Source organism: Amblyraja radiata, chromosome 23 (genome assembly GCF_010909765.2).
Source record: "Amblyraja radiata isolate CabotCenter1 chromosome 23, sAmbRad1.1.pri, whole genome shotgun sequence".
Classification (NCBI taxonomy): Eukaryota; Metazoa; Chordata; class Chondrichthyes; order Rajiformes; family Rajidae; genus Amblyraja; species Amblyraja radiata.
In genome coordinates this window covers 16,090,947-16,196,703 of record NC_045978.1, presented here as the reverse complement: position 1 = coordinate 16,196,703, position 105,757 = coordinate 16,090,947, and the positions used below count along the sequence as shown (strand labels likewise).

General features: G+C 41.3%; 1 protein-coding gene across 1 annotated transcript; it reads left to right on the top strand.

Moving 5' to 3' along the window:
• Window positions 1–9,670: 9,670 nt before the first annotated feature.
• Window positions 9,671–89,795, top strand: vstm2l (V-set and transmembrane domain containing 2 like). Its single transcript, XM_033041614.1, has 4 exons — window positions 9,671–9,906; window positions 67,375–67,544; window positions 73,170–73,220; window positions 88,684–89,795. The coding sequence occupies exons 1-4, from the start codon at window positions 9,831–9,833 to the stop codon at window positions 89,038–89,040; spliced, it is 654 nt and encodes a 217-aa protein (XP_032897505.1). The 5' UTR covers window positions 9,671–9,830; the 3' UTR covers window positions 89,041–89,795.
• Window positions 89,796–105,757: the final 15,962 nt, after the last annotated feature.

Genomic DNA, 105,757 nt, shown 5'->3' with positions numbered 1-105,757 from the left:
ATTTTATTCAATGTGCATAATCAAGACTAATTTGCACTGAGTACCACCATTTCTTTTTAGCAAAAGCTCCTTTCTCCTGAATTGCTTTAATCAATACCATGCCTCAGTGATATTTCAAATTACCATTGTTAATCTCTTCTCTGTTTAGGTAGCCCCTTGGAATTAAGAGTGAATTGCTTCCACTCTGTTTTTGCAGGTTCTGAGATGGCTGGTGAAGCCATTGTTGCAGTAGCAGGCTTTTCCACACCTGGGATTGAATGAGATTTAAGGATGATTGCAGAATGGTGGCAGATTGAGTGAGTGGGTGGGTGGTTCGTGAGATAGTGCACACCTTCTACTACATTCACAGGGCATGTGCTGCTTGATATTTCTCAATACCATCCCAAATGTTCTCACTCCAATATGAATAGGAATAGGCCAGAGGCTCCCAGGAGATGGTTTGGAAGGTTGTATTTCTTCGAGGAAGCTTTGAGGTCATCCTTAAATCACCTGGTAATCTCTTCCCTTGGCAGAGCAAGGAATAGAGTGGAGATAGAAGGAACTGCAGATACTAGAATCTTGAGTAAAGCAAAATGCTGGAGGAATTCAACAGGTCAGACAGCATCTGTGGAGGGAATGGACAAGTGACATTTTGGGTCAGGACCCTTCTTTGTCCTGAAGATGAAGACTTCTTCAGGCTGAAGAAGGGTCCTCTCCCCCAAAACATCACATGTCCATTCCCTCCACAAATGCTGCCTAACCCATTGAGTTAATTCAGAACTTTTTGTTTTGTTTAAGGAATACACTTTAGGGTGGCACAGTGGTGCAGCAAAAGAGTTGCTGCCTTACAACGCCAGAGACCCGGGGTCAATCCTGACTGTGGGTGTTGTCTGTACAAAGTTGTACATTCTCCCTGCGACTGTGTGGGTTTTCTACAGGTGCTCTGGTTTCCTCGTACATTCCAAAGACTTGCAAGTTTGCAGGTTAATTGGCTTCTGTAAATTGTCACTCATGTGAGGGATAGAACTAGTGTACAGGCAATCATTGGTTGGCTTGGAGGCGATGGGCAGAAGAGCCTATTTCCATGTTGTCTAAATGAAATAGAGTGCCTGTTTATGCAGTCTGGTGTGAAGTATGTGAACAATGTGGCCAGCCCAACATGTCTAACTAAGTATAACTAGAATTTAAATTGTGTGAAGTTGGCCACGAGAAGATGGTGACATTGGTTCACTTATCCTTGCCATGAATTTGAAGCATTTTGTGAAGATCGTTTAGCTGGTATTTTTCCTGTCCCTTGAGTGACTGCTATTGGTATTCCAGATCTCAGAAGCATATTGGTGATCATGGTCCTGCTGCTCAGTAGATCAATTGTTTTGTGGCAATTTTCAGATACTCTTTTCCTCAGTTCACTAGCTTTGCTTGTTCTTTGAAGGCAATGGTGATATTTAATCATTGTTTTTTGCCTTCACTGAAAAGTTGTTCCCAAGGTATGGTAAGTAATCCACATATTCCAGGGTCTTGTGAACTTTTATTTTTGGAGGGCCATGTGGTGCAGCCGGCGCATGTTGGTAAATGTCCTTGGTCATGTGGTTATTGAGCGTATGACCATCTTTTCATATTTCTGTGAAAAAGTGAGCTATATTCTGGAGCAAATTTGTGTGAACACAACGATCCTCCACATTACTGAAGTTTGACTACTGAGGTCTGGGTAACCTAAGTTTGGAGTGTAGTCACAATAAGTTGAATAGTTTGCCATTAGTTCTAAAGATTAGCCACGTTCGCACAAGGGGGTGAGGTGCCACATTGTGATGAGAAAATCTGAGAAAAAGACTAGGACAATTACTCAGCCTTGTTGGACATCAACCTTTACTGAGAGGTTCTGCTGTTGACCCAATTGTAAGTTTCATGGCACCTATTCTGTAGTGGAGAAAACTCACGATGGAGATTCTGTATAGTAGACAAATGTGCAGAAACGTTTCACAGTTTGTCTGGATGGGTGGAATCACAAGTTCCATGATGTTGAACAAGGCCATGCATAATGAGGGTACGCGTCCCTGTAATTTACCCCAGGTGTCAAATGTAAGTACTATTTTTATTCGCAAGAACAATTGCAGGTAACATAATATTTTAAAATAAAATAGTTGCTGCAACACCAATCAAGTATATTTTCAGAATGCCAAAATGTTGTTCTGAAAATATGAAAGACCTGATTTGTATTCACACTAAATTTAGCATTCTCTTAAGTTCTTCACAACCTTCATTTGCACGTCACCCAATTATGTCTAATTAAATTAATCTTGTGATTTATATATAGAAAATCAGAGGGGGAAAGTAAGTTTCATAAACACTAGTACAAAAAAGGCTCCACCTGGTGTGGTGCTAAATGATGCAAATTAGAATGTCCGAATTGATCATCAAACCGAGTCTGTTGAAGTCAACTGCAATGCATCTAGTTAACTCATCAATGCAATGCATCAACGTGTTTAAGAGGGGTAATTATGACCAATTGTCCTGTTCCAGATTCCTGCCAACAGAGCCTTTGCTGTAAAAGACACAAGATACACTTTGAATAAAGAAAATACCAGTTTTTCAGTACTTTCTTAAATTGACAATTCTTCATGTGTGAGCTTGGATGGTACATACAGTTATTTCTTAAAGAAGATCTCCAAGTTTGAATGCACTCCTTAAGAAGTAACTGTACCAATTGTACCGAAGAACTAGTACAATTTGAAAAACTTCACCTGAAGGATTGTTGGTATCTCAGAGAACATCCGAGAAATTACGTGCAGGGTCTACATTAACTCCATTGTACTAATTCTACTGCACTAATAAACTGTAGGCATGTGAACACATTAGACACAGATACTATTACACTGGAATTTGCTCCTTTGAGATGTACCATTGCTGATTCTTTCTGACACACAAACATAAAATGGTTCAAAATATTGTTCTATTAAATAATTCTGAAAAATACTTGTTTCCCCTATTACTGATGTAAGAAGTCAGTTTGTGTTGAGAATACATATCTCATCTCCCCAGCACATGGAACAACACGACCTTGTTGTATCTTTAATTGCCACCAACACATTTATTAAATAGAGACTTCTGACATTAGGTAGTTAATTTATCTACACTTCCATTGATTTAGATGAAATATTTGTTTTTAATCTTTCCAAACTGTAAATGATACTGCATCACTTTTGCAGTCATTGTTTAAATATAGCTTCACATCCGTTAGTCTATATTCTATAAATAACATACTATATGTTCGTGCCTTAATAATTTTATTGCAGAAATACATATTCCAGGCTCACGTGGCGGCACACTGTTCCAATTCTTTTAGTGGTTAGCTGTATCAGCACAATGCGCGTAATGTTAGATACATCACCTCAACGCATCACGTAAGGCCTCCAGATTACAGCGGGAAGCTAAAACCTATTCCAGGGGATAGATTCCCACCATTTTAAGTAGGTTAAATAACCGAGGGAGGAAATCAGCCTAGCAACGTATTTTAAATGGAAGACCGTCATTACCAGTTGAACACCCGCAAGTGATTTAGAAACTGATCGTGAATGGTCATCCAATTGCACTATATTGAACGAAATTGTGTCCCGACTGATATTTAGTTCTGTTGAGATGGTGTTGAATTGGAAATGATCAGGCTATCATTACCGCCCCAAAGAAGTTTCTACCCCATACATTTCGTGTGACCTGCACAGTTGGAAGCGTACATGGCATTGCCATGGGAGTTGCCGTGGTGAGTTCGCTCTGGCTGACCACCCGGTAACGAACCCCAATGTCGAATTCACCCCTCCTGTGCTGTAAAGTCCATCGACTACTTTGTGTTGGGCCCCAAACGGTGACATTAATGATTACACAGAAAATTTTATTCAAATCGACTGGACAGCATGGCATCGGAAATATCAGACTAGGAGAATGATGCATCATATGTACCGTCGGAGTTTGATCCTTTTTAGTGCATTTCCTGGTGGATAAGGATTAGATTTATCATCGTCATGGTGCACTAAACATGCTTTGAAGAATTCAACAAATAATAGAATCCATGCCACCGTCAGTAAGAGAGCAGGTCCGACAATCTGGGATACAGTGATGTCATCTGTCTTTTAACATATCTATCTTTATCCACATACATATGACTTCAGTGCAGAATGTAGTTTGGCCAATAACTCGGACAACGCTCTCCGGCGAGAAGGAACCTGGGTGGTGAGAGGGGAAGATGAATGTAATCACAATCACAATCACAATAATACTTTATTAGCCAAGTATGTTGTGCAACATACGAGGGATTTCATTTGCCAAGTCAGTCATACAAACAAAAGCAACGGAACACACAAAACGCATGTTAACATAAACATCCACCACAGTGACTCTTCCACATTCCTCACTGTGATGGAAGGCGAGAAAACGTTCAAATCTCTTCCCTTCACAGTAAACACTTAGTGTTTTTGATACATTAGTGAGAAGGGGAAGCAGACGGCGGAACGAAGAAGAGAAAGCCTATTCCTGAGGATCTCGCAGCCGAGTACATTTATGTCTGATGACAGATGATTCTGGCTCATGTATGCGTGGGACCCCGGCAGTGCAGATTCCCACAAGACCCCTCCGTTCTCACAGAAGTAGCGCCGACTCCCAGAAATACTTTAACAGAAACTGCCTCACAAGTCAGTTGTTGATGAGTTAACAGCGTGTCGTACAGACGAGAGGTCTCTCATAACTCACTTTCACTGCTCGGACATCCTTCTCATCAAACCAGTAAGATAATAACAAAATCAATCCCCAGCTTTATCCCAGCTATAAAGCTGTATTTTAATTTCAAGGACTTTTAACAGAAGTCATTCGATAAAAAATTGATTGTGAAATGAGATGTACCTTTAAACAGCACCTGGTGGAATACTAGCCTATTAGGCATTTTTAGTGCATATTTATAAACACAATATTTATAAATCTGTCTACAATTTGAGGAATTAATAAATTGTTTTATTCATTTTAGATTACTGTCCTTGCATTTCCCTACATTAAAACAATGATCATAACTTTAAAGCGCCCTTCACTATGGGACGATCGTTTATTGTTTAGACAGGTAATATTAAAGAGAATTTTAATTGCATTATTCGCAACTATGGTGTGTTAATAAAGCAAGCAAGCAGAAGCCGCCTCCACTTGTAGGAGGCTCCGTGATCACAAGTCATAAATTAAAAAAGAGTAGTTGGCAGAAGAAGGGGGGGGGGGGGGGGGATATTATCCCGCTTTGGAGCGCACGAAATGCCTACTGGAAATAGGTGCGTGCCAATAGGAACTAAACATGAGCAGGGACACCTTTAGGGCCACGAGGAAAGAATGAAGCGCATTCTTAACTCTTTAAAAGAGCCAGTACAGGCGCAAAGGGTTGAACGGTCTCCTCTTGCCCTGTTCAATGTTACGATGTTATGCCGCCGAGAACTAGCTCATCTCTGGCTGCAAGTTTGAGACTGGCCAGGTGTCGATGGTGGAGGGTTATTGCGATTCCGCTCGGAATTTCAGTTCCCGTGAGCAAACCTGCCGCCTTTATCGCCGTCTTCTTTCACTTCCCGGTGAATACTCCGGAGCGGGTTTTACATGGGCGCCGTTTGTTCGCTTCCACATCATGTTCCTGTATCTGCCCACTTCACTGAATATTGGCTTTGAGAACACTATTGAGAATTCTATTAAAAAAAACACATGAACATCTTTAAACAGTCATTTCAGATCGTAGATAATGATGCAGTGTTCCAACTTTATTTCAAGTAGCGGTTTTGAAATTATTAAACGCTAGAATATCCGACCAAAGCATTGGACAGATTTAGAAATGGCCATGAAATAAATGGCAACTGCAATCAGCGAGCTACTATTTGTTTATAAATGCGTTGGTGAAAAGTGGAGTGAAAATACATGACTGGGATTACGCCAGAAATCCTTCTGCCCGGGGCTGTTCTGAGAGAAGGCGCTGGAGTACACGCTTTGATTGCTGCATTAAATTTGGTATATATCACGCGGAAAGAGGCAGCCTTGTTCGGGAGAATACAGATAGTAAAGAATTAGGTGAAATCTTCACACCGCAAAGTAAATCTACGCCCCGCATCCAAGATCCCGGCAATAACATGAAAAAAAAATGTCCCCGACTTAAATAAAAATCAGAAATTGTGTCTTTGATTAAGTGAGCAAATTATCTTCGTATTTGCGTGAGAGAAAGAGACTTTACTTCATCCGCGGCCCTGGGGTTTAAGGGCTGGCAGTGGAGCTGTCCACCGCCGCGGTGCTGAACTGGACAGCGGGTATCGCGTTGAATAGCTCCGCTGTAGCACCGGAGCCTCTCCGACCACAGGCGGCTCAACTCTGTATCTGCAAGTCAGAAACCGAGCTGTTGTTGGAGGTGTTAGTGTTGACCCGTGTTCCGCATGTGGAGTCATTCCGCAAGGTCCCAATGTGGTTTCCTGCTATAGCGAGCACCAGGACAACAGTAGTGCTTATTAACATGTAATCTCCCTAATTGGTATATATTACGAAGAAAGTCATTATAATTGTTATCATTAAGTCTGATAATCATCCTCATTAAGAGGAATTGCAATGTTGATGTCTGCGAAGCGAATGCAGATAATATTCCATATTGCCCCCCTGGCCTTCCAAACAAAATCTCAAATTCAAATAAGTTTTAAGCGAATAGTCCAGGTAACTTCCACCCACATGCTGTATCACGTGAAGAACCCCCGCCTTTCTCCCCTAAACTCGCTGCCATAGGGGATTCACTGCCTTATTTTCTGAAAGTCAACACAAATAAACTCCAAATGTTAGAACTACATATTCTAAAGAAGAATCTGGGACCCGAGTTGAATTTTAATCTTAGATAGACACAAAAAGCTGGAGTAACTCAGCGGCCAGGCAGCGTCTCTGGAGAGAAGGCATGGGTGACATGTTGGGTCGAGACCCTTCTTCTGAGTCTTTACCTTAATGTGATAAAAAGGTCCATTCTTCTCTTACTTTCTCGGACACCGGGAATGACAGGTACTCACGCGATAAGGGTTTAATCCTTGCTGAAACTTGCTGTCAACATAAAAATAACAGAATGAAACGATGTTATGTCAATGATAGTGACCGTTTTGATGAGTTAATGGGCATTTTTATGTATGGCTCTACGCTATATACTTCCCAGTTCAATGCGGCGCGGGCAGATTTAAGAAGGTGTGTAGATCATTAGTTCTTTGTATTTTGCTCCCAAAATATGCGAGAAATCCAACGAACCAATAAAATTGCCAGAAATGCTCATCGTATGGATAAAGAGGGGGGACAGGTCTACAAGATTGTTAAAAACAAAAAAAACACACGGATGCTTTCCCTTTTTCACGCTACCACAGAATACAGGAGCAGGGAGGTAACTTAAGAATTGCATTTTACGCTTGTAGGCCACAGCCTGGGCATTAGAGTTCTGGCCGCTGTATCAGAGGTTGCACTGGGCAGGGGAAAGAGGCTTTCCACGGCTGGCAAATGGATAGGCATTTGGAATAGATGCGGCTGGAGAGACGGAATTGAATTGTGCAAATTATTGAACGTCTAGATAGCGGAAATAGGAAGGGCCGGGTTACCTTGGCCAAATACTCAACAACTAAAGGTAATTGATAGAAGATTGAGGAGGGAAATGTGGAAAATATAATTCGTTCGTGATAATATGGGTTACAAGATGGTTTCTGCGACCTCTTTGATGTTGAAAGGCTTTTATATAGCGAGGATGTGTGCCTGAAGAATTATTTGAAATGTTATTCACCTCGTGATGTAAAGTGAAGAAAAACTGTGTAGCTCCTTATCGACGAGGCTGAACATAGAGGGCCGAACGGTCTTTTCTGTGTGCTATATTACCAACAATTTCCAGCAATAACTGAGGCCAGGGAAACTTTTAAAGTTGAAAATCTTCCGTCAGAATCGGTGGTGTTCCATTCCCGCTGATAGCGTATGTGATCGCACTTGAGCACATATATATAGTGCTGAGGGGAACTCAGCGGGCCAGGCAGCACCCGAGAAGGGAATAGGCTGACGTTGTTCCTGTCCGGGAAGTATTGAAGAAGGGTCTCGATCCGAAACATCGACTGTCCATTCCCTCACAGATGCTGCCTGTCATTGAATTTGCCCAGCAGATTGGGGGGTTTTTTGCTCAAGATTCCAGCATCTGTAGTCTCTCGTGTCTCTCTTTCGATTGCCTCCTGTTTCAACAGCTCGCTGTACATAACCATAAACAAGTTTGATGTGGCGGAAATCAATTGAGGACCATTTAAAAAAAATCTTGTTTATTATATATTAAACAGTTAGCAGATATATAATAATTTTACGTTTTATTTTACGCTGCTTGGGCTGGATAATATTCAGATTCTATGAAAAGCTGTGTTTGAAGTTCCAACACTAGAGTGAGCAAAACCCGCGATGCTCGGTCAACCGACACTTGCAGCAGAAGCTACATTCCCTTTCATCTTTTGTGGAACCTGAAATATATATATATTTTAAGTTACATTTCCTTATTGAGCCAGCCATTCTCCCCTCCACCCCAACTCAATCCTCTAACATTCATACTTGCAGGAGATAAAAACATGTTTAAATAAATATTTTAATAAACTGAAAACGTCGTGGTCATTCAGCGTCTGTGGAAAGGGAAAGAGGATTAAGGTTTGATGTTAGGGTGTTGCCCCAGATCATTATTTTTCGTTTCTGAAGCAGATGATCTGATCACCATTTGATGGTTCTATGTGGGATCTCCGATTAAAGCAGACCATGGAAACACTCAGCAGGTCGCGCAGCACCAGTGGAGGAAACAGAGGCTTCAGATCGACTTGTGAACTTTTGAGGGACCTTGATATTCCCATAAACACAGTAGCTCCCACTCAAGCGGTCTTCACTGTGCACTCCAGGGGCGTGGAGAGACCGAGGGACGGTTTAAACGCAAGATCTACAAATGCCGCCAGTTCCCTAATATCACTAGAACTCATCGGCAAAGGGTTACAAGCAAACCAACCCGTGGGTAGGGAATCCTGTTTCCCCACTAAGGCGGAAACCCAATCACTCTCTCAGCCAAGAGAGTGCCAAACAAATGCAGGACATTCTGTATGTCTTTCTGCTCATTAATAATCGCACAATGGACATAATCAGATGGGAGAACTGGTAAGTTTCCTTTCACAGAGCACCACTTAGTTTTGCCGCATTAGGTTGGAGGTTCATCTGTTTGAGAAGGAACGGAACCTCCAAACCGAGCTCCCACCTTGTGCATGGGCACGGTAATACAAAGCAGAGCTTCAGGTAATACAGAGCTCCTACAATTACTGCACTGAAGCAAGCCCTCTAACCATGAATAAGCCTGGAACTGGACATAACTGTCGGGCAATGCAAAGCTCTCGGAATCGCTGGTCAGACCCCATAATTATCTCCATAACCTGAGGGCACAGGGCTGTCAATGGGTCATCAGAGAGGCCAATACACATAATGGGATTCACTGCATCCCGTGAACTCACTGTTGACAATGAGAGGCAGGAACATTAGTGAAAGCTGCAATACTCTGTGTGCAAAAGTTAGATTTTCCAAACACTGTTCCTGGACACCAGCAATTAGATAGAGGAAAAAAACGAATCCCTCCGCGCGGTGACCAGGCGCCCACGTGCTCAGCACGGTTGAGCTCGGAGCGCCTCCTCCGCCACATCAGCAAGTAACCGCAGAAGCGTCAGCTCCCGGACAGCGGCTCGCAGCAGAGCGGCAGCGGCAGCGGCAGCTTCGTGCAGAGCTTATCCCAGACCCGGCTCCGGATTTCCGACCGATGTGAGATACAGAGCGTCGCAGGCAAGATGGGGATGTTTGGAGTGATTATAGGAGCTTTGCATTACCTTGGGCTCTATGCACAACTCTCCGTGTCTTCACAAGGTGAGAAATAGGCAGCAGGACAGGTTCAGGCGAGCGGTCGCCGAGATTACCTTTGCACTTAGAATCACCATTGTTCCTTATCTCACTGTGTCCGATTCCCCTTCCTGGCCACAGAATGCAACTTAAACTTCCTGCTCTTACAATTAATATGCTCCTTGTTAGCAGAGAGGGTGCATTATAACATTTAAAGAATATCCTTAAACAGAGGGCTGCACTGCGCGATTCATTCAGTTTATTCATTTATTATGAAGCACAGCCTCCAGATTGTACGGCAAGTTAAAATCTGGATCGGGTGGATACCCTACTATTGAAATTGTTTCATTTTACTGTATTTATAAGTGTTGCCTTCAACAGATGGAAAACAAAATATTCCAATCAAAAATATTACATGTAATTCAGGATTGAAACTTCCTGCACCCATTAGGAAGATAGCGCGATCTGTGGTCGGCAAGAATAGAAACTGGTCCATACATAGGGACTCACGCTATCCGTGAGTATCCGTGTGCGATCCCTGTACACCAAGACAACATTCTACCATACATTGCAAGTAAAGATTAACTCTTTGAAAACCAGACAGGTATTTTGCACACCGTTTCGCTGATTATTATTTTTTGTAATCCACACTGAATTACCAATTCTATTTGTTTTACATTTTGCTGTGGTACCAATTAAACGTCAAAATAATAATAATTCAGTCCAATATGGCATAATGCTTGAATAGAAGAACAGTGTGCATATAATCTTTATGCTTATAATTTGGTTGTCTTACATCTAGCAGTGATTTATTGCAGTCAGAGAGTAGAATTTTGCCTCAGATTTCTGTAAACTGAGCATGGATTTAGTTGTTGGCTATTTTTTTTTTAAGTTTGTCTGGCAAGTTGTTTGAGTATTAACATGGATTTCGAGTGCTATTTCCTTTCTGTTTTTACTACGAGACCCGTACAGGAGAAACAAAACTGTGGCTCTGTACTTGATCTCCCAGTTCGAATGTTGAATTCTGAGCGCAACTACTGTTCGAAATTTACCTCCGGCTGATATAGTGCTGATAATATCCTGTTTCAGTAGCTAGAATCATTAAATATTGAACATCGGAGGGAACAGAGAGCAACCCTATAAACATTGATTTTTCTTAGATAAATGTAATTCATCTCAATCAACACAATGGTGAAACTAATATAGTGGAGATGACAATCTACATGCAGCACATGACAGTTGGACTGGTACCACATTTTGGGACAGTGTGGGGACACTGAAGGGCAGGGGGTGGGGTGGTGGTTGGAATGATAGGGTATCATTGCAGCATTATGATCGTTAAACATTGTTAAATGCATGATTCAAGTGAATCAAGAGAATCGAGTAATATCACTATGTGCTTTGTACTCTTTCTTAAAGATGAAAGCTAAATGTTTTGCTCCTTGGTCATGTGCACCAAACTCATTTTGTTGGAATCCACCTTCCTGAGAAGGTCCAATGTATCTTTCATGAAAGTTAGTGTGGATAACTATTTTTAACCAGTTTGCATGTTCTATTGACAACATAGGCTATACGACTATATTGTTTGTCACATACCTTTGTAGGGTTGAACAAATAAACTTTTTCTGAGCATCCAAATATACAGACATGATGGAGTAGACGCAGTATTCCATGCACCCCTTGTAGCTGTGACTCTCGCTGCATCTATATAGTAACACACCTTGCCTGCTGGAGCTGTAGAATCTTCTGGGAGAGCCACAAAGCAACTTTGATGGGTATCTTTTTAAATGTTGTTATTTTTTTCAATTTCAGATATAATGAAAAATATATATTTTATCGTCAGATATTATAAGTGATACAATAAACAGAATAACCCTTTTGCAACTTGAATGGTAGTTTTGAAAGTTCAAAGTTTTGAAAATTATTATCTTTGCCCAACGTAGGGTTATGAGTAACACAAATCGAGAAGGTTCACAAAAATGGGTTTTGTCATTGCAAAATGCTGATTTAGATATTAACCCAGAAAGCTGCACACATCGATCATGATATTTCGAGTGAGTGCTTGCTGTTTCCTCATTGATTACACTTGATTAATTTTTCCTCCTGTTAATGGAAAGCATTATCTCAATATCTGTAAAACATAGATAAAAAAGGAAATCATATTGTTTGCAGAAGTATATTTGAATTGACAGACATTGAAGTTTTCATTTTGACAGGTATTGGTAGCAATGTTAATTTACAACTAGTTTATTCATTTTGAAAGATGCGATTTGGGATATTTTACGATAATGAAAGATATAATTAAAAACTGCTTTAAAAATCTGCTCCTCTTTGATTCCATTTGGTTATTACTGGATATGGATGGAGACAAGCAGTGGTGTTCACTGGAAAAGTAAGGATGCCCCCTGCTGATAAGAAAAGACAGAAGCTCAGATCATTGATAACAAACCAAAGCCCAGAGAAGTTCAAATTTTAATAGATCATTTTACTATTTGTTTTGCATTTCATCAAAAAAAATCTCAATAGTTGTGAAGGCAGTGCTCATTAGTGTGTATTGTGTCCTTTTCTCAATGCACAAGACTTAATGTCAGGAAACTGGGTGTTTAAACATTTATTTTCCCTTTCTCTCAAAGATGCATGAAATATCTTTCCAATGTTTATAATGCTTTTGTTGGACCTGGGTATTGCTGGAATTGGCTTTTATTGCCTACCCCAAATTAGCCCTTGAGAATTTTACTATGACCTACTTTCTTGAACTACTGTGGTTTATCTGTTATGGGCATGCCCATAATTATGCTAAGAGGGAGTTTCGGGATATTTTAAGTAACCATAATGAAGGAAAAGCGATATATTTGTATGTTGCATGTCCTGGCGGTTTGAAAGTGTTCCCATGCATCTGTTGCCCTTATCCTTTAAGGCTGTAAATGTTGGAATTTTGGTATATAATCAAAGAAGGTTTACTCCATTTACTTGAAATGGCGGCACAGTGGCGCAGCGGTAGAGTTGCTGCCTTGCAACGCTAGGTTCCCGGGTTCGATCCTGACTATGGTGCTGTGTATACATAGTTTGTACATACTCCCTATGACTGCACAGGTTTTCTCTGGGTGCTCCGGTTTCCTCTCACACTCCAAAGATGTACAGGTTTGTTGATTAATTGGTTTCTGTTGTTTGTAAATTGCCCTCCCGTGCATAGGATTATGCTAGTGCATGGGGGTTATTGCTGGTCAGCTCGGACTCGGTGGGCCGAAGGGCCTGTTTCCACACTGGACCTCTAAAGACTAAAGTCTAAAATACAACATATAGTGGCCCTGATGCATGGGTAATGGAGGGAATGAATGCCAGTGAATGCGATGCTGGTCAAGTGAGCTGCTTTGTCACGATAGATGTTAAATTACTGAATATTATTGGAATTACATATAATGAGATGATGAAGAGTGTTTTATCAAACTGGTGACTTGGCTTGTGGATGCTCATAAAGCGGAGACGGTGGGGAATGGGAAGATGAGACTAGTGACGGGATCACATTTTAGGTGGTGGAATTGTCGAAGTATGATGTGTTGGATGTGGAGGCTGCTGGTGTGCATGGTAAGGACCAAGGAATTATCCTTGTTCCATCTGTGGGGAGAGGGAAGCAAGAACAGAACTGGGGCCACAGCCAGTGGAGTCATGAGTTCACAACACCACACTAAAGAAAGAAGACATCTCTGATGTTCTTGTGTGGAAATACTCATTCTGGGAGCAGATGCAGTATAACTAGAGAAATTGAGAGATGGGAATGGTGTCCTTACAAGAGGCAGGGTGGGAACATGTGTAATCAAGATAACTGCTGGAGTTATTGGGTTTGTAGTAGATATCAGTCGATAGTCTGGCCCTGTGATAGAAACAGTGAGATTGAGAAAGGGGAGTAATTAAGTATTTTATGCACAAACCCATGAAATATTACTGGAACTGCAATATTTAGTTTCACAATTCCAAATTTATTATTAATCGCTTATACAGTAAACTTTTGATTGCCCGATACGATGCGATGCACAACATATCATTAACAAAATCTGAGTAAGAAACACTACCTTCTGACAATGTTGCAGCAGGAACTTCATTTCATGGAATAAAAGAACACATCTATTGTCTATTGTCTATTGTCCAAAACTTACCAAAGTGGCTCACAGACTGAAGGTATTTTGAAAAAAATGATTCGGACTAGAGACTAGGAGCTGGATTGTACAAAGCTTTTTGATGAAGGTGGAAAGGCAGCATAGACTAGATTTCACAAACAGAATTGCAGGATGAGGCATTAAATGCATTAATGACTCTGCAAAGTACTAAAATATTATTCACAATGAAGTGCTACTAGTTACGTATAAGGTCTGAAATATTTGCAGTCAAGCTTTAAAGTAGATTTCAGGTAATAATAACATTACAGCACAGTAAATCAACTGAGAAACTCTACCCTAATTTTAACGATGCCATGAATTTGTGCTATAATCTTATGAGACTGACATTGTCAGGAATAATATAAATTTATGGTTGTAAAGTGTGCCTTCAATTCTAGGCTGCTCAGTCTCTCATCCCTTTACTCAGGAAATGGGTAATCACTGTATCTAGATCCATAATAATGTTATAAACATTGGTTAAATCTGTCGCCAGTTTCCATAGCTCTTTGGAAAATAACCCCAATCTTGCCATCATTCCTCAGCACTGTGCTCATCAACACCACTGTAAACATCTTTCCTTTGTCTAAAAATGCTGCTAGTTATTTTTCCTACTTGTCTGTTGACTCAACTTTGCGTTTAAATTGCCACCTTCCCTTAAATCCCGTGGGCTTTTGCTTTCCTGGCTAATTTATCTTCTGAGACATTCTGAAAAGCTTTGCTAAAATCCACACACTCTACAGCAAATGTGCTTCCTTGTTACTTCTGCAAAAATTCATTTGTTAGTCAGACACACATTCCCTTAACAAGAACATGCTGACTGAATTTGATTAATCAATGCCTTCTAAAAAGATGATTTATATTGTCCCTTGAATTTTTTTTCCAATAAGTTACTGACTACTGATGTTAGGCTGCCTGGCCTGTAATTACTCAGTTTGTCTTTCTCCCTTTTTAAATAAAAAGTGTTACATTAATGTCGCTAAGTTCTCTGGTACCAAGGCATAATCAGAGAGGATGTGTACAAATAAAAGTATTTATTATATACTTTGGATATTATAAAACTTTTTTTCATCAATTTTTAAAAAAAGTTACCAGTTAAAAATGAAAGCCTCGTTAATATTCATGTGGAATTCAGTTTTCATTTGAATAAAGTTGCGCACTTTTTAAATTTAATTCAAATTTTGTCCAAGTTTGTTCTGTTTATTACATATGTTTCACTAGCTAATTACAAAAAAGCGGAGCAAATAACGAAGTGCTGGAGTAACTTAACGGGTCAAGCAGCATCCGTGGAGCGAATTGACAAGCGACATTTTGTGTCGGGACCCGAAACATTGTCCATTTCCTCCAAAGATGCTGCCTGACTGGCTGAGTTCCTCCAGCACTTTGGTGCTTACTCAAGATCCCAGCGTCTGCAGTTTCTTGTGTCTTTATAAAAAACAACTGTTGTATGATAAATGCCTGTTATTAATGTTCAATAGCCAGTCTTTTTTATTTACACTTTAAAACAAATATTTGAACAAAAACATATTTATTTAGGTATCAAAAATTTGCCAATTAACCATTGGAAAATAAATGGGAGAATTATTCTAAATGTGATTTTTATTGACTACATACGGATTGTCCCTACTTAATTTATATATTTTTGATTACTAACATTTAATTGAAAATAATTTCTAATTGATATATCAAATGTAATAGATAACACTTATCAGACATGGTTCAGTTTTACCCTATTGGGTGGGGGAAGAGATTTCAGCTTTAGCATCAAATGATAATGCATTTAAAATGTCATTATACAGTTCACAGGAAATCTGCTTCTTGTTACCTTATTTCATTGGGATTTGGTATCCTGTGCAAGAACAAACTATTTTTGAAGGACATTGGGTAATATCATTCTAAGATTAAAAACTAATCCATATCAAAATTGTTTAATATAATGATGCTTTTCTATTCTATTTGGCAATCCTTTGAATCAAAATCTGTTTTGTGGCGATGAAGTTACAATGGGCTAAATGATTGTGTAATCTAATTCCTGTGTATATATACGAAGTATCACCCAACTGATCTAAATGCATGCCTTTCTCTCCCTCTGTAGGCAGATGACTAACAACACATCTATAATTAGCAAGTCATCAGTGGTGTAAACACTATGCTGTTGACCACGAGAGAAAATTAATTACATTTAGGGTGACTATGTGGTCTAGTTTAAGAATGTAAGATGACGATTTAGTTCTGTTATCCAACATAAAGAGAGGAAAACATAATTTAGATGTTTAGATCATGTTTTAATTATCATAAGGAGAAAAATCATCAGATATTTAAATAATAGCATAAGAATCTTTTCTCCCAATTGTTTAGCACCTTGCAACGTGATTGAGTGCTAAACTCTCGAGATGAGGAAAGCCGAAAAAAATGCTGAATTAAAGGATTAAAGAAACATCCAAGCTTATAACACTTAGTAAAAATGAATGCAGTGTAATTCCAATTAATTAGTTTATAAACTAATTATAAATGAATGTTTGTGTATGTTAATAGGAAAATGTGTAATGCTGAAAATGCTCCAATTATGTCAAAAGTTAACAACTCATTTGCACATTCATGACTTTTCGAGTCTTTCTCCCACAAGTGGTGTCTCCTCATCTCAAAGGAAGTGGGGATTGCATGAAGTAACAATGAGCTGCTCACTCATGCTAGGTCATTATAAAGTCATTCAGTGTGGAAATAGGCCATTCGGCTTAACTTGCACACACCGACCAACATGTCCTATCTGCACTGGTCCCACTTCCCTGCATTTGGCACATATCCCTCTAAAACTATCCTATCCATATACCTATAGATTCACAATTATGCGGAGAATTAAATAAACACACAAAAAACTGCCTTGACATTTTTCCACAAGCCTCTCAAAGATCACAATGTTGCATTTCCAGTTTCTTTAATTGTTTCATTCTCAGGATTGGAAAGTTGTAATATCATTCAATACGTCATGCCAAGAATCTGAGGAACAATTAGAAAAGGTAATACAACACAAATAACTGTTGTTTTAGTAAATTATATTTACTTGCTTTGAGGAAAAAAATCTAGATATTCTTGAGCTGCAAGAAAAACACTATTGCTTTGGATAAGATTTATCTTTTAAATTGTTAAAAGACCAATTTGGAACATTTACAAGCTGGTGGAACACAAATGCAATCTGATATTCAATTTGGTATAATGAGATTGGTGTAATTGAGAAGTGTTACATAATGTAAATAAAAGAAACACATTTATTTAATGCCATTCATAATATCATTGTACTTCAACATACTTTCACTGATAGTATGCGAGTACTGCTGTTAAAACGACGGCAATTATTGCCTGTTAGTAATTTCCCTTGAGTAAGGCCATTGGTGAGCCAGCTTTTTTAACTGCTGTATTACTGTAGTCCAGTAAGATGTAGGCTTCCAGGATTCAGACCCAATACATTTACAAGGATGTTGCCAGGACTAGAAGGTCAGAGCTAAAGGAAAAAGTTGAGTAGGCTGGGACTATTCCTTGGAGCGCAGGAGGAAGAGGGGTGATCTTATAGAGGTGTATAAAATCATGAGAGGAATGGATCGAGTAGGCAAATCGAGGACCAGAGGACATAGTTTAAGGTGAAGGGGAAAAGATTTAATAAGAATCTGAGGGGTAACTTTTTCACTCAAAGGGTGGTGGGTGTATGGAACGAGCTGCCAGAGGAAGTAGTTGAGGCAGGGACTAGTCCACGATTAAGAAGCAGTTAGACAGGTACATGGATAGGACTGGTTTGGAGGGATATGGGCCAAATATGGACAGGTGGGACTCGTGTAGATGGGACATGTTGGCCAGTGTGGACTAGTTGGGCCGAAGGACCTGTTTCCACGCTGTACCACTCTGTGACGTTATAATAATAAATTAATGGCAATACATTTCCAAGGTAGGATACTGTGTGACATGGAAGGATGTGTGCAGATTGTTTCCATGCACTTGCTTTCCTTATGTAGCGGTTATAAGGGAAACCTTGTGTTTCAGTTAATTAGCTTTTAGATCCGCAGGCACAAAGTATCAACTCATGCACAGAAACTTACAAGAGGTTGCAATTTGCACTCAATATTCACAAATTGAAAGTCCAACTGCCCCCACTGTCTGCACCACCCACAGAGAATAGTCTATGGTGAGTCGCTGGGAACCATGAATCATATTTGGGGAGTCTCACTGTGATGAAAGCAGACATCGTTGATGATTTTTACCATCGACTTCAATCCACCAGCACAAGTTTTGGCCATCTGAGGAAAAGGATGTCTGAAGATCAATATCTCAAACCCAGCACAAAATTCATGGTCTATCAGCTGGCTTTATTATCTCCCCTTCTACATAGCTACATGCCCAAACTGCATACCCAAAACATGGACTACCATTCTGGTAGTCCACGCTGGCTAGCTGCCACCAGCATTGTCCCAAATAGTTCCTAAATCCACTTGCAAGATAAATGGACCATCATTAGTGTTTTCTTCCAGACCAACATTGCATTGACATGTAATTACAGTCAATTCTATTAGTCAGGTTATTCACATTCTGAACAACAGACCTTCAAATCAGCTGTTACATTGCAACCCCTATAATGTAACAAGATTAACAGGTGGATAGAGGACATTTTTCAAGAATGAGTTGAATACCTCAGTGGAAAATTGCAATTCACACCAACTTTTGAGAATGCTGCCCACACCATGTAATGCAGAGAGGAACACTGAATATCTGGAGCCTAGGTTTCAGGAGCACAAAGACGCCTTCCTTAAGCAGCACACTAGTTCCCAGACTAGCCACTTGCCTATCCATTAACCACTTCCTTGCCCACCTTTGGCCAAATGTCCATGTCCCAAATTTGCTTTGCCAATCACCTCCGACTGGACCAGAAGCAAACCATCCTCCATCCCAAGGGGTTGCCTGAGAAGAAGAGGTTATGCTTGGGGAGTTCTGCTGGGAAAACTTAGCATGTTTATAGGTGGTAGTTACCAAACGACAATGTGCCGATGCGGACGGGACAGGTACTCAGAACTGTGAATAGAATTCTAATGAAATTGCTTTATCCTGGATATTGAACCGCAGACAGATGCAGAGTTCTCCATTACACTCTTTTCGTGAACATCTAACATTACATCACCTCCTTGTGCGACAATCTCGATTTTTATGCTCCAATTTCTAGAGTGTTTTTTGAATTATCCCTGAATCTTCCAAGTTTCCTCTCTGGAATGTTTTGTCCTATTTCTCATGAACTAGGTACTCTGTATACTTTTCCCTGATGGAATTAGGACATGAAACATGTAGCTATTTCATCAGAAGAAAGTATACATTACATACCTAACAACAGAACATATGTTGTAAAGCTTCAAAATCAACATCAATTGGTGCATCAACCTTGGTTGTATAAGAGATGTATATGGTTTGAAAAAATTCTCTAAGAGGGGTGAAGATGGTGCAGTTAATCATTGAGCTAAGTGAGTATTGGGCTACTGGATCGACCCTATTGCTCTAACGCAATGCCCATGGTGCCCACAAATAAGCAGAGCTGAGTAAACTGACCTCCTTCCCTAAGGGTCTTCTAGGCATGGAGATTGAGTGGAGAAAATGGGAGTGGATATTCAAGAAATGTATTCAAACTGCTTGTGCATGCAACATACATCTATACTACAAAAAAGGTTTAAATATTCAGTGCATTTTAATTGTATTTATAATTATAATACATGTACCTTATAACGTGTGCTCATGTTGTTCCCTGAGTTCAGTGTGTTATGCGACTGAGAGTCAATTCTAGCAATTTTGTGGCCAGTCAAATGCTCCAGCATCTGACCTCCATTCCAATTCTTACCTGGGAGTTTGACAGATACAGAACTCGGAGATTAGCTGAACAGCGAGCAGGACAGAGAGTTGGTGCCAAGAGGTGAAGGCACATTGGCCGATCCTTACTGTAAGTTTAAGATTGAACAGTTCGTAGAATAATAACATTGTACAGGATGGAAAGATCCCTGTCAGCTCACTTCATCCATGGTGACCATGATGCTTATCAATGCTAATACCATTTGCCTACATTAAGCTCATGTCCATCTACTCTCCTATCCAAGGACCCGCCCAAGAACCTTATAAATGTTGTAATTATATCTACCTCTGCCATCTCCTCTGGCAGCTTGTACCAGTTATTCACCATCGTCCTATAAAAATGTGGCCATCAGATGTCCATTAAATTCTCCCTCTTACCTTAAACTTGAGCCCTCTAAATCTAGACCTCCCCCCCCCCCCACCCCCACCCCCTCCCTTCTCTGGTAACAAGTCATAAACCAGTATCTCAGACACCAGGCAAATGGTTAATCTAATGTAAATTTCATGACTTTTGTTTAGTTTATTTCTTTTTTAGTTGGGAGATACAATGCGGAAACAGGCACTTCAGCCCACCGAGTCTACGCTGACCAGTGATCCCCATACACGAGCACTATCTTACACACTAGGGACAATTTACAATATTTGTAACCAAGCCAAATTAACCTACAAACATGTACATCTTTGAAATGGGAGAGGAAACCAGAGTACCCGGAAAAAACCCACACGGCCACAGGAAGAACATACAACCTCTGTACAGACAGCACCCGTAGACGGGATCGAACCCGGGTCTCTGGCATTATAAAGCATCAGCTCTACTGCTGCGCCACTGCCAATCCAATTAGAGTTTGAATTTGAAATTCAAACTAACATAATACATATATTAAAAATATGAAACCCACTAAAAGGTAAGAAAATTAAAACATGCTTAACACAGTCATCACCTTTAGCAAACTGGGCATGCGATGCACTATTGCAGCTTCCCACATCTGATCCGCGCTAGAAATTCTGTCCTATCAAATCCCTACTCTTATTTATATCCTCAATATGTGTTTCCTTTGCACTCGTGAATGTAATTTTAACAAGATTAATAATTTTTTACAATAAAATGTTCACTGCCTCTGCGTGCAATGACAGTGGTCACTGCTCCTGATTTCCTGTAATAAAAACTTTGAGTTACTGAATCATTCATCAGCGTTGGTAAATTTGTTATTGTTTTTGTTTTCTAACTATTTCATGAATTTCTTCATTTCTATCAGGTTCCTCCTTAGGTTGACTGCTCCAATGTCTACCAGGCATCTTCGTTATGAGTCTGACAGCTTAATTATAGTGGAGTGGACAAAACAGCTCTGTTTAGTCCAACTGTCTTATTCATGTCCATTAACTTAGTTACTTCTCTCCCCCAACTGACTCAACAATTCTTTCTTACCTGGATCCACCTATCACTTATCGGCACTTACCCCACCCCTTCCTTTCACCTCTTTTTACCAGCAATCTCCTCTCTACTTCATTAGTCTGAAGAAGGCTCCCTACCCGAAATGCTGCCTGTCTATTTCCATCCACAGATGCTGTCTGACCTGCTGAGTTCCTCCAGCAGTTTGTTGCTTACTGCTTTGATTTTGTTTGCTAAGCGTTATGTGCGTGCGTGAGTGTGTTTTATATAATATTTTTCCAATATACTGTTATATGCTGCAATATATTGAGCAGGATCATTCTCTTGCACGGGAAATAAGATGGGTTCTTGATCTTCCATGGCAGTATTGTTGAAATCAAGGACAGATACATTAATATGGCAACCTTGTACTTGCATGGTGCAGAAAGCTGTTTTCCAGAAATAGGCAACATATCATTTTCTTTATCAGATTGCACATGTGGCAAAGCCATTAATTAACATGATTCTAATTGTATCACCCGTGGTAGGAAGAGGAAGCAAACTGTGGAAGTATTTCAAATAGTCTGGGGATCCAAAACCAATAAATACTCAGATGTGAAAGTATTATTGGCATTTTAACATATTTGTTTGGCATGTTCTAGAGTGAGCCAGTTTGAAGTGGAACTAATTAAATCCATTCATTTATTTTGCTGATATGTAAAATAAGGCTTCCAGATGTCTCTTATAGAACATCTTATTTGTGGTTCATTCAAGATACCTGTCTGCATTTGCATCAGTCTGAAAATGGGATCGACCCAAAACATCACCCATTCCTTCTCTCCAGAGATGCTGTCTGTCCCGCTGAGTTACTCCAGCATTTTGTGTCTATCTTCAGTTTAAACCAGCATCTGCAATTCCTTCCTATTCACTTATTGACTTAAAGTTCCTCAGTGCTAGAAGAGCTGTCATTCAGATGCATAAAAAACAACTATTTACAGATAAAGGAAACACAATTACAAACGCCCAGGGGCATTTACTTACTTTCCTTATCTTGCAATCAGAGTGACATGCTGCAAATGCTCTTCCCGCTTTCAGTCAGTTGATCACAGTGATGATAGAGCTGTTTTTCTAAATTAATGTGATTTTAACATTTGCATTGTAAATCTGTAATAATAGATGTGAGCACTCACCTTGAAATGTAACACCAATAGCTGACAAACATGTTATCAACAACAGTGATAAATGTAATATTCTGTTGTAAACAAAGCGTAAGTTGGAAGATGTAGTTAGTTAAGGGCCTGTCCCACTTGCGTGTCCTTGGCACGCAAATTGAGCCGCGATGGTCCTGCGAAGGTCGGGTGCGATTACATGCGTACGCACAGCCTTCTGGAGAGCGTGACGTCATTTGAAGATGGATACAAAGCTGGAGTAACTCAGCGGGACCGGCAGCATCTCTGGAGAGAAGCAATGGGTGACGTTTCGTGTCGAGACTCTTGACCCGAAAGAAGGGTCTTGGCCCGAAACGTCACCCATTGCTTCTCTCCAGAGATGCTGCCGGTCCCGCTGAGTTACTCCTACATTTTGTGTCTATCTTCAATTTTCTTGGCCCTGCTCTGGGTGTAGAAGTGCGGGCGGATCCGGACCACAACGGCCATGAGCCCCAGGCCGAGCTCGGCGATCGTTTGCCTGCTTCTGCTGCTGTTGAAGGTGAGACGTTGCGTCGTGCCACGGTCTTGGGCCTGTCCCACTTTGGCCGTCAGTTCCCCGACAGGCCGTTGGCGCGCAAAGATTTAGTTCACTACAAAAATTTCAGAGCCCAGCGCAATGTCGCGCACAACTACATACCCCTCCCTGCTTCTCAGTGGGACCGGCCCCGCGCGGCCATACGATGCCCATGCGCCTCAACATGACCACGAGGTTGTGTAATTTGCGTGCCAAGGACACGTAAGGCTGCAACTCTACTGCTGTGTCACTGTGCCACCCATTTTGGGCCTTATATGTTGTCAGTTGGTACTTTTGAAAACTGTTCAGTTGAAATCATTGTTTTATTTGTAAGAATAAAATTGATGTACCTGTACTATAAATATTTTAAAACATTTTTTGAGGAAATAAGAAATGCCCTGTTGCATGAATTTCCCGAATGCAATACATTTATTTTAAATGTCAGTTTTCTCCATGCATAATCCATTTTTACTGCAGTGTAATATTTTGAAGAATTAATATTAATTTCAAGGGGATTATGGAAGATCTTAAGTAAATTGAGGAAGGAATGATGTGCAATAAAATCATAGATGAGGATGTCTTTAAAGATATATGATTGAACATGAAGGATGAAATACGTTCCAGGGTTTAGAAAACACAAATAAAGCAAAGATGATCCAGATGAGTTGAATTTTAAGAAATCAAACTGGAAAAACATCTGTAAATGATGTGGATAGATATGTGAAGAACACAAGAAGACCAATGGTGTGAACCGCAATGGAAACAAGGTTACTAGAATGAAACGACTAAGATTGTTCAGTCAAAAACTAAGATGTCGATGGGATGATGGATCGATAGAGAGGACAGGATAAAATAGTTTTTAGTTTGGAGATACAGATAACAGCGCAGATACACACGCCCTTTGGCTCACGGAGTCTACGTCGACCAGCAATCCCCGCATGCACGCTAGTCCTACATACACTAGGGACAATTTACAATTATACCAAGCCAATTAGCCTACAAACCTGCACTTCTTTGGAGTGTGGGAGGATTCCGGAGATTCCGGAGAAACCCCATACAGGTCACGGGGTGAACGTACAAACTCTGTCGGACAAGCACCCGTAGTAAGGATCGAACCCAGGTCTCTGGTGCTGTAAGGCAGCAACTCTACTGCTGCGCCACCATCATATAACTTCAAATAAGTATTACATATGAGATGATCTCGACATCGCTCCCAAATCTGTGTGCTCAAGGAAATGAAAACGGGTTCAAGTGGCTGTTGAATGGTAAAGGAGTTAGGGCTTCCAACTCCTAGGACATATAAACCCATTGTATTGTTATCAAGATAATATACATAGAGCATAGAGCACACCCTTCAGCCCACAATGTCTATGCTGCCCATGATGCCTTGGACTGTCCTGAACATTAGCTGTTGCCATTCTCCTCATGCAACCTGTCATCGCATCTTGCAATTATTAGGTAATTAAATGTTAATGGGGAAATGATCTAAGAATGCAGGACTATAAAAACAATGAGAGACTTTAACAATTTAATTGTTGAAGGCGACAGGTTCTGAGTGAAGTGAAGGGTAGTGACAGGGGAAGTGAGGTCGATGGAGGGGGATGAGTACATTTTGCTCAGCGGAAAACTTTGACTAGTATCTTCACTGGGCAATCAGGATGGATGCATTGCTGGGTTTAAGCCTGGGGAAATGAGGTTCGGGTGAAGAACGTCATGAAGTGAAGGGTTGAAAGCCTTCAGGAACAATGCTGAAAGAATTTAATTTAAAACAATAAATTAACCCAGCACAGATCCGGTGCCCTGAGTTTTGCAGCAAATCTGCTGGGGAATTGCAGGTAGGTGTCCCACCATGAAATTCCAAGAATATTTTTATTTTATTTTCCTAATCAACCCCTGTTACTGCTGGCACTGTCTTTGCATTGAGTTGGCTTTACAGTACAGGAAAATTGAAGGGCAGGTCTGGTATTTAAACCTTTGCGGTATTCGGTAGAGAACTCAATGAGAAACTGTTCACTTTGGCTGAAGGGTTGATGATGTGGCAAAGATTTAAGGAGGTCGGCAAAAGGCAGGAAGAAACTTGATGCAAGACATTTTTTTACATAGTAAGAGTTCAGAATTTGGAACAATTTCCCGATGGAATGAAACAACAGCTTTAACAGCAGCAAGAGAAATCTATAAAACCCAGGGGTATTAGGAAAGAAAGAGGAAATGGAATAGATTAACTTCCTCCGAAAGTCAGGCATGGATGCTGCAAAATGGCCTCTTTCTGCACTGTGTTCCAATGATTGCTCTTCTCTGGGAAAGTTTTCAGTCTCATGTTTCATAGGACAACAGAAGGAAACAAAACGGGCAATACGGGCTGAAAAGATGAAGTACGAAGGGAAGCTGGCCAGGAATATAAAGAAGGACAGTAAAAGCTTCTTTAGATATGTTAAGGGAAAAAGAGTAGCAAAGTCAAATGTGGGTCCCTTGAAGGCAGACACGGGTGAAATTATTATGGGCAACAAGGAAATGGCAGAAGAGTTGAATAGGTACTTCGGATCTGTCTTCACTAAGGAAGACACAAACAATCTCCCAGATGTACTGGAGGACAGAGGATCTAAGTGGGTAGAGGAACTGAAAGAAATGTTCATTAGACGAGAAATAGTATTGGGTAGGCTAATGGGACTGAAGGATGATAAATCCCCTGGGCCTGATGGTCTGCATCCCAGGGTCCTCGGGGAGGTGGCTCTAGAAATAGTGGACGCATTGGTGATCATTTTCCAATGTTTAATAGATTCAGGATCAGTTCCTGTGGATTGGAGGATAGCTAATGTAATCCCACATTTCAAGAAAGGAGCGAGAGAGAAAACGGGGAATTACAGACCAGTTAGCCTGACTTCAGTGGTAGGAAAGATGCTGGAGTCAATTATTAAAGAGGTAATAATGGGACATTTGGATAGCAGTAAAAGGATTAGTCCAAGTCAACATGGATTTATGAAAGGGAAATCATGCTTGACTAATCTTCCGGAATTTTTTGAGGATGTGACAAGTAAAATGGATGAAGGGGTGCCAGTGGATGTAGTGTATCTAGACTTTCAGAAAGCATTTGATAAGGTCCCGCACGGGAGACTGGTGACTAAAATTAGAGCACATGGTATTGGGGGTAGGGGGTTGACATGGATAGAAAATTGGTTGGCAGACCGAAAGCAAAGAGTAGGAGTGAACAGGTCCTTTTCAGAATGGCAGGCAGTGGCGAGTGGAGTGCCACAAGGCTCGGTGTAGGTGCCGTAACTGTTTATCATATATATTAATGATTTGGAAGAGAGAATTAGGAGCAACACTAGCAAGTTTGCGGATGACACAAAGCTCGGTGGCAGTGTGAACTGTGAACAGGATGTTAGGAGGTTGCAGGGTGACCTGGACAGGTTGAGTGAGTGGGCAGATGCGTGGCAGATGCAGTATAATATAGATAAATGTGAGGTTATCCACTTTGGCGGCAAAAACAAGGGGGCAGATTATTATCTCAATGGGGTTAGGTTAGGTAAGGGGGAGGTACAGCGAGACCTGGGCGTCCTTGTACACCAGTCACTGAAAGTTGGCTTACAGGTGCAGCAGGCAGTGAAGAAAGCTAATGGAATGATGTTGGCCTTCATAACAAGAGGATTTCAGTATAGGAGTAAATAGGTTCTTCTGCAGTTGTATAGGGCTCTGGTAAGACCACATCTGGAGTATTGTGTGCAGTTTTGGTCTCCTAATTTGAGGAAGGACATCCTTGTGATTGAGGCAGTGCAGCGTAGGTTCACGAGATTGATCCCTGGGATGGCGGGACTGTCATATGAGGAAAGATTGAAAAGACTATGCTTGTAGTCACTGGAGTTTAGAAGGATGAGGGAGGATCTTATAGAAACATATAAAATTATAAAAGGACTGGACAAACAAGCGAGTCCAGAACCAGGGGCACAGTCTTAGAATAAAGGGGAGGTCATTTAAGACTGTGAGGAAAAACATTTTCACCCAGAGACTTGTGAATTTATGGAATTCCCAGCCACATCCAAGTCACTGGATGGATTTAAGAGAGTTAGATAGAGCTCTAGGGGCTAGTGGAGTCAAGGGATATGGGGAGAAGGCAGGCATGGGTTATTGATAGGGGACGATCAGCCATAATCACAATGAATGGCAGTGCTGCTCGAATGGCCTCCTCCTGCACCTATTTTCTATGTTTCTGTTTGCCATCTGCCTTCATCATTATTTGCTCCAGAGTTGTAGTTGTTGGGTTAAAACAATGGTTAGGATGTGTAGGAAGGAACTGCAGATGCTGGTTTACACAGATGATAGACACAAAATGCTGGAGTACCTCAGCGAGACAGGCAGCATCTCTGTAGCAAAGGAATGGATGACATTTCTGGTCGAGACCCTTCTTCAGAGAGATCGCAGCTTTATTCTGGGGGAGGCAGTATTGGCAATCTGAAACTCCTCCGATAGCCACTTACATGAACATAAATGTCCCAAACCTCTTAAGAAACCTCTTTGTTGTCATTCCATCTGCAGTCCGAGGCTGCATTCATTATGGTACCCAGGGGCACAATGCCAACTGCTGCAAATGCCAAGCAGCAGTTTTGTTAAAAGTGAGCACTTGAGCCCTGCCAGGTTAACTTTTCTATTTTGAATTGCTTAAATTAGCAAACATAGTCACTATTATAAATCTATTTATATGTGTTTGCTAGTTTTAGGTGTTTAGAACATTTTTTATTTTCAAAACATTAATTTTAAATTGCTCGTACATAAGATTGATTTTTCAATAGGTTTTGATTAGTTTTGTTTGCTTGTGAACATACAGGGAGGATATGTGTAGGAAGGAACTGCAGATACCGGTTTACCCCGAAGGTAGACACTAAATACTGGAATAACTCAGCAGGACAGGCAGCATCTCTGGAGAGAGTCTGAAGAAGGGTCTCAACCCGAAACATCACCCACTCCTTCTCTCCAGAGATGTTGCTTGCCCTGCTGAATTATTCCAGCATGTTGTGTCTATTTACAGAGAGGGTAGCTATGCACACAGGTGGGACACTTGTAGACATGGCCTTGCCATTTTCAGCAGGAAATCCCTATGTTGTGCAAGTCCAGGCTGATTGGCAGCTGGTTTCAGGGATCAAATTGATCCTGGAGGGAAGCGACAGAAGGGAAGAAGCACTTGTGGGTGACCCGCCACTCAGTGAGATAGATGGGATCAAATCATCTGCAGGCTGCATGTGTGGGCAGAAACTGCAGATGCTGGTTTAAACTGAAGATAGACACAAAAAGCTGGAGTAACGCAGCGGGACAGACTGGAGAGAAGGAATGGGTGGCATTTCGGGTCGAGACCCTTCTGCAGGCTGCATGTTATGTACTACAGAAATAATGTAGGTATTACTGGTGCGTTTGATAATTGGCGACCACAGCCCCGATGTGCTGGATGATGCTGTGTGAAAGCAAGGTTAATTAGTCGTCAAATATAAGGTTTACCCTTGATAATAGGCTGATATCTGATATCATTAAGAGCAGAGCACAGATGGTTACCTGCACTTTATAGGGTTTCTTTCCTTTCTCATTTTATCTATCAAGTAAACTCTTGAACAAATGAGTTTCCTTTTGTAGGTTGCTGAGGAGATTAAACGACACAGGTAATGTTTGTGATGGTTTATTCTTTCAGAAGGGAAGGTAGATCCCAAAAAGACAGTGATGTGCATCGTGGCCTGTGATATAACATGCTAATCCCTGCATTGCAAGCCTAGCACCAGCAATAAAAGTAAGATTACTGCACTGGACACTAAAGATTAGATTGAGTAAGTGTTAGTTGTGTCTTTTGAAATCAGTTGAAGTGTTTCCAATCATGTGTGTCAATCACGAATGCACAAAACACAAAGACACAAATTGCACCATTTGGCTAATTATTTTAAGAAGGATAGATGCTGGAATTAGAAAGACCAGCATTAGAAAGAAAATCATGCCATCAATCCTCATATAATATTCATCTGATGCTGAATTGGACCATGACATTTCAATTAATGCACTTTACGAAACATACAGGGAACCTAGTATTTAGAAAGAAAACTAATTCCTTTCAGCTCCTATTGTTTATGGGGATAATTTATCCGTTTATTTGTCATTGTTTGGAAGGAAAGTTAGTTGTGGAATAGGAACAGATCTTACTGCAGATGCCCGAAACTGGAGTGAGGAGCAAAGTGCCGGAAGAGCTCAGCGGGTCCAGACAGATTTGTGGAGGTAAAGAAATATCAAGATTAGGGGTTGCATCTGCATCAGGACTGAGATTGTAGAGGAAAGATAGGTAATGTATGGAAGTGAGAGAGGGAGGTTGTGAGACAAAGGCTGGTAGGTAAGAGATGGAAGATAGACACAAAATGCTGGAGTAACTCAGCGAGACAGGCAGCATCTCTGGAGCGAAGGAATGGGTGACGTTTCAGGTCGAGACCCTTCTTCAGACTATAGTCAGGAGAAAAGGAAATGAAAGATATAGACGATGATGTAGAGAGATATAGAACAATTGAATGAAAGATATGCAAAAAAGTAACAATGATAAAGGAAACAGGCCAATGTTAGCTGTTTGCTAGGTGAGAATGAGAAGCTGGTACGACTTGGGGTGGGGGGGGGGGGGGGGTGTGGAAAGAGAAGGCAAGGGTTACTTGAAGTTAGAGAAATCAATAGTCATACCAGTGGATGATCAGTTACCCAAGTGAAATATGAGATGCTGTTCCTTCAATTTACATTTAGCCTCACTCTGACAATGGGGGAGGCCTAGGACAGAAAAGTCAGTGTGGGAATAGGAAGGGGAAGTAAAGTGTTAGGCAACTGGGAGATCATGTAGGTCCATGCAGACTGAGCGATGGTGTTCAGCGGAACAATTTCCCAGTCTACATTTGGTCTCGCCGATGTATAAGATTCCACATCACGAGATGGAACCAGATAAGGGGAGATGAAGGGCAGATGGAATCAGGAACATGAGGGGATAGGAAAGATTAACCAAATTAGAAGAGTTAGTTGTAGACATTTGCTTGATTTTTATTTTTGAACAGAGCTGGAGTTCCAGATGCTGTGAGGAAGTAACATAATAGTCGAGTTTAGTATGAGTCTCCACTGGTTCTGGCCAGGTCTGGGGGATGTCATGGTCATACATTTAGGTCATCAGAATGACACCGTAGGTGAAGGAGAATCTGGAGTGCAAGGTTATTTGACAGAAGAAGAAGGAGGAGGCAACAAAAGGTGCTTTTCCAGAAATGTTATCCACATGTCGTTCTGAGAGACTGGGCTTAAGCAAGAAATAACACTGGAGAACTGCCACACACTGCAGCAATATCTGTTGCTGCAACAATTGAATTTTTACAAACATGTCCTTTTCCTTGCTGGTGGTGGTACATGCCACCCATCACCTGTTGCAGCATATCACTGCATTAGGGAGGTAATGGAGGCTCTCTTCTGAGGGGAGGCCAAGCAGATCTCTTTTCCTTCAGGTGAAGGACTGGGGGAAGATTTTCCAGGAGGTCAGACTTCCTAATAGATAATGAGTCATTGACAGCACACACGTTGCCCCAAGAATTCTTGACTACAATACTGACATGATTTTGAACCAAAAATGGTATCACAGCATCAATGATAGACACAAAATGCAGGAATGACTCAGTGGGTCAGGCAGCATCTCTGTAGCTGCTACCTGACCGGTTAAGTTACCCCAGGATCTTCAGTGTAAACCAGCATTTTCAGTTCCTTCCTACTCACTGCATCAATGCGCAGGTTGTGAGCAGAGCCAGTAGACCATATTGGTCACCAGGGTGCAACCAAGATCACATAATAACATGTAGAGTGCTCTGTACCCTCCGCTCTCAGCAACCAAAAGTCATTTATTCCGCTGCACCCACACTACATTTTAAAAGATACAGGTATGGTTTTAATGAGGAGGACAATGTCAGTTGAGGCGTATCTTTTATACAATGGGCCCTGTGATGTGTAGGAAAGAACTGCAGATGCTGGTTTGTACCGAAGTCAGGCATAAAATGCTGGAGTAAGTCAGTGGGACAGGCAGCATCTCTGGAGAGAAGGAATGGGAGACGTTTTGGGTGGAGACCCTTCTTCCAGAGATGCTGCCGGTCCTGCTGAGTTACTCCAGTATTTTTGGCCGTGTGATTTGTATTGAGACAATAACCAGCATGGTTAGCTCTGAATGGACACTAAAATTATAATGAGGTCAGAACACTGGGCTGGCTAATTGCACATTGGTGAAAGTAACTAAAATATATATTTATTTTTGTGGTGGTAACACTGATGTTACGTATTTAGCCCATTTTTACTGATTTTTCCACAATTTATTTAGCAATGCACCATGGCAGTCTATACCAGCTTACCTAAAGCTCTACACATTGCAGTTACAGTGCATAATTTACACTATCCAATTCCTTTTTCGTAGTATAGAATATATTGTTTTATTTCTCCATTTGCACAATGCTTAGCGGTGTTTTTCTGAACGAATTGTGAGGACAGTTCTTGGCAAGATGTTGCAATGTTTAACTGAGCCGATGTGAATGTCCACAGTGATGCCTGTCACTGTTGTAAATACCAAAGGCTCCAGGCCACGTTGGTGTCCCACTTCTGTCATTCAGCAGAGCAGCGTAACGATCTTACGCCTTGTATCGGGCTTTCAGCAGAGAGTCAACACTGGAAACTGACCTTCCGAAAATTAAAGATGACCCATCTTATCTTTAATAGCATTCAATCAAAGGGTTGTGGAGGCTAGATCATTGGGGATATTTGATGATGTAGATCAGGGTATTGAGGGCTCTGGGGAATAGGCACAGGAGCAAGCAAGGCCAGGGGTGGATCAGCCATGATAGTATTGAATGGCAGGACAGGCTTGAAGGGATGTTGACCTTCACAACTGGATGGGTGTGGGAGCACAAGGGAAGTTGGGTGTAGTAGCATTGAAGGTGTTGTGAAAAGCTAGTGCTAACCCATTGACTTCAATAACGGGAAAAGCCCCTTGTGAGAGCCCCTATAGAAACATATAAAATTATAAAAGGACTGGACAAGCTAGATGCAGGAAAAATGTTCCCAATATTGGGCAAGTCCAGAACCAGGGGCCACAGTCTTAGAATAAAGGGGAAGCCATTTAAGACTGAGGTGAGAAATACGTTTTCACCCAGAGAGTTGTGAATTTGTGGAATTCCCTGCCACAGTGGGCAGTGGAGGTCAAGTCGCTGGATGGATTTAAGAGAGAGTTAGATAGAGCTCTAGGGGCTAGTGGAATCAAGGGATAGGGGGAGAAGGCAGGCACGGGTTATTGATTAGGGACGATCAGCCATGATCACAATGAATGGCGGCGCTGGCTCGAAGGGCCGAATAGCCTCCTCCTGCACCTATTTTCTATGTTTCGATGAGAGACAGGATCTGGATTTCAATAAGTTAATCTTTTTAGTGTCTGAAATGATCCTTTATTGATCCAGGTTGATGACAGCGAACATGCATTGTTTGTGCCAGTCAATACACTCCATTATTGGTGCAGTATTGTATTGTGATTCTGATAAGATGTTTTACTTGCATGTATCCACAGTCTTTGGCTACTCTACTGGATGTGCTGTGAATTCTGACTGCAATCCTCTACACTCCCATGTGGGCATGATCCCCCTGCAATAGGAAACCACAAAAATAAAACTGCAGGTGCTGGAAATCTGAGTTTAAAACAGAAAATGTTAGAAATACTCAGCAGGTCAGACAGCATCTGTAGAGAGAAAAGAAAAGTTGACATTTTAGAATGATGTTCTTTTGTCAAAACAAGGAATAGTTACAGAACAACCATGTTTTAGGTTGCAAAGGGAACAATTACAATGCCAGCGATGTTTCGGGGACTGATAGAGTGTGAATGACACAATTGATGGTGGTACTACCTTAGAGAGGGTGGTAGTTCCAGCTGAGATATGGACAGTGAGATGGAGAATAGAGGAGAGCAAAATAATAACAGTGCTGTAACCGTGAGATGTAAAATACTGCAGTCACTGAAAATCAAGAAAAGAAAAGTTCTTCCACTTAAGTAAAGAATTATTACTGGTCTTCAAGGGAGGCCACCCAGTCATTGCATTTCTAATGAATGCCCGGGGCATGCATATCTTTATGTGCCAAAAGGACGATGGTGGATTTAATGATTTGACAGTAGAACACAATCATAGATTAATTATTTTTTTATTGTACAAGGTAAATCATACCTTGTATTTAATTGAAATCCAAACATTAAATCTACCAGTGTTGTGCAAACATCCATTAATTCTCCAATTATAATTTAAAGCAAAATAACTACGTATACAACATGTCTATTTCTTGACTCCTCAAGGCGAATGCAAAGATTTCTGAAATGAACAGCAGATTGATCTGTTTCTGCAAGAGAATGCCATGTTAGTGTTTACAACCCTTTAGGGCAGCTCTATACTCCTGTCCTATTAATCTAGAACATCCCTTTTTGTTTTTGATAACCGGTTGTGTGTACAGAGTAATTAAATTTTTACTTTCATTTTTAAGCAATCACCGTTCCAATTTGTCAACTTCCATAGATAAGGAAAAGTTTTAATTAGAAATTCTCTAATTTCACACCAGTGAAACTACAGGGCAATTAAAGTATAAGGAATAAGTGCACTTCTTTCAGGATTACTCTAAAGTGCTTTCTCTATTAATCCACTTAACATTCTGTATTTTTCAGGAAACCAAAATATTGTGTTTGTCTACTTGCCAGGGCCTATTATCATCAGTATGTCCTCGTACAGCTGCTATAGCAACTCAGTGCTGCAGCTTTCTGTTTTGGACAAGAAAAAACAGTCCCTAACCATGGTACTGCTGGAGTTGAATTTTACATTGTCACCAAATGTTTGACTTCTTTAGCCAGAAGTTTATGAAACTAAGGGCATAGCTAACTAACAGAGACACAAGAAACCGCAGATGTTTGGAAACTTGAGCAGAAGACAGTGCAGGAAAACATCAGGTTTTACCCTATCATCTACCACATCCAACAAATCATCCTCCAACATTTCCACTGCCTTCAATGTGATCCCATCTCCACCCTATCCTATTTTCTGTAGAGGCCACTTTCCTTGCAACTCCTTGGATCGATTATCCCATCCCACTCAACCACTGCAACTGCAGGAGATGTAACATCTGTCCCTCCACTTCCTCACCAACTTGAACCCAGGGACTCCAACAGCAATTCCAGGTTTACGTGCACTTCATGCAACTTCATCTATTGCATTGGGTACTCCCAATGTGACCTCCTTTATACAGGTGAGACTAAGAATAGGTAAGGTGTCCATTTCGTCAAACACTTGCGCTCGGTCCGCCAAGGCCTGCTGGATCTCCCAGTTGCTAACCATTTTAACTCCCTTTCCCATTCCCACATGGAACTTTCTGTCCTTGGCCTTCTCCAATGCCAAAGGAGGCCAAATGCAAACGGGAGGAACAGCACCTCATATTCCGCTTGATGCACTTGTAACCCAATGGTGTGAACATTGCATTCTTAAATGTCATGTCCCACCTTCTCTTTGGCCCTCCCCACCTCAATACATATATATTTATCCCACCACCCTAGTCACACAGTTCCTTTCCCCGCCTCGATAAACTTCATTCCCATTCTTGAGTCCCATATTTCTCTTTTATTCCACCTCTTTGCCCTTCGACCGATGTCCTTCCCACCAGCTTTACATTTCACTCCTTTTTCTTTTCATATATGACACCCATTTGTCTCCTTTTCACTTCTAGCCTTTGTCACTCCACCCATCTGCTAATCACCCCCCTCACCCCCCACCCCCTCCATACCTGTATCTATTGTTAGGCTCTGCCGCACCCCATCTCTCTTTACCAGCTTTCTCCCCCCCTATTTCTGAGTTTCAACATTAGAAACTGACCATCTGGAAATGAAAGTTACATTACATCTTTTTTTAAATTCCAGCATTAAATCAAAGGGTGTGGAATCTCCATCATTGGGTGTATTAATAGAGGATGCTGATCAGGGAAGTGAGGGCCCTGGAAAATTGGCACAGACGGAGATGAGGCATGTATTGATCAGCTATGACTGTATTGAATGGCGGGGTAGGCATGAAGGGATATTGATCTTTCTGTGGATGTTTGTGGAGGCACTTGGAAACTTGGATGCAGTGACATTGAAAGCATTGTGAAAAACCAGAGCTAACCCATTAACTTCCACATTTGTGGAAAAGTCCCTTGAGAGGGGCTCCCTCTGTGAGTTATTACTCGAAATTGGAGAATTCAATGTTCTTGTACCACCCAAGCAGAATATGAGGTGCAGCTCTTCCAGTTTGCGTGTGGTCTCATTCTGGCAATGGAGGAGGACAAGCACAGATAGGCTGGTATATAAAGGAAAGGAAAGTTAAAATGGAATAGCAACCGGGAGCTCCAGCAGGCCTTTGGATAGAGCACGTTTTCGATGTAACGATCGCCTAGTCTATGCTTGGGCTCATCAATATAAAGGAGGCCACATCCAAGGCACTGAATGCAATAAACAAGGTTGGAAGAAACGCATGTGAACCTGTATCCATCTAGTGTTAATAAAGGAACTGCAGATGCTGGAAAATCGAAGGTACACAAAAATGCTGGAGAAACTCAGCGGGTGCAGCAGCCTATCTCCTTCGCTCCATAGATGCTGCTGCACCTGCTGAGTTTCCCCAGCATTTTTGTGTACCTGTATCCATCTAGCACTTGCGAGGCTTTGCTCCACACCCACCTCTCTTTTCCAGCTTTATCCCCACCACCCCTTCCCAACTCCATCCATCTGAAAAAGGGTCCTGACCCAAACCGTCACCTGTTCATTCCCTCCTCCGATGAAGCTTGGCCCACTGAGTTCCTCCAGCCCTTTGATTTTAACACGTAGCTGACATCTGCACCTGCAAATAGGTAGGTAGGAGTTTATGGACAATGACACATTGTACAATCTTTTAAATGTGTTATCAGGTTAGTGATTTTGGAATTATTTCTTGCTCTCCGTGTGTTGTTTGAGGTGTAATTACTTTAAGCTTTTTCTGAAGGATGTTTCCATTGTCTCGCACTGCTGTCAGCCGTTGTAACTGTCATGTTTATCACCTTTGTTTAATTGCATTTCTCCCTTAATCAATTAACTTGCTGACATGAGTATTTGCTTTGCTTTATCTGCAGTGGCTTTGTCTGATTCTTGAATGCCCTGGGTGAGCCATTCAGCTATTATGTAAACCTTTGCCAAGCAGTCGTTACTTAGGTATGGCATTAAGAAGTATCAGAAATTCACCAGTGATTTCAAAGTTATTTGTTAGTAACTTGTTGATGCTAATTTAAAATGCAAAAATTCCAGAAGGAGTAATATTTGTGCCCTTATAATTGTCAAAAAGGACATGGATGGTTAAATGTATCTGGAGGTTATAATCATTCCTCTGGAGCTAAAGGACCTCCATACTTAGACTGGGTTGAATACGAGATTGGTTCTGAATTAACTGGAAGTGGTTTTGTGCCTGGATTCACAGCTGTGTGAGTCATGGACTAACCTGATTTGTAAAGCTGGATTTGTTGAAAGGCAAGAATGGATCCAAAAAGGTAAACATCTTGCCTACCTCACCGCTGTTATGAGGCAGAATAAGACCCACCCAAAAACTTCTATAGCTGCCAAAGCTAGGCAGCCATGTAATGTAAACGTGTGGGAATTACCAGTGACATTGGCCCATTCGGACTTGCGATTTTGAATTTGTTCGTTGTCCCTACCTCATTCATCATTGTTAAGTCATCCCTGCACAAGTATTTCAAGATATAGTGGATAGTGTCCCTTGAGCGCTAATGATCGATTGCGTAAATATTATGAAGCATTTTTTCATTCTATTCAACTAATTGATGTTAGGGTTAATTAATGTTAGGGTAAACAAATAAATTAAACAACTTTATTAAAAGTACAAATTGAACCAAAAAATATAATGAAACATTGGTAAGAGTATCTCTTTTAATGGATGTATTAGTTTATGACAGTAAATATAGTGTCATGCAGCATAGAAACAGGCCCTTTGACTCGACTTGTCTATACTGACTAATATATACCACCTAAGCTCGTCCTAGTTGTCTGTGTTTGGCCCATATCTTTCTAACTATTCCTACCCATGTACTTGTTCAAGTCTTTTAACAAGCAAATATATTCATATTTATTTAATTGTATTAAGGGCAGAAATCGTTTTCTTTAACACATAAGCATGTTGTCTATCTTATGTTTGTTAACTTTTGATAATATTTGATCGGTAGCTTAAATATAGAAGTGATTGATCATTTTGAATAGATTCATAGTGAGTGAGTAGTGAGTATTTAATTACTCTGAATTAATTCCAGTCGTATACTTCAGGCTGGTGAGAAAGAGTCTGTAGTCTTTCCTTAATTCCCAGAAATAGCCTACAAATATCCTGCTGTTTTGAGATTATGGACTAGCAGCATTTGTGATGTGATGGGTCACACTAAGAGAGATGTGTGGTAAGGATGCATTTTAATAATAATAATCATCTTATATCACTGTGAAGTTGGTAGGTGATTTCATAAGCAGGTAACCTATTGACTATACTATTGGCAGTCAGTTATAACTTCTCTCATGGGCTTGGTTATGTCCAGCACTGAAGTTAATGGAATTGAACTTTGGGAAGCGAGTACAATAAATAACCAATTATTTGCTGCCAACATATTGTTAGTGACTACAGATGATTTTCTGCCAGCTTATATTCTTAATAATTGTGTAGGGCAACAGCCTATTAACTTCATTCCCCAAACCCACCAAATTGTTGCAAACAATGTTCCATAACATTCTTGTTTTATGGACTGAATCATTCATGGAGCTTGTATCCTAATGCAACTTAATGACATGGCATTGCCCTCATCAACTCTGGTTTAATGAGAAGCATGGACAAGCATGTCAAAAGCAGCACTCGGCATAACTAAAAATGTCAGCCCAATGAAGTTGCAGCAGAAGGTTACACACGTGCTCTTGATTATGTTAAGGAGTTGCACAACCAACAGAGCCCTGGATTTCTGAAGATAGATACAAAAAGCTGGAGTAACTCAGCAGAACAGGTAGCATCTCTGGAGAGAAGGAATGGGTGATGTTTTGGGTCAAGATCCTTCTTCAAACTTCTTTAAATCAGCATCTCCAGTTCCTTACACATTTCATCTGCTTATCTGATATAGCCAACTGTGAATGGTGTTGGACTGTTATATTGTTTACAAAAGGAGAAGACTTCATGAGTATCTCCATCCCCAGTACTCTACACTATTGCAGAGACAGCTGAAGTTTTTGAATCCATCTTTCTGCCTCTTTGAGGTCCACACCACCATACCAGTGAGATTTTAAATATTTTGGTTCACTCCATATAATATCAATTTGAACATGCAAGGTTAATGGCTGTAGTTCTGAACACTGGTACTAGGTATGTTGCAAAGCCTACCTGAAGCGTCTTTGAAAATCTGTCGCTGCGGGTGTGCGCGATTTTGGCGCCGTTTAGAGGGGGCGGGTTTAAAACGCGATTTTCTCTAGGCTGTTCAAATCGAAGATGTTCAGCCTAGTTAATTATTAACGAAAAATCGCTGGAAGACCCCGTCGCAAAAGCTATTATTAGGTTTAAAGGCCTTGAATAATAGTTATAGTAGTTTAAAAATCAATCTCTAAACCCGCGACCGCCAGCAACCGCAGGGTCTCATAAAGCAAATAGCAGAAGGTGGGTTGTATATTTTTACATTAAAAAGGGCTTCTAAAGATCCCTTTATACAAAGTTTAATATTGCGAGTAGCTCATTTTGGGCCCATTATATCGCGCAGTATTTTTCTGGGCATTTGGGGCACAAATCTACCGCAATGTGAACGTTCTAAACCAGCGCGTTCCACAGGGACCCACTGGAAAGCTGATTTAAATGGGCATTTATTTACAGCAATTAAACACTAAATTCCTTCCATTTGGCCTATAAATTAATGTAAATGAGATTTAAAAATCATTTTTAATTGTGAATTATTTGTGAATATTATTTGGACATTTAGGCTATTTAAAAATGTTAATCATTTATTAAGAAATGGATAGATGTTTAGATCTAGTAATTGAAGTCTGAAATTAGCTACAATTAGGTAACTAACTAATTATATGCTTTAATTTCAGGTCATCCAAGTAAGATTATTTTATATTTGTTTCAGAATGCTTCAATCTATGATAACTGAAAATTTCATTCAGTTCTCTTAATTTTTAAGAAAGTTATGGGCTTTTGACTGTTCACGATCACAACTTTTTTGTTATGTCCATAGAAAATCAATAGGGAACAAGATGCTCATTTCCGAGTATGAAAATGGCCATAACTTTTTAAAGTGATGAAAACTCTTTGTGCAATCAAGCAGCAATTTGTTCTCCAAATGTATCTGCTCAATCTAGTTTGGTGGAGTTTCACTTGGACTCTTAGCTCCATACTCTTCCTAGCCTTGATCCAAACGTGGAAAAAAATGTATTTTCCACAAGTGTAGTGAGATTGGCCAACCTTGGCATCAAGCAAGTGAACATTAAAAATAAATGCAGACACTTGAAATCTAAAACAAGATCGAAAATACTGAAAATATTCAGCAACTCAGACCGTACCTGTGGGAAGAGAAACCGAGTCAACCATTCGGATTGGACACCCTTCATCAGAATTAAAAATACAAAAGAAGCTGATTAAATGAATGGAGGGTGGGGGAAGAGGATGTCTCTGCTAGGGACAAACCAGGGTGTTCATGGGATTAAGCTATTTTGTCAATGAGAGAGTGGGAGTAGTTAGAGAGTGGGAATATTGACATAGAATATGGGAATTTTGGGCACATCCTCCACTCCCAGAGAGAGAAAAAAAGCAAGCTGAGCTGATGTTGCTGAACAAGAAATCGAGTTACCTGTTATAGAATTTGATATTGAGTCCAGAAGACTCAACGTGCTGAGACCGACAATTAGATACTGTTCCTCAAGTTTGCATTGTCACAGTGACAGTGCAGACCGATTGGTCAGAGTGGGAGTGTCATGGGGAATTAAAATGACAGGCAATGGGAAGCTGAGCCCCTGTGGACTGAACACTGAGTAACCCTGGGTCAAGAGAAGTAAACATGAACCAAGGGGGCAATAAACCACTAGTTGGATTTCTACTGAGGGCAAAGCTAGATTTTTGTGAAGCTTCTTCAAATACAGTTTCCTAGAGAGGAACACAAAAGGTTGCTGAGAAATTGGACCACATCCACCTTCGGTCTACTACAGCACAGGTGCATTCAATGTAACACTGATTTGGACCTCACAGATTGTAAAGTTGGTCAAAATCCACTTTGAAACTGCATTAAGGCAGTTTAAACCGTAAAATGGGGGTTTATGTAATTCCTGATGATAGCTTGCCCAAATCTGCATGGCAAACATGGCATTGTGATGGGCATTAACCCTTAATGGCACACTCTGCAATGGCAAGTAAACAAAAGCAATACACATTTCAGCTGCAAAGGAGAGAGACCGTGAGAGAGACCAAGACTAGGAGAGACAGAGATCTCCCACACACTCCGTAGCATCTTCTCAGCTAGCTGTGGATGTTGTGTAAAGACAACCCTGTTAGCCTTCATGCTCCTTACTGATGCTCCTGTTGTTCTTCAGGATTGTAGACTCCAAGTCATCTTGCTGTTCTTCCTCCAACACTGGCTTTACTAGACTGTGCAAACTGTAGCACAGGGTGACAGTCTCTGACTGCCTAATGTGCACTGCTGGTATCAGAATCCCATCTTCACGTGAGCTATCACTTTTCTCCATTAAATCCTGGTAAATGTCTTGTTTTCATTGTGTCTATGCTTAGTGGCTGAGGATGGTAGCAGGATGTTTAGAAAATATTAATGTGGTTGGGCTGAGTTGACATGATTTGATGAAATGGAAACAATATTTACCGACCTATGTTTTGAAATTGCATTTGGCAGAATAGGTGGAAAAACTCTATCCATACATACAACCTGACCTGTTGTGTTTCTCTGTTTTTTATTTTGATATGGGATAAATGGACTTTCAGAAGATTTTTGATAAGGTGTCACAGAAGAGATTACTAAAAGCAATTTAAAGCAGATAGTAATTTAATGGCATGGCTACTGTTTCAAAGTTGAATCTTTTATCATGCAGTTCTGAAGATGGCTTCAAGCAAAACCAAAGTGCAGGGTTTCCTGCAGAATGTCATAGCGATGGCAGCTTAAAAACCACAATCTGTAAGTGCACAGTTCACGAGAGAAGTTCAGATAGAAAATGGCATGTCAGATGACTGTTGGTCATATCTTGGTCTTCTTTCCCAAAGTCCTTGACCCCTCTTGAGCGGCCAACTGTTCCCATAACAATGCCTCCAGCATTAGAATGCTGCCAACAGTGTTGTCAAAGATCAATTTATAGAAAAATCATGTCTTCTTAGTTGTGACACTATGGATTTTGGAATGTGGTTAAACAGTCACTTCTGAAGGAACTGAATCAGATTTCCTGCTGTCAGCAGAGTGTCCCTTAACATAGTGGAAATAGCAATTACCGAGTCAGGGCGGCACAGTGGTGTTTCTAGTAGAGCCACTGCCTCACAGCTCCAGAGAATTGGGATCAATCCTGACCTCCGGTAGTGTCTATTTGGAGTTTGCGCTTTCTCCCTGTGTTTGCATGTGTTTCCTCCGGGTGCTCCAGTATTCCAAAGATGTCCAGGTTGGTAGGATTATTGGTCACTGTAAATTGGCCTTTTTGTGTAGATCAACAGTAGAAATGTAGGAGAGAATAAAATGGGGTTAGAGGGGCGTTAGTCTAAAAATGGGCAATTGATGGTCAGTACAGATTCGAAGGGATGAAGGGCCTGTTTCTGTGCTGTGTCTCTCTGTGACCGTATGATACAATGTGCTCTCTTTTTCTTGCTGAGCCTGTGCTACAACAGACAGTGTGGAGCTTTTTGCTTCAAGGCATAATAGCACATGCGGAAGTGGGCTTTGTGTATAGAATGACAGCATTTGCTTTAGGTCTAAGGTAGAGAAAATTTCAAGCACCCAAACTTGCATCTGGCATGATTCCCAATGTGATCTACTGTGGTGAAGCTAAAACTGCAACATACTTTTAGATTTGATTCAGTTTCTTGGCCAGCATTCTCAAAAAGCAGGAATGGGAAAGTAGGGAGAATAAAATTGAATTTTATTTCGGAGTTACGTGAGTGACTACGTGAAGAACCCCGCCAGGACGCATGCGTGTCATTATCGCCTCACGCTATGCAACAAGTCAGCACGGGAGAGGACGTCTCCCTCAAGCGGCAGTATTTCAAAAGCCGACAACAGCAGGTAAGGGACTCTGCGTTTTTCGACTTATTTTTAGGTGAAAGATGGACAGAGTACCGAGGAGAAAGGCTGCGAAGAAGCTGGAGGGGGAGAACCGCGGAGTTGCGGACAGCCAGCAGAAACAGCAGCAGCCGACGGCACGGGAATCTTCTGAATTGGAGTCAGCTGTGCTCGACTTCGCTCCCGCTACGGCGAAATCCACTTTTCGGCCGGGCGGGAAAGCGAAGAGAAAGACCCCACGAATGCCGGACTCAGATGAGTCGGACTTTGAGGAGCCGCGAGCGGCCAGTGCCCGTGAGCACCGGGGCCGGTTCGAGCGGACGGGGCAGTACGAGCAGCCGGGAGCGGCTAGTGCCCGAGAGCACTGGAGCCGGTTTGACCGGCTGCATGACGAGGAGCAGCCGCGAGCGGCCAGTGCCCGTGAGCACGGGGGCCGGTTAGAGCGGTTGCTCCAGGAGATCCTCCAAAGTGGCAGACTTTGGGAGAGGGAGGCTAGCCACAGTGGGCACCCAATAAGCCCCACAGCAGTACCCCTTGCGGGGCTGCCAAGTGTCTCCTCCTCGTCAGAGGAGAACACGGAGGATCTGTTCTGGGTAGACTCTGAACGGGTCACAGAACCACATACCCCCAGTAGCCCTGGGGTGAAAGAAGGCATGCTGGATATGGTGAACCAATTCTTCCAGCCAGACCTAACCGGGGAAGACCTGGAGCCCAAAATTGCAGCCAGTGTGACGGCAGCAGACGGGGTGGAACGACGTTCACCCGTAGCGACAATTTTAACCTGGACCTGCAGGTAAGAGCTGCAGTCTTTTTGTGTTTTTACCATGCTGATTGCAGGTGGAGAAACCAACGGGCTGCGACAAAGCTGGTGGGCTGGATGGGATCAGCTGTGTCCGATGTCGCCTCCACACCGGCCATATCCACTCCACGGAAGGGCAGTAAGGACAAAGCTGCAGAGGAGGACCGCGGAGCAGCGGGCAGCCAGCAGCAGCCAGCAGCACTCGGATCACCGATAGTGGGATCAGCTGTGCCCGATGTCACCTCCGCACCGGCCAGATCCACGCGGCCGGGCGGAAAGGTTAGACACAAAACAAACAAGGTCGTGGACTCAGAGGAGTCCGACTTTGAACAACCGCGGGCAGCCAGCGCCCGAGAGCGCTGGAGCCGGATGGAGCGGTGTATGGAGCTTTGCTCCAATGTGACAGACTCCGGGAGATGGAGTCGGGTCACTGTGGGCCCTATGATAAACCCACAGCAGTACCTCTTGAAGGGCTGCACAGTGCTTCTACCTCATCAGAGGGGAGCACTGCGGGTCAGTTCTGGGCTGACCTGGAAGAGGGGTCCGCAGAAGGAAAGACAAGTGTGCAGGGGGTGCAGGAACAAGAGAACCTACTGGAACCCACTACGAGGCCATGGCCCAGGCCGGCCTTCTTGGAAGATGCGGGGACCTCCAACGCCAACCAAACCGAAAATCCAGACCCAGCGCGACAACAGCAGAAAAGTAAACCTGCTACTGGTAACTATGGAGGTAGGTGGGTCTGGTTCCCTACAATATACAGGGAGCACGGAGATTGGGTGGAGATTACACTTTTTTCTGAATGCATGGAGCATGATAACAACCGATACTTACATCTAAAGCAGTATCCAGGGATATACAATAGAGTTTATACACAAGTACAGCCCTCCAGTTCAACATATACTGAACCGAATGTTCGTGCCTTCTGATAAAGGAAAATCAAAAGCGCAAGCTGAACTGAAGCGGCTTTACATAAAAGGTGTAATTGAGAAAACTCAACACGAACCATTAGAATTCGTGTCCAATATATTTATCAAAAACAAAAAAGATGATGGTTATCGCATCATCATAGATCTGACAAAATAGATACCTTTGTTACTGCTAAACAATTAATTTCCAAAGGTTACTTCATGGCCAGCATCGATTTAAAAGATGCTTACTATTCAGTGCCTATACGAGGTGACCACAGATGTTACTTAAAATTCAACTGAATGGGACAACTCTGACAGTATAAAGCACTGCCAAATGGGTTCTCATCAGCCCCAGGCTGTTTCACAAACATTTTGAAACCAGCCCTAGCGTTTCTACGGAAACGTACACACATGGTCATGGCATATTTAGATGACATACTCATTGTGGGCAAAACTTTGGAATTGGCTAAACAAACTGTAACAGCCACAAAACAGTTATTTGGAAAACTGGGATTCATTTTTCATCCAGTTAAATCTAAACTAACGCCTTCCACTACTATGGACTATCTGGGGTTTCACCATTGACTCAGTTCACATGTCGGTGACTCTGCCTAAGGGAAAGGCTAGAGATTTAATAGAGGCTTGCAATAACCTCACTGACATCAGCAAACCATCCATCAGATTGGTAGCAAAAGTAATTGGCATAATGATGGCTGCCTTTCCAGCCACACAATTTGGACCTCTACATTACCAAAACGTACAGAGAGCAAAATACAAGCACTCTAAATTATGCAGGTCACTTTGACAGCTCTGTGAAACTACCAATCAAGCTAAAATGGAACTAAAATGGTGGATAGATAGCATCTGGCTTTGTTCCAATCCAATCCTTGTCAGTAACCCTTCCATGGTACTACAAACTGATGCCAGTGCACTTGGGTGGGGAGCCACCAATACCAATACCACCGTGGTAGCATACATTGACCACAGGGTGGAAATAAATCGACATCATGTGACAATCTGGCTATACAATTTGGCAATGGTGTATCCAGAGAGATATTTGGATATCAGCCACTTACCTACCAGGAAGACTAAATGCAGTGGCAGACACCAGGTCACGCAATTTTAATGAAAACACCAACTGGATGTTGAATAAAATAGTATTTGCTGATATCACAGCAAATATGGAATACCAGATATCGATTTATTCGCATCCAGACTTAACCACCAGTTATCAAATTATGTTTCATGGGAACCAGACCCTGGGGCAGCGGCGACAGATGCATTTTCGCTGCATTGGGGGGGGGGGGGAAATTGTTTATTTACGCATTCCCTCCTTTTCCTGCCTCATCAGTCGGGTATTAAGGAAATACAACAAGACTCTGCATCTGGTATTGGTAGTACCCGATTGGCCTACATAACCACGGTTCCCAGTGGTATCAAACATGGTATCAGAGACATGAACATCCCGTCTGTTCTGGAATATCTGGCAGGCCTCCACTATGATGAGGGGCTCAGTTACAGTGCCATCAACTGCGCCAGAAGTTCCCTATTGACTTACCTATGGCAGGGGACGGAGCATTACACTGTTGGGACTCACCCACTGGTACAAAACTTATGAGGGGAATTTTTTATACTATCCCCAAGAACCAGGTACTCCCAAATATGGGATGTAAGAATAATCCTGAAGATGCTCAGGAATTGGTCTCCAGCAACAGTTCTGTCCCTACACAGACTGACATTAAAACAGTCATGCTAATGGTATTGGTCACGGCACAGAGGATATAGTCACTGCAAAAACTAGACTAGACAACATGACTTCCTCAACAGAAAATATTACGTTTCATATTTATGAGTCAGTAAGCAGAACAGAAATGGATCAGCAGGCCTCAATATACAATTAGGTCATACCCAACAGATGACCGTCTGTGTATAGTAAGACATCTGTCGTTATACATGGAGAAAACGAATATCCTAAGAGGCAATGAAAAGGCACATTTTGGTCAGCCATTAGCGACCACACCAAGAGTGACGGTCCAGACCATCTCAAGATGGCTGAAACAGGTGCTAACACAGGCTGGGGTGGATACTAATATTTTAAAATCTCTTTCCACCAGGGCTGCAGCTACATCGGCAGCGATACAGTTGGATGTACCAATGGACCAAATCCTCAAGGCAGCAGGATGGTCTGGAGGGGAAAACATTCCAATGATTTTATAATAAACCAGTAATGAAACCTGGAACGTTTGCAGAAACAATTTTAAGTTCTGTAAATTAATTTAAACCCATAAAAAGGGGTTATAAATTTGTGTTAACAAATTTTATGATTTCAATGTCGAATTCATGTCCAAATTATGTTAACACAATTCCTCCCACAGTCAAGGCAGACGTGATGCATGGACTCGTTTCCACGGCATGAAATCACAGAGCTTTAAAATCTTCACGTAGTCACTCACGTGACTCCGAAATAAAATAGTAAGATTAAACGAGAACTTACCAGTTTGAAATTTGATCTGTATTTTATGAGGAGTTACGATGAGGGATTACGTGCCCTCCGCTCCAACCCTGATCATATACTTAACTGATATCTCTTCTCTAATCTTACTATGTTTAGTCATTACAGTTATCTGTGATTTCACACCGCTGCTTTGAAGAATGACACGCATGCGTCCTGGCGGGGTTCTTCACGTAATCCCTCATCGTAACTCCTCATAAAATACAGATCAAACTTCAAACTGGTAAATTCTCGTTTAATCTTACTATTAATGTGGGATTAGTGAAAATGGCACTTGATGGTTAGTGACTGTTTCTATGTCGTATATGAATCTATAACAGCAATTACATAATCTAACAATAACATTATTACTCAGCAAACTGCATTCTCTCTGCAACCTGGTTTTCACTTTTATGATTATTAATTAATATGATTGATAGATTTGTATTTCTACTTTGTTGCTTTTGATGTTTTTACCATAATCCTAATTCTTTACTGGGGATGAGTGTTGGGATCTATGGGATCTCTTCCTTTTCAGATGTCCATTTTTACCAATGTGATAGTTATTAATGAACATTATTTAGATTATCCTGTTAATGAAATTCATATTTGTGATTTTGTTTCTGCATATATATACAGGGGAAGCAATTATTGATTATGTTTTGTTATTCATTATTGATTTCACATTTTCACTATGAGAATCATTTCTGGTTCTTGCTACGACTGTGCATAGATTTCTTTTCCGACAACCCCTTGTGTAAATGCTGATTTGTTAATCTTGGTGATTAAAGGTGACTTGGTAGTTTGTTAATCTCCCTGCCTTCTTATTTCTGCTTTTAGAGAATGCTGGCCAAGAAACTGAATCTTGCCCAATACTGTGTTGCTTTTTTAACTTCGCTACAGTAGGTCACATTGGGAGTTATTCCTGGGTGAAATCACGCCAGGCTGATTTGTTAATCCTTTGGTGTCTCTTTGAGGATTTATAATGTTCACTTCTCTTCCTAATCTTTATCCAAATTCCCAAGAAATCTCAGTCTGAATACTTAATTAACAGCCATTCCAGTAAGCAGGCTGCAGTTGTTATGACGATAGACAATAGGTGTAGGAGTAGGCCATTCGGCCCTTCGAGCCAGCACCGCCATTCAATATGATCATGGCTGATCATCCACAATCAATACCCCGTTCCTGCCTTCTCCCCATATCCCTTGACTCTGCTATCTTTAAGAGCTCTATCTAACTCTATCTTGAAAGCATCCAGTGAACCGGCCTCCACTGCCCTCTGAGGCAGAGAATTCCACAGACTCACACCTCTCTGTGTGAAAATCATCTCAGTTCGAAATGGCTTACCCCTTATTCTTAAACTGTGGACCCTGGTTCTGGACTCCCCCAACATCGGAAACATGTTTCCTGCCTCTAGCATGTCCAAACCTTTAATAATCTTATATGTTTTTTATATGACAGAGGTCAAATTTAGTGCTGACAGTTTAGCCTTATCATCGCCTAATACAGGGCTGACTGCGTTCGAGATTATGTTTGCACATTCAACTCCATTTCCCAAACTTCCAGAAATTGGGCTAAATATCACTATAATGAATTAACAATACATTTTACACTGAAATGGCAGTTCATTTTTCATAAAATCCAATCATTTTCAATAAGAATTGTGTCTAAACTTTACTGCACCTAGTTGGTGTTTGGTTGCTGAATTATGCAAACTATCTTGCCACACAGTTCATGGGAGGTGATCTTGGAGGGTTCCTTCCTACACATAGGAAATATCAGTATTGATGTGTGTTTTTTTTTAAATTCTTTCTCCACAGTCCACAAGACGTTGGTTTGAAGTAATCATTTAGGACTGAATAACTTAATAGTGATAATTTTCACTCAATTATACCTAAAATGGTTTTCAAAGGCAAAGAACGAAAAGTTTCCCAGACAGATCAGATTTGTTTGTCCTGAATATTTCAATTGTAATGATACATTTTCTTTGCTCTGCAGTTCGTATTTCAATTGATTTAATTGTAGTTATAGTTTAGTTTATTATTGTCACAGGTGCAGAGTTACTGTTGCCTGCTATCCAGTCAAAGAAAAGACTATACATGATTACAAATCAAGCTATCTATAGTGTACAGATAAAGGATAAAGGTGACATTTAGTTCAAGATCCACCGGTCCGATTAAAGATAGTTCAAAGATCTCCAATGAGGTAGTTGGGATTGCACTCTAGCTGGTGAGAGGACCGTTCAGTTGCCTGATAGTTGGGAAGAAACTATTCCTGAATCTGGAGGTATGTGTTTTCAAATATCTCTACCTCTTGCCTGATGGGAGAAGTGAGACGAGGGAGAAACTCGGTTGTGACTGGACCTTGATTATGCTGGTGGTCTTGCCGAGGCAGCGTGAAGTATAGATGGAGTCCATGGAAGATGAGTAAATGGAGTTACTCCAGCATTTTGTGTCTATCCATCGAAGGGAGGTTGGTTTGCAGGATATTCTGGACTACGTCCACAATGCACTGCAATTTCCTGTGGTCTTGGATTAGCTGTTCCTAAACCATGTAGTGATGCATCCCGATAAAATGCTTTCTATGGTGCATCTGTAGAAGTTAGGGTCTAAGCTGAACGTTCTAAGCCTTCTAGTGAAGTAGAGGTGTTAGTGTACTTTCTTGGTCATAGCTTTGATGTGGTTGGTCTAGGACAAATTGCTCGTGATATTTATTCCATATACTGTACTTGAAACTTTCGGCTATCTCAACATAGGAAGGGATGCAGACCACTGTCAGGATAGCTGAGGTAAAGTCCAGTGGCAGGTAGTAGGGATGGGACTGCACAGTTAGATATTCCAAACCCGGAGAGCATGAATTCACCTGGACTGCCACATCTGAGCACCACGAGATACTGATGAGGAAGCAGACCTCACCGCCTCTAGCTTTACCCAAAGATGCTGTAGGGTCCATCTGGAGAAGGGAGAAGCCTTCGGACTGAATGGCGCAGTCAGGTGAGCCATGTCTCTATGAAACAGAACACGCAGCAGTCTCTCAGTTCTCTCAGGTAGGGTAGTCTGGCTTTAAGTTCATTCGCTGTAGACTGCACATTAGCCAGTAGTTTGCTGGGGGGAGGGGGGAGGGGGGAGGGGGTCTTGAAAGCTCATTGTTTCAGCCTCGCCTGTAGCGCTGCGCATTGCCATAGTTTCCTCACTAGGTGGCAGCACTTGAGCCGGGTGAGTCGGGCCTCCGGCCTGATGTCAGCATTGGATGCCCCAGGAGGTGAGTGGCTGCGTTTGATGGTGGCGTTGGGCACTTCTGAGGGTCGGGCCTCTGGCCTGGCTGGCTCCCGATGGCCGGTGTCAGTGTTGGTCAGTCTGAGCTAACGGGTGTTTGACCTGGTCAGGTCCCGCTGCTGGGTCCCACTATCAGAGGTCATGCATCTTGCCCCTGCTCTCAGTCATGCCCAGAGGTCCAGTCGTGAGGTCGGCAGCTTTGTGGGAACATTGGTTGAGTTGGCCAGAGTCTCTTAGAGTTTGATAGGCCACAGGTCTCGAAGGGTGAGGTAGGGACGAGGGGAGATTAAAGGGAGCATTATTAGTAGAACAAATGCTTCCTGAGGGTTGGAACATGTTCTGAATTGAGCCCAGAGGTGCAGTCATGGGGTGGGAAGCTTCGGATGCGGGGCGTGTTTGTTGAGTCGATTGGAGGCTCTGGAAGAACAGTAGGCCGTAGGTCTCGATGTCCATGATGAGCCTTGCTGGTTAGATCCTTGCAGGTCCAGGAGTCGTTTTGGGAAGTCGTTTGGCCCTGGGACTCGGAGAATACACAACTCTGAGAGGAGATTAAAGAGAGCAGAGTTAGTGTAAGAAATGCTGCTGTTGAAATAAAGATTTAAAAGAGGAGTGATTGTCATGTATGATAGCAAATCCTCTTCAGGGACCAGCACGCAAAGAGACCCCTAGCTCTGGCACCATCTTAACAGGGTTTTTGTTTAGAAATCAAACCATTTGAGCACTTCTTATATGCAACTTAAAGTTGGTCTCCCTCTGTACTCATCCCTGTAACCCGCCCCAGAGGCAGCAATTTTAACACTCCTCTTCTCAATAGTGTGCCAGTTAGCATGGAGCTAGAGATTTATCCACTGCTATAGCTTCCTGACTTGTTGCAACTGCATTTTCTGAACTGAAAATGGCAGTGACAATCCCATGCCATCAGTTATATTTATAGTTTTGACTCCAATGTCACTTTCACTCACTCACACCTTCTGATTCCAATGTCATTCAATGTCAATGTCATCAATGTCTTGTTTTTAAGCTGAGGCCTGAGCAAGAAAGCAGTGCTAGATTCCCCGTATGGTCAAACCTATTGAAAACCAGGACCAGAAGTTACCAACCAAGATTATAATCTGAATTTCTGTACTGGGCTAGGATGTGCCTGGTCTGCGTGTAACCCTTTCCCTATTTCTGAATCCCCTCCTGAAGTAGCTATCTTGGGTCAGGAGTTATCATGCTTGTTTGCCAGTGGCAAATCTTGCCCCCAATACTAACAATGGGCAGTGGGCTTCCTGCTAACATCTGAGCCACATGTCTTGGAGACATCAATAGGACTGTTCCAAGTGGCAAGCTGATGAGGTTCTACCATTAAAACCACCAGGCCTCTCACCTACAAAACACCTGATCTTTCAGGCATGTTGTGACCAACAGTTTAATTTAAGCCCAACTATTCTTTGTATTCTAAATTCCAATGATTTAAAATCTTTTCCCACTGAATTCTATCAACTTCTTTAACAGTGCTCTATTGATTCCTTTCATAGCTATGCTACTTTTCCCAAACTCTGTTCTTCTGTGGTGTATTTACTTCTGTCTTCTGTGATTAGGCCTCTTTCTGCTTTTCATATAATGTACTTTGCTACCAATATAGCCTCAAGCTTTGGACACTTATTCTTAATGCCTCTGGCAGATGTTAGCCGTTAACAAGATGAGGCGCAGCCACAGTGAATCTTGTGGTTGAATTCCCACTGATACTCATTATCTCAGCTGATAGAAGGCAGTAGTCAATACCCTAGAACTGTAATCCCATGAGATTCATCACTATCCGGAGATAAGCAATGTATCATTATATCTTCGTCATCCAGTGAGATAGTTTAGTGACTAAAAATGTGTGTGGTTTAAAAATGTCTGTCAAAAATTACACTGCCTAAGATTTTAATTACAAATATTTCTGCAAATGTATAGAATCTGTACTTCCCACAATCACACAATCAAAGTTATTGGTGTATCTTGAAACAAATAAATGAATACAAAGGTGCCGTTGGGAGAAGTTACAAATCCTGCCAAAAAAATCATTTTGCCGGATTTTCTTATCAACTATAAACAGTGACTTAAGTGTTCCTTTGTTGGGATTAATTTTCTTGAAACTTAGAGTCCGCTCTTTATGAGATATGGGACACAATAATTCCCCATCTGTTGATATCAGAAAACAAAGGATTAGCTCAAAATTGGAGATTTGCCCAACGCCAGTTTGGAGAAGGCCATTTAAAAGTCATTTGTTGTTGTGAACGGTAACTGTGGGCAGGTCAAAGACAAACGGCTAAAAAATCATTAAAACAGGTTCCTCTGATAGGTCAATGACAAGTTTTATTTAGGTACAGTAGCAGGGGTGTATATTTTAGCTGTTTTTTACAAAGATATTTAGATCCATTGCTGACATGTCCAGGAACATCATGTCCATCTGTTTTTTCTCAAGGATTCATTTATTACATGCATCTTACCAGTAGACACCCAATTTACAAAAGCCTGAAACACACACACAGGCACATGCGTGCACACAGACACTCAAAATATATATTTGTAAAAATTATAATGATTGATATATATATATAATGATTGATATATATATATATAATGATTGATATATATATATATATAAAATATACACATACTTATATACACGTATACACATGTATATATTTATGTACACATATTTATATACAGGTATATATATTTATTTATATACACACAATACACACACACACACACACACACACACATATATATATATATGGTATAATTAACACCACTGCTATTTTCCTTCATCGGATATGGATATTTGAGTTGCTAGGTGTGTGGAGCCCTTTCAGATACGGTTAAATTCAACCTCACTGCTGTGGCTCTGAAGTCGCATAGAGACCAAACCATCACATTTCTTCCGTAAACGACATCAGTAAGCCACAAATGTTTTTATTAAAAAAAACAAGCGTTTCAAGGTCATGATTACAGATGGTATCTTTTTTTCATGTCCAGGTTATTCGATTAACTGAATTTAACTTCCCCGACTGCCATGATGGGGATTGACCTCATGTCTCTGGATCATGTCCAGCATTTTTGGATTATGAATCAATTGGGAAAAAACTCCGACACTAGAAAAGCAGTAAATAAAAATAACCACCTTTAGAACACTTTGTGTGCTTGAACTGAATTGAGTGGCGATTACATGCAACAAGAATATACAAATGAACACATTGTTATGGATATCTCTGTGGTTTGGAATCATTAACTAAGGGCTAGGGTGGAGACAATCTTGACATTTATGGAAGAAAACGAATGAATCAATTTGCACCAGAATTTTGTCACATCTCCCAGAGAGGCAGGGGGATAGAATGGGATTGATAAAATCCATGGTTTACTGATTATGAGAATCCCAATTAGATAAAGAAGAATGATCCCAAGGAACTGATCCTGCCCAAGAGACATAATGTACATGTGTAGGAAGGAACTGCAGATGCTGGGTTAAACTGAAGATGGACACAAAAAGCTGGAGTAACTCAGCAGGTCAGGCAGCATCTCTGGAGAAAAGGACATTTCTGCTCGAGATGGGTCACAGGTCTGAAGAAGGGTCTCGATCCAAAACATCCTTTTTCCTTTCCTCCTGAGATGCTGCCTGGCCCACTGAGTTACTCCAGCTTTTTGTGTCTATTTTAGGCATAATGTACATGTAGCCTGGGAAGGTCTAGATTAAAATTGTCAGGAGGACGCTCAGAACACGAGCTGTTATATATTGAAGCCCAGAACCAAATGGAAGTGTTCTGCATAGTTGTCAGTGAATTGTTTGGGTCATTGCTTTGCAGAACACTCCATTCAATGCATAATGAAGGTCCTGAACTTCCTGTTGCTTGTAACTTTAATTCCTCATTCCATTCCCATTCTGATTTCTTTGTTTTTGAATTCTATGGTGTTCCAATGAGGCTGAATTTAAGTGGGTGGGACAGTGATGCGGAGGTCATCACTGCTACCTCACCGCTCCAGAGATCTGCATTCAGATCCTGAACTCTGATGCAGTCTGCGTGGAGTTTCCATGTTCATCTGGGAACAACATGGGTTTCTCTTGGGTGCTCTGGTTTCCTCCCACGGGCCAAACATTTGCAGTTGGTAATTGGATATTATAGTTTGCCCATTGTGCGGCTGGTTTGTGGCAGGAGAATGGGGGTGTGGAGGGAGTGTTGATGGGGAGGTGAATGGAAATTAATGGTCAAAGGTCACTGTCTTTATTATCACATGTGCCGAAGTACAGTGAAAATTTGTTTTTGCATCCATTTCAGTAAATCATTACTGTACACAATTACAACCCTAGATTAAATACAAAGTATATACAGTAGAAATACCCCACTGAGACCATATACAAGTTCAAACACCAGGCTGCAGCTGGCCATAAAGGACTATTGCAGCCATCGCCTTGATCTGGATCAGACTGCGAACCGGTGTCCGTCTCCTCGCCCGGCCACCTTCAGCCCTTATGTAATGGGCTTTGTGTAGATTGGTGCTTTATAGGAGGCAAGATGCAGGGAATTAAAGGTCCTTTCCAATTTTTTGTGTTCCTGACCGGACAAGTCAACTGTACCAACTCTGACTTGGAATTTCAGGATTCATCAAAGTATTTGATAGATTATCATAATCAACATAACGATGAACAGTTTGCCAAATAAACATCATGTTCTACAGTTTACTCTAACAAATCACAACATTCACAACTCTCTGTCTTGTGTTTAACATTTTTAACATTTAAATTTTTTCACCTCTTCCCAGAAATTTAAAATTTCATTCATCTCCTTCCATTCACATCTCTCTCACTCCCCATTCTGGCACCACTGTCACTTGTGTCAGTCCACCTATCCTGGCCTCCACCTTATCTTCCCTTTCATATTCTCTCCCCTGCTGCTGCTGCTGCTGCTGCCTGGCATGCGATATATTTCAAAAATATATTGTTATTTAAAACAAAACTAGAAAGTAATCTCAAGATAAATTGTATTGCTGATGCCTCTTCAGAGCCACTTTTCACTAATAGCTCTTTCACTAAATAATATTTCTTTCACATTTGATTTTATGTTCATTACAAATATTGGTGCATAATTCTGGAATCCATTAAAAATATATATTATTTGTAAAAAAAATTGTTCACAGGCTTCATGTCAGAACAGTCGGATTATACTTATCAGAAGAGATGAAAATCTGGGGCAATTTCCTCCCTGAGAGTGTGCAATGAAGGTCATCTAGTAAAGATCTTTAAAACTGTGAAGGATTTGATGCGCCTAAACCAAAACCAGGGAAAAGCAAAAAAATAACCTGAGTTAAGATTTCAGGAGAAACATACTTGTCAAAGGAATGGTTAAAATATATAGGGACGACGGCAAAATACACAAATGCCTTGAAAGAGAAGCTTGACGCATACATGGAGAATACAAATTAAATTAGATTACAGAAGGTAGCAAATGACACAGATTAAGTATAAAACTCAGTTTATATTGGTCTAACTGGCCTCTTTCTGTGCTATAAATTCTACATTGTTTAAATCAAGTACTGAGTCCTTACAGCAGCTTGGCCTTGGGGGAATTCAGGTGATTGATTGTGTAAAGTACACAGATATTTGATGATTTCTACCAGGACAGCTCAGATTTTAGAAGTGCAACAAAGAAAATAATTGTCCTCTGCAGAGTTTTGCATGCTGTGAACAAGATACGTTATAGTTGCAATTCAGATCTGCATCTTGATAAATACCTTAGATAGCAATCTTGCAGCCTGCAAGTTCCTAGAGCAGCAGTAACCTTTGATTCACCTTTCCTCATCTATTATTAGGCCACTTTCTACAGCAAAGATACTGTGCAGCAGAAGGTGTTAAACTCAGACACCCTGGAGGAACTACACTGAATCTTGGCCTGTCAAGTATGCTTCAAAACAACAATGCGATTGAGAATGATTTTGGTACTTGTATGTGCCTCGTTTTCACCATACTGAATCCTTGCTGCCGCTGATTGGGATTTCTGCGGGCTACCTTCTCACTCGAAAAGGCAATTGTTACAACATTAATGCAGAAAGAGCTGGGGAGTTCACCATTAGGTTTTATGATCCTGATCTCATAGTTTCGGATCATGTGGATAGTCTGTTGTTGATGGAAGCTTGAATTGATTAATGGGTCCAGTCCATGCTGAAAATGATCGAGCTGCTGACTCACCAGAATAAAAAAAATCATTATCCACTTTATTCATCAGTTAAACTGACCCCCCCCCCCCCTGCACAATTAGTGAAGGAAGCCAGAAACATTAACAGGAGGAGGATTGATAGTGTTATAGAGTAATGTTAGTGTTGTTCACATTGTGGATTTTGGCTGGAATTCTTGTTGAAGAAAGAAAGTCACGTATTTGGTCTCTAACCGAATTATGAAGGTAGGAAGAATGTATTTCTATGCAATTATCTGGTCTGCCAATACATTTCACTCTCCTATTCATTTATTCACACTACACTTTGGAACGCAAATTCGATCTGATCTCACCAGCAGTTTGGCGTTCAGTGGACAGTGATTATCATCCGGGTATTGAGCCACACTGACTATAACTATAATCCTTTAGACCAGTGGTAATATCAATGCTTAGATAAATGTAGAAGGGTGGGCACAATTGAATGGTGTGTCATTATGGAATGAAGGGAAGTGTTGGTAAAGGTTAATGGGTGGAATGAGACTAAATCAAATGGCATTGGGAATTCCAGTAACCAAAGAAAGACATTAAATGTGTGGAATCTCATTAATGCTGGAACTGAAGGCTGTGTATGGATGGATCTTAAGATCTGTCAAAGAAGTATTCCACACAAGGAATAAATATGCTGTGAGATGTCACAAATGTCTTGCAAACCGATCAAATTGAATAACAAATCGGACATATCTACTGCATCTGATGTTCCCGATATGGGCTCCTATACATCGAGGAGAACAGCACGAGGCACGCCAACCGTTGCCTACTGGTTCTCCTGGTTGCTAACCATCTTAACTCTTCTTCCCATTCCTATGTTGACCTGTCCGTCCCGGGCCACTTCCATTGCCAGAGGGAGGCCACTTGCAAACTGAACAAACAGTACCTCATATTCCACTTGGGTAGCTTACAATCCAACGGTATGAATGAATTTTCCAATTTTAGGTAACTTCTCCCCCCCCACCCCCTTTCTTCCTAATACACCATCCTTTCTCCCCCCCCCCCCCCCCCACACACACTCCCTGCCCCACCTATACTCGCACTGATTTTTTAAATCTCACCCTCCATTTCCTCCTACCAGGCCTCACAATTCACAACTCTTCAACCCTTTTATCATCTCTGGCCCGCATCCAATGATGTGCCTATCAAAAATCTATTTTACCTGAGTTCACCTATTATCTGCCACATCTTGTCCCGCACCTCCTCTCTTCCAGCTTTCTTCTACTGCCCCCCACCCCCCTCCCCCGACTATAATCAGTGTGAAGAAGGGTTCCAATCCAAAACATCACCCACCCATGTTCTCCAGGGATGCTGCCTGACCCGCTGAGTCACTCCAGCTCTGTCTTTTTCTTTCAGTTAAAGCCATTATTTAGTAATCTTACCTAGCATAGTCTGATCGTCTCTATTCCAAAGATGTCATATAACATAATTATTCAAATATAAAGTTTTGTTCTTCACTAATTTGAACGGAACGCCATTTTAACTCGTGAAAGAAATCGGTTAATTACTTTCTAAAAATGCAGAACACAGATAATTCTGGATACATTCACGTTGCTTTGCACTCTAATTTCTTTCAATCATAATTAATTGAAAATTATCTGTATTCTGCTTTTTTAGAAAGTAATTAATTAAAAATAATTATGATTTGGAATTAATTATAAATCATATAAATCTAAAAATGTAAATTTATAAATCTTTAAAAAAAGCCATTAATCTGCCAGTGTAACCAAATTTGTCATTCTTCCACCTCGTGGCCTATTTTATATGAGCGCTCTATAAATATAATGCATCATCCAGTCATTAGACAGGAATGGTTTGATTCTGTTGGCTTACCATATCTTAAGGTGGAAGGAGGGAAACTGAATGTTATTGCATCAATGCAATTAGTCAATACACATTCCATCTAATAGATTTTGACAACACAAGCAACTGCTGATGCTGGAATCTTGACCTCACATTGTGTATTCCTATTGTGGAGTGCTTCTTTGTCAGCTGATAAGGTCCATCCATGCAAAAGCCTTCAGCAAAAAAAAAACACAGCACAGATCCTCAGCGGATCAAGCAGCATCTCATGAACATGGATAGGTGACAATTCGAGTTGGGACCTTTCTTCAGATTGATTGTAGTAGGGAGGAGAAAACTGGAAGAGAGGTGAAGGTGGGTGGGGGTGGGGGGGGGGGGGGGACAAAGTCCGACAAGTGATAGGTGGATACAGGTCAGTAAGGGAAGTGGGTAGTGGGAGAAATTCTTACCCATCCAGGGACACAGGGAAGAGAGGAGGTGGGAGAAAATAAAAGATGATTGAAAATTGAAATTGGAGAATTTAATGTTCGTACCATTGGGTTGTAAGTTCCTCCAGTTTGTGTCAGGCTTCACTCTGGCAATGGAGGAGGCCCGGGTCTGAAAGGTCCTTATGGGGATGGGTAAGCGAGCTCAAATGGTTAGCAACCGGGAGATCTGGTAGATGGAGCACAAGCGATTGGTGCAACAGTTGCCTAACTAATCAACTACACTGTGCTCTACCTGGACATGCACCCATTTATACCACTATCCCACCCCTCCTTTTCCCCTGTTTATTTATTGTGTATATATGGTCTATGGTCTATGGACACATTGAACTTTTATCTTCCGTTTTGTATTATGTTTACATATTTTGTTGTGCTGCAGCAAGTAAGAATTTCATTATCCTATCTGGGACAGATGACAATAAAACTCTCTTGACTGTCCCCCTTCATCTGGCCTTACAATTCACACCACTTCTGGCCTATGTCTACCCATTTGCCAATTAACGCCGCTAACCTGTATACACCTATCACTTGCCTGGCTGTCCCACCCCCCATTCCTCTTTCAGTTTTCACTCCCTCAACCCCACTACAATCAGTCTGTAGAAGGGTCCCAATCCGAAACATCTCCTGTGGGTCTGGAATTTACTCCTTCATCCTCTCTACTTTTCAACCTTTCTTCTTTCCCTTAAACCTAACCTGTTGGACCTCTTCAGATAGGTAAGGGTTGCATTTTGTTTAGCAGTGCTTCTTTGAAGCTCACTGGACTATTTCACTTTATTAAAAGCGCTATATGACCAAGAGTTCTTATTGTAGTATTTTAAGAAATTGCAGAGCTACCTAATGCTTGCACAAAGGATGGAGAAATCTAAACAATGAATAATCAATTTCATGTCTATCATGAAGCTGTTTGAGTAAATAGTCTTAATTCTACGTGACATTAGTTCTGTTGTATGTTGTGTTATTTGTTCAGGTTTTGGGGCACTTTTTTTTGCAACTTTGACATCTCTTTCCAGTTAGAATTCCTGGCAATCTTGGACGATCAAGAATAGGATGGTGTCATTCACACCCCAGCCTTTGCAACTCTTTACAACTGATTAGCAATTATTAATCACAATAGAGAAGAAAATGTTATCATGCAGTGACAATCACAATCTTGGGATTCCCCCAAAAAACCTTAGAAAGACATTTCTGCTTCACACTACTATGGCCACACCCTCTTCACTTCCAATCACCTTGCTCATTGTGGCCGGTAGCTGTTGTATTCCTTAGTTAGTGGCCTCTTTGCTCTGTCTATCCCTGCCCCTGGTTCACCATGGTTTGCTGGACTATTACCCTTTCAACTCGGTTTGAGCTTCACCCTGGTGTACCCCTCTCAGCTCCGCTTCAGCTCAATCCTGCCTGGTCCACATCCAGTTTGCCAGCTCCACTCAGGGTCCTCCCACTGCCTCAGCATTTCTCCCTGCCGCTCCCTATTCCATGTCCCTCGTGCTTGACTCGCTTCCCTCTGCCTTGTCAGCCTGGTCAGATCTCGCTCAGTTTGGTGCATGCCTCGTCACCCCTTCACTCCCTCACATTGCCCAGCACCACTCCCAATCACCCTTCATCTCCTGTGGAAGATCACTGCTGTTCGCTCCTTGGCTAGTGTCCCTTTCACTCTGCCCATTCCTGTGGCCTACCCTGCATAGCCTGCAGGACCATCTTCCTCTCAGGTCTGCATGAGCTTCACCCTGCCACTTCCCTTTTCGGTCCAAGTATTTCTTGAATACATTGCATTATATATTCTGTGAGGTACAGAGGTGCTGCTTACATTGATGCATTGATACATATGGGAGATAGGAGAAGAATTAGGCCATTCGGCCCATCAAGTCTACTCCTCAATTCAATCATGGCTGATCTATCTCTCCCTCCTAATCCCATTCTCTGGCCTTCTCCCCATAACCCCTAACACCCGTACTAATCAAATAGATTGTCTTACAGAGTCATAGAGAGATATATAAAGATACAGAAAGATGCCCTTAAGACCACCGTCTGCACTAACCATCATCCATCCTATATTGATCCCATTAAAAATAATTATCATCATGTTCTCCCAGATTCTACCACTCACCTATAGACAGTGGGTAATTTATAGCAGCTAATTAGCCTATTAACCCACATGTCTTTGTCACAAGGGAGAAAACTAGAGCATCCACATGATCTCAGGGGGAATGTGTAGGCTCCAAACCTTAACCAAGGTCAGGATTGAGGCCGGATCTCTGAGGCTGTGTTCAGGAGTATGTCCTCACTCCCCAAAGGAGGTTACAGTGTTGTTGGAAGGAACTGCAGATGCTGGTTTAAATCAAATATAGACACAATAAGCTGGAATAACTCAGCGGGACAGGCACCATCTCCGGATAAAAGGAATAGGGGACGTTTTGGGTTGAGACCCTTCTTCAGACTGAAGAAGTCTGTACAGATGTTTCATTGTATCCTGACAGATCCCTTGTCTTCTGACTTGAATATTGTGATATCAATTTCTTTCCGAAGTGCACTGTTCTAGAATTGAATGTGGGTATGCTTTGTAAGGGAGAATTAACAGAATTGCCTTCTAAGTACATCGACTGGAGCCTGTTATAAATGTGATGTGATGGTACTGGTCCAAAGTTATCAGCATTTCATTTCTTATTAAGTGCATCTTCTGCCTGATTCATTCAGCACTCACAGAAAATCAGCTGCATTTGGAGGATAATTATTGATGTTACTAAAAGCATTCTGACATAATGAGGAAGTTGCCTCCCATAATGGTAGCTAAATGCAATTGCTAAATTCTCTGGAGGTCAAATAATCAACACTGGGATTTCAAAGGGTCGTCTGCCCTAATGGGCTTGGAGGAACTCAGTTACATGTTTTTAAATGAAGAAAATACATTTTAAAAAAATGTTGTACAGACGACACCTTTTTACGCTAATGGATTTAAAAACAATATATATGCACATCCTTATGTGCAATGTGTCACTGTCATTCAGTCGTGACACCTCATTGATCAACCTCTTGTTCTGGAGAGAGGGAGAGAGGAGCAAGTGATAACCTTTTACTTGCTGATAGTGCAACAATCTTGCTGGATGGAGTAGCTTGCTGCAGCTGGACGAGGACACTGGTATTGATGTAGACCTTTTCTGAAGATCTTGTCAATGACTACCCATTTGGTATCAGGGCATTCAGATAGCTCTCGACTATAAACAGGATGTATTTTTTGCTCGAGCAAGAATTATTGATTTCCCATGTCTGTTCTTCAGATTGTGGAGTCATTCATTAAGGCTTATAACACTCTTAAAATCAAACCATATCTTTGAATCAGAAGACGTATGTGCAGCAGTGAAGGTGGGAAACATTAGCAGGTCATTGTTGGTGGTGTCCGAGGTGTCAAAAGCCCATGTAACTCCAAGGCACAAGATACAAGATACAAGATATATTTATTTGTCACATGTGCCAGTTGGCACAGAAAGGCCGCTCCGATCCAGTGGTAGGCCGCGAGGTGGGGGGTGAAACATGTTTTTTTGTCTCTTCCTTCGGGGGAATGCGACTCTTCTTGTCGTATCCCCCTTCTCTGCCTCCGTCTGCACTGATGCCTAATGGCGAAGCCGGCGGCCTCCAACTGCGACCGACCTCGAGGCTCCGGAGGCAGAGCCAGCCAGGACTTACCAACGCGAGGCTGGCCAACTTCGGGCTGTGGCGACGGTCCGGCGTTCCGGTGACGGTGGCCCGGCTTCGGGGCTGAGGCGGCGTTCCGGCGTCCCGGCGGCGGCGACCTGAATTCGGGGTCCGGCCGCGGGCCAGTGGACGACATCATCGGGAGCTCGCAGGTCACAGGTTGGTGACCTGTTTTTCCGGAGCTCCCGCAACTACAGCTGCGTCCGCTGGACTAGAGGGCGGCATCTTCGGCAGCTTCGACCACCCCGGGCCATGGAGCTTGAACCGGCCTATTTGCGGAGCTCGGTTGAGCTGCGGGACTGACTTATCATCATCCGGCGGGGTCACAACAACGGAAGCCTGGATTGCCTCAGTGCAGAGGGAGAACAAGGAGGGAAGAGACAGAGACTTTAAGACTTTTGCCTCCATCACAGTGAGGAGGTGCCTGGTGAACTTACTGTGGTGGATGTTAATTTGTGTTTATTGTATGTTTTGTTATTTATTATTATATGTATGACTGCAGGCAACGAAATTTCGTTCAGACCAAGAGGTCTGAATGACAATAAAGGAATCCAATCTAATCTACTCTAATCTTACCCCTCCCCCCTCCCCCCTCCCCCACATAGAAAAACTAAAGAATCCCCAAAACAAAACTGTCAGACAAACTAAAATTAAAAAAAGATAGTAAAAAACGGACAGGCTTTAGGCAGAGGCGCTTTCAATGCAGCGCCCCTCAATACCACTGAGTTTGCCCTGCCTCAATAGTAAAATAATTTGACGCAAGTATCCGTTAAATGTTCATTTATTTTAACTGAATATAGTAATAAACCCCAGACCTAATCAATGAATATTAATGAATCCCTGCTGAGAATAATTCAAACTGTTTATTTTACACTTAATACAGCTGGTGCTTTCATCCCGTAATATGGGAGTGCTATACTGTCAGTCACGTTCTACGATGAAATGTTACATTGACATTCACTATAACCTCAAAGGTGGTCTCAAAATATTCCTTGGCCTCTTGAAGAAGACAGGTGTATTCACACCTGCAGCCTGGCAAAATAATTAAAATGTGTGGAGAATATAAAAGGGGATTGATGTAGGATTACTGGAAATGGATGGTTGATAGTGACGTGTTTCTGTGCTGTAACTCTCTATGACTTCACAACTCAGGAAGCTTGATCAATAAAGAAATGTCTGGACATTATTAAACTGCTGGTTTATGGGGTCTCAGTGTTATACAAATTGGCTGCATCATTTCTCACATTGCAATGATGAGTACACTTGAAATATACTTCCAATGCTGTAAATCCTGATACTGGGCATCCTGAAGTCCTGAAAAGCCACAGAAAAATACATCTTAGTTCTTTCTTTGCTTCCGTTACATAAGCCTGTTATATTTCATCCGCACAGCTCCTTTCTCATGACACTTTCACTTGCAACCACCGATCAACAATTGCACCTTCACCTCTTCCCTCCTATCTAGGGAACCAAGCAATGTTTCGAGGTGAAGCAGTGATTCACTTATATTCCCTGCAGCCTGGTGTGTGGGAGTTTGTGTCCATACATTGGCCTTCTCTGCTCAGGAGAATCCAGACAGATATCCAAACAGCTTACAAGGGTGACCCACAGTTTCTCATCCACAGGCTCACTTTAAACCTTAATCCTACACCACTTTGACCTGCTTCTCTGGGGTCTCTCAAACTGTTATTATGCCACCATAACCCTGAGAAACAACATTTCATCTTCTGCCTTGTGCCGCGCACTCTGAGGTTGCTTGCGAGATGCATAAGGAGTTGCAGATCACGGTGAGTGGAGCAGCAAGGAGGTAAAGAATGGGGATGATGAGGAGACGATACAGAGTCAATCAATAGAGCCTTGGGGGAGAGCAAGAGGGTAGTGAGAACTGTGGCATTTAAGACCTTAAACATGGCTCTGATATCTGATTATAATATCTGGTTAAAAATAGAACCTGAATCACATAAGTGGTGCTCAGGAGTGGTTTTCCTCTTTTGCTTGCCATTAAAAGATTAGGTGCAGTATTCTTGTTCTTAATTTCTTTTGAAAGCTCAAACATTTGATTTTGGTATATCTTTAATTACAAACAACTGTGTGAAAGAATACATCTCATATTTTGTGTAGGCCACTGTTAACTGAAAACCAAAATATTTAGTGACTGTAAATGAGAGCATGAAACACGATCATGTGCTTTGCCAAAGGCCAGGGTGGATTTCTTAATGAACATCGATAAATATAAATGGAGCAATCTGGCCACTGAAGTAGCAAAATACTAAATTCACGAGTAATCAAAAATATGGAGGAATAGAATGATGGCTTTACATAAATTGATAATTGTGATTTTTTTAGACTTTTTTTGTAGAGCTGCTGCTAGATTTGATATATCAACTGCACCGTGTCCATTTGCAATGAAGGGAAATGTGAAATTGTCAATGAAGAATGGCAAATCATTCTGGAAGTGTGCATAGGTGGTGTGTAATTGCAGTCTCAAAGAGCATTTGATGCTGATGTTCCTGATTGTGTTTTCTGAAGTGCATGGAGCAGCATATGTTCTGCATTGTTCTGTTCATGAATTGTTTTTAATTGTAAATTGTAAGTTTAGTTTAACAACAGCATTTCCTTCATTTTGAATTGATTATTCCCAATCCAGTATGTTGACTTTCAAAGAATATACAGCAGAAAAACTGGCCATTCAGCCCATCTGGCCTATGCTGTTATTCTTTACTCCCACCAGGAAAGTCTGCTGAGTGCCCTGTCCTCCTTCCATGTGTCCGGTGACCTCTAAATGTATATTAATTATGACCATAACTAGATAAAATACAGTGCTTTCTTTCTGATGATACATGCCACGATAACATTTCTATCATCTCTAAAAAGCCACGAGGCCATGAACCTACAAAACTGTACAACTTTTGAGTATGGGAGAAAACCGGATCGCCCGGAGAAAACTAACGTGGTCACAGGGATAATGTACAAACTCCGTAGTCAGAATCATACCCAGGTCTCTGGTGCTGTAAGGCAGCAACTCTACCCCTGTGCCACTGTGCTGCCCTCCCACTGAGCTGTTTTGCTTTGGCTTTCTCACAGCAGAGAATATCACTCCCACCCCTTTGACCTGGTATTTCCATTGTGAATTACTTTCATGCTTGTAGTGCCACTGCATCAGGAAGCATGACTAGGGAGCACTATTGTGCAGTGATGTGTACACATCCCAAGCGACACTGACATCGGGCAGGCAGATGTCACAGATGGCCCTGCCGCCAACAACGTTGGCAGGATTTATTTTTTGAAGGTGTCTACGTGTGGATGTTCCAGATGAATGGAGCTACTTTAATAGGTCCAGCTCCAAATGGTAACTTTAAAATGAAGTTTAAATAGAAGATTTGAAGGAAATACTGCTTTACATAACTCATGATTAATTTTTACCTACCAACTTATCATGGTAGAGGACGTAGGCCATTCAGCCCATCCTGTCCATGCCTGTTCTCAAACTCTGAATCCCATTTATCCCATTATCCACTCCTTATTTTCATTGTAGCCCTGTAACTTATTCCCCATCACAACCCCAACAATTCTCCTTTTGTACTTTTGTCACATACATACACTAAAGGATAAGATACAGTGGCCAATTAATCTTCTAAGAATGTCTTTGAGAAATGGGAGGACACTAAAGTACTTGGGAAACCCATGAGGTCATGGGCAGAATGTACAAACTGCAAGCAGACAGCACCCAATGCCAGGAACAAACTCTGCTTCTGGGAGCTGTGGTTTAGAAGCACTAACTGTGCCACCATGTCACCCTGCTAATAGTGAATGGACTGGACCAGCTGGTAATGGACTGACCAGTTTCCAAACATGCTGTAGAGTGAATTGCCTTCCCATTATCAGCCCATTTCACGCTGGTTGCATAATTCATATCACCTATTATTAATTCATTGTTTCTAATGTCATATAATTCAGCAGCTCCATCTAAAGCAGAAATTGCACCGTGGCTGGTTTATCACTAGCTGTGTTACTGTTTGTTATAACTAGCTTAGCCCAGTGAATATTTGAAAGCACATTCCCAACAAGTTGACTTTCACTTGTCAAAGCACGAAACTGGTGAGCTTTAAAGAAGCATCTATTATTTTTGCTATCTGAGCTAAAGGACAACACAATCAAGATCAAGAGAGTTTATTGTCATGTGTCCCAAGAATTTAACTTGCTTTGCTTCAGCACACCAGAACATAGTAGGCATGAAATTCAGAACAGATCAGTGTGTCCATATACCATTATATAAATATATACACACATGAATAAATAAACTGATAATATGCAGATAAACAGATAATGGGCTATTAATGTTCAGAGTTTTGTCCGAGCGAGTTTAATAGCCTGATGGCTGTGGGGAAGCAGCTATTCCTCAACCTGGTCGTTGCAGTCTTCAGGCTCCTGTACCTTCTGCCTGAAGGTAGCGGGGAGATGAGTGTGTGGCCAGGATGGTGTGGGTCCTTGATGATGCTGGCAGCCTTTTTGAGGCAGCGACTGTGATAGATCCTCTCGATGGAAGGTAGGTCAGAGCTGATGATGGACTGGGCAGTGTTTACTACTTTTTGTAGTCTTTCCCGCTCCAGGGCGCTCGAGTTGCCGAACCAAGCCACGATGCAACCGGTCAGCATGCTCTCTACTGTGCACCTGTAGAAGTTAGAGAGAGTCGTCCTTGACAAACCGACTCTACGTAATCTTCTCAGGAAGTAGAGGCACTGATGTGCTTTTTAAAATAATTGCATCAGTGTTCTCGGACCAGGAAAGATCTTCAGAGATATGCACGCCCAAGAATTTGAAGCTCTTGACCCTTTCCACCATCGACCCGTTGATATAAACACAATGGGTGAAGGGAAACAATTTAAAGGTAAAGCTTAGAAAATTCAGTGAGTTTAAATCTGCCGTACCTAGCCTCTGCCAGTGTTTTGTAACTAGAGAGAAGGATGTCACCAGCCTAGATTCCATACTCATTGCTGAGGTATGTTCTAATATAAATGTAATGTAAGTTTAATTACAGCAAGGTTGTATAGAATCTGAAAATCTTTAATATTTTCTTCATTTTATCATCCTACAAAGAAAAATAAAACAGTGGCACTTACCCACTGTGGGTATTAAGCTTGCTTAAGCATATGTATTGAGGAAAGATGCAAAGCCAGAAATTATGATAGTGGCAAAACACTGTGTGATACTTAATACACAAAGTTAAACCATTTACCTTACCACAATTGAAATTGAGTATCATATGATTGCATTAAATGTCCCTTCTTATTTGCAATGGTGATTTCTGGATTCTTAGCATGTAAAGAATGAAGAGAGAATTTAATAGTCTGCTCACTACATGGCGACTTGCCCCACAGCTCTATTCACTGAGGTCCCCCGTGATGCCACAGCCAGGGCCGGTCAGGATGTGGAGATGGCCTGTGCTTTTCGAGGGAGTGGCTCACCCGCCTACTCATTGGAGATTCAATGGTGGTACATTCGTAACTCCAAGGACTGGACTGACAAACAGGCATGGAACTCCCACCAGGTACGCACAATCTCAGTTATTTATTTAAGTGTGCGTAAAATCAATGGCATTTTTTAAATTGATTGCATGTCTTATGTAAAATATAATGTCCCGAAGTGTATTGTGAGTTATCTTTAACTCTACATTGTACATGCCATTTAAGGAGACGTTGGAATATATAATGTTTGCTCAAAAGTTTCAATATTAAGCAGGGTTTTATAGAAGCAGAATGAGATAGGTGTCGATTTAGGGAATGATATCTGGGGCTTGGACAAAGGAAAAGCTGGCAGTGGTGTGAAGGAATTGAACTTTGCAGATATTAATTTACTTCTTCCTTATGGATGGCAATGTTTCTGCCCTGACCAAACACCTCACCAAAGCATCAACCATATACGGCATCCACTAATGCCTTCTTACACAATAATCCAGTTCCTCCCAAATATCCATTTTGAAGTGATTAAAAATAATGGAACTCAACTGGAATATGGAACTTAAAATAGCCTGGCCATCTGTCTCACAATATTCCACCTCTCCACCAATTCCAATATATGTGGCCAGTGGGGGGCTTTCTGGAGTGCTAGTATGGGTGTTGTGGGCCAAAGGGACTGTTTTCCAGGGGGCTAGTATGGACATTGTGGGCCGAATGGATTCTTGGGCTGGCAGCTCAGTCACTCAGGCCTGGTGGGCTGGTAGCTCAGGCCTGGTGGGCTGGCAGCTCAGTCACTCAGGCCTGGTGGGCTGGCAGCTCAGAAACTGCCAGAAATTCTACCCAAAACAGGTGAGAGACTGTCAGAGAGAAGGGGAGAGGGTGGAGAATCAATTTTAGAAAATTTTAATATTTTTCTGCAGATCACAGCAATGAAGGAGGAAAGTCTATCCTGGCCTGGATCTCACAGGGAGCCAATGAAGGGAGGGAGAAAAATACTGGGGTGAGGTTTAATACTTGCAGGGGGGAATACTTACTGATGGGTCGAAGGGACTCCTCTAGGGCTAGTACAGGCCTGAAAGGCTGAAGGGACACTTAAAAAAAATCTGAGTGAAATCTCAATGAAAGGCACTTTTCCTGGCCTGGCACGGGCCTTTTGGTCCAAAATGCTCCTCCTGGGCTAATACAGGCATTTTGGGCAAAAGGGACTAGTTTCTCTGCTAATAGGGGCCTTGTGAGCCAAAATTAGTGGTTTCAGGCAGGCTAAACAATTCATTTCATTTCATTTCCATTTCCATTTCCATTTTGCATTTCCGTTTCAAGCACAGGGCAGGCCAAACAACTCTTTTCATTTCAATTCCAATTTGCATTGCCGTCTCAAGCACAGGGCAGGCCAAATAACTCATGGCATTGTCATTTCACTTCCATTTTGCATTGCAGTCTCAAGCACAGGGCAGGCCAAACAACTCATGGCATTGTCATTTCACTTCCATTTTGCATTGCAGTCTCAAGCACAGGGCAGGCCAAACAACTCATTGCATTGTCATTAAGGGCTACCAAATCATTTATTGCAAGTACATTGCAGACTCACAGTTCAGTTGATTCACAGCTTAGAATGACAGTCGTGGCATCTCGCTTGCGATCTTGCACAGTGACTGAATCACGTCCAGGCATTCAGTGTTTTATAGTCCTGCCCCCCCCCCCCCAGGAAGGGGCGTTACCTTCATCACGGTGGTTGACAGGCGAGAGGACTAATCAGCTGATCCCAAGGTTTTTTTAACACTCATAACTTTTTTATTTTTCATCAATGGGAAAAATCCTCGGGGCTGCCTCAGTAGAGGAGGACTGAGAGTAACATGGCCAAAAATCACAGCGTTTTTTTCTTAAATCAATATACAGCGCAGACAGGAAGTGGTCAAGATGAGACTTTTAATTATAAAGATAAGATAGAAGGAATAGTTGGGGACGGAGAGGGAGGTAGTGAATCTTGGATCAATTAGATTCAGTAGATTGCAGGAAGTGATCACAGACAGGCAAAGAAGAGATTGAGGCTCAGGGGATATTAATAATTACATTTGATTCAAATGCCATTCAGGAAGTCAGTGTTGAGTTAATGGGCAGAGGTGCTTGTGACTGAGATACATGAACTGTGAAAGGTGCAGGATTGATGGGCCATTTCAGGCTTGAACTTGCTGCCATCCCATTTATTTACTTGCTGTTTAAATTTTATCTACATGGCACATTTCAGAAACAAATCACGGCATCATTTTTTAAAAGACATTACAAAACAGGATTAACAACAGAGAAATTTTAAATTGTTAGGTTCAATTTTAAACATTTGAATATTAATTAAAAGCAGATCAGATAATATCAGATCAGATCAGATTAATCAGATCAAATTCAATATTCATTTGGACCTCAAGGAGAAATCATTTTCTCAGCTCTCTATATTTTCACATAGGTCTAATAAAAACAACTGGCTGTATATCTTGGATATGCTTGCTCATACTCAGCAGAATCCTCAAACTGGGCATGATTAATATTTAATTCCAAGCACCAATGAATCTCACCAATGAACTTTACCATGTAAAGTAGGATTCACAAATGATGGTCAGAATTTAAGCCATTGTTATTTGCCTTGGTTGGAGCTGAGTTTAAAATCTCTTTGAAAAGATCTACACAAGGATCTGCAAGGAAGATGCATCCTGATACAACCAGCACGGAAACAGACCCTTCAGTCTCACTCTGCACGCTGATTAAGCTGCCAAATCTAAGAAAGTCCTAATTGCCTGCATTGGTCCCATATCCCTCTGAACCTTTCCTATTCATGTACCTGTCCAAATGTATGTTAAATGTTGTATAGTACCTGTGTCACCTACCTCCTCCGGCAGTTCATTTCATAAACCCACCTATATGGAAAAAACTGCCCCAAAGATTCCTCTATCTTCCCCTTCTCACCATCCACCTATACCTTCTAGTTCTTAATTCCCCTACCCTGGAAAGAAAAGTGTGCATTCACCCAATATATGCCTGATTTGTGAGGTTTCTATGTGTTTAAATACCCTGGGGGAAAATAGAAGTTGGAGATGTGTGGAGAAAGCTCCACAGTAGCACTTTTGAGGAAAGGGATAGATAGATTAGTAAACAAATATAGCGGAGGAAAACAGCCAGTTTTGTAGTCATCCAGCATGGAAAGGAATTTGGGTGGCCAGAATTTCAGTAAAAATTAGAAAAATGAAATGAGAAGGCAAAGAACGGTTGCAGGGGGAGCCTGAGATGTCTGCTTAGAAGAAATATAAAGAACGTTAAAGTAGAAAGTACACTATGCCACAGTCGTGCTAAGGACATGTACAGAACAGTGATTGTTGATTCATCTATCAGTGTGTTGGACTTCCTCCCAGTGGACAAGTGGAAAAGGTTTTGTGAAGCAGAATACTTATCCCAAGCCTCAAGTGCAAACTATTCACAGTCTCTGGCTTATTTTGAAGTAGCTGGGCTACTATTGGTGAGTTCTGGTCTCCACTGCAGATATGAGGCATCTAAGCATAAAAGCAGAATGCACAGAAAATCAGCAAAACAACTCCCTGGTCAAAGTAGGCTGGGGCTCTGTGGGAAAAAATATGACAGTACTAGCTTCAAAAATGCTTGCTGCAGAGAGCTCCTCATAGATATTAACGTGTTTAAGAAAGAAAGGAAAACTTGTATTAATGATGCAATATACTGTAACCATTCACAGAAACAAAGGACTCCACATGCTGGTTAATACACAGAAGGCACAAAGTCAGCAGGTCAGGCAGTATCGCTGGAGAACATGGATATGTGACGTTTCGGGTCGAGACCCTTCTTTGTTTATTCATCAGCAGTTTATTTTCAGCAGAATTTGTCACTGGATTAAATATACAGGAAATCAGAAATTTCACTGAGCCAAGTTACGCCAGTTTTTCTTTAAATGCTGGAGTAACTCAGTGGGTCAGGCAGCATCTCTGGAGAAAATGGATGGATGACGTTTTGGGTGAAGACCCTTCTTCAGACTGATTGTAGTGGGGAGGAACTGGAAGCAAGAAAGGACTAGGACAATTCAGGGCAAGCAATAGATAGGCCAAATGAAGGCTAGGGACGGTGTGATCCCAAAAGGGATCCATTGTTGTGAACTGTGGAATTGGTTAACCGCCTTTTAATGGAGGAAAGGGGGAGGGGAGTGTTTACAAGTTACCTAAAATGAGAGAATTCAACGTTCATACTGCTACCCAAGCAAAATATGACGTGCTTTTCTTCCATTTTGCGTGGGGTCTCACTCTGGCAATGGAGGAGGTCCAGGACAGAAAGATCAGTGTGGGAGTGGGAAGGGGAATTAAAATGTTTAGCAACCAGGAGATCCAGCAGGGCTTGGTGGACTGAGTGCAAGTGTTCAACAAAACAGCTGCCAAATCTATGCTCGGTCTCGCCGATGTACAGGAGCCTTCATCGGGAACACCGATTACAGTAGATTTCCACAATGTTGTTCCTTGCATCGACTTTTTCAGATTTTCCCAACAGTTTTGATGAACTGTCTCGCTGACATGTTGCGTATTTCCAGGATTCTGTCCTAGCTGTGCTTGTGTTAAAGAGCACATCAGGCTTTTTTTTGTCTGAGATTATTTGCTCAATGTAAATTTGTGGCTTGCGATGTTTAGTTAATGCGGATGTTTAATCTGAGCATTCCATTTAATTGATGACCAGACAAGGGGTGAGATTTTCCTTCGGGTGAGTCACTTCCCACAGAACGAAGGTACTGCACTGCGATAAATGCACTAATCCCTTTAGTTGGTCTTTATACTAATCTCTGACAAAGTGGGCAAGATCTGCTCCCTTAAATGTAAAGTGATTAATATTAATATTATTATGATTGGCTTTAATTAATACACTAGATACATGGAAAGACCTCTACCATGCAGTCTTTTGGGAGTCAGTGATAAACAGCTTAAATCTTTCTGTGGGACACTTTTGACATCTACATTTCTGGATGTGTCACTGCTTGTGGAAAGCAGCAAAAAGGGTTTTGGCCCGAAACGTTGCCTATTTCCTTCGCTCCATAGATGCTGCTGCACCCGCTGAGTTTCTCCAGCATTTTTGTCTACCTTCCATTTTCCAGCATCTGCAGTTCCTTCTTAAACACATTATTTTTTTTATTTAGCATGTGAAGTGTGGAAAAAAGGTCAAAGTATTCTTCCACTATGTAAATAAACTACATCAGTCAACCTAATCAACGCTTTTTATCGTAGACAAAAAGGTGCTGGTAATTAAAAATTAGGCTACATTTATCCACAATTTTCTTCCATCACCACTCCCTTCTGTTTTGGTTTTGTGATCAATCAACTAATAAACTAATAACGGAAAAAAGTATAACATCAAATTAGAATTCTAAAAATGTGAAAATCCAGCATGTACTGTCACACAAAAAGCAGTCAGCCTAACGAGGACTAACTTCAGAGAACTATTATACAGACCAATTAGAGGGCCGAGATTGTTTCTCTTCGATTAACATTAGTGGCTTTTGGTGAAAATTGTATGCAACTTTATGTTTGTTATGTCGGAATATCTGTCTGTCTCTTTTTTTTCTCTCTCACACACTCTCTATCTCTCCTTTCTCTCCCCCCCCCCTCTCTTACTCTCCCTCCCTCTCTTTCTCTGAACTGTAACCTTCAGTGTACATATCATCTCTATTTATTTTATATTAACAGATGAAAGTTCCTGCTCATGAGGAATCCACAAAGGATGCAACAAAAATAAGCGTAAGTTTCAGCAACCAACTATAATTAACGATATCTGTTATTTTATCCTATTACATCTCCAGTTTATACCAATCTACAAAGATTAACCTGCACATTAGGAAGAAAGCAGAACAGTCCAATAAAGGAGTTTCGAATCAATTTCATTTGCACCTATCTGTATTGTGTCAAATGTTCATCTGAGAAACAAGTCTGAAACAATGCATAAACTCTGATTTCCTTTGAGCCCAGGTGAGTTATGAACAACTAATTGGGGTTCTCGAATCCCCATTTAAAGCTGAGGTGTTAAACATCGAAAGAAGAAGCACATTGTAGCATGATTCCTTTAAAAGGGTTTGTGTTGTTCACCGCATTGGGTGGAGGCTGAAATCACATCCCTTGAAAGGAAATACAGGATTGAGACCAGTCCACTTCTGAGTTGGTACCAAGAAGTGCTTAAAATCAATAACTCGATTCAACTGAAAATATCACCTCATAAATGTCAGAACACTGATGGCTATATTACGGTTCTAAAAACGGTTCCCCGTGAAAAGGGAAGCATAAATTCTGATCAGTTCTCGTTTTATCTCACACATGTTCTTCCCCTCATATTCTTCTTTCTCACTTTTTCACTCATTCTCCTTTACTCGCTCACTGTCACTTGCTCACTCTCTCACTCACTTTTGCAGTTTCCTCTCTCTCTTTCTACGCCTAACTCACAGATCCTGGACAGCGGTTGTGGCAGATGCCAATTGTGGTCTTAAAAGTACTCTGTGTCTGTGCTTCCAGTGGGCTGCTGATCCCTCTCCACCCCATGCCCAGAGTGAAACCTCTTCCTAACGAGTAACATCCCTGTACAAAGAAATATGGATGTCTGACACTCATTATCTGTTATCACCGGCAGCTTCCTTCTTCCCTTGGTGGAACGCTGTCAGTTTGGCATTTTGTTAGTTATTGGTGGCACCCTGATTGAAAATTCAAATCTGATCAAACTTGATTCCAACAGGAGATTTGAGCGGAAATTTAGAACAACTGAAAACTCTTAAGACATAATTTATTTTTATCTGCTACGTTCTCAGCTTGTGCTACTTTTAATCTGCCCTGGTCCACATTGTGTATAGTGGGTTCAAGAAGGAACTGCAGATGCTGGAAAATCGAAGGTAGACAAAAGTGCTGGAGAAACTCAGCGGGTGCCGCAGCATCTATGGAGCGAAGAAAATAGGCAACATTTCGGGCCGAAACCCTTCTTCAGACTGTAATGTGGGTCCTGGGTTAGGAAGGAGATGGAGTCTCCTCCACAGAAGATAGACACAAAATGCTGGAGTAACTCAGTGGGTCAGGCAACATCTCTGGAGAAAGGGAATAGGTGCTGTTGTCTCTCTTCGATTAAAGATGAACCATGTGTTGTGTCGGTGCCCTGGAGTAAGTTGCTGTTCTCTCCCAGTGAACGGAGAAATGACCTGCATTCCTCAGACACTCCTCATGATGTCGGCAGAAGCCAGTGAGGGGGGGAAAGTTAACCTCATGCACAACCCGCTGTGCTTGGAGTAATGTGCGGGAAGGAATTTGAAGGATTAGGTGATGTTTCGTGTCGAGACCCTTCTTCAGACTGAGAGTCAGGAGAAAGGAAATGAGAGATATGGAGAGATATAGAATAAACGAATGAAAGATATGCAAAAAAAGTAGCGATGATAAAGGAAATAGGCCATTGTTAGCTGTGGGCGAGGTTAAAACGAGTTAGTCTCCAGAGATATTCAAATCTGATTCACCTCATATTCCGCCTGGGTTGCTTGCGTCCGGTTGGCATAAACATTGAATTCTCCCAATTTTGCTAGCCCTTGCTGTCTCCTCCCCTTCCTTTATCCTCAAGCTGTCTCCTCCCAGCCCCCCGCCCTCGGGCTCCTCCTCCTCCCTTTTTCCTTCCTTCTCCCCCCCACCCCCCATCAGTCTGAAGAAGGGTTTCGGCCCGAAACGTCACCCATTTCCTTCGCTCCATAGATGCTGCTGCACCCGCTGAGTTTCTCCAGCATTTTTGTGTACCTTTAGTCTCCAGAGATGCTGTCTGACCCGCTGAGTTACTCCAGTGTTTTATGCCTGGAGTAATGGCAGCAGGTGGTGGGCCTGTGATGGTATGGTTACCGCAGATTTTAGCAGCTGTGGTAGAGAGTGCAATGGTACATATAACTGTAAATGCAAGAACTAGACCATGCATTCAGGCAAAATCAGTTTTAATCAGAGTGTGGCCATTTATTACCTTTTTGAAGAGGCTTTGATGCCAATAGGGTTTTATGTGTTCACAGCCCTGTGCTCCTCCAGTGTTAGTGAATATTAATCATGCTGCCGTTCTCAGTAGTGGGGGTTTGTCAGAAGCTCGTGATTCTCTGCAGGTAAATGCAGACACTGTCTGCCAAGCCGGCCTTAAAGCACCAGCTCCCCTCTACCTGCTGAGACTCAGTAAAGCCTGTCTGAAATATTCCAGCTGATCGCCTCAGGTACTTACATTGCCGGGAGCTTAATCACACTGCCACAGTGTGAAGCTGTAACTCAGCTCTCCATTGATGTAAAATAATAATATAGCCAGCAGGCCACATATTCCCTTGCCCCACAGAGATCCATTTCAGCATGCATTTATGCTTCATGCTGACTTTTATCCTGATCTCCCGCCCTGGTCTCAGGGAGAACTATTGCTTGTTCCCTATTCACAGTGTGTTCAGGGATAAAGCAGTGACACTAACTTACAGAGACCAGAAGTCTTGCTGAGGCAGGAGTTTAGACGGATGAGGGGAAACCTCATTGAAAATCACCAAATAGTGAAAGGCTTGGATATAGTGGGTGTGGAAAGGACGTTTCCACTAGTGGGATTAGTCGAAGACCAGAGGCCATAGCCTCAGAATCAAAGGATGTTCCTTGAGGAAGGAGATTAGGAGGAATGTATTTCGTCAGCAGGTGGTATTAATAATTACTTAGTCTTTCTGCTCATCTATACTTTTAATGATGGTTCCCTTTATATTACAATGGACTAGAAATTCTGCAGACCATATCGTACAATTCTTTGTGCTATATGGTCCAATTTCTTCAGAACGCCAATTGCAAAGAACAGGGATGAATGTATCCATGGTTGTTGCTCCCCCATGGGCAATAAATCTTGACACATTCCCCGGTCATGACCACTGTCCTTCCACCCTGAAGTATCTGTTCCCAAACACAATCATAACCTCATTCTCTTAAGGAACTTTTCAATCTGCCTGTCCATGTTTTCTGATCATACAGGTTACAACAAGGCAGGCAGCGAGAATCCACTAACCAAATAACTCTGTCCAGTTCTGTGCATTTTTTCCTTCTACAAATACTATCGTACTCCTACTATTATTATAACCACTGGTTCACTCACAGATCCCCAGTTGAGCTGATTGTTACTGTGTACCATTGTTCCTCTGATACCCAGTCTGCACTGAGCTAACAGCCTGGAGTCTGAATGACTAGTTTGGTTGCTTTCAATGTTCTGATGTTTCTACCTTCTGCTCTTTATCCTCACACATTCTAACATATTATCCTTTTGTAAGCAGCTAATGTTTCTTGATGTAACACAGAACAAAACAATTCTAGGTTATTTCCTTGGAGTTTTCACAGCACAGCTGTGCTTTACATTTACTTGAATAGATCACTTTTTGTTTTCCTATTTGACTATTGCAGCCCAAAAGATAACATCATAGTTCCCAACCTCAAACATCTCAATGCAACACCCTCATATTGCCACAACCCAGCCCTCACAGTCCCATTTGCAACTATCACACAATACTTCAACACTACCCCTACAGCTATGAGTACCACCTCTCTCATCATCCAGCCCGACCTGGTTTTCCTCTGTTCCGTTGAAAAGGCAGAGCGATTGAAGGCGTCAGGTGTATTAAATGTAGCAGTCTTGGATGTCCTGTGCAACAATCATCCCTCAAAATAAAAATCAATTGGCCCTGAAGCACCGCTTATTTGATACATTCTTCAGGAACTTGAAAAATTCCTAGCCCAAGTGAACTTTATTAGCGATATAATCAGAAAACGCTGTGAACACTCAGCAGACCATACAGCAAATGTTTCACGTCTAGGACCCTTCATCAGTACATGAACTCTTTCTCTTTCCACAGATGCTGCCTGACTTACTGAGGATGCTTCCAGCATCAGCATTTAAAAAAAAATTGCTGCTTCCTATTATTCTTTCCATAGTGCACCGTCACTCTTACCCATATATAATGATGGTGCTCTGCCAATGGCCATCAATGTAAGCATTATGCTGCTTGACCCTGCATAATTGGTGCCAAAGAAAATTGCCTGTGAACAAATTTCCCAGGATTTGAGTTAAAATTTCCTTTGCTTGCATCATGGACAAGGAGTTTGAGGGTAATCATATTCCCCAAATATTGAAACGCAATGGTAGGATTTGTAGAAAAAGTGATCTACAATTCCTAAAGCGTAAAATAAAAATGAAATCTATATATAACTAAAACTCTCATCTTGTATGTATATATATTTGTATATATATTTGTTTGTATGTTCCCGAAATATAGCCAAAACGGTACACGATAGCACAACAATTTTAGGCCCACCTTACTCACCATTTCCCAGGGATGTGCAATAGCAAGTTTTGTTCGATTTGACAAAGTAATTCCCTTTGAAAACTTTAATTTTCTTTATACCCCTCGGGCCAGCTGTGCTCCCACTTGCCGACTCCATCAGCTGCGCCTGCGCAGTTGGGGGAGGACTGCCGTGCCCGGTATCCGCGCATGTGCAGTTGGGGGAGGGTTGCCGGATCAGCCACCATTTTGAGATTGCCATTTGTACTCGCGTTACAACGGGGATCTCTGGCGTCACAATAGGGACCATCAGCCGCGCCTGGGCAGTTGGGGTGTGCAGTTGGGGGAGGACATCCGGGTGTACATCACTGTCGTCACTAAGCTGGACAATGCAATGTGATCTGCAATACCTTGCTACCCTCTAGTGGGTATTTTTGGAATTGCTTACACAGTGGAGGAATATTAAACATGAAAAGTAAAAGCTGACAATTCTGCCCCTTGACTCAAATCTATATTTCCATAAGATATTTTAACTTGCTCTTTAGGCTTTAGAGATACAACACGGAAACAGGCCCTTCGGCCAACCTAATTCACACCGGCCTGCGATCACCCAGCACACTAACACTTTCCTACACACTAGGAACAATTTACAATGTTGCCAAAGCCAATTAAGCTACAAACTTGTACGTCTTTGGAGTGTGAGAGGAAACCGGAGCACCCAGAGAAAACACACACGGTCACAGGGAGAATGTACAAACTCCATACAAAGCCATAGTCTGGATTGAACCCGGCTCTCTGGCAGTGTAAGGGTGCAACTCTACAACTGCGTCATTTTGCGGCCCTTCCTAAACTATCCCTAAACCCTAATCTACCTGAACTTTTTTCAACTGTAAGGGTGATTGTTGGATTTTGAAATGTCACGTTGAGTGTTAAAATCATGAACTCAGACGGGCAGTTGAAATGCATTTGCTTTGGATGAATCTATTCTGCTTTTGAATCATGACCAAGAATTCCAAATAAAAGGTCATTGGAAAACATCCAAACTAATAGGAACCAATGAGTTTGTGTGATTTTAAAATCAATGGTTCAATGATACACTCATTGGTTCCTAGGTAGACACAAAACGCTGGAGTAACTCAGCGGGACAGGCAGCATCTCTGGAGAGAAGGAATGAAAGACGTTTCGGGTCGAGACCCTTCTTCAGACTGACCCAAAACATCACCCATTCCTTCTCTCCAGAGATGCTGCCTGTCGCGCTCCAGCATTTTGTGTCTACCTTCGATTTAAACCAGCATCTGCAGTTCTTTCCTACACTCATTGGTTCCTAATTGTTTGGAAGAGTGAAATTGCGTACAGTTCAGTAAAAACCTTACTATACATGGGCACAATCATACTTAAGTACAAGAGTATAAAATAATAGATTACACTGAGACAGTTCACAAGAGTCGCCACGTTTCCGGCGCCATCTTGTACCCTTCATGTTTAAATTTGTTAAAAACATGTTGAGTCTTAACTTGGCCATAAAGGTCCATTGTCTTGGCAGGAGCACTGGGTTGGATTTGCAGGGTTGGCCTCACCAGGTGATGTTGTTGATACCCTCGTCTGGCACTCCATGCTGCTGCAAGCTACATCCAATCCACATGCTCGGACACTTGGAGAGGCACCCGATCTAATTAATCCCTATGCTGAGCAGAGTGTGCAAGATGGTGGCCAAGTCAGGCAACTCTCGGCATGTTGATCCCAGAAGTAGATCTGCAATCACTCATTGTCATTACAATCGATCCACCCTTTCAAACCTCTTCTCAGCAACAGCATTTATCTTGAATCGGACTTTACTGGACTTTATCTTGCACTAAATGTTATTCCCTTTATCATGTATCTGTACTCTGTGGATGGCTTGATTGTAATTATGTGTAGTTTTTCCTCTGACAAATCAATCTGGACACATCGACTCGTGGAGGTGGCAACCCTCGCCTCACACAGCCACCGTTCAGCCTTGTGTGCGGGAAGTAGAACCCAGCCAGCGCACGCACACTGCTCCATTCCTCTGCTGCTCCGCCATCACACCGTGCTCCCTTCGACTGCTTAGCCATTAAGAGAAACATATATTCTCTTTGGGGACCCTCTCCGTAGAATAATGCAAACAGCAAAATTAAATCCTTGATATCGTGTTTATAGAAAAAGCTTCAAATTAAGTTTTCACAGGGCATATCTGTCTATTAACAAAATGGTCAAGTAAAGTACACTATAATATATATATTTTATAATTTCAATTTGAGAATATATTGCCCATATATTCAGTGATTGCATATATTCTATTTAATCAATTGAAATGTCAAAGCAAATTATGAAGCTTGTGAACTGCATAATTTATTCATTTGATTCAACAATGGATTTATCTATATTATGCAGCGTTTTCATATAGTAATAATATGAACCATTTGCTGTGCTGCAGTAACATTACTCTGAAATGCATAAGCTAGATTTGGCACATTATTACAGAAAATTGGTGACAGTAAGCATCTGCAGGACACATTTAGAATAACAACATTGACAACATGAATTTACATAGCATCTTGAATGTAGTAAAATGTTCCAAGCTGCTTGTTATCCCAAGCCAAGACGGCAGAAGAATGATCAGAAGTTTGGCCAAAGAGATACTGTAAGTGTTAAAAAGAAAGTAAGGAGATGAGATGGAGAAGTTTAAAGTTTGGTTCCAGATTATTGGGGGTTGTGTGGAGGAAAAACTGCATCTTGCAATTCAATGTTGAGTACACTGTATTTTTAGCTTGGTTCCTTCTCTGTTTGAATTTTGTGCAGGCACTAGGCTGAATCTGCAGCTTTCTGGCACATGCCAAGATACTGCACACCTGAATGCATAGCCCAACCATGAGAGTTGACATATTCAAAGGGCATGCACTGCCCAAAGTTACACCTGCTGCTTGTGCCCATCAGTGCTGGAACAGTAGATGGTAGTACGAACCCGCCAGGGCCCTTTGGAGGAGTTTTCAATTTGAAGTGCCCTCGGAGGATTTAGAGTGGAGATCAAATCAATTGCCTGGCTCTACAACATGTAAATGTTATGTATAAGGGTAAGCACTGGCCTTCATCAATGGCCATTTTTTCGTCAGAGATGCTTCATCAGAACTAGGAAAAGTAAAAGATAACTCTGATTTCAGTATTGGAGAGGTGGAGGATGATGGGTAAAACAAAGGTAATATCTCTGATCAGGGAGACCAAATGAATGAATATGGCATTTAAAATCAGATTTGCTTCTTTGTGTGGGTAATGAGTTGCTAATAACTATGTTGGGGACAGGCCAGCTGACCAGGCTATATGACTAGAAAGATCAAAGATCATAGGTGAATCTCAGACTAGAATGAACAGTTCTGAAACTGATATAAAGGAGGGGTGAACTATCTAAAGGTAGAGAATTTGGTGTTGAGTTCAGAAGGCTGCAATCTGCACTGATAGAAAAGTGAGATGTGTTCTTCAAGCTTGCATTGGGCTATACATTACGGGGCTGGAGGCCTCAGACAGATGGGTCAGAGTGGGAATGGGATGACAAGTTAAAGTGGCTGGCAATGGGAAGCTCGGAGTTGCTGCTGCGAACTTCGTAAAGCGATCACCTAATCTGCATTAGATTTCTCCACTGTAGAGGAAGCCACATTGTGAACACTGAGTGGTGTACACTAGACTGGAAAAAGTGCACGTCAATCGCTGCATTACCTGAAAGGACTGTTTGGGTTCCTGGGTGGTGGGAACGAAAGAAGTGAAAGGACAATTGTTGCATGCCCCGTGGTTGCGTGGGAGGTCCTGATTATTTTTATTGGATTCATAGGTGACCATCTTGCATCCAACCTCGAACTTAAGATTTCCCCACTTGCGGAAATTTCTTCTCTAGATCTCTCCTGTAAGACTTCTTCATAACTTTAGAAAACCTATTTTGATCAGTTCTCGGCTTTTCCATAGAGACTCAGTTTGCTCTGTCTTATAAAAGGAATAACCTCTCAACATACATGTCACATCTATAAACTCTTCATTTGCACTTTCTCCAGTGTCTCTCTGCTCTTTTTTGTACAGTGTGCCAGCAGAAGTGTGATAATGTCCAATGGTTGTGCAGAGTATACAAATGTACCGGTGCAATGATTTGGATGTCTGCAGAACCCAGCTTATTAATTCCCTTCAGATATCCCGAATACTTGTAACTCCATTCTTCATGTACATGAATGATAATAGCTGCAGTGGTTACATTTGCCTCATTCTAAGGCTTTGGGATAAGCTAAACCGTTATTTTGAATGACATGGATACATTTTCCTTTGTGCGGTTTTCAACCTGTGCTAATATTGTCTGATATATGGAGACGTGACAATAAATGCAGTGCTCTAATGCTAATTTAACAACCTGCGTGCACGTCTGAAAACCGATGGCGAACTGAAGTTCAAGCTAATACAAAGATGTGAATAATTGAATGTCTTCAAGAAACAATGTTAATTTTAACACAGAAAACAGAATTATATAACGACAGAAAACCTACTGTGAATTTCTGAACTTTACCTAAACTCAATAGGAATGAAAGGAAACATTTATTTCATTTCAATGGACCGTCTTGCGTTAGTAAAATCACTACAAAGACTCATTCTTGCTTTTCAGCACCTTTTAATTCTCCAACGCATTATGTGCTGAACATCGTGTGTTGCCAGATAATTTAAAAAAAGCACCGTGAAATGAGCTATCTTATTATCAACAGGCAGGGCTCTCAAAATCCCCCATCACTTCACAGCTTCAACAACCTGAAGAGCTTGGATTTAATATCTTTCCAGGCAGAAGCTGAATACAGTGAATTAATTTTATTGGTGGCAGACAATGCGTTTAAATTGATTTAGCTGAGAAGCTAATGAGTTTGGGGTAAGTTCACATTGATCTGTTTACTTGGCTCATTATATATTTTATTACCTCTGAACTGTGGTTTGCCTGCTTGAGGTCAGAGATTTATCAAAATTATGAGGACGCAGGGAACATTTTAAAGATCCGCACATAAACGTCCAGCACAAATCTTATAAAGCAAGGCACCTTGAAGTGACCTTTATGGAACTTAATATAGAGGCATATAAGATTAATGCAGATAAACTGAGGTCCAGGCTTATTTGTAGTAGATTTTTAAACTTTGCAATGTTTTCTGCAAAGCTACATGGGCCCAACTAATTTGACAAGGTGGGTACATGTGCTCGGTATTGGAAGGCTATATGAAAATATAGGGGTGGCACACTGGCGCAGCGGAAGAGCTGCTGCCTTACAGCGCTGACAGCTCCAGAGAACCGGGTTCGATCCTGGCTACGGGTGCTTGTCTGTGCGGAGTTTGTTCGTTCTCACCGAGACCTGCGTGGGTTTTCTCCAAGATCTTTGGTTTCCTCCCACACTCCAAAGATGTACAGGTTTGGAGGTCAATTGGCTTGGTATATATGTTAAAAAATTGTCCCTAGTATATGATTGTTAATGTGCGGGGATCACTGATCGCTGCGGACTCGATGGGCCAAAGGGCCTCTTTTTGCACTGTAGCTCTAAAACTACAATTAAAACTAAACGTGACAATTATGAGATGAAACCACTAGTCAATAGTTCACAAGATACATATTGGGTCCACATCTCTGGAGCTCTGGTGAATGAATTGTTGGTTTAGAAATACTGGAAGAAAGAAGCATTGCTGCCTTAGAGGAATGTTGCATGAGCACAACATTAAATAATGCTGTCTGCGTTTTTAAGAGAGTTGACACCAGTCATTAACATTGTAATCGCATTGGAGAGGGTGCATACGAGAGTCACAAGGATATTGCCTATGATGGAAAGTTTTAGTTAGCAGGAGAGACTGGTTTGATTTGCTTTCTTGGTGTGGAGGAGGCTGTGAGAGGAACTGATAAATGTGTGCAAAATAATAAGTAGATAATAAGAAACATTGCATGTTAAGGACCAGAGAGCATAGGTTTAAGGTGAAAAATAAGAAGTTTAGAATGGATCTAAGGAAGAACTATTTTACCCAGAGGGTAATTGCAATCAATGCTGGAGAAGATGGTAGGGATCGGTACTCACACATGTAAATGGCTGGATGAGCGCTTGAATCACCAAGGCATAATAGGCTAAAGACCAGGTGCTTGTAAATGGCATTAGTACATGTAGATACGGTATTTCCCAGTCAGCATGGAGATGGTGGCTGTAGAGTCTGTTCATGTGCTGAATGACTCTATGATGTGCTTGGTGCAAACATTTCCTATCCCTGGGCAAAGCTATTCTGGTATTGAGCTCGTTCAAATGGCATAAATGTTGTGCAATTATCAAAATTAATCTTTGGGGCAATTTTCAACCATCTTGGCCCAAATAATTTCTGGTCCTATTCATTCATAGAAGAACCAGTTTTTCCTAAAGCTGAAAGCTCCATTGCATTGTGATTTAAATGGTTCATTCTCCAACAGTCATTGTCAGTGTGTTGCTCACCTCTCTTCAATACAAGCCTCGAGGACTACCAAACCAAAGAATGAGCAAGATTTGGTCACATTGTTGAAGAAAGGTGCTTGCAAGAGGCATGTTCTTTGTTTATGGGGCAGGAAGGCACCAGGTTGATCACAAAAGACATGGCTAGTGTACCCTGTGGGAAATGCTTCCTCTACTTGCTCCTGTCAGTCAAAGGAAAGGTTGACGGGGTCTCCTTGAGTGTGAAGTCAGGCTGACCCCCACGGCTCCCCAATGCATCAGTGAATAGTGAGCCGCAAATGATAAGATGGAGTCGAGATCAGGAGCCACGGCCTGCTCATGAGGCTGGGATGCTGTGAGTGATCCTATTTTATACCATTTAGGGCAAAGCAGACTTGGGTTTTTTTGTTTTTGTTTTTTATTTCTTTATTTATTTATTAGAAGTACAATAAGTTACAGTAGTACACACCACATATATCTTATTACATTTGTTGTACCCTTCATTTTTTGAGCTTTAAGAAAGGTAGAAATAAAGGAAGTAAGGAAAGTGAGAAAGAGTCGTGATAGTGCCAGAAAGTGTTGAAAAAAAAGCCCATTAGAAAAAGTTAGAGAAGAAAGTTAAGAAATAGACCATAGAAAAGAGAGAAAGAAAGAGAACCAATTGCTCTATTATAAAAAACCACGCGAAAAGGGATATACCAACCATATTTTTCATCCCCTGTTACCAGATCCTGGCACCATTTATTTTTTAAATTACTGTTGCACCTTATACTTGTAGTAAGTGAATAAATGCAGACCACGTTTTTTGGAAGTGGTCTGCTTTGCATGCAAGGAGGAGTCTCATATCTTCCAGGGGTACAGACTTGGTATTTGAAAGAGATTGTATTTCAGGTTGGAGGAGGTCAGAGCGACGCTGAGGATAAAATTGCAGTTTGCGTGTTGCACTTTTAACGAGCAAGGTTTTGAGGAAATGGAATTAGTGAAAGCTGATTGTGATTACACATGAACTGTAATTCTCATTGGAAATTGAACATTGTGAGTGGAACTGATGTTGATGCCAGTTGATGCAAACACGTCAGAATATAAATGGTAGTGAGAACAAAGATCGCAGCAAAAATGTAGGAACTGAATTTCCCAATGAACACTAAGCACATAAAAGTCAAGTAAGTGAATTTAATCTACTTTTGGGACACTAAAATGTTCCTGTACTTTGCACTAGTGCCAAAATGGCTCTCCTTCAAGTCTGAAGTAGTGTTTGTGCAGTTTACACCCAGAAAAAGTGCAAAAGTGTAAACCGTCTAGTGGCTGACATTGTGCTGTGCACAACTCAGAGAAAGCGGAGAGGCCACACAGAAGCAAAGGTCAAGAGCACACAAGCAAAGCGAACTAATGGGCAAAGGCTATGTGACTTTGATCATGTGGCCTCTTTGATAATAACAACATTCCATTCATATTGATCAGACATCCTACGTGTTGCATTAGCAACTGCACCACCAACAAGGTCTTTGGTGCAGCTTCTATTTTATCTATCAAGGGTTCAAGGAGAGACCCCTTGTTTTCCCCCATCCAAATGCCAAGAAGAGTAGGAGGCTACACTCCCTCACCAAGCAAATCCCAAAACCTCCCTTCTCCTCACTGGGATCAAAGGAACTGACCACCATTGACTAACAACACAACTGGAGCAACCACACAAATATTGTGGTTAGAAGAGCAGAGCAGAGGCTGGGCATCTCGAGGTGAATGGATAGAGAATGATGTATTGGCCTCAATCTTTTCTGTGCCTTTGTCTGGCAGTGACATTTTCTTTATAAGAGAGCTGTAAAATTACATCGTATGAACTTCAACCCATAAATCTTCAATCTACAGTGCCCTCCATATTGTTTGGGACAAAGACTCATCATTTATTTATTTGTCTCTGCACTCCACAATTTGAGATTTGTAATGGAAAAAATCATATATGGTTAAAGTGCACATTGTCAGATTTTATTAAAGGTCATTTTTATACATTTTGGTTTCACCATGTAGAAATTACAGCTGTGTTTATACATAGTCCCCCCATTTCAGGGCACCATAATGTTTGGGACACATGGCTTCATGGGTGTTTGTAATTGCTTAGGTGAGTTTAATTGCCTCCTTAATGCAGGTATAAGAGAGCTCTCAGCACTTAGCCTGGCCTCCAGAAGGAACTGGAAACTTTTATTGCTCTTTATCAACATGAGGGCCAAAGTTGTGCCAATGAAAGTCAAAGAAGCCATTATGAGACTGAGAAACAAGAATAAAACTGTTAGAGACATCAGCCAAACCTTAGGCTTACCAAAATCAACTGTTTGGAACATCATTAAGAAGAAAGAGAGCGCTGGTGAGCTTACTAGTAGTTGACTGACAGGCCAAGGAAGACCTCCACAGCTGATGACAGAATTCTCTCTATAATAAAGAAAAATCCCCAAACACCTGTCTGACAGCTCAGAAACACTCTTCAGGTGTGGATTTGTCAATGACCACTGTAAGCAGATGACTTCATGAACAGAAATATAGAGGCTACACTGCAAAATGCAAACCACAGGTTAGCCGCAAAAATAGATGGCCAGGTTACAGTTTGCCAAGAAGTACTTAAAAGCGTAACCACAGTTCTGGAAAAAGGTGTTGTGGACAGATGAGACGAAGATTAATTTATATCAGAGTGATGGCAAGAGCAAAGTAGAAGGAGGAGAGAAGGAACTGCCCAACATCCAAAGCATACCACCTCATCTGCGAAACACGGTGATGGGGTTGTTATGGCCTGGGCATGTATGGCTGCTGAAGGTACTGGCTCACTTATTTTCATTGATCATACAACTGCTGATGGTAGTAGCAACATGAATTCTGAAGTGTATAGACACATCCTATCTGCTCAAGTTCAAACAAATGCCCCAAATCTCATCGGCCGGCAGTTCAATCTACAGCAAGACAATGATCCCAAACATATTGCTAAAGCAACAAAGGAGTTTTTCAAAGCTAAGAAATGGTCAATTCTTGAGTGGCCAAGTCAATCGCCCGATCTGAACCCAATTGAGCATGTATTTTATAAGCCGAAGAAAAAAACAAGCAGAAGCTAAAGATGGCTACAATACAGGCCTGGCAAGACATCACCAGAGAAGACACTCAGCAACTGGTGATGTCCATGAATCGCAAACTTCATGCAATCATTGCATGTAAAGGATATGCAACCATATACTAAACATGACTACTTTCATTTATATGACATTGCTGTGTCCCAAACAAATGGTGCCCTGTAATGGGGGGACTTTGTATAATCACTGCTGTAATTTCTACATGGTGAAACCAAAATGTATAAAAATGGTCTTTATTAAAATCTGAAGATGTGCACTTTAACCACATGTGATTTTTTTTTCTATTACAAATCTCAAATTGTGGAATACAGAGGCAAATAAATAAATGATGTGTCTTCGTCCCAAACATTATGGAAGGCACTCTCTGTTTAGAGCTTGTTATCAATTTTAATGGAGGTATTTCCCCATTTAACGTTGCTGTGGTAGTGAGGTTCATGTCCTCTTGGGTAGAAAATCCTTTGAAATTTGATTTCTTGGTGCCATCTTACATAGTCTGTCTTTAGTTTCATTCTGTCCATTGTGGAAATATTACAGCTGCATCTGTTGCCACATAACAATTCAGAACCTTTTAGAACCTTAGTTCGGCCACCATCAGCTTTTTATGATAAATTAATTCCATTCAGACACTGCACAATTAATTATCATGCGAATATGTTGTGTGAATATTAATCACAACACCATTTCACCATCCAGGCTGTAAAGAGTTTGACCTGCTGAATACTACCCATGCAATAGTTCCCGCACAGTCTGGTTCACTTTTACATGTTTCTCAGAATAGTGATTAGATATTACATAAAGAAAGTTCTTCTTACATGAGTACATTGCCATTCCAGGAACCTACCTGGCCATATTTGAAGACGTTTAGAAAATACTTTGTCTTAAATAGTTTATTTTAATTGTTTGTTGAGCAAATATCATTATGTAACTGAACAATGTTGCACAGACATATACAAATAGAGTAGAAACAAGGAACTGTAGATGCTGGTTTATACCAATAACAGACACAACGTGCTGGAGTAACTCAGTGAATCTCTGGAAAAAAAGGATGGGTGATGTTTTGGGTAAGGACCCTTCTTCAGACTCAAAATATAAGAAAGTCACTTGGGATGCTGGTTCTTGGAAACTGTCTTACAGGGAATCCATTAATATGCAATTCCATTTGGAATCAAATCTAAAGTAATTAATTAATTTATTTGAATCAAATTTGAATATTTAATTGTATGCTATATTACCAAAGAAGGTTAGTAGGATCAAGTCTTAAATGGATGATACTTTATTTCTCATTAGATTGTTTTTTATAAACCTATTTTTAAAGCATTGTTTGTTTTTTCCATTCCCTGTAGGCTGTGAAGGTGGTTGGAAGCAATATCTCTCACAAGCTACGGTTATCCAATATAAAGATTACAGATGAAGGCACTTATGAATGCCGAGTGACTGATTACAGTGAGGGCAAACCCAGGCATCACAAAGCCAAAGCCTACCTGAAAGTCAAACATGAGATGCCATCACATGGAGCCTCCGCGCACATGCAGGATACCAAGGTTCGAGGAATCGAAGGGACTCACACAAATCATATTGCTAAATCCTCGTCCTATTCCACCAGCCCTCAAACAGTCCGGGCTATAAAGGAAGGAGGGCTGGAGAATGACTGTGAACAGAACGATCAGTCTCTTGATAGTGATCGTATCCACTGTGCTTAGCTGAATAAGCATTTGAGGGAAGTCAAGTGTTTGTAAATTGTATAGAAGGAGTGCATGACCACCTTCATTGTGGGAATATTCTGGCAAAATAAAATCTCCAAAACTGTAGTTAAAGTTGAAACCCCATGTTGAAATAATTTCCTTATTTGATATGTCTAAGATTATTGGAAGTAAATTATTGATTTCATTACATCCGAGCGGATGTTAATATGTGCTAAGTATCCTATATAGAAACATTTATCTACCTAATAGTTCAATAGAGACAAACTCAGATCAACTTTTCTTCTGGGCTTTTCCAAGCAGTTCAGAATAATGTTAAGAAATCTTTTATTTTCAAATTGCCATAGAACAGTTATTCAACATTAGAAGCCTTTATTTCAGAATCTCTCATCATTTAGCAATTGAAACCCTATTTTACTCAACAAACCAAGAACTATTCCATCTTCTAACAAGACAAAAACATTATCACAACTCATGAATATCAACCATTGCCTATCAATTCTAGTCCGTGCATTAAGAACGTCCAACTCATTCTTTTTGCAAGAACTTACTATCAATAAGGACTATCCCAAGTATGTCTTGATTTTAAATGTTTAACATCAGTATACAGTGTCCCAAAAAATTATTTTAATTAGATCTAAAATATCCAGCTTAACTGAGTCTTAAATTCCCCAATAAATTTTCTTGTTCTTCCTCATGTCAATCCACTGTATTTAATAACCTGAGTTGGATGATCAGCCATGATCATATTGAATGGCGGTGCAGGCTCGAAGGGCCGAATGGCCTACTCCTGCACCTATTTTCTATGTTTCTAATCTGAAGCTTTTTCCATTAATAGTCTTTATTAATTACATAAAAAATCCCTGCTCCAATCTATTTCAGAAATACGTCATTTTAACTTCAGCCTACAATCCCCCAACTATTCCATTTCAATCTTGTCCCATATTTCTTCTGAATTCTGAACAATAAATAAAATATCTGTGATCCCATGTAATCACACAGGATCACTTCAGCTCAAATCTTGAACAAAATACAATGCGCTGGAGAAAATCAGTGGGTCAGGCAGCATCTGTGGAAGGAATGGGCTGGTGGCTTTTCCAGGTTGAGACCTTTTTTAGTTTCTTGTGTGTCAAACCTTGTGCTGGTTTTATAGTAATGTATAATCTGTAATAACTATTGTAACCACATTCCATGAAATGCTCTAATTTTTTTTATCCAATATATGGACCTTTGATATAATCCAACACATTTTCACTTTTAAACACAACATTAAAAATGTTCCTATCGCAATGCACATGAAAATTAACGCTTGACGTTCACTGTTTTATAATTCATTTAATATCTTTTACTTCATGAAAAATACATACCTTATTTCTACTTATTTAATTAAAATGTTACAACTTTATCTAGGAAAAGCAATCATAAATAGCCTTTCAATAAGCCACAATAATCATGTATCTCAAATTGTAGACTCATATTTGTAATGAAGGTTTCACAAAAAATGTTAAGACATAATTTAGCATAGCTTGTAGGAATGAAAAGCAAAAATGTTTTTGAATAGCACTCCATGAAAATAGTTGACTATCATCAATTCTTCTCTGTTTGGCTAAAGAACAAACTATTTTGATAAATTTTATGGGAAAATATAGGTGAAAAATCTCCTCTCTATTCACACACTCTAAGAGCAATTAGCAATTGAAATGTGTATGTGTTGTGCATTGTCAGTGTGCCCTTAAGTGTCTATGTAAACTCCTACTGGAGTTAATTGGAATGACAAGCAATTTGCTTCTGCTCTCTCGGAATAACTATTAATTTTGATAACAATATAAATGTCTGATAATAGTTTATAGGCCACATCTAAATATCTTTAAGGACATCTAAATCATTTGGTGAGATGTTGTCCTTCAATACTGCATGGACCTGCAGATTTAGTTGCTTTGACATGTTACTTGATCAGACATAAGCACATTTGGTGCTGTGCAATAGTTGTAAATAGCACTTGATTCTTTAATTTTCTCTAGCATTGTCTTATTTAATTACAAAACCTAATGTAACTATTCTCAAGTAACTGTTGCTGTATGTGCAAGAACTTTTTCAAAATCACTTGTGTCCAACTTTACTTAAATCAATAAAAAAAAAGCACTTAGGCGCTGACAATGGTACATTTTTGACTGCCCAATTAACTGGATCCCATTTTCCCCACACAAGATCTACAAGAGCTAGTTTTGTGGTTTAGTGACAAAATCAGCAGGCCAATTATTGCAGCAGGAAAGCAGTGCTCACATCTTATGTATTGCAAATCTGCATTAACGCCTGTTGTTCTGTCAGGAGTATGGACTGGGTTGGATGGCAAATGGCTCCCAGCCTTATGCCTTCATGCCAGTTAATTGCCCAGTAAACCATTGACATATATTGCTCCCTGAAAAATGATGCCACTTCACATTTTGGAACCCATTTAATGAGCCATGAAGTGGGATGATGCTTGGGCTATGGTGTCCATTTCATCAATCACACAAATGGCCTGTCTAAACTCTGAACAGCTGGCAGTCTGCACAGCGGAAATCTCTTCATGGGAAAAAATATATTTTTAGTAGTATTTCTAGTCACCGGGGGCATATAACATAACTATCGCTGCTTTGTCGTTTAATTACTGAATTTTATTTGATCATCTGTTGCAGAAACTCTCTGTAAAATTATTTGTTGAATGTGATTAATAAACACAAGAACATGGATCTGATATGACCAGGTTTTGTTATTTGTATATAGAAACTTACACAGACCAAAAGAATGCAGCAATGTGCGCTGAGAATCAGCGATACTGCTGTAAAGTACATATCCCCTCAAATATCATATAGCTGTTGGGACATAAAGGTAATCCTGAGTTTGGCCAGTGTAGGTGTTCCATTTTAGAACACAACCAATGGATGTGTGGTATGCTATAAATAGAACAACTAAGGGTAAGCTTACCAATTCAATTGACATATAATTCCTGGTCTAGATAAGGTTCCATGTCCTGCTACGCCCAGCAGTTAACATTTACCATGTAGTTATCCGTATTCTTGAGTGTCCCTTAAGATTAACAGTAGTTCCTCCCAATTTGTCCTGCAGTATTTCATTCTGTGGCATGCATTGCTGATAACTCACTGATTAATCAGTTATAGAAATTCCTTTTATAGAACATAGAATAGTACAGCACAATAAAAAGGTCCTTTGGCCCTTGATAATGGTACAGGCCTTGAGACCAATTTAAATTGTCCAATCTGCCTAGATATGGTTTATATCCCTCCACTCCATGGCTGTTCATGTCTAAATGGAGATTGGAGTATATAGCTCACATTCAGTAGTGGCATTGTTGGGGCAGCTCTACAATAATTGACCATGCCAAGCTATTGCCTCATTTGTTTGGCTTCTGTTGGAACTGGGAATTCGCAGATGGGTTCGAATCTGCTTTTCTCTAGACTCCTTTCGGTTGCCGAAATTACGATCCCTAAAGATTTTACTTTCTCCTGGGCCATTAGTACCTTTGAGTGGGAGACTACATTTCCCAAATTAGCTAGATGGTTTAGTAATTGTGCAGTATCTTCACGGTTACTTGATTCGTTTTTGCTGGCCACTAATAAGTCATCGACATACTGCACTAATGTGGATTTCCTCTTGAAATTTAAAGTACTCAATTGTTCTTGGGTACAACTGGAAAATAAAGTAGGCGAATTGATAAACCCTTGAGGCAATCTGGTCCAGGTGTATTGCTGGCCCCTATATGTGAAAGCAAACTAATATTGCAAACAAAAATGCGGCAAAGGTAAATTTAAAAATCCTCCCCATCCTCCTGCCTCCCCCGGCCAGTGATGTGTGGGACGCGGGGGTCTGGACCAATCGCTGACAAGGACTCAGACAAATCCCGTCCCCGGACACACACCAGTTCCATAGACACAGGAATGAGTGGGTTTACATATGATGAGCGTTTGTCAGCACTGGGCCTGTACTCGCTGAAGTTTGGAAGAATGAGGGGGGACCTCATTGAAACGTACTGAATAGTGAAAGGCTTGGAGAGAGTGGATGTGGAGAGGATGCTTCCACTAATGGGAGAGTTTAGGACTAGAGGTTATAGCCTCAGAATTAAAGGACATTCCTTTAGGAAGGAGATGAGGAGGAATTTATTTAGTCAGAGGGTGGTAAATCTGTGGAATTCTTTGCCACAGAAGGCTGTGGAGGCCAAGTATGGATTTTTTTTAAGGCAGAGATAGCCTTAGTGTCAGGGGTTATGGGGAGAAGGCAGGAGAATGGGGTAGAGAGGTGGAGAGATAGATCAGCCATTATGGGCCGAAGGGCCTAATTCTGCTCCAATCACTTACGACCTTATGACATAGTCCAATGTCCACAATGTCTACAATGTTCACCCAAATGACCACTGCTACCTTCTGCACCATTTTTGATCAGCTTGCGATTTTTAAAACCATTTTTGCTAATTATTTCAATTTCAATTTCTAGGTTCCTGTGTGTACTGAGAGGAATATGATGGATGAAACATACATACCAGTTGCGTGTTTTGATCAAGCTAACGTGGATATAACAAACTATTTTCATGTTGAAAGTAAAATTGCCCTGGATACAAAGGTCAGGGAAAGCTGACAAAAAAATCATTACATTTTGGTTCACTGACAACAATGAAGGCTGCAATTCCTTCAGGGTTCTTGGTCTGTGAGAGTTAGAATAGATTATTACTGCAGGCTAAATCATTTTTATTCTCTCCTTCTCCCAGAGGATAAACTATGGCTACAGAGCCTCTGAAGGTTACTGCAGACAGCTACAATTTTAGCAGCCTGCAAGCTTCTAAAAATCCATTTGTTTAATAAATTGCCCCTAGGTAATTTAAAAATGATTTTAACCTTAATGAATCTTCCAAGACTAAGACTCAATGTTGTTAATGAGTAGATACCATTAATTAGTTACTGAAGAAACAAGAGTAAATGCTTGAACCTTTGAGCGAAAGCTATCTGCAAGTAAATTAATGTTTTGTGTGATAGATCTTAATCTGAAATCTATTCAAAGGATATTTTTTCAATGCATTTTATTCTCTGATGGAAATACATGTTGAACTTGGGATATAATGAGAACAATATATAGTCTATGAGTTTTTGTTGATACATTCTCTGAAGGAAATTAAAAATGGAAGTCCCCAGTGTTTTGAAGACAGGTCTATGAAAATCAGTTAGAACTTTCCAAGTAACTGCCTTAATTTCATGCAATATCTTCAAAACTAGTTTCCTGCATTCAGCACAGAAGGATAGAAAATCTCACAGTGGATATTGGTCTAAAGAGTAAGAACTCGTGAGGTCTAGGTTGCAAATGGGGGAATTAAATGTGGAATTGGCTTGGTGAGAAAAGGTTCAGGCAGATGGTGAAGGGTTGATTTGTGTAAGGAGGAATTGCAGATGCTGGTTTACGCTGAAGATAGACACAAAATACTGGATTAACTCAGCGGGTCAGGGAGCATCTCCGAAGAAAAGGAATAGGTGATGTTTTGGGTCGATACATTTCATCAGATTGATTTGTGATGGAAAACACATGGATATGTGCTGGAAATATTACTGTTTGTTTAGTTTAGTTTAATTTAGCAATACAGCATGAAAACAGGCCCTTTGGCCCACTGCGTCCACACAGACCAGCGATGCCCACAGACTAACACTTTCCTACATACTAGGGAATTTACAGATTTTTTTACCAAAGCCAATTAACCTATAAACCTGTACGTCTTTGGAGTGTGGGAGGAAACCAGAGCACCCGGAGAAAACCAACACGGTCACAGGGAGAACATAGAAACTCTGTACAGACAGCAGCCGTACTCACTATCAAAGTCGGGATCCTGGTGCTGTAAGGTCACAACTCTACCGCTGCTCCACCGTTCCACCCCAATGTTAATGTTATGTACATTAATTAACTAAATTTGAATGTAGGAGGTATTGGTCATTTCACAATGCTGGTGTTGTTGATAGTGAGAAGGGTATTTTTTAACTGCAGAATGATATTGGTAAATTGGTAAGAATGGCAGAGCAATGGTTAGGAGCAATTTAATCTGGGGAAAAAAGAGACGCTGTGTCTTGAAATGACTACTAAAGGTAAGACATAAACACTGAATGGTATGATCTTAGGAAGCACGGAGGAGTCTGGTGTACATGTCCAAGGACCACAGAGGGTAGTCAAGGCCAGTTCATTGGCTATATTTAAGAGGGAGTTAGATGTGGCCCTTGTGGCTAAGGGGATCAGAGGGTATGGAGAGAAGGCAGGTACGGGATACTGAGTTGGATGATCAGCCATGATCATATTAAATGGCGGTGCAGGCTCGAAGGGCCGAATGGCCTACTCCTGCACCTAATTTCTATGTTTCTATGTTTCTATGAATGCAGTATTACTGGAAAACAAATAATTAAGAGGGCATACGGAATATTTGCCTTCATGGTCAGGGCACAGAATATAAGAGAGGTGAGGTTATGTTACAACAATATAAAACACTAATTATGCCACAGCAATTTGTGTCTATCTATGACATACATGGTGATAATAAATGGGATTTATCTTAATAGACAATTAAATATCGTCATGGATATTGTGGGCTGAAGATCTTTTATTCCATGTTGCCTTAATCTATGACTATGATTTCCACTGTCTGCAGCTTTTTGATTTCATTGCTGAATACAACCAATGCTTACGAATGCAGAAAACTGCAGACACTATAAATACAAAACATACACAACTACTCAGGTCAAACAGTATAATGTTTGCTAATTGCTCCTATAATGAGATACAAAATTGATTCTTTGAATGGTCTTGATTTCTTTTCACACTTTGCTTGGGAATTCAGATAACCATTCACTTCGGGTTTGATAATTCAAAATTTACAAATGGAAATAGCAGAACATTTGGATTATCTCAACCATTTTTCTTTTTCGTTTCTATTTTTCTTTGAGAGCAAGTGAAACCTTCACTAGTGATTTGTCCAGAAATTAATTAAGCATGATCCCAACTCCAGTTTCACGTAGGTCTTTTAAGCTTCAAAACTGGTTCGAGAAGTTTATGCATTCAGACAAGGACTAAAAAATAACATCTTTATCTTCGTCGAGCAGGGAGAACTAGTGAGGTGTGTGTTGATTTCCCAGATGTAGATGGTGGCAAGTGTTATCCATCTCTCGTTGTCCTTGAAGAGGTGGAGCTGTGCCTTCATGAACTAGAGCTGTGGGAAGAAATAGCAAGGATCTTCCTCTCACTTGTTTCAGTGATGCATATAACATCTTTGCATTTAATGTATCTCTCCAAAGTAAAACAATATGTGCTTCTGCATATGTCCTTGATTACTGGTCATAATCATAATGCGTGGCTCATAACAGACTCTTCAGACCAACTTGCCAATGCTGACCAAGATGCCCCGTCGGAGTGGCCCAGCCCGAGGGAGGAACGGCACTCCCGTCCGAGTGGCCCAGCCCGAGGGAGGAACGGCACTCCCGTCGGAGTGGCCCAGCTCGAGGGAGGAATGGCACTCCCGTCGGAGTGGCCCAGCTCGAGGGAGGAACGGCACTCACGTGAGGGCGACCCGGCTCGGGGCTGGAACGGTGCTCCGGTGGCTGGGACGGCGTTCTGGCGGCGGTGACTTGAGTCCGGGGTTCAGCCACGGGCCAGCGGCTGCGTCCGCTGGACTGGAGGGCGGCAGCTTCGACCACCCCGGGCCGCGGTGTTTGAGCCGGCCCGTTTGCGGGGTTCGGTGAGCCGCGGGACTGTTTGTACCATCGCCCGGTGGGGTATCGCCTCAGCGCAGAGGGAGAAGAGGAGGGAAGAGACTGCAGCCCTAAGATTTTTGCCTCCACCACAGTGAGGAGGTGCTTGGAGGACTCACTGTGGTGGTGTTAATTTGTGTTTATTGTTATTATTATTGTATGATTGTATGTATGACTGCAGGCACGAAATTTCGTTTAGACCGTAAGGTCTGAATGACAATAAAGGCATTCAATTCAATTCAATTCAATTCAATCTGCCTGTGTTTATCAGCTCATATCCTTCTAAACCTTTTCTATCTATCTACCTGTCCAAATTTATTTAAAATGTCATAATACCTGCCTTAACAAACTCCGCTGGCAGTTAGTTCCATACACCCACCTCTGCTTGTTTGAAACTGTTGCCCCTCAAGATCCTATAAATACTCCCCCTCTCACCTTAAATTGATGTCGTCTAGTTCTTGATTCCCCTACTCTGGGTAAAAGACGCCATACATTCACCCTATCTATCCCCCTCAAGTTTTTAATACACCTGGACAAGATCACCCTTTATCCTCCTGTGATCCAAGGAATAAAGTACTAGCCTCCCCAACCTCTCCTTATAACTCAGCCCTCAAATCCTGGCACCATTCTTGCAAGTCTTCTCTGTACTTTCCAGCTTAACAATATCCTTCCTATAGGAGGGTGACCCAAAATGAACACAATACTCCAAATGCGGCATCACCAACATCGTGCACAACTACAACATAACATCCCAACTGTGAATGAAATGCCTGCAATACTGGAAGACAGGAAGTACGTTTACCCCATTTAGCTTAATATTTAATCTAATTCTTCACTTGACAAAGATTTTGCTTGCTATAGCGAAGGGTAGTGAACGCATTTCATTTCTTGTGATATAACTGGACCCAAATCACTGTGATATGTGACTGCCATCTTATTTAGTTCAATAGGCAAAGGGATAATGAGATTGTGCAATGAGCCATCCATTTTGGAATCAACACTTGTGCAATGGCTTCAACCAACAGAAAAGAATGCTGGTTAGAAGGGCAGCAAATCTCTACTCTGACAAACTGGTGGGGCAGAACCAAATGGCACTTGTGGTCAGCGGATGAGATCCACTCCTAACCCACCAGTGTGTGTGGTCAATGAATTGCCTCAGACTCCTCCACATTCTCCATCACCACCTTCTTGGCCTTTGGTACCAAGCTATATTTTTTTCTCTATGAAATAAATACACAGACCCAGGCACAGAGAAGACACAGGTGTCAGGAGTAAGATAAAGTCAAAAGGGCTTTCACTAGATCCTGAACGAGATCCTAATGTTTTATACAATGAAGAGCTCTTTAGAAGTGGGACCCTTTTTTAATTGCAGGAGGAACAGTGGTAGGGTTTGGTCTAGTAACTGGATGGTGTGTGATTTGGAGATAATGATGTGCTTCTGCAGTTTCTGCTTTGTCTTTGCACTTTGTAGAGTTCCAAGTTTTTAAGCATACCGTTTGATGATGGTGGATGAGGTAGCAAATAGTCTGGTAGCCATGCAATAATAGCTTATTTTGAATGCATGGCTAGTTTAACACTACAGCTTGTATCTTATTGATGACCAATTGCTTCTCTGCTGTCTGGACATCAATAAGAATAAAAATCAGGATTGATATACACCACTGAACATGTGGAATTAGCGTTCTGAGGCTGCGATGAAAATCCTGAAATTATTGATTGTCTACTACAATGGGAAAGACTTCAGAATCCTGTGAGAAGGTTCAACTAAGTAGGCATTCTCAACTGTAATTATCTGAATCTTACAGCACAATAAGGTTCAAAGGTTCAAAGGTTATTTTATTAGTCACATACACCTAGGTGTAGTGAAATGCTTCTTGCCAATGCAGCACATAAAGAAAGAATACAGACATAACAGTAATAAAGAAATGTAAACATAAAAACATCCCCCCACAATGGTTCCCATTATGAGGGAAGGCACAATGTCCAGTCCCCATCCCATGTCCACCCATAGTCTGGCCTATTGAGGCCTCCACAGTTGCCTTTACGGAGGCCCGATGTTCCAGGCCGTTCTTGCCGGGTGATGGTGCTCCGGCATCGGGAGAATCCTCTCAGCGGCTTGGGATGCCTGGAACGGCCGCTTCCTTGCCGGAGACCGCGGCTTACAAAGCCAACAAGGCCGCGCCGAATGGAGCTCCACCACTGGCAATCTCAGCGAGAGATCCCAGGCTCCCGATGTTAAAGTCAGCGCCGCCGCCCACAGCTGGCCGCTCCACAGACCCGCAGCTCCGCGATGTTTTTCTCGGCGGTCTCAGCTCACCGGAGCTCCAGCGCGGCGACCCGGGCAAGGCATCGCCCGCTCCGCAATAGCGCTCCAACGCTGTGCCGCCGCCGAAGCCGAGGTTCTGGGCGGTCCCCTCAGGAAACGCCGCTCCAGGCCCGCTGGTAGGCCGCGAGGGCGGGTCGAAGGTGCAGCCCGGAGAAAAGCTGTGCAGCCATACCACACAGGACGGCGCCCCCTAGAGTTCCCTCCTCAATCAGCTTGTGATGACTATACCAGCACTTTGAAAGAGATACCCAATTAGTCCCATTCTACCCATTTTACCCCCTAGCCCTGTAATATTTTCATTTGAAGGTCTCAAGTTTATTTCAATTATTCTTTTGCACTTTGTTCTCTTTGTCTTCTTATTGCGCTTTTGATTTTGCTGCATGATATTTTCAGAACTATCCATTCCCGTTGATCTGTGGTCTAAGTTGTATATAATTTGATTCTGGATATTTTTCTGCCTGTGGTCTTGAAGCTGGAATGAGGTTGACTGGTTTTGTTACAATTGTTTGGAGCACTACCTCTGATAAATGGAATTTGACCCATGGATACATCACAGGAAGAAATCATGAAAAACTGTTCTTGGACAACCCTTATTATTAACCCAAATAATACCCTTTCGATCAAGTATAGATTGGCTCGAAGGGCTGACAGGCCTACTCCTGCATCTATTGTCTATCGTCTACAGCCATCTTGGACTGATGTAGTCAATAAAGTGAAGGTTCCCCAATGTGTTTCAAGACACAGTTCCAGTAATATTAAATGAACTGTAATAGACATTCCTCTGGATAATCTTCAAATTATAGTGGGACTTGGTGAAGATGGCATTTCCATGCAAATAGTAACTTTGTTCTTCTAGGGCAGCACAGTGGTGCAGCAGGAGATGTCATGCCTTGGAACACCCAAGACCCAGTTTCAATCCTAACTACAGGTGCTGTCTGTACAGAGTTTGTACATTCTCTCTGTATCCGAGTTGGTATTCTCAGGGTGCTTTGGTTTCCTCTCAAAATTGTAAATTGTCCCTTGTGTGTGGGATAGTGCTGGTATACAGGGTGATCGCTAGTTGGCATAGATACGGTGGGCCAAAGGGCCTATTTCCACACTGCATCTCCAAAGTCTAAAGTCTAAAGATTAGTCTTTATATGGAGCAACCAAATCATGAAATTCGGCTTCTATATACTGGATTAAAAAGTGCTCAGTAATTTAAAGTGTAATTTATGGTAAGATAAAATAAAAATAGGAATGGATGAAATGAGTGGGTTAATCATGTCAAAGTTTAATCCTGTTTTTTTTTGCTTCGGGCAGTTCTGCAGAATAGGCATAAGATTAGATCCTGAATACTTAAGGCACAGCTTTGAAAGAGTGTGTGAATTTAAAAATGTAAGGCATTTTTGCGGAGGTGAAAATAATTACATAATAAATGCAGTAGGACTAACGAGTCCCTGGGTGACACCTACATGCTTTGAAACTTCATTAAGAGTCATCAGTCACATTTACAGCGTGGCAGCACTACTAACAGCTGAACAAATAAAGTAGAAATTAGATGCTCCATCATCACTCAGGGTCTGGAACTGGTCGGTAATTTAAAATCACTATGATTGCATACATTTTTGTGTAGAAAGGGGGTAGGAGACATGTTTTAAAACCATTTATCAAATGCAGGATTAGGTACCATTAAGGACAGAAATTCAGCAACATTTCCCTCAAAATTAGGACATTTCCTCTCTCTGGTTTATATTTCAGACTTTAATCTTCAGTTAATAATCAACTCTTCATCTTTCGATAGTTGTGATGGTTTGTTGGACCTAATCTTTGCACAGCAGCTAAATGCAAATATTGATATCATTTTATTAAAGGCTTCCTGTCACATTGTGCATCTCCATTAGAAGAAAAATGTGTGATCTTTTACTAGGCTAATGATGTGGCTATCATGCAAAATGAAGAACCTGCTCAGTAGAACACATATTCACATGCGCCTTAATACATTTTGTTTACCAAAACAATGAAAACAATTTTATGTTCTTCTCAGAAGCCGAAAGACCAGTGATATTCTGATTCTGGTTTAGGTGTACCGAGCTTTATTTTTGCTAAGGGCGTAGCCGTAAGAAGCAAGGGAAATAAAGTTGGAGTGTAACATATAAGCTCCCAATAATCAGTTGGACATTCTTTCATAATGCATCATGATCAACAATCAAATTCATTTAAGCAACTTGAGGGCATACATTTATGAATAGAACAGAAGGAGGCTGATAGAAATATATGTGCTCTGAATTTTAATAAGGTGTATAATATCCAATCTGAAAAAAATGATTGAATATATGAGCTACCTCGGATTCGAGAGGTTTATGAAAACAGTGTTATGCTTGTGTTTTTTTTTGGATTTAAGACATCATCACATTCTTAATCTCTGTATTCCTGCTTTTAATTATTTAACTGCCCTAAAATTATACTGTTTTTGCCTTATTAATCAATGTAACCTATCTTTAGGTTAGAAGCAAATGGGCAGATAAACGTCAAGATCCCTAGCTCTGAGCCACCTAAACAATTAGTTTATAAAAAATGATTTTGAATTAAACTCAGCAGAGAAAATGTATACCTTATCCACTTTTCTTTGTTGACAGCATAACAAAATAAATAGAACTTATTGCCATAGATCCTCTCTACTCTGGAAAACTTAATGTCAGAATAATGGAGCTTCGTTCCTTTCAAAATATATATTTTTGGGATGTGGGAATAGCTGAAAAACACCCCAGTATTTATAACCCATCAATAACTGACCTAGAGAACTGCCTTCTTGAATTACTGCAATCTTTTCAGTGAAAGCACTCAGACCATGATTTTGGGATCAATATTTCCGACCTAGTGAAAATGAAGGACCAATGATATACTTCCTAGTCTCAGATGGGAACCTGCAGTTACTATTATGCCCGTGTGCATCTTGTCCAGGTCTCTCCTTGAAGAAAGTCACAAATTTTGATTTAGTCTAGATGAAATAAATACTGTGCATTAGTGGTGGAGGGAATGCACATTTTGGAGTTATTGATGGGTGCCAGTCAACTGGGCTGCTTTGTCTTGAAAGACTCATCCTGGCAAGTGGAGACAATTCCACCATGCTCCTTACTTATGCCTTGCAGATAGTGGAAAGGCCATAGGGGCATCAACAATTGAGTCACTCACCACAGGATATCTATAGCTATGCGACCTATGTTTCTGTTCAGTTTCTGGTCTATGGTGACAAACAGGGTATTGATGGTAATGGACTTGATGATGATAATGAATGTCAAGGTGTCTTTCTTGATGGAAACTTTCTCTCCTTCTCTATTTCTTCTTCTGTATTTGATTCAACTTTTACTTTCCTCATGCTAGTTTACACTTCCTTTAGTTTTTTTCCATTTTTAGCTTCAGAATTCCTCAAACCAATAATTTAGTTTAGTTTAGAGATACAGCGTGGAAACAGACCCTTCTGCTCACCAATCTATGCCGACCACCGGTCACCTGTACACTAGTTTTATGTTATCCCACTTTTGCATCCTACACACTAAGGGCAATTTTGGCATTTAGAGAAATGAATTAACCTACAAACCAGCACATCTTTGGAATGTGGGAGGAAACCATAACACCTGGAGAAAACCCACATGGTCACAGGGAGAACGCACAAACTCAGCACATACAGCACCCATGGTCTGAATCAAAGCTGGGACTCTGGTAGGCAGCAGCTCTACTGCTGTGCCACAGTGGTACCCATTTAGCCTTTGGGTTCAGGAGAAACACAATTCCTTCCAAGGTCAGGTCCAAAATGCTCATTTACCCTCCCTGAAGCACTATCTGCACTTTCAGCAGTTAGCTGCATAAAATATCACTGATCAAATGGACAGGGGCAAGTTTAACTAACTAAAGCTGTCATTAAATATGCAATAGGTCACAACAGCAAATTCTGGGTAAATGTTCAGTGTTGAGATTGACCTGGAGGAGTGGGAGCTATTTACATGATTTAAAATAAAATGTCAGAGACTACTTTAATCTGAAGTGTATTGTCTGAAAAGTAGTTGGAAAGATAATCAATAATATTTTTTGAAAGGAAATTAGATACATCTTGGATAGCAATGCCAATATAGACAAGAGGATTGTTTGTGTGTGGGGGGGGGGGGGGGGGGGGGTACACAGTCCAACACAGTCCGGTACTCTTTCTTCATTTAACAGCTTTTCACCAGGATTCTGACCTGAAATGTGTAGGAAGGAACTGCAGATGCTGTTTAAACCGAAGACGTCACCCATTCCTTCTCTCCTGAGATGCTGCCTGGCCCACTGAGTTACTCCAGCATTTTGCGTCCATTTCCCATTTTTAAATTTTGGATTATGGGTCAAAGACTGAACTCTTTTTGGGGACACACAGGGGGAAAAAATGATACCCTGCCACTGAGTTGCCGACAGATGAGTTGTGAAATTATAGCAGTGTGCATTTCATTGTTCATTTTTTAAAATAAGCAAGTGTGGTGCTACTGATTTTCCTCCCTCCAAGATGAAATCACCCCCATTTGTAGCCAGAGTAACAAATGCTGCATACGGTATTTTGGGTGAAAGATAATACAGATAGCTAGTTAAGAATAAGGAAAATATACTACTGACATTTATCCAAACAAATTAAGCATGAAGTAGCAAGGGGCATATTTGTCATGATAATGAGGGAAGTCATTCACTGTTTTTAAACAGTAATGCTGGATAAGAATCCTATTTAAATGGCTGACAATTATGTAGATTGAGAGTTCATTTTAACATTTTAGAGATCATGTTTGTTGTAATGCAATGTGATGTTTCTTTTAAATTGAGCTCCAGTGTCTTAAAGACCTACTAATGTTCTGAACAAACTATCCACATAATCAATAGCAAATGGTGAGTAATTTCCACAACTACAAAATGCAAATGTTTTTGTCTGCTCCATTATACTTTATATGGAAGTTGCTGTATGATGAAAGCCCAATTAAAGTTGGCAGGTCAGAAAATAATTATGTGCAAGCACTGTCATGTCAAAAATTTCATATTATTTATAAGCTAATAAGAACCAAATCATATTAAAGCAGTTGCAAACCAGCAGTAATGCTTACTTTTATCATTATAACCTCAGTGGATAGCCCCAGCAAACCTGTACTGACATTGTACAAGGATGCTGCTATATACCTCAGAGGATAATGCCTGGGTCTGTTCAGTAATGAGTTTATTAAAGTCATTTTTCTGAACGACTGCAGCTTTCTAATGTCACACATTTATCTATGTCGGCACCTCACACTGCAATGTTCTTCCATTAATCTGAATAATGTGGGTCTAAGCAAATCTATCCCAGCAGAGAACATTAATTTCCTGCCAAGGGCTGGACCACATTTCATTGTTTCTCAATGCAGAGCTGAGGAGGTCAGGTGCACAAGAAGGTCACAACCCCCATGTATAAAATATTAAGGTTTGCACTTGGCTCTGAATATAAAAAGTTAGTTGCTCGTGTGACAATAGAATATGCTAACGTTGCAGTAAGTGGAGCCAACCAACATAGGGTGTTTTACAGGTTGCTTTTAAAGTTTCAGCCTTGGCTACGCTGCGGGCAAACATTGGTCTGAGGTACTGTTGAAATTTGATTGATTTAACACAACAGATTCTTTTGCACATCTATTCATCTCTCATTATTTCCTTGACACCATTGAAATAAATCTTATCTAGCGTTACGGGTCAAAACAATCTCATTACAGTTTGGAGTTTAGTTTATTGTCAGTGTACCGAGGTACAGTGAAAAACTTTTGTTGCATGCTAACCAGTCAGCGGAAAGACAATACATGATTACAATCGAGCCATCCAGTGTACAGATACATGATAACGGGAATAACATAAATAACGTTTAGTACGAGATAAAGGGGCTGTCCCACTGAGGCGACTCAAACCGCGAGTTCTGGCGAGTTTGCCCTCGACTCATTCTCGCAGCATGGTCAACACGAGGTCCTAGGAAGTCTTTGTAACTCTCCTTCATTACTGAGAGTAGTCCCGGCGTACTCGAGGCCTCAGCTAGGTCGCACCATATTTTTCAACATGTTGAAAAATGCCCACGAGTAATAAAAAGGTCGCCATGGAAAAAATTGATACTTTTTTTACTCGTAGGTTTGGTCGAAGTAGGTCGGCATGTTATTCGTAGGGTGATAGAGGGTAGTCAAAGGTAGTCGTAAATAGTCTTCAACATAGTCGAAGGAAGGTCAAAGGAGATCGAAGAAGGCCTTCTTCATTCTCCACTATTTGGTGTCCAATTTTCCCGAAGCAAGTCGAAGCTGGTCTTCAACATAGTCGAAGGAGGTCTACAACATGAGATTTTTTCAAACTCTCCTAAACTTGCAGCAGTGGGACAGCCCCTTAAAGCCAGTAAAGTCCGATCGAATATAATCTCAGTCTCTAATGAGGTAGATATTAGTTCAGGATTGCTCTCTAGTTGTTGATGGTTTTAAATCACTACTATAGATTTGCATTGAGTCTCTAAATTTAGTACTTAATAATATATGCTTTTGTTTTGAATAAATTAAACAGTAGATAAAGAGAAGGTGCACCCTCTTGTGGAAATCTAGGGTCAAGAAATGCATGACAGTGACCAATAAAT

Coding starts and splice junctions, on each gene's coding strand:
- vstm2l (XM_033041614.1), top strand. CDS start 9,831: ATGGGGATGTTTGGAGTGATTATAGGAGCTTTGCATTACCTTGGGCTC. Junction 9,907..67,374: donor ACTCTCCGTGTCTTCACAAG/GTGAGAAATAGG, acceptor CTTGCCCCACAG/CTCTATTCACTGAGGTCCCC. Junction 67,545..73,169: donor AGGCATGGAACTCCCACCAG/GTACGCACAATC, acceptor TTATATTAACAG/ATGAAAGTTCCTGCTCATGA.